This window comes from Carica papaya, chromosome 5 (assembly GCF_054855325.1).
Source record: "Carica papaya isolate Zhongbai chromosome 5, ASM5485532v1, whole genome shotgun sequence".
In the NCBI taxonomy this organism is placed as follows: domain Eukaryota; kingdom Viridiplantae; phylum Streptophyta; class Magnoliopsida; order Brassicales; family Caricaceae; genus Carica; species Carica papaya.
This window is the reverse complement of record NC_142313.1, coordinates 15054524-15198702: the sequence shown is the minus strand read 5'-3', so window position 1 is coordinate 15198702 and position 144179 is coordinate 15054524. Positions and strand designations below refer to the sequence as shown.

The 144179-nt window shown below is 34.8% G+C and overlaps 2 protein-coding genes, 1 long non-coding RNA gene and 1 other non-coding gene across 10 annotated transcripts; 1 reads left to right on the top strand and 3 right to left on the bottom strand.

Moving 5' to 3' along the window:
• Nucleotides 1–59086: 59086 nt before the first annotated feature.
• On the bottom strand, nt 59087–61508 carry LOC110825049 (uncharacterized). Its single transcript, XR_002541702.2, has 3 exons — nt 61235–61508; nt 61097–61153; nt 59087–60914 (listed from the first exon to the last, which is right to left on the bottom strand). It is a non-coding gene; the product is annotated as an uncharacterized LOC110825049 (long non-coding RNA).
• Nucleotides 61509–71897: 10389 nt separating this feature from the next.
• LOC148253778 (uncharacterized) lies at nt 71898–72883 on the top strand. Its single transcript, XM_088219857.1, has 2 exons — nt 71898–72072; nt 72311–72883. Exons 1-2 carry the CDS (start codon nt 71995–71997, stop codon nt 72539–72541), a joined length of 309 nt encoding a protein of 102 aa, XP_088075983.1. The 5' UTR covers nt 71898–71994; the 3' UTR covers nt 72542–72883.
• A 900-nt stretch (nt 72884–73783) lies between these two features.
• Nucleotides 73784–121003, bottom strand: TPR9 (Tetratricopeptide repeat (TPR)-like superfamily protein). Of its 7 annotated transcripts, none has more exons than XM_088219687.1 (15): nt 120727–121002; nt 120497–120631; nt 120300–120386; nt 118118–118189; nt 117679–117880; nt 111669–111799; nt 97884–98273; nt 97614–97748; nt 93306–93440; nt 92094–92249; nt 91728–91967; nt 91162–91328; nt 90800–90914; nt 87539–87619; nt 73784–74187 (listed from the first exon to the last, which is right to left on the bottom strand). In XM_088219687.1, exons 1-15 carry the CDS (start codon nt 120853–120855, stop codon nt 74167–74169), a joined length of 2196 nt encoding a protein of 731 aa, XP_088075813.1. In that variant the 5' UTR covers nt 120856–121002; the 3' UTR covers nt 73784–74166. The 7 variants fall into 7 exon arrangements, with proteins under 7 accessions (XP_088075813.1, XP_088075810.1, XP_088075812.1 ...); XM_088219684.1 differs by lacking the exon at nt 73784–74187 and adding an exon at nt 74819–75223 and having other exon boundaries at nt 120727–121001; XM_088219686.1 differs by lacking the exons at nt 73784–74187; nt 92094–92249 and adding an exon at nt 74819–75223 and having other exon boundaries at nt 120727–121003.
• Nucleotides 87139–87348, bottom strand: LOC148253777 (small nucleolar RNA U3). Its single transcript, XR_015820837.1, has one exon. It is a non-coding gene; the product is annotated as a small nucleolar RNA U3 (small nucleolar RNA).
• Nucleotides 121004–144179: the final 23176 nt, after the last annotated feature.

Genomic DNA, 144179 nt, shown 5'->3' with positions numbered 1-144179 from the left:
AATTCATTTTTCTTAATTTAGAAAAAAAAAATCGAATTAGGAAAGAAAAATTTACATTTTCTTTTCAAATTAAAAAAAATCTCTATTGAAACCAAAACATTATAAAACAAAATGAAAACATACTTATTTTATCACTTATGTATTTTAGATTCAGTAAATAAGGTTCACTATTGAGAGGGTGGAATACAATATTTTTATTGAAGCAATCAAGGGAAGTATGGTAAACAGCTAACCAATCCATACACAATATTACATCAAAACCTTGAAAATCCATGAGTAAAAAGTCTACCACTAAGTCCCTACCGGCAGCCCTAACTTTACAGGACTTGTAAACCAAATTAAAAATGAGTAAGTTCCTAGTAGGAGTTTATAAAACTAATGTTTTACCTAGGAATACAGGCTTAATAATTAATTTCTTAGCAAAATGAACTGAAACAAAAGAATCCATAACACCTGAATCAATCAAGGCACATGCAAAAGAGTCAAAAATAGAAAATGTACCTTCTATGACCGCAGGAGTACCCTCAGCGTTAGGCTCAGCCAACTAGTACACACGGTCTCTGTTGACATACTTAGGGGTCTCACATGGAAAGTCTTTCATATAGTGTCCAGCCATCCCACAATTATAACAGACATTGGTGTCCTTATAAGAGGGCTGGTTGCCATGGTTACTTCCATAACTCTTATAAACAGGACCAGAAGGAGGAACCATACTTGATGATGGCGGGGCAATAGTAAGAATAACTCTAGGTCGCTTATCAACTAGACCCTGAACTGGTTGTTTCCTTTTAAAAGGATTAGGAACCCTAGAACCATTGGCTTGCTTAAACCTGACAACAAGTAATTCTTTTACTATCTATGCATGATCCAATACCTCTGTATAGGTAATTGGGATGAACATGGCCACACGATCATATATATCAGCCCTTAGGCCCTTTAGAAAATATCGGGCCCTTTTGGCCTATGTGGAAACCAATTATGGTGCAAATCTAGAAAGCTGAACTTAGCAGCATACACACTAACTGACATATTGCCCTACTTAAGCTCTTGGAACTCATCTTATTTTTTCTCTCAAACCCAAATCGAAATTTTTTTTTTGGAAAAAAGGCATATAAGAATCTATTTTAGGTAATAAGAGTGGGTAAAGTATATCTCTTGAGACGCCATCAGTGTTCGACCCCACCAACAAGAACAAAGGTAACAAGAGGAACCTTCTACTCATCGGTCAACTCCAAGACATAAATTTGTCTCTATCTACATAAGTCATTTCCCTGCCAACATAGGATCATGATGACCACTAAATTCTAGTAGATTGAGATTTCGAAACTCAGAAATATTACTGGCAGTGCTCTTATTTTGTGCAGCTTGTTTATAACAGGTCGTTGACGATCCATGTTTTATTGTAGATGTACTTGTTGATCCACAACATGGGCCAAACCTTGAATAGCCCTAAGTACCTCAGAAAAATCTGCCCTAGTGGGGGCATCAGCAGGTGGCTTACCCCATGGAATATTTACAACACAAGGAAAAGAGAGCTTAGAAGCAATTAGATTACTTATAATGAATTTAAGGTTTCATATTATCTAATAGGAGAATACCCTATTATAAGGAAACCTAACCCAAGCTTCAATTGTATGGGATGTCCCTAAAATATGCTCTGATACCACTCGTGACGTCCTAGTGCCAAACAAAACACCAATATCCAAATGAGCAAACATAAAACAAATATTTATATTGCAATAGAATTATATATCCCATACAAAATTTGTAAAAGACTTTATCCTGAGGCAATCAGGTTATCTACCTTTTAGAATACAAAATATTAAATAACCTAATTACAAAAACTAGCCTCAAAGTTTAAAACAAAATATAGAGTTTTATCTAAATTATTCTTCTAGAAAGGAATCTAATCAGGGTTTTCAGAGTTTGCCTTCAAATCTGTATCTGAGCGAGGTTGGATTTGGGTGAGTTCCAATGCTTAGTAAGATAAATAGAAATAATGCAACACATATACGTTTCAAAACGTTCATTAATGCATTTTTAGAGAATTTTCAAACTCAAATAAAAAATGAATTCAAATGTCATAACCAATTTAGTTAACCAATATTCATATTTATATTCCAAATCAAATGTTCATTTCATATAAATTGTCACGAGGACACTCAATTCTGTATTCAATTGGTTTACACAACTCACACACACAGGACGAGATTCATCTTCTGACATAGTTTTAATATCAATTTATTATCTTAATTTAGTTACACTGATTATAAACGTATGCGCGCAGCTGCTTACACCTATTTGCAATGAAGGCACATGGGATACCAACTAGTCATGGGTGGGTGCACAAATAGTTACAAACATATAATCACAAACATCAAATATAAATATAATTCTCTCAAGTCTCTTCAGTTGCTATTGTGCATACCCTTAAGCCCCAGAGCATGAATATCAAATCATTCAGAGTCCCAAAACCAACACTCTAATATTGTAACTTCCAAATAAATAATCAAAACTAAATACCCCTTAAAGGAAATATGGTGAATCAAATTTAACTATACTTTGTATTTATTAAATCTTGACTCTTAAAAGTTATTTTATTTTATTGGTTAAATTTAAGTTATTTTCTAAATGTTAATTCTCCTTTTGTTTTAATTATTTATAGATTTTAAATTTATTTGTTATGAGTTTTTAATTTATAAAATTGTTCTTAAAATTTTAAGATTTTATTATTTTTATTAGATTTGTTCTTTTAATTTAACCACATCATTATTTGTTATACTAAAATTTCAATTTATACTAATATTTCAAACAAAATTTACTTAGTTTACCAAATTAGAAATTTTATTTATTTTTTTTACCTTGAGCCCGAGGGAATTCACCCTCCTACTCGCATCCACAGTACGGGGAACACATCCGTGAAGATCCCTCGGCATCCGTAAAGGCCTTATAGGTCAACACAGTCCACAAGGCTTACTACAATGTACAGCTAGCTGTGGAACAGATGCTCAACTGCAGTGGCACTCCTTCACACAGACACTGTACACATACGCACACAAGCACGCATGCCAGTGCCATGAACATGCCCATACAACACTCTCAGCACTAGTAAGTGCTTGGCAGTGCTTCCCAACTGATTTATGCAGCACTATTATACATGTCCATGCATTAAGGGCACTTCCAAATAATCCCAGCAGCAACATTCTATGCCGCGAACCTGTGACAGAAGCAATCTAGATTCTGTTTTCCATTTTTTTCTGTTTCTAAATTTTTACTAACTTCAGCAAATATTTCAAAATTAATTCATGCATCTTCAACAACAAATATCCCATTCAATTAATAAAAATAGAATTCATGACACACACACCCCCTGTTTTTCCAACACATGAACATAATCGAAGTAATTCAAACATTCCAGTTATTAAAGACATCTAAAAATAACATACCATGCATTATCAATATCTCTATTCATATTACCTAGAAGTGGACTCAAGATTTGAACTAAATGCACGAGGAAAAGAATAATTTTTGAGCTAGAAAATAGTGCTGTAACACCATGAGCGATTGCAGAATCGAGAGTGGAAATCGATTAGTTTCTAAAAATTTTAGATGATTTAAGAATAATAATTGGAATTCTAAATAATCCCAACATCCCATTCTAGTTGTTAACCAATTCTATTTTTAGAAATGATGCAGAATTGAAGCCCAGAACTTGCAAAAATAGAAATCTCACCTGCAGAGGTCGTAGTGACAGTTGGGTAGCAAGTTTGACTTCAGGTTATAAGTTTGCTAGAATTTCTAAATTAAAGAAGTTGTAGACATAACCTTTAATGGCTAAGGATTGGAGAGAAGTAAATTGGAAAAGAGGAGAAGTTTATCTAAACTAAAACAGAGGTGAATGTCTTCCAATCTTTGCACTAGAAGCAACGGGGTTTCGAAAATGGCAAAGGTTTACTGTTCGATTTCCTTTCTTCACTCAAACACTCTTTGCTCAGTCATTTAATTTAGAAATTTTAGTTTGAAGAGGATGGAAATGAAGCTGTCGAAGGGAAGAAAGCTCTGAAGAAGTTTTGGCCTGTAACGGCCCCAAAAATTTAAATGAAATATATGTATTAAAAATGTCAAATGCGGAAGCGTAATAAAAATTTTGATTAACATCTCTTACACAATAACCAAAACGTACTCAAAACATGAAAGAACAAACTAACTAAAAGAGATACTCGAGATAAGAACTATAAATATAGCTATGGAGTCTTTAGGCGTCCCCTTCACCGTCTTCCTGCGGAACGGGCTCGGGAACAATGTCTTCCTGATCTGAAATGGTTAAATAAGGAATGAGCTACACCAGCCCAGTAAAGACATCACACTATCTCACCGCCACGGAAGTAAAGGTGGGTAGAAAACAAAAATGACCAATAGAGCATAATTTATAACGAACTCGTTTATTAACATAAAAACCTTTACTGTCCACTTACATCGGCGAGATCCATGAAAACAACATATGAAAACAATAACCTTATAATATCATGAAATCATACACACTTTATAACATAACATATATCACACCTTTACATTTCAATCATCAGGAAACAGATTTTCTCTTTTACCAGCCTACTAGTATCCCTGGGGATCCATAGGGGGTCCCCTCTACACGTGAACCATTAACATTTACAACCTGATTCCAGGGCCGTCCCCATACCCTGTCCGGTATGAGCGTCAAAACCATGAACCTCAATATCCCGTCCAGTATGAGGGTGAAACGGGCCATCCCCATACCTCGTCCGGTATGGGCGCCAAAACACATAAGGTCTCCATACCCCGTCAGGTATGAGAGACCACGTTCCCGGTAGGGTTCCCTACGGACCCGGTCCGTCCACCATCTCCCAGGATATCTAGTCAGGCTGTCCATATTATCCACTTATCAATTCACATAACCTTTTTGCCTTTTTTCTTAATCTCAATCATCCAATCATATAAAATATGTAAACCAGTAATTGACACCAAATAAGACAATACAGTACCGGGTTCACCATAATACAAACCATAATAAAAGGAACCATAGTTCATGCATACGAGACCATAACATAATTACATCAAACATCATGCTGCATTTAATACTGGAAATTAAATCAAACAATAACAGACCAACACTGTATTAGATTCGGGCTCCATTGGCAACCTTAATCAATTATACATCTATAAGGTCACACAGTACAGTTTAATTATTTATTTAGCTTAAATACCGTGATAGGAAATAGGGTGAGGGCTCCTTACTTGTTTTAGGGTCTGAAATCGACTCTACAGTGCACCTACGGGTTGTCCCTAATTTTCCTGAATTTTTCTTAAAAAACTGAAAAGCATTACCGGTACCTGCACGTGACCCAAAAAATCCCAAATTAGACCTAGGGCCCCTTTCGGCCAATATCGGAATTCCGGCATGGTGGCTCTGCCGTGCTCCGGCCAAGGGGGGGCGATTCGCCTCGGGTTGGCCGTTTTCGGCCATTTTCGGCCGAATTCGGCCACACTTACATCGGTCCCTGTGATAAAACAACCCTAGGGCCCTCGGTGGGCCAAAAAATCATGAAAAATTGAGACTTATCGGCGGCGGTGCTTTCGAGTGCGGCGGCTCCTCCGGCGTGAGTCGTGTTTTGATGTTTGGCTCCGATCAACCTGTAGAGAAAAGAACGGTGATCACAGTGGTATAAAATTTGCATCGAACGGAGGCCAAGAAGGGCCTCATCGGAGGCAAAAATCGAGGAGGGGCGCGGCGGCGCTGCTGGGCTTTGGTTGGGTTTTTTGGCCGTTTGGCCAGTGGTTTGGCTCCGGTTTGGCCATAGACGGACTCAGCATCGAAAAACGAGCAAGGGAGAGAAACTTTACCTCGATCGGCAGTCAGAAACTTCCTGGGTGCGGCGGCGGCTGGCGGCGGCCGGCTCCTCCGGCGTCTGGTTCTTCTCCTCCGATGAGGCACTGGCAGCTAGGGTTTTTGTGGTCAGGTGTGGGTGAGATTATTTATACCCTTTGTCTTTTAATCTCAACCATCCATCAAGATTAAATCTGGACCATTCGATCGTGATTTAATTGGGATTAAATCTGGACTGCCATTCGCGATGCAATCTGGGCCGCCCATCGTGATGCAATCTGGGCTGTCCGTGCGCGTGAATCTGGACCGTCCGATCGCGCGCACGCGGATCACCCACGTTGGTCGTTCCCTGGTCAGCGTTGCCTTGCCACGCGGCGGGTCCTGGTTGGCTGGGGCTGCTGACCGGGCCGCTGACGTGGCTGCTGAGGTGGGTGCTGACGTGGCAAAATTTTTTTAAATTACGTTTTGACCCCCAGTTTTCGATTTTCTTTTCAAAAACACCCCCAGAATCCAAATTTTCACCCTTTTTCCCAAAATCAATTTCAATTAAATTTAAATAATATTTTTACCTAATTTTATCATTATTATTATTTTTATTTTCATTAAATTAAATTAAATTAAATTAAATCAAATTAAAATCAAATAAATAAAAATAAAAATAATAAAATAAAATTTTATTATACTTGAGTGTTACAACTCTCCCCCCCTTAAAGAAATTTGGTCCCCCAAATTTGCCTCTTACTCTTGGTCGAACAAATGGGGATACTGGGCTCTAAATTCTGATTCTAGCTCCCAAGTAGCCTCCCTGGGCGTGTGGTTCTGCCACACGACCTTTACAAATGATATTTTTCGGTTGTGGAGTATTCTGCTCTTTCGGTCCGTGATACCGATTGGTACTTCTTCATAAGACAAGTCCTCTTAGAGTGGAAGCGGTTCATTAGCCAAGATATGAGAAGGGTCCGGGTTGTACTTACGTAGCATGGATACGTGGAACATGTTGTGGACTCTGGAGAGCTCTGGAGGCAGTGCTAGTCTGTAGGCAGCAGTACCAATCCTGTCTAAGATTTCAAAGGGTCCAATATATTGGGGGTTTAATTTTCCCCTCCTGCCGAACCTACTCATTCCTTTGAAAAGAGTGACCTTAAGAAACACCCGGTCGCCTTTCTCAAACGCTAGGTCTCTCCTCCGGGTATCTGCATAACTCTTCTGCCTACTCTGAGCTGTCTGAATGTTCTTCTTGATTTTAACTATCTTGGACGTGGTCTCCTCTACCAACTCCGGGCCGAACAATCTTCTATCGCCCACTTCCTCCCAACAAATCGGTGATCTGCATGGGCGCCCATATAACGCCTCATATGGAGCCATGCCGATGCTTGCTTAGTAGCTGTTGTTGTAGGCAAACTCTATCAGGGGTAGATGGTCGTCCCAATGGCCCCCGGAGTCAAGGACACAAGCTCGGAGCATATCCTCAAGCGTACGAATTGTCCTCTCTAAATGTCCATCAGTCTGGGGATGGAAAGCAGTACTAAGAGACAGCTTTGTTCCCATAACTTGCTGAAAGTTACTCAAAAATCGAGAAGTGAACCTGGGATCCCTGTCGGATACTACTGTCACTAGAACCCCATGGAATCTGACTATCTCCCGGATATACATCCTTGCCAACTTGTCCAATGAATCGGTCATCCTGATGGCTAGGAAGTGGGAAGACTTGGTAAGTCGGTCAACGATTACCCATATGGCATCATGTCCTGAACGTGCCTTAGGTAGCCCCGATACGAAGTCCATGGTGATATGTTCCCACTTCCACTCCGAGATCGGTAAAGGCTGAAGTAACCCACCTGGGCGCTGATGCTCTGTCTTGACCTGCTGACATACCAAGCATTTAGATATAAAGTCGGCTATGTCTCTCTTCATCCCATGCCACCAAAACCGGGGTCGCATGCTTTGGTACATTTTGGTGCTTCCTGGATACATGGCAAACTTCGAGCTATGGGACTCCATTATGATGTCCCTTTTTAACTCACTGTCATCTGGGACACACACCCTGTCTTGGAAATAAAGTAATCCATCGGCAAATATTCAGAATTCTGAGCTCCCTCCCTATTCTGCATCCTTCTTGCGGGATACCAGGGCGGGGTCCACTGTCTGGGCTTTCCTTATTCTTTGGATTAACTCGGGTTGGACTGTCAGGTGGCCCAAACATGTGACTCTCCTCAGATCATGAAGTCAAACCTGTTGCGTGGCCCCAATTGGTCTGCATTCTGAAACCATCAAATGGGCTAAGATACCTGCACTTTTCCTGCTGAGGGCATCTACTACCACGTTGCCCTTACCCGGATGGTATAAGATGTCACAATCATAGTCCTTAAGGAGTTCTATCCACCTTCTCTGACGCATGTTGAGATCCTTCTGAGTGAATATGTGTTTTAAACTCTTGTGATCGGTATAGATCTGAAAGGTCTCTCCGTACAAATAATGGCGTCAGGTTTTCAAGGCATGAATGATTGCGGCAAGCTCCAAGTCATGGTTGGGATAGTTCTTCTCATGATTCTTTAATTTTCGGGACCCGTATGCTATCACCTTTCCATGCTGCATCAAGACACAACCCAGGCCCAGATAGGAGGCATCACTATAAACTGTATATCCTCCCGATCCACTCGGTAAAGCCAGCACGGGTGCAGTGGTCAGCCGCTTCTTTAATTCTGAAAAACTTCTTTCGCAGTCTTTATTCCACTCAAACTTGGCATTCTTTTTTATGAGTCGGGTTAGTTGAGCTGCTAGACTAGAGAATCCTTCAACGAACCTGCGGTAATAACCTGCCATTCCCAGGAAGCTACGGATTTCCTTAACTGATGTCAGCTTCTCCCAGCCAAGTACCGCTTCAACCTTTTCGGGATTCACTGATACCCCTTCCTTCGATATGATGTGTCCTAAGAAGGCGGTCTGCTCAAGCCAAAATCCACACTTACTCAACTTCGCATATAACCTCTTGTTTCTAAGGACCTGCAAAACTTGGGCCAGATGGTGAGCATGTTCTTCTCTACTTTTTGAGTAGACTAAGATATCATCGATGAACACGATGACAAATTGATCCAAGAACTCTCTGAAGACCCTGTTCATCAGATCCATAAAGATTGTCAGGGCATTGGTTAGCCCGAATGGCATGACCAGGAACTCATAGTGTCCGTACCTGGTTCGGAAGGCTGTCTTGGGGATGTCTTCTATTCTTATCTTCACCTGATAGTAACCTGATCGTAGGTCTATTTTAGAGAAGACCTGTGCACCCTGCAGCTGATCAAAGAGGTCATCAATCCGGGGAAGGGGATACTTTTTTTTGATCGTGACCTTGTTCAATCCTCTGTAATCAATGCACAGTCTCAACGTTCCATCTCCCTTCCTTGCAAAAGTGACTCTAGCACCCCAAGGGGACACACTGTGTCTAATAAAACCACTGTCTTGCAATTCAGTGATCTGTTTCCTCAACTCTTCCATCTCAATGCGACTAATACGGTAAGGAGCAACCGAAATGGGCTGGGTACCTGGCTGTAGGTCTATAGTGAACTCGACTTCTCTGTTCACTGGCAGATCGGGCAGTTCGTCTGGAAACACATCTGGGAAGTCTCGGACTACTGGAATCTCTTGAATACAAATTTCCTTCTTGGACTTGCCTAGTCAGATAAAACAATAAGATTAAGGCACTAGAAGTTAAGAAAACTTACCATCAAGGAATACGTACTGAATAATTTTATTAATTTGTAAATGGCTCCTCGTTAGGAGGATTAAATACAACTTTCTTGTTAAAGCAACCTATGGTGGCGTGATACGCCGCTAGCCAATCCACTCCTAAGATTACATCAAAATCCCCCGTGTCTAACCCTATCAGGTCTACACTCAGTTTCTTATTTGCTATCTCCACGACACAAGCCCTATAGATAGCTTCCCCTAGTAGTGTTTCACCCCCGGCAGTAGACACAAACAACAATGATTCAAGTTTATCAGGTGATACATTAATTTTGGAAGCAAAAGCATGTGAAACAAAAGAGTGCGATGCACCAGTGTCAAATAAAACATGAGTAGTATGGTCACAGATAGTATACATACCCTGTACTACATCCGGGTCGGCGTCGACATCCTGCTGGGTAAGGTTGTAAGCTCTGCCCTGCATAGGAGGCCTCCCTTGATTCTGGTTCCTCGGGCATTCTCTGGCATAATGCTGGGCACTGCCACAAATGCGACAAGTGTTGTTGAGGCGGTAGCAGGGTCAGTCCCCGTGATCTCTGCTGCAGTGTTGACAGATTTTCCCACGTGTTGCCCCTGGAGCCTGAGGAGGGGCCTGGATGGCTGGTCTAGGCCTCTTATTTGGTTGGGCAGACGCAGTAGGCCTGTAACGGCCCCAAAAATTTAAATGAAATATATGTATTAAAAATGTCAAATGCGGAAACGTAATAAAAATTTTGATTAACATCCCTTACACAATAACCAAAACGTACTCAAAACATGAAAGAACAAACTAACTAAAAAAGATACTCGAGATAAGAACTATAAATATAGCTATGGAGTCTTTAGGCGTCCCCTTCACCGTCTTCCTGCGGAACGGGCTCGGGAACAATGTCTTCCTGATCTGAAATGGTTAAATAAGGAATGAGCTACACCAGCCCAGTAAAGACATCACACTATCTCACCGCCACGGAAGTAAAGGTGGGTAGAAAACAAAAATGACCAATAGAGCATAATTTATAACGAACTCGTTTATTAACATAAAAACCTTTACTGTCCACTTACCTCGGCGAGATCCATGAAAACAACATATGAAAACAATAACCTTATAATATCATGAAATCATACACACTTTATAACATAACATATATCACACCTTTACATTTCAATCATCAAGAAACAGATTTTCTCTTTTACCAGCCTACTAGTATCCCTGGGGATCCATAGGGGGTCCCCTCTACACGTGAACCATTAACATTTACAACCTGATTCCAGGGCCGTCCCCATACCCTGTCCGGTATGAGCGTCAAAACCATAAACCTCAATATCCCGTCCAGTATGAGGGTGAAACGGGCCATCCCCATACCTCGTCCGGTATGGGCGCCAAAACACATAAGGTCTCCATACCCCGTCAGGTATGAGAGACCACGTTCCCGGTAGGGTTCCCTACGGACCCGGTCCGTCCACCATCTCCCAGGATATCTAGTCAGGCTGTCCATATTATCCACTTATCAATTCACATAACCTTTTTGCCTTTTTTCTTAATCTCAATCATCTAATCATACAAAACATGTAAACCAGTAATTGACACCAAATAAGACAATACAGTACCGGGTTCACCATAATACAAACCATAATAAAAGGAACCATAGTTCATGCATACGAGATCATAACATAATTACATCAAACATCATGCTGCATTTAATACCGGAAATTAAATCAAACAATAACAGACCAACACTGTATCAGACTCGGGCTCCATTGGCAACCTTAATCAATTATACATCTATAAAGTCACACAGTACAGTTTAATTATTAATTTAGCTTTAATACTGTGATAAGAAATAGGGTGAGGGGTTCTTACTTGTTTCAGGGTCTGAAATCGACTCTACAGTGCGCCTACGGGCTGTCCCTAATTTTCCTGAATTTTTTCTGAAAAACTGAAAAGCATTACCGGTACCTGCACGTGACCCAAAAAATCCCAAATCAGACCTAGGGTCCCTTTCGATCAATATCAGAATTTCAGCACGGCGGCTCCGCCGTGCTCCGGCCAAGCGGCGGCGATTCGCCTCAGGTTGGCCATTTTCGGCCACACTTGCATCGGTCCCTGTGAGAAAACAACCCTAGGGCCCTCGGTGGGCCAAAAAATTGCGAAAAATTGAGACTTACCGGTGGCGGTGCTATCGGGTGCGGCGGCTCCTCCGGCGTGAGTCGTGTTTTGATGTTTGGCTCCGATCAACCTATAAAGAAAAAAGTAGTGATCACAGTGGTATAAAATTTGCATCGAACGGAGGCCGGGAAGGGCCTCATCGGAGGCAAAAACAGAGGAGGGGCGCGGCGGCGCCGCGGGCTTCGGCTGGGTTTTCTGGTCGTTTGGCCGGTGGTTTGCCTCCGATTTGGCCATAGGCGGACTCAACATCGAAAAACGAGCAAGGGGGAGAAAATTTACCTCGATCAGCAATCGAAAACTTTCCCGGTGCGACGGCGGGTGGCGGCGGCCGGCTCCTCCGGCGTCTGGTTCTTCTCCTCCAGCAAGGCACTGGCGGCTAGGGTTTTTGTGGTCAGGTGTGGGTGGGGTTATTTATACCCTTTGCCTTTTAATCTCAACCGTCCATCAAGATTAAATTTGGACCGTTCGATCGTGATTTAATTGGGATTAAATTTGGGCCGCCCATCGTGATGCAATCTGGGCCGTTCGTGTGCGTGAATCTGGGTCGTCCGATTGCGTGCACGCGGATCGCCCACGTTGCCCGTTCCCTGGTCAGCGTTGCCTTGCCACGCGGCGGGTCCTGGTTGGCCGGGGCTGCTGACCAGGCCGCTGACGTGGCTGCTGAGGTGGGTGCTGACGTGGCAAAATTTTTCTAAATTGCGTTTTCCGGTTTTCGATTTTCTTTTGAAAAACACCCCCAGAATCCAAATTTTCACCCATTTTTCCCAAAATCAATTTCAATTAAATCCAAATAATATTTTTACCTAATTTTATCATTATTATTATTATTTTTTTCATTAAATTAAATTAAATTAAATTAAAATCAAATAAATAAAAATAAAAATAATAAAATAAAATTTTATTTTACTTGGGTGTTACATGGCCAACATTTAATCATCCATATACATGCATGACATCACAGCCATTGATGTTTTAGATGGCCGACCATGGCTGTGCAAGGGAAGGAAAGCTCTTGATAGCTAGCAGGTCAACTGATCCTCCTGCTAGGTGGCTTGGACACAGGCACAAAATTAGGTTTGAGTGGTGTCATTTTAAAGGGCAATTTGATTTTCCCTTAAACGGGCTAATCAACCTTGCGGGCATGCTACACACGACCACAACTCACCTGCAAGTTAAAGAAGTTCCTTCTCCCATTCGAGGTAACTCTTTATTTCCTTTTCCATTAATTATTTAAGATTAATTTTATTTAAACACACATTAATTTAAAACAATAAAATTAAAATAAAGGAAAACATCAATTTCCAAGAATACCTCATTCATAAATTTTGCATTCATACAGGAGTACAGTGTTGGGGGTTATAAGGAGTTGCCATTTTCATGACCCATATAGGGAATCTACATGTGATGGCTCTGTGAGGTGTATACCATCAATGCCTCATTGTCGGAGGGCATGATTTGTATGATGTGAGCCATGAATCTTAATCAATTTCTAAAGTCGAAGCTCTATAGAATTCAAAAGTAAGATATAAGGTTTTCTACTAAAAAGGGGCTAAATTAAGGAGGAAATGGTTTATTTTTTAATAATCATTCCTATAAAGATGTGATTGTAAGGATCACATATTGTGTCACATGTAAAATGTTTAAAAATTAATGTGATGTAGGATGTGATGGCGCTGCATCAAATCACGTAAATTACAATTTGAGACCTCAAAGGTGATGAATTTCTAATATGAAAAAAATAAATTTGACATCTATTAAAAGTTTAACAACTCTTTTTTCATTTTTGGTCCTTGAAAGTTTTCCATCTCCTTCTATTTTAAACAACTTTGGGAGGGGGGATAAATTTAAAAATCAGATAAAAAAGCTAATTGCCTTCTCTTAAGCTCAAACTTGATTCTTCTTTATGCTTCATCTTGAAAAATCACTCTTTAAGAAAGAAATACTTGTGACTACATCTTTAATATCCTTGATGATTATATGAGAAGCGTGAGTATTTACCTTTGTGTTTAAGTGTTGGGAAGAATGCTTGAAAGGTGATTTTAAACACTTTAAACAAGCATCTTGTAAGAGAAAAGTGACCATTCCTTTTAGTGAGTGTTGGGAAGAACACTTGAGAGGTGAAGATAGACATCTTAAAGAAGTATCTTGTAAGAACTTGTTGAAGTATAGATAAAACTCTGAAGTTGGTGACTTAAGAAGATGAGGTAGGCATAGGTTGGGCTCGAACCTCTATAAATAGTATTTGTACTCTCTCTTTCCCTAACTCATTTATTTTCACAATCATGCATTATTTATTCTGATGTATTAAATAGAATGTTTTGAATTTATTATTGCATTACTTTGAAAAACTATCAAAATTTGTAAAACTCAGTTCAATCTCATTGAGTGTTTACATGGAAAGATACAAGAAAGTCATTAACCTAAAATATCTTGACATTTATTGTTTAAATAGCTACAACTAGCGAAAACAACATATCCAGTATGAATTTTTATCTCATCTTATGGTAATTTGTTATTCTAACCCAAAAGGATAGATGAATTGGGTTTCTAGCTTTTTTTACCACATTTATAAGTTCTTTTAACCCCAACAATATATATACCTTATAATATATGATTTTTGATTTGTTTAGTGATGGAGTATAATGAATTAAAGTCAGTCTAACTTAAATTAACATGTTCAATAATCACATTTACCAAAAATATGAATCTAAAATAATTAGAAAATGCTCGTGATCGCCAAATAACGTTAATATAAGTTGATAAACAATTATGTTTTAACAAGAGTGTGAGCTTTGAAAAATTGCACAAATTAGACCAATCACCAATCACCAATCAGAATTAACAGTTCAAAGTTTATTTGACTTTAACTTATGTAAAACAAATATAATGAATGCTTTAGAAATCAAAAGAGTAAAGGAAAAAAGAGAATAAATACAATTTACAAAGGTTTGGTTAATCATACCTATATATTCTTGAGTCATCAAGGTACTAAGCTTCATCAATTACAAGGCTTGTTATTCTTAGTGCCAAACTCATCCTCTACAATGTTTCTCAAATACTTCACACTTAAAAAGCATAAACTCCTTTCTTAAGATAAGTATAAGAAGAATAAAAAATGAAATTTCAAGTGTTGCCTTCAAGAAATGATTTCTCAAGATAAAGCACAATTATTTCTTTCGAGGAACGATTTACAAGAAGAAACACAAAATAGTTTTTCAAATTTAGCTCAAGGAAAGACAAGTATTTACTTTAATTTTCTTCTTAAAATTTCTTTTTAAAAATAGACAAAAAATGTTAAAATAAACCAAAGAAGTTTTAAGAGATTATTTCAAAGAATTTCTCTAGAAGTAGATATTTTAAAATAAAGAATAAAGATGAGAAATAAGATTTTTTAAACGATTTCAACAAGTCTTTGACTTTCAAACCTTGAAAAGTTTTCCAAAATAAAATAGATAAAAGGTACTAATACTTCTAAGTGAGAATTAGAGAGATAAAAGTTTAAAAAAACTCTAAAGTTAGTGCTCTTCCAATGGATAAATTTCATACTTTCTAGATACTGATTGTGTCTAATGTATTTTGACATTATGTCTCAACTATGTCGATGCATTGTGTTTCAAATATGTTGACACATTTTATAGAACATTAAATTCTTATAAACACATTGTATCGTTTATTTTATATATTCTAACACTATATTTGGACAATGTAAATACATCGTGTTTCACATATAATGACACACTGCACAGAAAAATAAAACTCTCAAAAACCTATTGTTAGATTTTCTCAAAAAAGTTTTTTTAATAAAATTCTTCATAAAAAATATTAACAATCTCAAATTTTTAAAAAATAATAAAAATAACTTCTTAAGCCATAATAAGAAATCACCTAATTGCATTGGCAGAGATAAGACCTAGAGAATAATATCCTTAGGTTTTCTTATTTTTCAAGTGTGTTTATGTATTCTTCAATTATCATATCTTCCACTTTCTTCTCTTTTGCATATCTTAAAGAAGTCTTCACGTTTTATTTCGTTGCTTTAACTTTCTCTACAATTATACTTTCAATTAGCACTAACTTCAAAAATGTTAATATAGATTAACTGTTTGTTATTTCATCAAAATTGATACATGTATTCCAATAACTTATTATATATCAATTCCTTTTATGACTTAAACATTTTCATATACTTGTAATGTCTATTAGAATTATTAGTTTTTCTTATTTTACTTATTTCCCATTTCTCACTATCTTGCTTCAGTAATGATTTCATTTAAATGAGGAATAAACACTTTCATGTTTCTTTTAAGATCTTTATTTAACAAATTCTCTGTAATAATATCCATGAAGAAATTATAATTTAGAGTTGACTTGTTGAGTACCAAAACCATTGGGTGCCAACTACTTGGTAAGGTTTTCAAAAGTAACCATTCTCGTAAATCATATGTAAGTATCATCTTTAGATCTACCAATTAATTCCATATTTCTAAGTAAGATGGACAAGCCTTTTCAACAAAAGGTCTTATTCTATGAAATTTTCCTTATACATAATGGACAACTTATCCCATAATGACTTTATATTAGTCTCTCTTTCTACATGGTGAAATGAACTATTGTAAATCCATTTTTGAATCATTTTTATAACTATTTTATGTGTCTTTCCCCCTTTTCACCTGAGATGTTGCAAGTTTATCTTCATCATCCTCAGTTAGATTAAAAAAATCCTATGATGAAAAATATCTTCCATTATCTTGTTCAAAATATTAATGTTAGATGAGGTCAATTTAAACATTGTCATTACCAAGTTCTTCCATTTTAGTTAGGTAGCAAATGCAAAATCAAGAGTCTTATACTATTTGTTTGGGGCTAGTAACGGGTGTATTCCTCTAATAGTTTATTAACAAAGTAGAATAGGTCAATTACAATATCACATTAAGGATATTTCTTCCTTTTATATATGATTGATGGATAATCAACCACGTAAATTATAAAATAACACTACAATTAGCCACCAAAAATACTAGAAACTTTATTTAAAAACCTTTTAGGCTTTGTTTGGATAAATTTCAATGATGGTTAATTAATGTATAGTAATGGCAGTGATTGAATGACAATAACACAGGATTGTAATGGTAAAATTTTTTTACGTTTCGATGATGGTATATTAATGTAATGCCATATTTTTGTTTGGATAATAGGATGGTATAGTTGTATTTTTAGCTAAATTACTAATTTATCCCTACATATTATATGTAATAGTAAATGGTATAAAAGAAGTATGTAATGAAAAAAAAATTATTTATCAATATAATTATATTTGTATTTAAATAAATAATTATTATACATAATCAAATTAAAATTTTATATTTAATAAAATAAATAATAATTATTTATATTATCACATTAATTTAATAAGTTTTTAATTGTCAGGACATATATGGAATTAATTAAATTAGATGGAGGTATAATGGGAAACAAATAGAATGCCCACCAAATACCATCAATTTGGTGATTTAAAAATTCATCCCAAAATTTTCCAGTTAAATACCATTTGTTACCATTGAAAGTTGAAACAAATACGTTTTTCTCACACTTGTAAAATATCATACATTAAAATTCTACCATTTACCATGATCCAAACAGAGGGTTAGTTGTAACAGCCCAAAATTTATTTTAATGGTAATATTGAATTAATAAAGTATTAGCGAAAGCAATTAACAATTTGGGATTTATATTCCTTGCATAGTTTAATCAAAATGCTCAATAGGATTACGAGAATGTCCCTTGAAGGAAATTAAAATAACAAAAAGAAAAATGCAACTAGAAACCTATAGGGCCGACCTCCGCAACACAACTGGTGGAAAACGGGAGGCAACTTTTAACCGCTAATTTTTTTACTGTTCAGGATCCGAATCTTGATCGTCTTGATGTGAAATGGTTAAATAAGAGGAATGAGCTATACTAGCCCAGTAAGAATATCAATATTTTACAAACGATATGGAAAATCAAATGTTGGCAAAAATCGCAAAACAACCAATGGAGCTGTTTTCTTTTTAGGTAAATTCATTTAATTTTTTTAAAAAAATTAGTTTCATACTCACCTTTCAGGTTCCCAGATATGATAGCAATCCGTTAGACATACTAAGAAACCAATAATAATCAAATCTTACATTTTTACTTACTTACCAGTGTCTTTGGGGGTCCATAGGGGTTCCCACTAAACGTGGATCCAATATCAAATCTATTAATTAACCGACCGTCCCCATACCCCGTCCGGTAATGGACACCAAATGTACCACCGCCTCAATATCTCGTTCGGTATGAGAGTAAACAAATACTGCCCAACCCCTTCCGATATGGGACTTCTCAACCCCGCTCGACTGAGGTAACATTCACGGTAGTGTTGCCCTATGCACCGGGTTTGTACACCATTTTTCATTACACCAGATAAGCCTTCTACATACATATCCTCATCATCAAGCAGCCATCCATTATATACAACAATCTTATTTCATAATTTTAGGAAAATAGAATGACAATTAGACAGACAATACAATTCGATATTTTAATAACTAGAAAAGGCATAATCAAGACATTTATTTTCAACTAGTCAACAGATAAGGATAAAATGGATAGATAGACTAATAAATGAAAAAGCTATTAAAACCAACAAATTAAAGCAAATGATATAACAGTAAGCAATTTAGACAATATAGGAATAAAAACACAGATAAACATACACTGAGTAGTTACCGGTTTTATCGGTGACTTGTATTTAATTAATAAAAGATTGTCAATATTCACAAATTTCATCGTTTAATTATTATTTAAACTTTAATTAACCGTAACGGAAGAAATAATGCGGGATTCTTACCACATGTCAGTGTTCGAAACACTACCTTTTTACTGTATTTTCTGGCAGTTCCCGAATTTCTTGGATTTTTATGCGAAAATCGAAAACACATGTCACATATCTTGAAATATCCAAAAAGACCAAATATAAGAATTTTAAAATTTTTTAGGCCTGTTTAGGGTTTCGAAATAGCGGTGTTTCCTCTCAGTTTGGCTGATTTTAGCCGGTCTAGAGCAAAAACCTTCAAAACTCGAGGTTAGGTGGCCTCTGTTGGTTAAAAAAAGGAAAAAAAATCAAAGTATTATCAACAGGGATTTTTCTGGTGTGGCGGCTTTTTCATTAACCAGAAAAGAGTCAAGAATCCAATGGTCAGAAAATGGAAGAAAACTGGAAGGAGATTCGGGCTCATCGGAGGGGTTTTGGGTTGTGGGTGCAACAGCTTGACCGAGATCTGCCCTCGAATTTTGGATTCCCTTTCTATTTTTCAGTGTCAATATGGGGTTGGGGAGGCTTATAATTGAATTGCGAAGCAAAAAAGAAGAAAAACTCACCTCCCCGGCATTGGCGGAGGGCTCTAGTACAGTGGTGACGGCGGCTAATTTTCTTCTCCAACGACTGGTTCTCTTCCAGCCGCCCCACTTCTTCTTCTCCGATTCACTTTTGGTAGCTAGGGTTAGGGTTTCTTGTGGAAGAGGAGTTTAAATACTCATCTTCATTCAATTCGGGTCGTCCGTTTGAGGAGACATGGTCCGTTTCCAATCGATGGATCAATCCTATCTGGGGAATGAGTTTGGATCGCACGATTAGATACGGTTAGGGTCATTTGATCGTGTCTAAAGGAGAAACAAATCTAGACCGTCTGTGTGTGCGGGAGTAGATGTGGGCCATCGGATCTGTTGGCACATAGATCGCCCGCATGGCTTCCTGCATGGATGCATGTCCACATGTCTGCCATGAGATGCACAGCGACCGACCGTGCTGCTGACGTGGTGGTCCACATGGTCACTTTTATGTTATTTTTACTTTTACCCCAATTTTTAAGATTTCTTTTTGAATAGGTCATTTCTTATCTCTAATTTAGCCATGACTTTTGAAAATTATTTTTAAATATATCCAAAACATAATTTTCTTCAAAAATTTAAAAATTTTAAATTATTTATTAATATAATTTGATTATCTTAGGTCTAAATTTTGGGCCCAGGTGTTATAACTCTCCCCTCCTTAAGAAAATTTGGTTCCTCAAATTTGCTGCTCTCTCACTAGTTAAATAATTTAGGGTATTGGATCCTGAAGTCTGATTCCAGCACTCAAGTGGCCTCGTCCTGCAAGTAATTCTGCCATAGGACCTTGATGAAAGAAATTTCTCTGTTGTGATATACGCTACTCTTCCAGTCCAAAATACCAACCGATACCTCCTTATAGGATAAATTCTCATGGAGTGGAAGTGACTCATAAGATAAGACATGCGAGGAGTACGAGGTATACTTACATAGCATTGACACATGGAATATATTATGGACTCTTGATAGTTCTGGAGGTAGTGCTAGCTTCTAGGTGGATGTCTCAATCCTGTCCAAGATCTCAAATGATTTGATGAACTGGGGATTCAACTTCTCCCTCTTTCCAAACCTAGTGATACCTTTAAAGGGGATGACCTTAAAGAACACTCGATCACCCTTTTCAAATTTCAAATATCTCATTCGGTTGTCCACATAACTTTTCTGTCTATTCTGGGCTATCTGAATGTTCTTCCTAATTTTTACTATCTTTATTGTGACCTCATCTACAAGATCTGAGTCAATCAAATTCCTATCACCCATCTCTTCTCAATAAATTGGTGACTTGTAGGGTCGACCATACAATGCTTTATACAGAGTCATGTTAATACTCGCTTGATAACTATTATTATAAGCGAACTCTATCAAGAGTCATCCTAGTGCCCTCCAAAGTTTAGAACATAAGCCATGAGCATATCCTCCAGTATACGAATAGTTTGTTCTTATTGTCCATCTGTTTAAAGGTGGAATGTTGTGTTAAGAGACAGTTTCATCCCCATTGCTTGTTGAAAACTTGTCCAAAATCAAGAGGTGAACCTGAGATCCCTATCTAATACCACTGTTACTGGAACTTCATGTAGCCTCACTATCTCCTCAATATAGATTCTAACTAGTTTGTCCAAGGGGTCAGTCATTCTGATGGTCAAAAAATAAGAGGACTTGGTGATTCGGTCAATAATTACCCAAATTGCATCATACCCCGAGCGTGCCCTAAGTGACCTTGTTATAAAATCCATGTTGATATGTTTCCATTTTCACTCCGAGATTGATAATGGCTGAAATAGCCTGCTTAGGCGTTGATGTTATGTCTTGACCTATTTACATACAAGGCACTTAGAGACGAGATCCACAATTTTTTTTTTATCTCATTCCACCAGAATTGGGGTCGCATGCTTTGATATATCTTAGTACTTTCGAGATGCATGGTGAACTTTGAACTGTGAGCCTCTATCATGGTATTTCTTTTTAGTTCACTGTTATTTAGAATACATACCTTGTCCTAGAATTTGAGCAATCTATCGGCAGAGACTCAAAATTTTAAATTTAAACCCTATTCTGTATATTTTCTGATAGCTACTAGAGTTGGATCAGTCAATTGAGCTTCCTTTATTCTCTGAATCAATTCCAATTGGACTGCTAGATGAGCCAAACATGTGGCCCTTTTTAAATCTTGGATTTGTATTTGTTGTGCAGCTTTTATTACCCTGCATTCAAAAACTATTATGTGAGCCAACATACCTGCACTCTTCTCACTGAGAGTGTTGATTAACACATTACCCTTATCTGAGTGATACAAGATCTTACAATCGTAATCCTTGAGGAGCTCTATCTAACGCCTCTAACGCATGTTGAGATCCCTCTGGGTGAATATATGTTTTAAACTTTTATTGTCTATGTAAATTTTAAATGTCTTTCCATACAAGTAGTGGCACCAGATCTTCAAGGAATGGATAATGGTGACAAGTTCCAAGTCGTGGGTAGGATAATCTTTTTCATGAGTTTTCAATTGCCTGAACCCATAAGTTATGACCTTTCCATACTAGATCAAAATGCAACCCAGTCCTTAGTAGGATGCATCACTGTATACTATATATCCACCTGTCTCACTCGGCATAGCCAAAACTGGCACGGTAGTCAATCGTTTCTTGAGTTCTGTAAACCTCTTTTCACATTCATCATTCCACTCAAACTTGATATTTTTCTTCGTAAGTCGGGTCAAGGGGCGACTATGCTTGAAAACCCTTCTATAAACTTCCAATAATAACCTGTCATACCCAAAATGCTTCGAACTTCCTCAACCTAGAAAGGAAGTCTACTCAAGCCAAAATCCACACTTACTCAATTTTACATATAGTTTCTTTTTCCTGAAAACCTGTAAGACCTGAGTAAGATGCTGAGCGTATTCCACTTTGCTCTTTGAATAGATCAGGATAACATCAATAAACATTGACGAACTTATCTAAGAACAGCCTGAAGTCCCTGTTCAGCAAGTCTATAAAGATGGCAGGTGCATTGGTTAACCCAAATAGCATGACCAGGAACTCATAGTATCCATACCGGATTTTGAAAGTCGTTTAGGAATGTCTTTTGTCTTGATCTTTACCTGATGGTAACCCAAACGCAGATCAATCTTGAAAAAAACCTGAGCACCCTGTAACTAATTGAAAAGATCATCAATCATGGGAAGGAGGTACTTGTTCTTGATTGTGACCCTGTTCAATTTCCTGTAATCAATGCACAACCTTAAATATCCATTATTTTTCCTCGCGAACGTGACTCTAGCACCCTAGGGAGATATACTGTGTCGGATGAATCCATTATCTTGCAATTTCTCGATCTATTTCATCAGTTCTTCCATCTCAACATGACTCATTCAGTAGGGGCCAACCGAGATGGGCTGGGTGTCAGGCTGAAGATCTATGATAAATTCAACTTCTCAATCTATTGGCAATTTTGGCAGTTCATCAAGGAATACATATGAAAAATCTCGGACCACATAAATATCTTAAATGCAAATTTCTTTCTTATCCTTGCCTAATATAGAAAAGAAGAGCTAAGTTAAGGCATCTAATAAACAATGCAGTTACCATGGGTGAATAATATACAAACTTTTATTAACTTGTGAAAGAGTCTTCGTTAGGAAGGTTGAATACAAGCTTCTTATGAAAATAATCTACAGTGGCGTAATACGCTGCTAACCAATTCATTCCCAGAATTATATCAAAAATCTCCCATGTCCAGTACTATCATATCTATACTCAGTTTTTTACCTACTATTTCTATGGTAAAAGTTTTGTATATGACATCTTCTAATAGTGTCTCATTTTCACTTGTAGACACAAATAACACATAATAAATTTTTCATGTGATATATTTAATTTTTTTATAAAAGCATATGAAACAAAAGAATGTGAAACACCAGTATCAATTAAAACATGTGTAAAGTGGTTACAAATAGTGTACGTACCCTGGATCACGTCCGAATTGGCTTCAGCATCCTGCTGGGTGAGGGTATAGACTCTACCTTGAATTGGAGGTCTAGCCTGATTCTGATTCTGATTATGATTCTGTGGGCACTCTCTCGCGTAGTGCTGGGCACTTCCTTATATGCAACAGGTGTTATTGAGGCGATAGTAGGGTCGGTCCCCATGGTCTTTGCCACAGTGCTGGCAAGTCTTACTGCATCCTGTTATCAGGGCCTGAGAAGGAGCTTGAGTCACAAGCCTAGGTCTCTTATTCTACTGATTCAGTGTAGTAGGTATTGGCCTGCGATGTGGGAACGGGGGCCTGAGGTTGCCCACTTCTAGAAGAAAGATGCAGAGATTCTTTTCTATCAACTGTGTTTTGGTCAAAACTGCTGAGTAGGTACTAAGTTCGAATACATACAGTTACTGTCTAATCTCAGGACAGAGACCACACTCAAACTTTCTTGCATTTCGGCCTTCGTCCATCATGCTCTAAGAGTATCAGTCTTTTGTACTTTTTGATGTAACATGGGTCTATCACAGGTGGAGCTAGATCCTAGTGAAGAGGAATTAGATTATGCTGGGGAGGGATCAAGTGGCCCTATGGCGGCACCCGGTAGTATGGCAGGGGCATCAGATTGTACTGTGGCGGTGCTGGATGATATGGTAGAGGAGCAGGGTTGTACTAAGGTGGCACTAGATCTTCTCATTGTGGGGGTGGCTCATACTGTGGCAGTGGTGGAGGAGGATCAAGCAGCTCTCTCCTCTTTTCCCTGGCCTGCTAGGCAGAGATGAGTCTCTGTACCATCTCAAAGAGCTGATTGACATTCTCTCAAAGCGACCCTCCCCGTCGCTCTGTTCAATGGGGGCCTTCCTCTCCTAATATCCTTGTACCTGCATTTCGCAACGAAGGGTTGAGATTTGAGTTGTATTGAATGATTTTAATTTTTTTGCAAGGAATGGTTACAAAGAACACGACTCTGATACCAACTGTAACAGCCCAAAATTTATTTTAATGGTAATATTGAATTAATAAAGTATTAGCAGAAACAATTAAGAATTTTGAGTTTACATTACTTGCACAGTTTAATCAAAATGCCCAATAGGGATATGGAAATGTCCCTTAAAGGAAATTAAAATAATAGAAAGAAAAATAAAACTAGAAACCAATAGGGTCGACCTCTACATCACAACTGGTGATAAGCGGGAACAACTTTTAACTGCTAACTTTCTTACTATTCAGGATTCGAATTTCAGTTCTCTTAATATGAAATGATTAAATAAGGGGAATGAGCTACACTAGCCCAGTAAAAATATCAATACTTTACAACCGATGCAGAAAATCAAAAGTTAGTAAAAATCACAAACCAATCAATGGGGTTCCTTACTACACGTGAACCAAATATCCAATTTATGAATTAACCAGTCGTCCCCATACCCCATCAGGTAATTAACGTCAAATGTATCACCGCCTTAATACCCTGTTCGGTAATGGACGCCAAATGTACCACCGCCTCAATACCCCGTCTAGTACGACGATGATCAGATACGTTTGAGGAGACGTGGTCCGTTCCCAACTGTTGGATCAATCTTATATAGAGAATGAATCTGGACCGCACGATCAGATGCTATTAGGGTTGTTCGATCGCATCTGAAAGAGAAATGAATCCGAACCGTTCGTAGGCGCAAGAGTAGATCTGGGCCGTCAGATCTATTGGCACGAGGATCGCTCGCGTTGCTTCCTGCGTGGACGCATGTCCGCGTGTTTGCCACGTGGCAAACAGCGACCGGCTGTGCTGCTGACATGGCGGTTCACGTGGCCACTTTTATATTATTTTTAGTTTTGCCCCTAGTTATTAAGATTTCTTTTCAAATATATCATTTTTTATTTCTAGTTTGGCAATGACTTTTGAAAATTATTTTCGAATATACCCAAAACATAATTTTCTTTAATTTAAAATTTAAAATTACTTATTAATATAATTTAATTATCTCTGACCTAAATTTTGGGTTCGAGTGTTACATTAGTGCAAAAGAAAAAAAAAATCATGGGAGTACATTTAATAAACATAATATACTAATAAGATTAATGAGTTCAAGATGGCGAATGGATTAACTTTTTTTTATAATCATATAAGATTAAAGCATATTTTGTCAACAAAAAGAAGTCACAAAGTGTTTGTCTATGTGGAAAAAGTGTTCAAAGCTCGAGGATTTATCCAAAACAAAGTTAGGGTTTTAGTCCAAAACATTCAATTTTTTAGACCTTTTCAACAGGTAGCTTTTAACCCAGTTGATTATTTTTTCTGGCTAATATACTCCTATCAAGATACCAAGTTCTAACACAACTTTTCAACCAAAAGAGCAAATACTTGTTATTGATGATAATTTAAATAAAATTTCGTCTTAAAGGTCATGATTTATCAAATATTTCTTACCTTTTTAAGTCTTAAAAAAAGTTAGCATGTAATTCAAATAGATCTCAAATTTAAACCATTATAAACTTAAAATAATATTGAAAAAGAAAAACAAATTCAAACCACTCTACCAAAAGGGGTCTCTAATAATAATGAATGCAAGAGTAAATATAAAGTGTAGAATTTTTTGAGATAAAGTTGATTATACGTCAAATATTCTCAGCATTTTTATTACGGCCCTTCAAATTATATTTGGGATAAAAGTAGACAGCCCTAGCTAGTTAAATTAATTAAATAATTTAATATGCCGAGTTGAACAAATAATATTGAAAAAGACAAGAATTATCTGGAGGCCAATACCAGTTGATTATCCAGCACTTACCCACTTACCAATACATGCCCTTTGTAATTAAGTGCATGCATGTATAGTATAAAACACAAGATTCTCCTTTTCTATGTTTCTGAATAATAATGATATTTTAAAATTTTCAAGTGATGTTCAATAACAATGTGCTAATGAAAGATCTATGTTTCATATTTTTTTAAAAAAAAAAAAAAAAAAAAAAATTCAAAAACCCAATCTTAAAATATTTTAATTTATTAGTATGCGTTTTAGGTGCATGCATATATATATATATATATATTTGTAATGTAAGCCCAACAATAATTACATAAACTTTTTACCAAGATTTAAATCTCCAATTTCTACTTTGTAAAAACTAAAAAAAAAAAAAAAAAGCCTTCTTTGATCAAAAGTCAAGTGTATGGGTAAATAAATAGTTATATTATTGTATGTACATATAAAATAATATAGCCAAGGAACACAAGGATAAGTAGTAATATATATATATATATATATAATGGTGGTCAAATTGTAGAGAAAATAGAGAGAGAATCTGGTGTGTAAGCAGGCAAGTGGGTTGGTTGGACTTTCCTTTCTAAAGCCGGGGAACATGAAAAGTAGAAGGTCGTATTCAATAACTTCACGGCTTATCAACACATTCGTGTATTTGAATATAAGCACGACCAAATATCTATTTTTAAAAATAGACTGTCCATCACAATCCTCCTATTTGTAATATTTATAATTTATTTTTATTAATTTAAATCCGCCGATAATGACCCTAAATAATTATATGATTAACATTAAATTCTACAAATTAAATAATTAATATAATTAAAATATTTGATTAATTATTAATCTTTCATCTTGTATGTTTATATATATATATATATATCACATCTATTCAATATAAATCAAGTCATTATTTTTTAATTTTATACAGTATATTTACAACTTTAATTAATTGATTATTTTATATTTTTTTCTCAAAAATTATGTATACTCTTCGGATTTCTAAAAATCTAATTTGAATTAAAAATTAAAATTGTTTCTTTCCAATTTCATTGGCTGCAAACAAGTTGCAATATTTTATTGGATACGGATATGGATTTGTTATATGAGCTGATAAGCACTTGTTGACAACACAAACAACAGCTGGAAGTAATAATTAATTAAGCTCTGCTTTTTAACTGCTAGCTTTTTTTTTTTTTTTAATGAGTTTTAATATATCACGGAACTATATGTTAGTGGTAGGATATTTTTTATATATTAAATTTGATTTCTCTATAATTAAGTTAAAATATATTTAATTTAAAACAGATTGCTTATTCTATTTACAAAAAAATGTTACTTCATTTGGGAATGAAGTTTCAAAATTCAACCCTTAAAGGTCTCTGAACCAAACACAAAAGGACACTCAGCAACATGGGCTTTTGGCAAATTCATGTGAAGTAAACTCCTCTAAGTTTTACTTTTAACATGTTCCTTCCAGAAAAAAAGGAAAAAAAAAAAAAAGAAAAAAAGAGAGACCATATTCATTTTCTAACATTATGCAACTTGAAACTTTCCATGATTCTTAGGTTATGTTGAGAATTAAAACAAACTAAAAATTGTTGGATTTAAGTAAATCTTTAGAACACAAAATCACTCTCCATATTTGATTCAATAAGAACAAATAAAAAGAAATTAGCAGAAACATACATTGATCAATTACAAAATTAATTGTTCTTGATGGTTAGAGTTTAATTCTTTCAATTTAAAACAATTTTAGGATCTGTAAGCTTTTTTATTGAAAAGAAAAAGAAAAACTTCTTTATAGTTTTAAACCGAGGATCATAACCTTTTAAAAAGACACACGAAAAAATATATATATTTTTTATTATTTTCAATTTAATCTCTCATCAAATTAGAAATAATAATTTAGTCTCTACATATTAAATCCATGATAATTTAATACTTTAAAATTAATTATCAAATTTATTAAACTACCAATTAAATTAACTATATTTTAAGATAGTAATACACATTAATTACATATATGTGCCCATATATTGGAATTTTTTTTATCCAACAATCTCTCACTTGAGTCACTTATGTTGCCTTATAAATGTATACAATCTTATAAGCTCAAAATTTTGTTATCATATAAAGTATTACAAATAATCTTGTTCATTGACCATACTAAAATGTAAAATTTTTTTTTGTCACATTTAACGTAACTAAATTCACTAGTAGTCATACATATCAATATAATCAAATGACATAAATCAATCATGGATGTGTACCGTGAAAATTACATGTTACATGATCTAAGCATGCCTATTTCCATCTAGTCCTATTTTAAACTTTATTGAGATCAAATTTTAACGCAATAAGTTAGAGTGTGAATAAACTGAATACTCTATTTCTATAGAAAATATATGAATACATAAAATATGTCCATAATATAGAATATAATAATAAAACACACACGAATAAACTCCAACTAGACCAAAATATCCTCAAATGATATAACACCTATATGAGTAGTGTACTCATGAAAGACTTTCAATGTTAATCTCTTAATATACATATCCACAATTGTGGAGTTTGTCCTAATATGCTCTATAGAAATTTTTCCACTCTCTACCCTTTCTTAACAACTAAGAAATTAATGTCAATATGTTTTGATTGAGTAGAGCTCCTATTATTGTTGGAATATAGAACTGTCAAGTTATTGTCACAATATAACTTTAGTATTTTTTTCAATATCACTTAAGATGTACAACCCAGTGATAAAATTTCGTAGTCATAATCTATGATTGCATGTCTTATAACATAATTGAGTAGAGCTCTTATTGTTCTTGGAATATAGAACCGCCGAGTTATTGTCACAATATAACTTCAGTAGTTTTTCAATATCACTTAAGATGTACAACCCAGTGATAAAATTTCGTAGTCATAATCTATGATTGCATGCCTCCTAACATGCTACAAATTCAGCTGCCATAATGGAAGAAGCTATAAGTGTTTGTTTAACACTTTTCTAGGAAATAGTTCCTCTAGTCAACTTATAAATATAGCTTAAAGTAGGTCTCCTACTATCTTAACATCCAGCATAGTTAAAATCCAAATACTCAATGATCTTTAAATGATCTAACCTTTTGTATGTTAGTATGTAACTCTTAGTTCTCTGTAAGTATCTCATAACCCTTTTAGCTACTTTCCAGTAATCCATCTTATGGTTATTTAAATATCTACCGAACATTTCAACAATGAATGTTATGTCTGGACGTGTGCAAACCTGAATATACATTAAAATCCCAACTGTCGAAGCATAATGAATCTTTTGCATTTCTTTAATTTTAAGGTCAATCTTAGGGCACTAATTGAGACCGAATTTATCTCCTTTAGCAATAGAGGTATCTCTTGGTTTATAATCTTCCATATCATATCTTTTAAGCATCTTTTCTACATTGCTCTTTTGAGATAATCGAAGAATACCCCGAGAGTGATCATGATGTATCTGAATTCCTAAAACAAAAGAAGTTTCACCAAGATCTTTCATCTCAAAATTGTTTGATATAAATTTTTTGGTCTCATGCAATATTTCCTTATCATTGACAGCAAGGAATATGTTGTCAACATACAAAACTAGAAATATATACCTACTCCTACTGAACTTGTGATATACATAATTTTCAATAATATTTATCTCAAAACCAAATGAAATAACTACTTGATAAAATTTATGGTACCATTAATGAGAAGAATGTTTGAGTCCATAAATAGATTTTCATAATTTGCTAATATTTTCTCTAGGTCACCATACATAAAGTTTTCTCATTGCACCATATAGATAGTTTCGTCAATGTTACCATTGAGAAATGTTGTTGTAACATCCATCTAATATAACTCAAGATTAAAATATGCAACAAGAGCCATGATTGTCCTAAAAGAGCCTTTCAATGAAATAGAAGAGAAAGTTTCTTTACAATCAATGCTTTTTGAGTAAAACCTTTAGCTATAAGGTGAGCCTTATATCTTTCCATATTACCTTTTGAATCCCTATTTGTCTTAAATACCATTTTATAACCAATGGATTTCTTACCCTCAAGTAACGAGACAAGATCCCAAAAACAATTGTCTCGCATAAACTTGTACTTCTCATTTATTGTGTTGATATATTTTTTAGGGTTAGAATCCTATATAGATAGATGGAAATTGATTGGATCATTTTCTACTATTGCATTAGTATCTTCATATTATTAGAGAAATACTACATAGTCATCTAGAATAGTATTTCTCCTCCCTCTCGTGGATCTTCGTAGCGACATTGGCTCTTGAGGTTGTTGAGTTTGTTCTCCAAGAATAATCACTTCAACTTGAGTAGGGAGTTGTTCGATATTGTCTTATATTGGTTTCATATCTGCTTATTGAACATTGATAGGTATTGGAACTTGTATACTGCCAAAAGTAGTAGTAGGGATCAAAATCAATTCCTTCTTAAAGACAGTATCTCTAACCTTATTCCTTAAACTCAACAACCCCAAAAAATATTGCAGTTCCCGTTTCAAAAATTATTTTTATTGTGGGATAATAAAACTTGTAGCTCGTAGATCACTCTGAGTAACTAATAAAGTAGTTACTTATTATTTTGGAGTCCAATTTCTTTTCATTTGGCTTATAACTCATATGGATATTCCCAAAGATGAAGGTGCTTTAGACTAGAGTTTTAGCCTGTCCAAAACTCATAAGGTGTTTTGATAGCTGCTTTAGTTGGCACTCTATTAAGGATATAAGCTGTTGTTTTTAGTGTTTCATTCTAAAGTGACTCTATTAAGGTAAATTGACTAATCATGCTCCTCACCATATCCTTAAGAGTCTTGTTTCGTCGTTTAGCCACACCATTCATACTAGGCAAACTGGCATAGAGTACTATGGAACGATTCTACATTCCTCTAGAAAGTTAACAAATGGCCTAAACGATGTTATTCTGAATCATTATATCTGGTATAGTACTCACCACTATAGTCAGATCTAACACACTTTATTTTCTTATTGAGTTTGTTTTTAACTTCAGTTATGAAAATTTTAAACATATCTAATGATTTTGACTTTTCATGAAGAAGATGTAGGTACCCATAACATGAGTAGTCTTCTATGAATGATATAAAATATTTTTGACCATTCTAAAAGCTGAAGGAAATGGTCCATAGATATCCGTATGTATCAATTCTAGGATGTTTGAGGATTTATTGGTACCTAATCTATTTTGTTTGGTCTATTTTCCTTTGATGCACTCAATAAAACCCTCTAAATTTGAAACGTCAATTGACTCTAAAATACTTTCTGACAGAAGTCGTTCAATTCTAGATTTAGATATGTAGCCTAAATACTTGTGTTATAACTTTGTTAATTTATCATTATTTAGTTTACGTTTAGTACCACGTCAATCCACTTGTAAAGTTTCATTATATGACACAGTAATGTCAAGTAAATATAGGTTGTCAAATGTACCGACACAATAGTTGGCTGTTTCCAACCAAGGATTGCCTCTATCTTTGAGTTATCAACATAAATACCCTCACTAGAGACAATGTGTCCTAGAAAAGTAACAATGTCCAGTCAGAACTCACACTTGCTAAATTTAGCGCATAGTTTGTTCTGTCATAGTGTCTCTAGGACATGTGCCAGAGGTACTAAATGATATGCTAGATTATGAGAATAGATAAGGAAGTCATCAATCAAGACTATAACATACTTATCTAAAATTGACGTAAATACCCAATTCATGAGATCCATAAAGATTGTCAAAGCATTTGATAGTTCAAATGACATGACCAGGAATTCATAATGTTTATAATAGGATCGAGAAGTCATTTTAGTCATTAGCTTTAACTCGTAATAAATGATAATCCAAACATAGTTCAATTTTAGAATAGACCGATTCATCTTGTAGTTGATCAAATAAATCATCAATTCTGGATAACATATATTTATTTTTAACTGTCACCCAATTTAGATCTCGATAATTGATACACAATCTCATATATCCATATTTCTTTTTCACAAACAGAGGAACACCCCAAGGTAAAATACTCGATCAAATGAATCCTTTAGATTGAAGCTCTTGTAACTGATTAGCCAATTCTTGTAACTTAGCTCAGCCCATTTGGTATAAAGTATTTGAAATAGGAAGTGTACCTAGTAATAAGTCGATGAAGAACTCAAATTCTCTTTTCGGAGGCATGTCTAACAACTCATCAGGGAAGATATTCAAAAAATTCCTCACAACTAGGATATTGTGAATATCCGGTTCAGAATTCATTTTGCCTAATTCTAAAAGAAAGCTTTAATTAGTAATTTGAATTTTATTTAGGAAAACCTTTAATTATTAATTTACAACATAAGAAAGAATACTAAACAAAATATCCTTATTATTTATTAATTACATTGTTGTTTACAGTAAGTTTGGTGTACTATTAGGAGGATGAAATGATACAGTCTTATGGAAGCAATCAAGGGTAGCATGATAGACAACTAAGCAATCCATACCCAAGATTACATCAAAGCCTTAAAAGTCCAAGAATAGAAGGTCAACTGGTAATTCCCTACCTGCTACCTTAATCCTATAAGATTTATACACCATTCTCGATACAAGTAAACCCCTAGCTAGTGTTTCTATCACTATAGTTTTATCTAAAGTATAGGAGTAATAGATAAATATTTAGCAAATTTAAAAGATACAAAGGAATGAGTAGCACCAGGATCAATAAAAGCACGCACAAAAGAGTCACAGATAGAAAGCGTAATCTCAATGACGGCTGGTGTAGCCTCTACATTTGGCTCGACCATCTGATCAACATGACCCTTGGACACTGGTTTGTGAATTGCCTGGGGATAATTTTTTACATATTGATCGATCTGACCACAATTATAGCAGGCATTGGTGGCCTTGTAACAGAGACGATCACTGTGCCTATTACCACACTACTTACAAACAGGACCAGAATAAGCAACAATACCTGTTGATGATGGAGCAGTAACAAGAGTAACTTTCTGTCGCTTGTCAATTAGACCCTAATATGGTTGCTTTCTCTTCAACTGATCACAAAGTCGAGAACCACTAGCTTGTTTGAACCGAATAGCAAGTAACTCTTGTAACACCCAACTATTTCTTTATTTATTTTTATTTTTACTATTTTATTTTATTTTATTCTATATAAATATAAATAAGTATTAATAGAATTTAATTTAATTTAATTTATTTTAATAATAATAATAATAATAATAATAAAAAGGGATAAAAATTATTTAGGGATTTAATTGAAAACAATTTTGAGAAAAAGATGTGAAAATTTGGGTTCTGGGGGTATTTTTGAAAGAAAAATCAGAAATTAGAGGTTAAAACGTAATTTAGAAAAATTATGCCACGTCAGCTGCCCAGTCAGCAGCCCCGGTCAACTAGGACGCGCCAGGTGGCAGAGACATTGACGCGAGAGGAAGCCACGTGGGCGATCCGCGTACACGCGATCGAACGGCTGAGATTCGTTTCCGCGTGCACGGACTGCCCAGATTGAATCGCGATGAACGGTTCAGATTCATTTCCTATTTAATTGTGATCGGACGATCCAGATTAAAAGCAATGGATGGCTCAAATCAAAAGCGGATGGGTATAAATAACCTCATCCGCACCCAAACCATAACCTTAGCCGCCAGAGCTCCTCACCGAAGAAGACAACCCAGCCGCCGGGGAGCCGACTGCCGCTACCCGCCATCGTACCGGAGTAATTTCCAACCGCCAAACGAGGTTGACTGGAGCAAAACACCCAATCACGACGTGAGTTGGAGGAGCTACCGCACTAGAGAGTCCCTCCACCGGTACCGTAAGCGCGTTTCAGTTTTCGGAGAAAAATTTAGGGAACCCAAGGATCGCCCGTAGGCGCAGCGAAAATCTAGTTTTCGGCGTCAAATCAAATAAGGACCCCTCACCTTATTTCCTATCATGGAATTGAAGTCTGAATAAATGATAATACTGTATTTTGTATAAATTAAATAGATATGCATAATTAATTATGGTTGCTAATGGAGCCCGAACCAGACATATTTCTCTGTCAATTCCTGTTTAATTTATTTTACAGTTTAAATGCATTATGGTATCTAGTTTATTTATTCTATGATTTTGAATGCATGAATCACTGCTTACTTCACTACTGTTTGATTTTGGGAATCTAAGATATGCTTGCTTTGTTGGATGCACGTTACTTATTTATGTATTCATGTTTGAGTATGTAATGGAGACTAAGAGAAAATAAGAAAGAGGTTTGATTTGATAAATGGATAAGATGACAGCCTCATTAGATATCTTGGGAGATGGTGGACGGATCGGGTTCATAGGGAACCCTATCGTGAACGTTGTCTCATATTGGACAGGGTATGGAGACTTTATTATTTTGACGCTCATACTGGACAGGGTATGGGGACGACCTGCTTCACTTTCATACCGGATAGGGTATTGAGGTCTATTATTTTGGTGCTCATACCGGACAGGGTATGAGGATGGCCCTGGAATTAAGTTTGTTAAGGGGAGTTGTTCGCGTGTAACGGGGACCCCTATGGATCCCCATGGATATTAGTAGGCTGATAAAAAGGGGCAATTGTTGTTTGATGATTTGAATATAAAAGTATGATATGTGCTATGTTACAGATTATATATGAATTCATGATATTTATAATGTTATTGTTTTCATAAGTTGTTTTTATAAATCTCACTGCGGTAAGTGGACGGTAAATGGTTTGATTATTGATAAATGAATTTGTTTAAATCTACTGCTCCATTGGTTGTTTTAATTTTCTACCAACATTTACTTCTGTGACGGTGATTAGTGTAATGTCCTTGTTGGGGTAGTGTATCTCATTCCTTATTTAATTATTTCATATCAAGAGGACCTAGTTCCCGAGCCCGATCCACAAGAAGACAGCGAGTAGATACTAGATACCTTATAGTTTCCTTTATTTTTTTTATTTCTCGTATTTCTTTTAGAGAACTTATTCCGTGATATTGTTTAGTACTTTTAAGTTATTGTGTAAGGGATATTAACCTTAATCTTTTATTTCACTTCCACATTCAGATTATTATATGTATTTCCTTTTGAATTTCCGGGGCCGTTACAACTCTTCTAATAACTGAGCATTGTTAAGAACCTTGGCATAAGTGGTTGGCCTAAACATGGCCATCCAGTCATAGATATCTGTTCTCATGCCATTTAATAAACGAGGGCCCTTAAGCCTCACTAGAGACCAACTCTAGTGTAAACCTGGATAATTGTACAAACTTGGCAGCTTAATTACTGACTGACATGTTGGTTCTTGAAACTTGTCTTCTTTCTTCTCTCATACCCAAATCAAAAAAAGGTTATGATTTAAAGCATCAAGAAACCTACCCCAAGTAATAAGAGTAGTTAAGATATCATGCTTAAGGTGCCACCAATGTTCAATATCACCAACAAGAACAAAAGCAGTAAGGGGAACCTTCTGTTCTTTAGTCACATCCAAAATAGAAAATATCTTCTCTATCTGTATGAGCCACCACTATGTCAACATGGGATTAGGACAACCATCGAATTTCGGTGGATTGAGCTTTTGGAACTCAGAAATACTATTAGCAATAGTCCTATTCTGAGCAATCTAATCATCAATAAGATGTTAATGATCAACATTCTATTGTAGATGCACCTACTGATCCACAATGTGGGCTAAACCTTAAATAGCCCTAAGTACCTCATAAAACTCTGCCCTAGTAAGGGCATTATTAATAAGTCCCTTTGCAAGTGGCCTTCCTAGTGGCATATTGCCTATACAAGGAAAAGAGAGACCTTAGAAACAAATAAAATATTTTTAAAGAGTCTAAAGTTTCAGATTATCTAATATGATACTATCCTATTCTAAAGAATTTTATCCCTAGGCCTTAGTTGAATGGGATGTCCCTAGAATCTGCTTTACACCACTTGTTATGTCCTGATGCCAAATAGGGCACCGATATCCAATAGAGTAGATATAAAGAAAATATATACTTGGATGCGGAACTATACATCCCAATACAAAATACAAAAGCTATATTGTGAGGCCAACAGGCTATCAACATTTACTTATAAATAACGAGATACCTATACACAAAATATTATAGCCTTTAAAAGTTCAACAAAATGCATAGTCTACTTCCATAACAAATCCTCCTGGAAGGAACCTAGGCAAGGCTCCTCAACATACTCATCAGAATCTGCATCTATTGGGGGTTTGGATTTAGTTGAGTTCCAATACTCAGTAAGATAAGTAGTATTAAAGTCACATAAATATACTTTGAAAACCTTTCTTTAATACAAAGTTAAATAAAAAGTGTGATATATATAGAGTTAATAAATCATGATTCCCATACTATATTATTTTCACTATAATAATACAATCGTCGATAGGTGTTCAATACCGTATTCAATGTGTTTAAGTAACATTCATACTGTTGTCAATGACGTTCAATACCATATTCAATGGGTTTATATAACACACACACACGACTAGACTCGTTTTTGAAGTTTTATTACCGATTATTAACTATAATTTATGTTTCACTGAGTATAAACCTATGCGCACAGCTGCTTACACTATTTGCATGGAGGGCACAGGTCACCAACTACTTAAGGGTGGAAGTGTATTCAATCAATAATAATACAATGATGTAAAAGAATACATACAATCACTCAATATTCTCTGGTCGTCATCCCTCAATTTCACTCTGGCCACCATTATTCATGTCCTTGAGCTCCAGAACCATGAATAACAATCAGTTTAGAGCGCTCATACCACTGAACATGTTCTCAAACTGGAACCCAATACTACACTTAAAGCCTAGTGACTCTCCTATTAACCTCAATATCCTTTTAAGAAAATCAGTTAATTGGATTTAACTGGACACTTTGTTATTCATATTTTAGAGTCTTTAATATTTTTCCTTCTTAAATTTTATTTTTAATTTTGCCCTATTTAGTTATTACAAATTTTTAACTCTTATTAATATTTCATTTTTAATTTTTATACTAGTTTTTGTTTTTTATTCATATTTTATTATTCATTTCTATTTAGCTTTTCTTATTGTTAATTTTAATTATTTAGTTTTTATTATCATTTTAGTTAATTATTTTATTATTTTATTATTATTTTTATTTTTAAATAGATTATCTGTTTTTCTATTCAGATTTTATTATTAATTTATCTTTAGCTTTTGTTATTGTTAATTTTAATATTTTAATTATTAGTCCTTATTATTATTTTAGTTAATTATTTTATTATTATTATTATTTTATTTTTTATTATTTATTGCTTACAATTAACATTCATTCAATCTATATAAAACAAATATAGAAATTCAATATTAAAATCAACAAAAATAGTATATAAAAATCATCACATAATGCAAATGACATTCACTCACCCTTTTCATTTTAAATGCCACTTTAGTTTTGAGTTTGAAAGGATTTACCTTATGTAAAGTAATCTTAAAAAAGCCATATTTGTATCAACTAGAATATTACCCATCTTACCTTAATGAAGTGGTAAAAACTAGCTGGAAAACAAGGAAATGTTCAGATTTTAAAAACTGAAGGAAAGTTCTGCAACACATGAAGCTATTGCAGAAATTTGGGATTAATTTCTCAGATCTTTAGAGTGTCTAGCTTGACTTATATTATAGCGATCGAGTGAAACAATATGATGATGACCGGAGTGATTGACTGATTGTATTTATTTGACGCATATTGATATATTTATTAATTGATTGATGGACGTCCCAATTCGTGGATTTAGTCGATGTCCGTGTTGCGTCCCTGGAAATAGATGGTAGCAACAACATGTGTACGTTTGGCAATATGAACTATTAGAAAATTAGAACTAACCTTAATGCGGAAGCAATAGGATGAGATGCTTGCTTTTTTGCCCATAGAAAATAATTGCTCATGCTTTTTATTTTCTCTTGGATGCTACTAGAGTTCCGATTAATCTTTACACCCCAAATCCAAGTCTGCTTATGGTTTAACTTAACGTGAGAGAGAGAATGGTAATATATTTTTTCTAAATGTTATCTGCTTTCTTTTGTAAATAGAAACAATTTTTTTCTCTCTTATGTACTCACAAAGAGTTATATCTTTTTACAAGAAGGGTTGTTCTCTTATAAACTTACGAAGGGTCGTGTCTTTTTACAATGGGTGTTGTGGATGTTTCTAATTTTATAAAATATCTTTCACTCGGCCACACAAGCCACACTACCCACAATCTACTATCACATCAACATATCTCTCACACTTCATACAGGATATGGGGTGTGCGACCAAATGGCAACAAGTAGTGTTATATTAAGTCACCATATAACTAATATAACCTTTTAATATTTATAATACCCCAGATCATTTGAACATTACCGTTAGCATACACTGTCCCTCTATGCTATAATTATATTATTTGGTTATATAAAAAATATAATTGCGCGAGCTTATGTGATGATGTCAGAAAGATTTTTCCTTAGACACTCATAAAAATCCATCGCAACTTGACTGCTTTCCTAACATGCTCCACTGGATAGTATAGGTCGTGGCCCTTGAAAACATATTAAAGTAGCAACATCAAATTTTGACTTCATGTGATAGCTCCAAGTCAAAAGGTATCATACTAGGAGGACACAAAAGTCCATAGGTTTCACACAGTGACAAAGTAGGGAATTATTTTGTCACTCCCTATATTGGTTGTCATATAACACATACAATATGATATGTATGTCACAACATAGCTCCCACTAAATTGGGAATTTCACTCTTCTATGTCGTGCAAATGATAAGCCCAAATACTATTCAAGTATCTAACTCGAGCCACTTGATCAATATACTCAACGTATGACCTGATACTCGATATTCGACTCTAAGGCTTTAGTATAAAATTAGTTATTTTTCATGTTCGACTCTCTAGAGTCTCATCTTAGACATACGAAGGCGACTATAAAATTTTAATATTTTGTTATTAATACAACATAACTATAAAGATGGTATATATTGCACATACTTAATGCCAATATAATTTAGTCATATCCGACCCGCTACTCAAGGGTTAGGGAGGTCACCTGTATGATAAGGTCGATCATAAAGCCTGGTGATATTATTACGTTCCTAATCATGTAATTATGTTCATGAACATTTCATAAAAAAATAACAATTTTTATTTCGTGAATGATCAATACACAAAAATATATGTCCATTACCTATCAAATCCCACTTAAAAATTAAAACCTACACAAACCTAGACTTTTCACATGACCCCGAAAAACATCTTTAGGTATAGGCTTAGTCAAAGGATCAACAACTATTTCGCTAGTGGATATATACTTAATAGCAACTTCCCCTTTCTTGATGGTGCCTTGAATGAATTGATAACACCTCTTAATATGTTTAATTTTCCTATAGAATTTTGAATCCCGAGCATATTGGATAGCAGTAGTATTGTCACAATGCATTTCTACAGGTTCATCAACTTTAGAGGTGATGTTGAGATCCTGTAGAAAGCTTTTCAACCAAATTGTCTCTTGTACAACAAGACAACTAGCAACATACTCTGCTTCCATTGTAGAAAAAATAATGCAGTCTTGTTTTTTACTACACCAAGTTATGACATCTCCACTAAGGACAAAAATATATCTTAAGGTCAACTTAGACTTATCCCAGTCGCCACCCCATTCTGCATCTGAATATTCTTTCAACCTTAACCCTATTCTTGATAACAGAGGACTAGGTCACTTATACCACGAAGGTAGCGCAAGATTCTCTTGACTGCTTGCCAATGAGCAAGTCTAGGGTTGCTTTGATAATGACTTACCAAACAAATTGCAAAACAAATGTCTAGCCACGTACACAACATGGCATACATAAAACTGCCTATTGCACTAACATAAGGAACATTGCTCATTTTATTTTTCTCTTCATTTGTTTTTGGGCACTGAAGACTTAAGGTTAGACCCTTCTTTTCAGGAGTGTCAATGGGTTTGGAGTAATGTATCCGAAATCATTCCAAGATTTTCTAATATATGCTTCTTGGCATAGTCCTAGAAGCTTTTTGGAACGGTCTCTCATTATTTTCATGCCAAGGACAAACCTGGCTTCACCCATGTCCTTCATCTCAAAAACAGAGGACAATCACTGCTTAGTGGCATTGATCATCTCCATGTTGTTTTCAACTAATAGTATGTCATCAATGAGATAAATATGATCCCTCCCGTTAGTTTCTTGACATACACACAATGATCTTCATCTACTATGGACAAGCCAAACGAAGTAATGACTTCATGGAATTTGAAATACCATTGTCTGGAAGATTTCTTGAGACCATATATGGATCTTTTAAGACGACAAACTCTGTTTTCTTGACCTTTTGAGACAAACCCAATAGGTTGATCCATATATATTTCTTCCTCAAGTGAACCATTGAGCAAAATAGTTTTAAAATCCATTTGAAATAACTCCAAGTCCAAATGGGCAACTAAGGCTAGGAGGCAAATAGAGGCAAATCTCACCACATGAGAAAAAGTCTCTTCATAGTCTATACCCTCAATTTGGGTAAAATCTTTCACCACTAGTCGAGCCTTAAACTTTTCAATTGATCCATCTGCTCCACGTTTTATCTTAAAAACCCATTTGTTTCCATTTGATTTATGTCGAGGGTGAGATATCGACTAGTTTTCAAACTTTATTTCTCATCATTGAGTCCATCTTATCCCTCATGGCATCAATCCACTCTTTACTGTTTGGTGAATTCATAGCCTTCTTAAAGGAGGTGAGTTCCTCAACTTCTAAAAGAGTGCATAAGAAAATTTCTCATTCGATTTGAAAATATCGTCGGGAGTTTTTGCACTTTTATTCTTCGAATTCTAAGACCTTTATCACCTATTTGACTAGATGATAAATCTCTATCAATGTCCCTTGGCATGGGATTTGGAAGTTAAAAACTAAGCTCATGTTCCAAGCTCGAATCTTGAGAACTAACCATATTTTCTGGTGGATTATCATTTGTAGGCAAGTTTCCACCATTTAAAATAGTAGGATCACTCCCAGTATCCCTTTCATTTGGTGGAATATCATTATCTTTAGTGACTTGGTAGGTTCTCAATATCTCCCTCTCATGAATAGATAGTTGTATGTCCTCTTGTAACTTATATAGTTTAAGATTCTCTTTTATTTTACCAATGCTTGGGAACTCATCCTCAAAGAAATCAATATTGCAAGAGTCTATTTCAGTCATGCCATCATTCGTGTATTCTACAAACATTACATATCTTTTTAAATGTTTGAAATATCTGATGAACACCATCTTAGTTGCTCTTGGACCTAGTTTTTCATGCTTGTGGGTTGGGTTATGCACATAATCTGCCGACCTCTAAGGACGTAAATGATCTAAAATGGGTTTCTTGTTGTTCCATAACTTAAATGGAGTGATATGTACACTTTTACTTGGTACACAGTTAAAGATGAAGGTTGCCGTAAACAATGCATCTCGCCAAAAAATTATTAGAGAGGTTGGCGTGTGCCATAATCGATATAACCATGTCTAGTAATATACGATTCATTCGCTCTGCAATACCATTTTGTTGCGGAGTATGGAGAATTGTAAGTTTCCTATGTATACCATTTTTCTCACAATATTCTTTGAACATATCAGAAAGGTATTTATGACCACGATCCATTTGAAAAGTCTTTACTCTTCGATCCACTTGCTTTTCTGCTTCTGCTATAAAACATTTGAACATTCTAAAGCTTTATAACGGAGAGAAATTATATACACATATCCATATTGTGAATAGTCATCTATAAAAGTGAGAAAGTATATGGCACCATGACGTGTTTTGATATTTAAAGACTTGCAAAAAACAAAATAGATTAATTCTAAAGGACTTGACGCCCTTGAAGTCTTACCGACTAAGTATGACTCACATTTAGGTAACTTAACCTTTAGTAAGTCGGTCTAAAAAACCTTCTTTAATTAGTCTACTCATTCGATCTTGGCCAATATGTCCAAGTCTAGCATGTCACTTAATAGATTTTGAATCACAATCAAAGTGAAAAATATAAGTAAGCATATAATTATTATATATATTATCTTCCAAGTTAAGAACAAAGAAATTATTTCTTAAAAATCCATGACCAAATACATTGTCATGATATAAAATGTCTAAAGTACTAGGCTTAAAGTTAAAAGAGAAACCCAATCTCAATAAGGAAATAATTGAAAGTAACCAATATCGCAACCCAGATGCATAGAGAGTATCATAAATGAGTAAAGTATTTCCTCCACATAGCTTGAACTGGTATGTTCCAATTCAAAGGACATCTTTTTCACTACCATGCCCAATACAACAGTTTACGAACCCATCAGGACACGATGGTAGTTTACGAATCCAGCTCGATCTTGAACTACATTTTTGCTTGCTCCCATGTCTACAATCCAATTAGGAATAGAATTAGCAACTAATGCATGGGAACAAATAAATAAATCAATAGGCAAAATAGAGAAAGTTACCTTCTTCGGCTCAGAACAATTATAAGCGAAGTGACCCTTGTTGCCTCAGTTATAGCACTTCATATGCACTACATTTTTTTTTCTATGGCCCTAGCCTTATGTTGTATGACCACACTATCTTTAGATCCATTGGCTTAAAAGGGGCGCCGACCTTTCTTAAATTTCTTAGCATGATTAGGCTTATTTCTCTTGGATCTTACCCCATGGGCAACAAGTGCCACATTGGAATAATTAAGCACCTTTTGACGCTCAACTTTTATCTCAATGTGCCTTGCAATTTCAGAGAAGTATTAATGTATTCATTATGAACCATCAGGAGTTTAAAATTTTCCTAACATTTAGGTTCATCTAGAAGTGAACAAATTTGTAATACCCAGACCCAAAAATTGGCCCAGAATTAATTTTAAAATTAAAATATATATATAAATATAATTTATAAATTTTTATTTAATGTAAAATTAAGAAAAAAATAGGTGGATGATGAAATTGAAAATAATTTTAGAAAAATGGGTGAAACTTTGGGTTCGGATGATAATTTTGAAAGAAAAATCGAAAACTTGAGGTCAAAACACAATTAAGAAAAAATGCACAATGTAGAACTGCCTAGTCAGCAGCCCCGACGAACTAGAACGCGTTGCGTGGCAAGGCATGCTGACTCGGTGCTATGCGGGAGGTCACGCTGGTAATCCGCGTGCCCGCGATTAGATAGTCCAGATTCGTTCCCGTGCGTGTGGACTGTCTAAATCCGTTCCCTCCTCAGGTGCGATCAGACTGTCGTGATTAAACGCGATGAAATATCCAGATTCGTTTCCTCTTTAAACACGATCATACGGTCAAAATCAAATCGAGATAAATGGTTTAGATTCATTTTCTCTTTAAACGCGATCTGATGATCAAGATCAATTGCGATGAACGACCAAGATTTAAGGAAGACAGGAATAAATATCTCACTTCACATCGAATCTAAACCCTAGTCATCCGCCCCGTGCCGGAGAAAAAGAATCAGTCGTTGGAGAAGGGAGCTGACCGCCGCCTGCCGCTGCACCGAAGCCACTTCCGACCGTAAAAAAAGATAAAAATTCTCCTATTCCCTCGAAATTTGATTTTGAACACCCCATGGCCAAATCGGAGCAAAAGAAGTAGCGGATGAGCCACAAATCGCGGGTAAAGTCCCACGATGCCTCAACGAGAAAAATAAAAAATCACTTCCGATGAGCTCCTTCTCGTTTCCCGTTTCGTGCGATTTTTCTACCATTGTATTCACCATTATGTTCTCTACAGGTTGACTAATGAAAAATGCACAGCCGCGAAGATGAGCCGACGGAGCCACCGCACCGAAAAATCCCGCCGCTGGTTGCCAATCGAGACCCTTTAACGTGTTTTCTCGCAGGGATGGGTATAAAATGGGCCGAAAACGACCAGTCCGAGGCAAATCGCCGCCCGCTATCGACAGAGCACAGCGGTGCCACTGTGCCGGAATTTCGAAATTAGCCAAAAAAAGGTTTTTAACACCGATTTTAGGTTTTTTGGAGTATTTTTAGGTACATGAAGCATGTTTTCATCTCAGCAGGAAAATTTAAAAAATCTAAGGTCAGCCAGTAGGCGCAGCTGAAAGTTTAGTGTTTCGAACACCGATTCGGATAAGACCTTATTCTCTGTTATGAAATTGAAGTCTAATTATAAATAATACGGTATTTTACGTAATTTAAAAACTTTCGATAATTAATTACAAGTTACTAATGGAGTCGGAATCGGTTATTTATTTCTATTTGTCTTGTTTTAACTGATTGTTTGATTTTACAGTTTTAAATGCATGATAATATACTGGAATTAGTAAGATGATTCAGTTGTGTTTTCTTGATGCATGTATTGCTTGTCTTGTGTGATTTACAGTTAAATTATGAAACTAAAAATTAAATGTAAACGAAAAATTCATTGGTTAAATATACCCAGACCCAAAATTTGGCCCAGAATTAATTTTAAAATTAAAATATATATATAAATATAATTTATAAATTTTTATTTAATGTAAAATTAAGAAAAAAATAGGTGGATGATGAAATTGAAAATAATTTTAGAAAAATGGGTGAAACTTTGGGTTCGGAGGATAATTTTGAAAGAAAAATCGAAAACTTGAGGTCAAAACACAATTAAGAAAAAATGCACAATGTAGAACTGCCTAGTCAGCAGCCCCGACGAACTAGAACGCGTTGCGTGGCAAGGCATGCTGACTCGGTGCTATGCGGGAGGTCACGCTGGTAATCCGCGTGCCCGCGATTAGATAGTCCAGATTCGTTCCCGTGCGTGTGGACTGTCTAAATCCGTTCCCTCCTCAGGTGCGATCGGACTGTCGTGATTAAATGCGATGAAATATCCATATTCGTTTCCTCTTTAAACACGATCATACGGTCAAAATCAAATCGAGATAAATGGTTTAGATTCATTTTCTCTTTAAACGCGATCTGATGATCAAGATCAATTGCGATGAACGACCAAGATTTAAGGAAGACAGGAATAAATATCTCACTTCACATCGAATCTAAACCCTAGTCATCTGCCCCGTGCCGGAGAAAAAGAATCAGTCGTTGGAGAAAGGAGCTGACCGCCGCTTGCCGCTGCACCGAAGCCACTTCCGACTGTAAAAAAAGATAAAAATTCTCCTATTCCCTCGAAATTTGATTTTGAACACCCCATGGCCAAATCGGAGCAAAAGAAGTAGCGGATGAGCCACAAATCGCGGGTAAAGTCCCACGATGCCTCAGCGAGAAAAATAAAAAATCACTTCCGATGAGCTCCTTCTCGTTTCCCGTTTCGTGCGATTTTTCTACCATTGTGTTCACCATTATGTTCTCTACAGGTTGACTAATGAAAAATGCACAGCCGCGAAGATGAGCCGACGGAGCCACCGCACCGAAAAATCCCGCCGCTGGTTGCCAATCGAGACCCTTTAACGTGTTTTCTCGCAGGGATGGGTATAAAATGGGCCGAAAACAACCAGTCCGAGGCAAATCGCCGCCCGCCATCGACAGAGCACAGCGGTGCCACTGTGCCGAAATTTTGAAATTAGCCAAAAAAAAGGTTTTTTAACACCGATTTTAGGTTTTTTGGAGTATTTTTAGGTACATGGAGCATGTTTTCATCTCAGCAGGAAAATTTAAATAATCTAGGGTTAGCCAGTAGGCGCAGCTGAAAGTTTAGTGTTTCGAACACCGATTCGGATAAGACCTTATTCTCTGTTATGAAATTGAAGTCTAATTATAAATAATACGGTATTTTACGTAATTTAAAAAATTTCGATAATTAATTACAAGTTACTAATGGAGCCGGAATCGGTTATTTATTTCTATTTGTCTTGTTTTAACTGATTGTTTGATTTTACAGTTTTAAATGCATGATAATATACTGGAATTGGTAAGATGATTCAGTTGTGTTTCCTTGATGCATGTATTGCTTGTCTTGTGTGATTTACAGTTAAATTATGAAACTAAAAATTAAATGTAAACGAAAAATTCATTGGTTAAATAAATGAATGAAACGGTTGTCTTACTGGATATCCTGAGAGATGGTGGACGGACCAAGTACATAGAGAACCCTCCGTGAACGTTGCCTCATACCAGACGGGGTATCGAAGATTAGTATTTTGGCACTTATACTGGATGGGGTATGGCGATTGCCTGTTTCACCCTCATACCGAACGGGATATTGAGAGATGGTATTCTTGGCACTCATATCAGACGGGGTATGGGGACGGCCGATTAGTTGACAAGTTTTGTTATGGGTTCACGCGTAACGAGACATCCTTATGGACCCCCAGGGATACCAGTAAGCAAATAAAAAGAGAAAGTTGTTGTTCTGGCTAATTGAATATGAGATTATGATATTGTTTGTGTTATTGCCTCTATAAGTCGGTTTTGAAAATCTCGCTACGGTAAGTATGCAATAAATAATTTTATTTATGATAAATGAATTTACTTAATTTAAGAGCTCCATTAATTATTTTTATGATTTTTACGAACCTTCATTTATGTATCGGTGAGTAGTGTGATATTTTTATTTGGCTAGTTTAGCTCACCTTTTCATTAACCATTTCAAATCAAGAGAACCAAAATCCAGATCCCGATCAATAAGGGGGTTGTGAATAGTTCACAACCCGAACTCCTTTCAAAAGCTAGTGAAGGTCGTCCTAGGATACGTAATTATTTACTTTTCATTTATTTCTTGATTTTTTGCTTGTTCTTTTAGAATGATCATTCTCGTATCTCTATTGGATATTCTAAATTATTGCGTAAGGATTGTAAACCCTAACTCTATTATTCCGCTTCCTCATTCAATTTATAATTTATTTTTTTCAAGTTCCAGGTCGTTACGTTTGGTATCAGAGCCACGTTCCTCAGAACCATTCCTTACACAAAAAGCTTAGGAAACATAAAAAACAAGAATTATCACTCAACCATTCCTTGTAAAATGCAGGTACAGATAGATGAGGAGATGAAGACCCCATTAAACCGAGCAACCTGGGAGGGTTCGCTTCGAGAGGATGTTGACCTACTATTTAAAATGTTGGAGAGACTCATTGCTGCCAACCAGTCCCAGGAGGAAAGGAGGGAGCTACTTGACCCTCCCCCCGTTGCCTCAGGTTGAGCCACCCCTGCAGCAGGGGGATCTTGAGCCACCCCAGTATGACCCTGCTCCTCCACAGTACCATCCGGCACCACCACAGTATGGTCCGGTGCCCCAACTGCATCACCCGACACCACCACAGTACAATCCAGTGCCCCCACCGTATCATTCAATACCACCATAAGGCCATCTCGTCCATCCCCAGCACAATCCAGTGCCTCTACCACGGGATCCAATTCCTCCCATGATCTTGGACTCAGGCTACATTAAGAGATATAAAAGACTAAAACGATCTAATTTTGCACGGGTATCCTCTTTTGAAGAGTTCGAGTACTAGTTTGCTGAGACAGAGAAGGTCTTCACGACTCTTGGGGTGATTTCTGAACAAAGAGTCATACTTGCCACCTACATGCTGGTGGGAGAGGCAGGCCACTGATGGCAACTCAAGCAACCCACCCTGCCCGTTCCAGTCACTTGCGAATAGTTCTTGATGGCCTTCAATGTAGAATACCTCCTAGAGCATCTCTAACATCTGAAGGAAATAGAGTTTGAACATCTGGTTCAGGGTGATGACTGTATCAGAATATGCCCGAAAGTTCATAGAGTTGGACTGGTATTCCCTTGAGAGCATGATGGATGAAGGCAAAAAGGTAAGAAAGTTCGAGTGGGGCCTCCGTTTTGAGATTAGACAGCAGCTGTATGTATTCGACCTCAGTACTTACTCGACCGTTCTAGCCAAGGCACAGCTAGTGGAGAGGAACCTAGCAGTAGGGAACCACAGGCCCTCGATTTCACACTGCAGACCAGCACCCACTACACATGTTCAGCAGAACAAGAGGCCTAGATTAGTGACTCAGGCTCCTCTTTAGATTCCGACAACAGGACATGGTAGGACTTGCCAATGAATCATGCCCCGGATCGGCAGATGTCATAGATGCTGAATTGATTTCTTTTTCTACTTTTGTTACTCTATGTTTGCTAATACCGCCTATAATAATTAATAATTGATTAGTAAAAAATTTTCAACTATAATAATTAATAATTGATTAGTAAAAAATTTTCAATTGAAAATTTATATTCTTTCAAGTGGTATTTTTTGCTATCATCGTTTCTTTAAAAAATGGAAACTTAGGAAAGTGCTTTAGAAACATATGGATTAAAAAAGAACATATTTCCGCGATTAGGATCATAGGGATCGACCTTGCTATCGCCTCAACAATACTTGTCGTATATGTGGGAGTGCACAGTATTATGCGAGAGAGTCCCCGAGAAATCAGAACTAGGACAGACCTCCTATCTAGGGCAGGGCTTACAACCTCACTCAGTAAGATATAAAAAGCCAACTCAGACGTGATACAGGATACGTACACTATCTGTAATCATCTTGCACGTGTTTTGATTAATACTGGTGCCTCACATTCATTTGTTTCACATGCTTTTACACCAAACTTGAATGTATTACTTGAAAGACTTGATTATGTGTTGTTTGTGTCTACTCTTGGGAGTAAGACACTACTGGAAAATGTTATATACACAGCCTATACCATAGATATAGCAAATAGGAAATTGACTGTGAACTTAATAGAGATTGACACGAGAGATTTTGATATAATCCTACAAATGAACTAGCTAGCAGCGTATCACGCCATCGTAAATTATTTTCATAAGAAACTTGTATTCAACCCTCCTAATGAAGAGTCAAATACAAATTATTAAAATTCTTTAAACATTATTTTGTCATTGCAATTTTTCCTATTAATAAGTACTTTAACTCAACTATTTTCTTTAACTAGGCAAACCTAAAAAAGATGTGTTCTCGGATGAACTACCTAGACTGCCAGTGAACAGAGAAGTTGAATTCACTATAGATCTTCAGGCAGAAACCCAACCTATTTCAGTTGCCCTTTACTGCATGAGTCATTTGGAGATGGAGGAGCTGAGGAATCAGATCAATGAATTGCAGGATAGTGGATTCATCCGACATAGTGTGTTCCCTTGGGGTGCTGGAGTCACATTTATAAGGAATGGGGATATAACTTTAAAATTATGTATTGACTACAGAAAACTGAACAGGGTCACGATTAAGAACAAGTACCCCCTCCACAGGATCAATGACCTTTTTAATCAGTTGCAGGGCGCACAGGTCTTCTCCAAAATAGACCTGCATTCAACTTACTATCAGGTAAAGATCAAGGCAGAATATATTCCCAAAATAGCTTTTCAAACCAAGTACGGACACTATGATTCCCTGTAATGCCATTTGGACTAACCAACACACCAACCATCTTCATGGATTTGGTGAAAATGATTTTGAGACAATTCATGGATTAGTTTATAATTGTATTTATCGATGATATCTTGTTATATTTAAAAAGTAAAGAGGAACACGCTCACAATCTGACTCAGGTTTTGAAGGTTCTCAGAGAAAAAAAGTTGTATGCAAAGTTGAGTAAGTGGGGGTTCTGGCTCGAGCAGACTATCTTCCTAGGGCACATCATATCAAAGGATAGAGTGTCAGTGAACCCCGAAAAAGTTGAGGCAGTGTTTGGCTAAAAAAAATTAATCTCGATCAAGGAGATTCATAACTTTCTGGGGATGACAGGTTATTGCCGCATGTTTGTCGAAGGATTTTCTAGTCTAACTGCTCCTTTGACTCGGCTCACAAAGAAGAATGTCAAGTTTGAGTGAAACAAGGACTGTAAAAGGAGTTTTTCAGAATTAAAGAAATGGTTGACTATTGCACCTGTGTTGGTCTTTCCGAGCGGGCCAAGTAGATATATAGTTTATAGTGATGCCTCCTACTTGTGGTTGGGTTGTGTTTTGATGCAGCATGGGAATATCATAGCCTATAGGTCCAGGCAGTTGAAGAATCATGAGAAAAACTACCCCACCCATGACTTAGAACTTGCCGCAATTATGCACACCTTGAAGACTTGATGTCATTATTTGTATAGGGAGACTTTTCATATCTATACTGACCATAAGAGCTTGAAATACATATTCACTCAAAATGATCTCAACATACATAAGAGAAGATGGGTAGAACTCCTCAAGGACAATGATTGTAACATCTTATATCACCTAGACAAAAGCAATGTGGTAGCTGATGCATTCAGCAAAAAAAGTGCAGGTATATTAGCTCACATAATGGTTTCAGAATGTAGGGTAATAGGGGTTGTACAATAGGTACGACTTCAGGACACGAGAGAGTTACATGTTTGGCCCACCTGATTGTTCAAACTGAGTTGATATAGAGAATAAAGGAAGCTCAATCCGCCGATTCCTCCTTAGCAGCCCTCAAGAAAGATGCAGAACAGAGAGTAAATCAAGAATTTTGAGTCTCTGCTTAGATTTTAGGATAGAGTGTGTGTTACATATAACAGTGAGTTGAAAAGGGATATCATGATAGAAGCTCATAGTTCAAAGTTTGCTATGCATCCCGGAAGCACTAAGATATATCAAAGTATGCGATTCCGATTTTGGTGGAACAGAATGAAAAGAGAGGTGGCCGACTTTATTTCTAAATGTTTGGTATGTCAACAAGTCAAGGCAGAGTATCAATGCCCAAGCGGGCTACTTCAGTCATTACCAATTTCGGAGTGAAAGTGGGAACACATTACAATGAATTTTGTGAAAGGATTGCCTAGAGCACGTTCGGAACATGATAGTATTTGGGTAATTATTGATCGGCTCACCAAGTTTTCCCACTTCTTGGCCATCAAGATGATCGACCTCTTAGACAAACTAGCAAGAATGTATATCTGGGAGATAGTCAGGTTACATAGAGTGCTAGTGATAGTAGTATCCGACAAGGACCTCAGGTTCACTTCTCAATTCTTGTCTAGTTTTCAGCAAGCTATAGGAACGAAATTTTCCCTTAGTACCGCATTCCACCATCAGACTGATAGACAATCAGAAAGGATGATTCGCACACTGGAGGATATGCTCCGAGCTTGTGTTCTTGACTTCAGGGGTCATTGGGATGGTCATTTACCCTTAATAGAGTTTGCCTACAACAACAGCTACCAAGCAAGTATCGGCATGACTTCGTATGAGGTGTTATATGTTCGCCCATGCAGATCACCGATCTGTTGGGAAGAGGTGGGTGATATAAAATTGTTCGGTCCAGATCTTGTGGAGGAGACTACAGCCAAAATAGTTAAGATCAGAAAGAACATCTAGACAGCTCAGAGCAGGCAGAAAAGTTATGCGGATACCCGGAGGAGGGATTTGGAATTTGAGAAAGGTGATAAGGTGTTCCTTAAGGTCACTTCTATCAAGGGAATCAGTAGGTTTGGCAAGAGGGGAAAATAAATCCCTGGTTTATTGGGCTATTTGAAATTTTAGACAGAATTGGCACCACTGCCTACAGATTGACACTACCTCCAGGACTATCCAGGGTCCATAATGTGTTTCATGTGTCCATACTACACAAGTACAGCCCAGACCCCTATCACGTCTTGCCCACGAGCACCTTTCACTCCAGGAAGATCTATCCTACGAGATGTATGTTTCATGTAACAGTGAGTTGAAAAGGGATATCATGAAAGAGGCTCATAGCTTAAAGTTTGTCATGCATCCCAGAAGCACTAAGATGTATCAAAGTATGCGACCCTGATTTTGGTGGAACAAGATAAAAAGAGAGGTGGCCGACTTTGTATCTAAATGTTTGGTATGTCAGTAAGTCAATACCGAACATCAACGCCCAGGTGGACTACTTTAGCCATTACCAATTCCGGAGTGAAAGTGGGAACAGATCACAATGAATTTCGTGACAGGATTGCCTAGGGCACGTTCGGGACATGATGTCATTTGGGTAATTGTTGACCGGCTCACTAAGTCTTCCCACTTCTTGGCTATCAAGATGATCGACCCCTTGAACAAGGTAGAAAGAATGTATATTCGGGAGATAGTTAGGTTACATAGAGTGCTAGTGACAGTAGTATCCGCTAGGGACCCTAGGTTCACTTCTCAATTCTGGTCTAGTTTTTAGCAAGTCATGGGAACAAAACTGTCCCTTAGTACCGCGTTCCACCCTCAGACCGATGGATAATCAGAAAGGACGATTCGTACATTGGAGGATATGCTTCGAGCTTGTGTTCTTGACTTTGGGGGCCATTGGGATGATCATTTACCCTTAATAGAGTTCGCTTACAATAATAACTACCAAGTAAGTATCGACATGACTCCGTACGAGACGTTATATACCCGCCCATGCAAATCGCCGATCTGTTGGGAAGAGGTGGGTGATATAAAATTGTTCGGTCCAGATCTTGGGAAGGAGACTACAGCCAAAATAAAGATTAGAAAGAACATTCAGATGGCTCAAAGCAGACAGAAGAGTTATGCGGATACCCGAAGGAGGGATTTAGAATTTAAAAAAGCTGATCGGGCGCTCCTGAAGGTCACTTCTTTCAAGAGAATAAGTAGGTTTGGTAAGAGAGAGAAACTAAATCCTCAGTTTATTGGGCTATTTGAAATCTTAGACAGAATTGGCACCGCTGCCTACAAACTAGTACTACCTCCAGAACTATCCAGGGTCCATAATGTGTTTCATGTATCCATATTATGCAAGTACAACCCAAACCCCTCTCACATCTTGGCCCACGAGCCCCTTTCAGTTCAGGAGGATCTATTTTACGAGGAGGTACCAGTTAGAATTATGGACTGAGAGAGCAGAGTACTCTGCAACTGGAAAATTCCCTTTGTTAAAGTCCTATGGCAAAATCACACACAGAGAAAGGCCAGATGGGAGTTAGAATGAGACTTAAAAGTCCAGTATCCCCAACAGTTTGGTTAAATGAGAAATGGACAAATTTGAGGGACAAAATTTCTTTTAAGGGGGGTGAGTTGTAATACCCAGACCCGAAATTTGGCCCAAAATTAATTTTAAAATTAAAATATATATATAAATATATAATTTTTAAATTTTTATTTAATGTAAAATTAGGGGGAAAAATAGATGGAAGATAAAATTAAAAACATTTTTGAAAAAAAAAAGTGTGAAATTTGGGTTCAATAATTATTTTTGAAAGAAAAATCGAAAACTGGGTTCAAAACGCAATTAAGAAAAAATGTGTCACGTACGACCGCCCAATCAGCAGCTCCGACAAATCAGAGCATGCCACATGGCAAGACACGCTGACTCGGTGCCACGTGAGAGCCCACACTAGCAATCCACGTGCCTGTGATCGGACGACCCAGATGTGTTCCCGCGTGCGTGGACAGTTTGGATCTGTTCTCTCCTCATACGCGATCGAACGGTTACAATTAAACGCGATGAACGGTTAAGATTCGTTTTCTATTTAAACGCGATCGTACGGTCAAGATCAAATGGAGATGAATGGTCTAGATTACACTTAACTGATTTCATATCGTTTACAAAGAACATCAGGATGAAGTCCAAGGCAAAAGGATTCGGGCTAGTTAAGGTCCGTCCTTCAACTAAGAAAGGGCTCGCCTTTCCTTCAAGAGAGATTTGCTCTTCTTCGATAGAAGGGCTATTTGCTCTTGTTCTCAACTTGTGGTCGAGTGAGTGGGTTTACATTTTCTCGAAATCAAATTATATTAAAAAAAGCTAACATAACAATTGGTTAAAGAAATCCCTGCAGTGAAGTCACCCGAGGGGAATTATATTCACCCTTCTTTCAGCTCAGCTCTTGTGATTGTGAAATGGTCTCTGTGGTTCGCTTGCCCTTGTGACTATGCTTTCTGTGGTGAACTTTTGCCGACTCTTCACTTTGTTCATGCTTAGCTGGAAGGTTAAGGTAAGGACGTTGAATTTGCTTTTGTAGTCTCGGATTATAAAGAAGAGCTAGTCAAGGCTTTTCTCTTAGGTTTCGGAGTGATCTATCTCTCTAACTAGAAAAAGAATAAGAGAAGGAAGATTCAATAAAGTTGACTTGCCGTGCTCTGTAGCCGGGCTACAGATAGAATTTTTCTTTAAACACGATCAAACGATCGAGATCAAACGCGATGAACGGCCCATATTTAAGGGAGACATGTATAAATATCTCACTTCACACCGAACCCAAACCCTAGCCGCCAACCCCCAACCGGAGAAAAAGAACCAATCACCCGAAAAAGGAGCCGACCGTCGCTCGCCGCTGCACCGGAGCCACCTCCGACAACCAAAAAGAGTAAACGTTTTCCTATTCCCTTGGAATTTAATTTTAAACACCTCATGATCAAATCAAAGTAAAAAAAGTGGTTGATGAGCCGAAAACTGCAGGTAAAGCCCGGCGGCACCGCCACGAAAAAAACTAAAAATTGCCTCCGATGAACCCCTTCTCGTTTCCTGTTTCGTACGATTTTTTTACCATTGTGTTCGCAATCTGTTTTCTACATGTTGATCGAAGAAAAAAACCCAGCTGTGAAGGTGAGCTGGCAGAGCCGCCGCACCGAAAAATTTCACTGCCGGTAAATTTTTATTTTTTGATTTTTTTGGACTAACCGAGGCCCCTTAACGTGTTTCTCGCATTGATAAGTATAAAACCAGCCGAAATCAGCCAAAATTGACCGAAAACGGCCAGTCCGAGGCAAATCGCTGCCACTAACAAAGGTGCCGCCATGCCGAAATTTTGAAATTAGCCGAAGAAAATTTTTAACACCGATTTTGAATTTTTTGGGGTATTTTTAGTTACGTGAAGCATGTTTTTACCTCTACAGGAAAATTCAGGAAACCTGGGGACTGCCAGTAAGTGTAGCTGAAAATTCATTATTTCGAACACAAATTCGGGTAAGAATTCTTTACCTTATTCCCTGTTATGGAAGTCTAATTATAAATAATATGGTATTTTGCGTAATTTAAAAAACTTCAATAATTAATTACAAGTTACTAATGGAGACAGAACCGGTTATTTATTTCTATTTGTCCTATTTTAACTGATTATTTGATTTTACAGTTTTAAATGTATGATAATACACTGTAATTGGTAAGATGATTCAGTTGTGTTTCCTTGATGCATGTATTGCTTGTCTTGCGTGATTTACAATTAAATTGTAAAACTGAAAATTAAATGTAAATGGAAAATTGCTTGGTTAAATGAATGAATGAAATAATTGTCTTACTGGATATCTTGGGAGATGGTGGACTGACCGAGTACATAGGAAATCCTACCGTGAACGTCGCCTCATACCGGATAAGGTATGGGGACGACCCTTTTCACCCTTATACCGAACGGGATATTGAGAGATGATATTCTTTGTGCTCATACCAGACGGGGTATGGGGACAGTCGGTTAGTTGACAAGTTTTGTTATAGGTTCATGTGTAGTGGGACATCCCTATGGACCCCCAGGGATACCAGTAAGCAAATAAAAAGATAAAGTTGTTGTTCTGACTAATTAAATATGAGATTACGATATTGTTTGTGTTATTGTCTCTATAAATCGATTTTGGAAATCTCACTACGGTAAATATGCAATAAATAATTTTATTTATGATAAATAAATTTACTTAATTTAAGAGCTCCATTAGTTATTTTTATGATTTTTACCAACCTTTATTTCTGTATTGGTGAGTAGTGTGATATTTTCACTGGGCAGTGTAGCTCACCCTTTCATTAACCATTTCAGATCGAGAGGACCAAGATCCAAATTCCGATCAACAAGGGAGTTGTGAATATTTCACCATCTGAACTCCCTTTAAAGGGTAGTGAAGATCATCCTAGGATACTTAATTGTTTAATTTTCATTTATTTCTTGATTTTTCGTTTGTTCTTTTAGAATGATCATTCTCGTAACCCTATTGAATATTCTAAATTATTGTGTAAGGAATGTAAAATCTAATTTTATTATTCCGCTTCCGCATTCAATTTATAATTTATTTTCTTTCAAGTTCTGAGTCGTTACAGAATCACATTCAAAACCTGCTCCTGATCTTTTATGTCATGCCCTCTAGTGTTAAGGTCACAAATCATAGCACTAAATGTTTAGCTATATTGTGGTTTGGATCAATTTCATATTTCATCCACTTTAAATCCAAGGTACGGAACCTTGTAGTGGATGTCTGGCCATAAGTGACCTTAAGCATGTTCCATATGTCCTTAGCCATGAAACAGCTTTTAAACTCTCCAATGAGATCGTTATGTATGCAATATAACATAGTATAGCGCGCAGAATGATCCTTCTTGGACTATTCCTGGTATGTAACCAGATTCTCATTATACCAGTCACTACTAATATTTTTTTGCTCAAGTACAGTAGTGGTCAAGGTTTCCAAAATCTCGCGTTCATTAAGAAGATACTGAATCTTCCTATGCCATGTATTATAATTTGTCCCATCCAACTTCTCGTTTGTGGATAAATCAGTAATCATGTTCTTGGTTATCATTTCTACAATTATATAAAAAATTGGACATTAGGCACAATTTTTTATAATTACATTATCAAAATTTCATTGTTCATATCACATGTTCGAAAACTTCGCTACACTCATAATCATCACATATGATACAAAATAGAAATTTTGATAATTTAATTAACATAATAAAACAAGAATTAAATGAAACATATCCATGTAACTATTTAATTTTACTAAACTAATTAACATAGAAAATCACATAGATATATGTAATTATCTCAATCTTAAACGAAGATGTGTATGCCAACTGTCTAATGTAATGGATTTTATATTTAGAATTTTAATTTAAGGGATGTGTTGTTTTACATATTTCCGCTGCATTTGAATAAATTTTTCTGATTTTATGTTATAGTATGAATGGTTAGTGACTGTTCTCGGGAATCTGGGAGCAGAACGTCACATTTGATTCTTCCAATTTAAAACAAGGTAAGTTTTTATGTTGAAGAAAGAAAAACCTCTTGATAGTTTTAAAGATACATATTTTTATTATATTTAATTTAGTCCCTAATCAAAGTAAAAATAACAATTTGGTCTTTACATATTAAATTCATGATAATTTAATATTTTAAAGTTAATTATCAAACTTATTAGACTATCAATTAAATTAACTATAATTTAAGGTAATAATATACATTAAATCACATATGTATGCTCGTATATTAGAATTTTTTTAATAAAAACAATATCCATTTCAATACCAAATAAATTCAAGAAATAATTATTTTACAATGAATTCTTATGTTCAAACTAAATCTTTAAGAATAATACTTTACAGAATTCAACATATTTTTTCTTGTAATCAGAATTCAACAAATTTTTTCTTGTAATTTGTTTTAATATTTTAATTTTTTAATTAAACAAATCAAACATTTTATTTATTAGATAATACATATGTACCAATAATACCACAATATCCTAAAGGAGACACAAAAGACATACAATCCGACTTGAACCACACACTCTTATAAAGAAAAGTGAAAGTGCAAGCCCATTCAACTAAATATAGTTGGTTATTATTTTATAATTTTATTTATATTTTAAAGGATATTTGTCATTAATAATTATTCTCTTTTGAATTACTATGATTCGTTTTCAATATTGTTCCAATATTATTTCAATATAGTTTCAGGTTAAGTTAAGTTTTTGTACAAGCCGTGTGTGGAATGTGTAAGTAATTTGGAGTTTCTTTGTCCTATTAAAGCTAAACAAATTGTTAGTATCGTATTAAGCAAGAGAAAACCACCTGATGGGCTTATTGGACACATGCAAAAAATGGAGAATACATAGTAAAATCATGTTACTGTAATGTTTGGTGCTACAGGAATAAAATTTCTAGTACGTCTTTCTCAAGAGACAACAATTTCCCATGGAAGAGAATTTATCATAATTCTATTTTTCCTTGGGTCAACCATCTTATGTGTAGATTGAATCACAACAACATTCAAGTAAAAAGTTAATGTCTAATGTATTTTTTACAATAGAAGACCTTTTCAAGGAATGGAGTTTAGGTGCAACCCGATGGTAAAACTTGGTTTATATGTTTTAGAGGTGGGCTGTAAAACTTAGTTTATGTTAATTTTATGAGAATTCTAGTAGAGTAGAAATTCCTGAGTTTTTTTAGGAAAATAGGTAGAATCTTTCATACTGCTTTAGGAATACACAATTTATACCTTTAGGGTTAAAATACTAATGATAATACAGATAAAACAATGTTGAGCATGCTAGTAATTAAAAGAATATTTGGCTTCCACCTCCACTAGGCTATTATAAATTAACCTTTAATGCCTCCATAGAAAAAAATGAGTTAATGTGGATTGACTTTGTGTGCAGGGATTAGAATGGACAATTGATTTTCGCAAGAATGAGAAGAGCACCTAATGAAAAATAGGTGGAGGTCATTGAGATCCTTGCATTTTTATATGGGTTAGAGATTGCAATGAGTATGGGCATTAAGCACTTGCATGTTGAAGCAGATACACAAACTATCCACATGATTATTTCGTTAACATAGGATTCTATCTGAATTTGGGGTGACTATAAATTACATCATTTCTTGGTATGAATTTTGTTGGACATTTTTCTTCTTTTTGAATTCTAGGATTATATAATTAGGTTGCAAATGCCTTCGCAAAAGAGGCAATGAGACTATTTGAAGAACGTTTGATTGTTTTTCAGCCATTTAGCTTATTAACTTTATTGCTTTAGCAAGATTTGCTAATGCACAGTTAATCAAAGTTAGTTTTTCTTTAAAAAAAAAGTTTAAGTTATAGATCTTTTAAAATTAAAAATTAATGTCTAAAACTTTCGAATTTAAGTGATGTATCTATAACTAAATCCTTTCACATGTGCAATTAGCATAGATAGTTAATATCTATTAATCACTCAACAAAAAATTTCAAATCAGAAGCTAAATTGTTGCCAACATAGCACTTATTGTGATGTATCTATAAGTGATGTATCGAATTTAAGTGATGTATCTATAAATAAATCCTTTCACATGTGCAATTAGCATAGATAGTTAATATCTATTAATTACTCAACAAAAAATTTCAAATCATAAGTTAAATTGTTGCCAACCTAGCACTTTTTGTGATGCCCTCATGCCAAACAGGGCACCACCACCCAATAGAGCAGATATAAAGATAAACTAAAACATAGCACCATAACTATATATCCCAATACAAAATATAAAAGTTGTACACTAAAGCATTAGACTATCTACTTTTTATACGCAAATAAAAAGATAATTTATACAAAATATACTAGACTCTAAAGTGTTTTGAATAAAATACACAAGCCTGCTCCCAGCTAATCTTCATAAAAGGAATTTAAGCAAGACTCCTCCATAACCTCATCAGAATAAGCATATGTGCGGGTTTGAATTTAGATGAGTTCCAATACTCAGTAAGATAGACAATATTAAAAACATACAAACATGCTTTGAAAATAGTTCCTCAATGCAGAGTTAAGTAAAACAGTGATAAATTAAATAACAATAAATAATCATTTTTTTGTTATTCAATTTGCATGATAACCATCCAATTGTTGATGACACTTAATATTGTATTCAATTTGTTTACATAACTCACACACGCATCCAAGACACATCTTCTGCCTCAATTTTAATACAACACTATTATCTTAATTTTAATTTCACTGTTTAAAATCCTGCATGTGCAACCGCTAACACTATTTTTAAGAAGGGTGCAGGTCACCAATTAACTATGGTTGGAAGCGTAATCAATCAAATAATAATAAAGACGTGAATATATATATAGAATTCACTCAATACTCTCTAGTAGTCGGTTCAAAGTCCTCAGACCACTGAACCTAGTTCCAAACTTAAACCCAATATCACACCCAAAGCCTAGTGGCTTCCCTATTAACCTCAATATTCTTCCAAATAAATCAATGAACTGGATTTAACTGAACACTCTAGTATTTATGTTTTAAACTCTTTAAATATTTTCTTTTCTTGATTTTATTTTATTCTATTTAGTTATTATAACATTATTATTATTTATTTAGATTTTAATTAGTGTACTTGTTTCTCTTAACTTTTTATTAAGGTTAATTTTAATGTTTTAGTTACTTTAGTTTTCTTATTATTTTTTTTATGTTTTAAATTTAAATACTTTAATTTATTTTATCCTTATTTTATTATATTTTAATTTATTTTACTAAAATTCAATCTTTTATTTAAATTATATTTCTTACATAATTCTTACTCAATCTGTCCTTCAATTCAAACTTAATTATTTTTAACATTTGCAGATTTTTATTTGAAATTAAACACTTTTCTAAATTATACCAAATTAATAAATTTTATGATTCTTTCCCAAGCAGCCCAACTTGTCCAGAAATCTAGCCCAAGAGGAAATTTCTCATGCTGGGCCCGTGGCCCAGTGGGCTTTCCTGATGGCCTCTCGGCATGTTTTCATGCCTGTTAGGCTTGCACGAGTGGGCCTGCTGCAGAGAGCAACCAGCCCAAGGGAAACAGGCTGTGTATAGTGGCAGAGGGAATTCCAAGCCATTTTGAAGGCCCGAAAAAACCCCTCCTCTGTAAATCAACACAGCAAGCCGTGTGGTTCTGAAACAGAGGCATTTTAATGCCCAACCTGCTTAATAGAGGAAATTAAGCCTCTGCCTTCGTCCCAGTTTTCCCATATTCTACTTTTTAAAACATCATCCACCATCTGTTGAAGTTAAAACACCATATTCAATATTAAAATTCATCAAGAACAGTAAATAAATCATAAAAAAGAAATGTAATGCAAACTCACTCACCCTTTTCAACTTAAATCACCACTTTCTTTTTGTTTTTTTGAAAAGATTTGCTGAATGAATAAGTATCTAGAAAAGCCATACTTGCATCACCCATAATATAACCACCTTACCTCAAAGAAGTGGCAGAAACGGGCTGAAGAACACGAGGAAAAGTCGGGCTTTTCGAAGACTTGAGAAACTGTTATGCAACACAATGGATTATTGTAGAAATTGGAATTAATTTTTTGGGTTTTTTTAGAGTGTTAAGCTTTGTTTAAATGAATTCCTAACTCATTACTAACGTCGTATCCATTTACTAATTATCTAGATTTAAGAAAAAGAATGAAATCTAAAAGCAAAAGAAGCAGAACCCGAACTTACCTGCAAAATAGTGACAGCAGATGTAACAACAACAATTCGATGAAGTTGCTGCAAATTCTGGGTTCCAGAATATAAACAGAATGTGTTTGAGTAATTTTGGAATCAAAAGGAAAGAAAATCTAAGAGGAGAGAACTTACCAAGCTTAAAATAGAGGGAAGACTCCTTCTTTGATGTACAAGAACTCCCTCTCGGCAACACTCGCACTCACTTTAAGTTTTCCAATTTTCTTCCTCACCAAAACTCTCGGTCTCACTCGATTTTGCTGGGTTTTGGTTTCAAAATAAAACGGAGAAGAAGAAACAAAGAAAGAGTCCGTTTTGAAGGAAATTGATGGCCAAATCTTGGCCGTTCCTTGTCAAAGTGTTCCACTCATGGCCATTAACGCCATGAGTGGCTGACAGCTGCACCAAAAAGAATGGCTGGTGTTTGCCATCTGCCCAGTCAGCTTGGTTTCCTCTGCCAGGTGGCCGAAACATTTTCTTTTAAAGGCTGGCCAGTGGTATCCTTCTTTATTTTATATTTATACATATGTATACCTATATATATACATATATTTATATGCAGGATTAGTTTAATTAGTTTAGTTACTCTCTTTTGTTTTTTTTATCAATTTAATTTATTTGGTTTTGATTTTAAATTAAAGCAATATTTATGCATACAAAGCATATTTGAAACATTCAAATGCAAAAATTCTTATAAAATATAAATATGAAAAATACTTCATTTATTAAGGATTTACATAAAAGTAGTGGTTACATTCTTCCCCCTTAAATAAAATTTGTCCTCAAATTTTAAAATTCTAGCCAAATAATCTTCCGTACAAATCTCTTGTAGCATTTTCAACCTCCTAGGTTGCTTCTTGAAGAGAATGATGTTGCCACTATATTTTGACAATAGGAATCTTTCAACATTGCAGTACCATTTCTTATTTGTAAAGGATACAAACTGGATATTACTCATATGACAAGTCAAGTTGTAATGCTAAAGACTCATAGGAGATAATATGAGCTGGATTACAATGGTATTTATGAAACATAGATACATAAAAGACATCGTGAATACCAAAAAACTGTGGAGAACGGGCTAGGCAATATGCAACAGAGCCAAATCGTTCTAAGATTTAAAAAGGTTCAATGAACCTAGGATTCCCATGTCTCTCAAACCTAATGATCCCTCGACTAGAGCAACCCTACGAAATACGTGATCACCCACTGTAAATTCTAAATTCTTCCTCATTTTGTCAGCATAGCTTTTTTGTCGACTTTGAGCTGTAAGAAGATTTTGTCAAATGATCAAAATCTTAGTTTTCTAGACTAGATCGAGTCCTAACAGATGTTTCTTCCCAGCTTCGTCCTAACAGGAAGGAGAACGGCAGGGTCTGCTATACATCACCTCGTGGGGAGCTATCCCTTTGATGGAATGATAACTGTTGTTATATGTAAACTCTACCAAAGGGAAGTGTCTATCCCAACTAGCTCCAAAATCCATGATACATGCTCTCAACGTGTCCTCTAACATTTATATAGTCCTTTCATATTGCATGTCAGTATAAGGGTAGAAGACAATATTGAAAGAAAGACGAGATCCGAGAGCATCCTAAAAACTAAACCAGAATTTGGAAGTAAACTAATAATCTCGGTCAGAAACAGTAGACACTGGGATATCATGAAGACAAATGATCTCCTAAATATACAACTCGGCTAATCAACTTAGAGGATTAACAGCCTATATAGCTAAGAAGTGTATAAACCTTATCAACTACAAACCATATAGCATTATGTCCATAACTAGTCAGGGATAGTCCAACAACAAAGTCCATGGTCACATGTTCCTATTTTCACTTAGAAAAAAAGAGAGGCTAGAGCAAACCCCACTAGGTTATTGGTCTTTAGCTTTGACTTGTTGACAAGTAAAACACTTGGAGATAAAATCATGATATCCTTATTCATTTATGGCTATCAAAAATGAGATTTCAAATCATGATACATCTTGGTGCTACTGGGATGTACAGATAGTTTAGAGGAATGGGTATCCCTTAGTATATCCTATCTCAAGTCTGAATTCTCTAGTACCCATAAACGATTTTCGAATCGGATAATTTCACCATCAGAAACCATAAAGTCAGTCTTAAACCCAATAAAGATTTTTTTTTTCACGACTTAGGGATCTCAGGATTGAGAATCATTAATTCTCTTGTGAAGTAAGGCTAGTAATGCATATAGGCGATATAGGCATGACCATTAGTGGTGTCCAAAGATAAATCCTAAACAAATATGAGTAAATGTAACTCAGAGATCATTAGTTGTGTAAGGAAACCATAACTCTTCCTACTGAGGGCGTTAGCTATGATGTTACCCTTTCTAAGATGATAGGAAATGGTACAATCATAATCCTTCAATAGGTCTAGCCAATGTCTCTGTCTCATATTCAATTTTTTTTATGTAAAGAGATATTTCAAGCTCTTGTGGTCAGTAAATATATGACATCTTAAATACCTATGGATAAAAGGGAGCCAACTACCTAAATAGTTCTAAGTGCTAAAAATAATTTTTGATATTAAAGCGGAAAATAAAAATCCCTTACAAAGTAATATAAGATTAAAACTTATATCATAGGTCATAAATTGACAATCCTAAGAGTTAAATACAAAAAGTAGAGTCCTTATAGAGATTTTACATCAGAGTATGAAATAACTATTGCACTCGAATTGTATCCTAGAGAATTACCAAGAATATGTAAAGTGGTCTACTCAAACTCCAATTGTGACTCAGGGAGAAAACCCTAAACTTTCTCGACACTTGGGGGGACAAAGATTAGGGGTGAGTTCCATATAAACTTAATAAGGAAAATAATATTTAAAATCATATGATTGAGGACAATTTAAAAAGTAAACAATGTAAACAATAATTCTTATACCTTTTACCTTGGAGAATTGACACGGAATGTAGTCATTTAAACATTCAGAAAACCCATGTCTTTATTAAGAAATCTGATGGTACAATTACACAACCATGTTAAAAACACCATTACTCAACTTTTATGCATGCATATTAAGTCATATATAATCAATCTGTGGTATACTTAATAGACAAAAGGAACAATCGTACAAACCATCAAAGAGACACTAACAACATATTTTGCAAATAAAAGAACCAACATACAAGTCATGATTAGCATTTTCAACCGCTTATAGGTTTATTAAGTCTTTTACTGACCTTTGTGTGAAACCGTTACAATATATATCCACTGAGAGCAGAAGGGATCCCCAACTACCGATGTGAATCACCAACCCATTCCCGAGCCATTCTCACTTTATTTTCTCATCTAAACTATGACCATGGCCGTATTCAACCACTGTGGCCCTATATGTACCTAATGTGTATCCTCTTTCATTAGAGGGACCGTCGTTCACCAATACTTTTTCAGAGGAGGAAGAAACAGAAACTGCTCAGAGATAATAGTTGAACATATTTTTTTTATTTTTTTCACTTGTTTATTTCAGGCTCACAACAATTTCACATATTATCATATGCATAATACCTATTCAATGCCACCATTTTCAAAACCATTGGAAATCCTTAGCTTATCCGGCCCGTAGGCTGATTTACGTATATGGACCAAAGGCTCATATCCAGCCCGAAGGCTCCTTACCCGAACTCGACCTTTGGGCCATCTTCTTGAGCCAAGGCCTATTAGGACAACCCTCTTTGTTGTTTACCAAGGTAAGGCGAAGGGCAAAACCCATATGTAAATTCCAACTCCACATGTCCTCGTGCATCATGCAAAATGTATCGAGGTTCAGGCAGTGATCAAACATCAAATAGACTTATGCATTAATTATCATGTTTATTAATGCCATATACATAGACAAGCAGTTATCCTGGCAGGATTATATGCATTGTCATCACTTTAGTACGATCATCATACATTATACCATAAATAATCATATTATGTCAGTTTTACCTTCGAAACTCAACGGGGCTCATTGCCATTTTAGGTCAAGGGTCCTATGCACTCGGATATGACTATTCGAGTTATTCCTTAAAGTTAGAGCTTTTTGGAACAACCATCTTTGTCATTACCAAAGGTAAGACAAAGGATTAAACCCACGTGTTTCCCAAGTCATCATTTAAAAATATTTTTATCATGACTAATTAACAAAATAAGTCACCAAACGAGCAAAAACCCATTTCAACAAATATCGAATTCCATCAAATTAATTAACTAAAAAGAGCACTTAGAAGTGTACATAAAAATACTAAGTAATCTCTTACTTTAACCGAGTCGACTTAGTCTTTTTGGGAAGTGAAGAAAGAGTTTCTAGAAATTCTTCGAACAAACTTATGAAATTCTCACTCCTTTCTCTATTTTATGCTCATTTTTCTCATTAAAATCTCTTCTCTTTCTCTCTCTAATTTTGATAAATTGAAGAAGGAAAGATAGTGAGGAAATGAAGAGGGAAGGGAGAAGTTAGGAAATTGAATTTCTTTACATTTCATGGTTTTCAAACAAAAAAAGAAAGAAAAGTTTTGCATTTGTAATTGACTGTATGTTGGTATATCGCATGTCTAGGGTGTAGTTTATTCAATATACTTATTAGCCCGTTATTTTGCGCATTCCATTCAAATTTTAATTTTTTTCCGATCATGTTGAGGAAGATGGTTTATAGAATCAAATCAGAAATTTCATGTTGTAGTTTTCATTAGGTGAGTTTTGGTCTAGTTGTGGACTCCACGGAAATTTATAATCCCATGATGTAAATTATGTTATATGTTGTATAAGGAATGAATAGTTTCTATTGTGTTTTTTATTTTTAAATTTTTATGTTGTATTTTCTAATTCAGTTGTGTTTGACGCGTAGTTTCTTGATTGTAGAACTACAGGCTGTCACATAGAAAGAGTACCAAGAATAAGAGTAAAATCAAAGTGAGATTACCAACTTTAATTATGACTTGAAAGTCCAATAATAAACAAAGAGTACCAAGAATAAGGGATCTAAAGCCCGAGATCAAGAGTTTTTTAAATTAGGTACTAAGATTTTTTTTTCTCAAAAATAATTATTTTAATTAAGGTGTTTCTTCTCCACGTATGAGTTTAATTCATTAAAAATTTTATTGTAAAAATACTTATATCGAAAACGAAGAAAAACTTTTGAACTAAAAAATTGTAGCAGTTCATCTGGAACTGGATCAGTTTAAATGAGAGAGAAATTAAGGGTTGGAGTTGAACCGAAGATCAAACCAAAATAAACCAAGTTAAAATTAATATAAACTATAAAAAAAATAGTCAGTGAGGGAGGGGGGTTTCAGTCTTGACCTATGCACTCCTTTTCACAAGATAAACGATTTAAAAAAAAAAAAAAATGCATGTAACATGTATACATAATATATTAATAATCTCCCATTTGTTAAGATTATTTGTTAGTCCCTATTTCTTTTTTCAAGTTTATTATTAAATAGCCTCTGCTTTATTTTAGAAAATCACAAAGTAGACCCTTTCCTTTTGAAAAATTACTAAATTGCTCATTTTAATCAAAACTACATAATATTAATCTATTATATATAGTATTTAAACAAAACAAATCTTTCTCTTCTTTTTTTTTTTTTTTAAATTATTCTATTGTTAAAAATTAGTGCATCTTATTTTTAATTTATCATGTCAATAAATGAGTTCCTATTTTTGTTAAACATAAAACCAGATCATGGAGTCTCAGCTATTGATTTAGTTGGAAGTTTTTTTCATATAGTGATTGTAGATTATTTACTTGAAAGTTTTCTTATAGTTGTAGATTATTTATTTGAAAGTTTTCTTATAGTGGTTTCAGATTTTAGGGATTTCTTTGTCTCTATATTTAGTTTGCATTTCATGTATTTTACATTAATTTTCCAGAACAACAAGAAATTGTTATGGTGTTCTATTCTCTTATTACTGTTTTATAGATTTCATTTATTTTATTTTGTTTTATAGTGTCAGAGCCAGGTTCTGGAACTTTTACAATTCAATCTTTATTCTCGTCTATCAAGTTATTTGTCTTGTTGGAGGAGATTGAAAATTGTGAAAAGGGAAGCTCTTTTATATGTAGTATGGAGTTAAAAAATGGGGAAATAGTTTAGGTACACAATATGGTGTTGAGAAGCTTGTAGGGAAAAACTACAAGTACTAGAGAATGGGTATGGAGGCCTATCTTTAAGGCCAAGTCCTATGGGAACTTGTTGGTGCTGAAGCAACAATTCCTGATGATACTCCAAAAAATGCTGACCACGGAGGAAATGAAAGATTAAATGTGGTAAATCTCTTTCTGCTTTGTGGACTTCAATCAACAAAGAGTTTATTAACTATATTCATGATGTTGCGTCACTAAAAGAAGTTTGGAAGATACTAGAGAGGTTGTTTTTCCTAAAGAATATAGCTGGATTGTAATTGTTGGAGAATGAATTGGTAATGCTAACACAAGGAGGTATGTCTATTTATGAATACTTTTTACGAGTTAAAAGTATTTGTGCTGAGATTTCAGAATTAGACTCATAAGAAAATCAGTGAAGCAAGACTATGACATTTTCTCATTCGAAGACTGAAAAAGGAGTACACACCTTTCGTTACCTCCATCCAGGGATCAGCCAATCAACCTTCAGTAAAAGAGTTAGAAAATTTGTTTTCCAACCAAAAGGCTTTGGCAAAGCAAATGACAAAAGAGTTTTGATTTAGATGTTGTCCTCTTCTTAAAAGGAAAGCAAAATAAGAAAAATTTATCAATTGAAAATAAGAACAATAAAAGATGGTCAAGTGTTAAACAATCCACTAGTGCCAGCTCTCAAAACTGCAAATTTTTTAAGTCTTACAGATGTAGAAAAATTGGGCATATTAAGAAGAATTACAAGGTGAAGCTTTCCACAGCAAATATTGCAAATAAGGGTAATAAATCATTTAGTTGAGAGCATGCTTCACATTAAAGTAGTTGAAGGGAGAAAAAACATTGTTGCCGAACCAATTCCAGCTCAAGCTATTTTCAATTATGAAAGTTGCAAGCAAGAGTGGATTATTGATTCTGGCTGCTCTCATCATGTCACCAGAAATGATTTGCTACTTTTGGAGCTGCGTCAACATGATAGAAAGAGAGTTATAATTACATTTGACAACTTTACTTATCCAGTAGTGAATGAAAGAGTTGTGAAGATTAGTGTTCATGATGCAAATATCAAATTAAATTATGTTTATCATGCTCCAGATTTGAAGAAAAATTTAGTTTCTGTCTCTCAAATTAGAAATTTTAGAAAATATATTTTATTTGTGTCAAATAATGTAAAGCTGTTTGATAATATAAAAATATTTCTACTGATGTTGTTTTAATTGGTGAGAAGAAAGGCTCTTTGTTTATTATATCAGCGGATAAAGTTTATGTGAAGAAAACTAGCCAAATCGATAATGCTACAATTTGGAACGCTTGACTGTGTCATTTGGGCTATCAAATGTTACAGAAAATTTCTTCAAAAAGGATAATAGACGGCATGCCAACCTTGAAAATCACATCGTATTCCCTTCAAAAATTCATCTAACTGTAGATCAGTTCCATTTGAGCTGGTGCATATTGACTTGATTGGACCAACAAAAACAAGTTGCAGCAACTATTAATATGTAATGATAGTGGTAGATGACTTATCTAGATTCACTAGGGTGTATTTTTTGAGGGAAAAAAATGAAGCATTTTCTAAGTTTATTCAATTCCACAGCAATGTAGAAAGAAGAATTTGGCTAGAAAAGAAAGTGCTTAAGGAGTGAAAATAGTGGTGAATATACGTCAATAAATTTATTTCAGTTCTATGAGAAGAATGATATTCAAAGATAAATGACATGCTTCAATACCTCTCAGCAAAATGGAGTTGCATAGAGGAAGTTGATGCATATCGCTTCAACAAGTCTTGCATGGTTACATGACAAAAATCTCCCTCAAGAGCTTTGGCTTGAAGCTTTTTAGTGTGCATGTCATGTAATAAATCATTTACTTCTATAGCCAGGTAAAGAAAATTCTCCTTTTCGGGTATTTGGTTTATGTTCATATTCTAAAATCTAATCAAACTAACCTTGATCCGAAAGCAAAAAAGTGTATTTTTTCTGGCTATGATTTATATAGGAAAGGATGAAGGTGTATGAATCCAGAAACCATGGAGTTTGTTACTTCTAGAGATGTTGTGTTGGATAAAATATTCTTCCATCATTCAGCCAAAAAATCTCTAGTTCAAGAAGTCATTCTTAATGGTGATCTAGAAAGTTCACAGCTTGCTCATGACAATAATTTTAACACTAATGAGTCTCAAACTCAAAGCAATATAAATGGTAGTGAAAGATAAGCTGAAAAGAGGTCCACAAGGGAGAAAAGACAACCAAATTACCTCAAAGATTGAGGTTCAACTTAGTCAGTGTACTATTGCTTCATATTTCTTTATAGAAGCATTGGATGAAGAATCATCAAGCTATGAAGAAGCCAAATGAGAACTAAAATAGGAAGCAGCCATGCAAGAAGAAATTGAAGCTTTAAGCAAAAATTATAGATGAGACTTGGTGCCAAAATCAGAATATTGCAAGCCTATCACCTGCATGGGTTTATCGGTTGAAGAAAAATTCAGATGTACTTGTTGACAAATACAAATTTGATTTGTTGAACTTGGCTTCTCTCAAAACTATGGAGTGGATTATGAGAAGACATTCAGTTTGGTTACAAAAATGATAACAATAAGAACAATTTTTCTTTTGCAACATTCAAAAATTAGAAATTGTGACAATTTTGCGTAAAGAACACATTTCTTTATGGAGAATTAGATTGTGAAGTATTTATATAGCAACCTAAACGATATGTTTCAAAGCAGTATCTTTATCATGTTTGTCAACTTAAGAAGGCACTATATGGTCTTAAGTAAGTACCACGTGCTTGTATGATAAAGTTTCTCAATACTTTATTTTTTGTGACTTTAAAGTTTCTGCTGCAGATTCTAGTTTATTTATTAAATTAAAATCAAATATGCACTAAATGATCTTATTGTATATGGATAATATGATAATTACTGGAGATAGTGAAGTAGAATTTTCAAGTTAAAAAATGAACTTTATACTCGATTTGAGATGAAAAATTAGGGGGAGGGAAGCTGCTTTCTTGGTCTGAAAATTGAAGAATCAGATCAAGAGCATTTTATTTCTCAAAAAAGCTACGCAGGAAAGCTTTTACAATGTTTTGGCATGAGTGAGTTAAAAAAGAAAGCTACTCAAATAGAATCACATCTCAAATTGGTAAAAGATGAAGGAGAGCTATTGAAAGATGTTAGAAAATTTCAACAACTTGTTGGTAGTTTAATCTATTTAACTATCACAAGACCTAAGATTGGTTATTTTGTTGGTGTAATTTTCCAATTCATGTAGTGTCCAAGATGTCCACACTTAGTAGAAAGAAAAAGAGTTCTTCATTATATAAAGGGCACACTTGATTATAGTTTTATATGCAGAAAGCACGAAAAATTCTTGCTAAGTAGTTTTACTGATACAGATTAGGCTAGAGATGCAGATGGTAGACATTCAACTTCAGGCTATTGTTTAAAAACTGGATCAGTAATGATATTCTAGTGCAGCAAGAAGCAATCGATAGTCACTTTATCTAGCACTAAAGTTGAATATGTAGCAACAACTATGGCTACATGGAATGTATGTGGTTGAAGAGATTAATAGGAGACATAATGTCCAAACTTGATTATGTTGTCCAAATTAAATGTGATAATAAAAGTGCTATTAACCTTGCATCAAATCCAATTTTTCATGGGCTGACAAAGTATATTGAAGTACATCATCATTACATTTGAGAGAAAGTGTTGGACCAAGAAATTGTGTTAAAAAAAAATTTTATAGTTGATCAAGTTGCAGATATAGTTACAAAGACTTTGGTAAAGCCTGAGTTTGAATGCTTAAGACTTGTACTTGAAGTTACTAAAGCATGCATTAAGAGGGAGTGTTAAAAATTAGTACATCTTACTTTTTTATTTTATTTTTTAATTTACTATGTCAATAAATCAGTTCTTATTTTGTAAAATATGAAGTCAGCTCATGTAGTGTCAGTTATAGACTTAGTTAAAAGTTTTTTTTTTTTTATAGTGATTGTAGATTACTTAGTTGAAATTTTTTTTTAGTAATAATTGTATATTATTTAGTTAAAAGTTTTCTTATCGTAATTGTAGATTTTAGGGGTTTCTTTTATCTATATATTTAGTTTGCAACTGATGTATTTTATATTAATTTTTCATAACAGTAAGAAAACATTCTCTCGTGTTTTATTCTCTTACTACTACTTTATAAACTTCATCTATTTTATTTTATTTTATTTATTTAATGGTCATTTTACATAAAAATTATAATATAATTAAATAAAATAAAACTTTCTCTGGTCTCTTATTTTTATCTAATTTTTCTTACATGTTTTTTAAATAATTAGAAAATATATTAGTTACGATAATAAAAATAGCTCCATGAAATAATAAAATTGATACATAAAAATATCAACATTTTAAGGTAATTAAATTATCCTATAAACAGTTTTTCTCATAAATTTAGCTTGAGACTAGGACCAATCATCCTAAAGTTGAATCATTCTTGCCCACTCTAAATGGATTGACTTGACTTGGACATGCATGAAGGGATATATTTGCTCCTGCCACGAGTTGTTTGTAAAATCATGCTTGTAGGACATGTGTTAGACAAATAGTAAATATGAGAAAGAAGAGTCTGTGTCCGTACGTTGTTGAATTTTTATTATTATATATATGTATAAGATATGGGAAGTACGATTTATTCATATTTACGTGCAAATTGCATGTTGGTGATCGTGAGTCTCTTGACCTATTAAATTTGCGAAGCAGAGAAAATGCAGGCCGTGAAAGATAAGTTGCATGATATGAGTGTCATGCGCAAGGCTAAGGCTGATGCCAAGGCCGAGGAGAAGGTATATATCTAGGATCTTCTGTATGGATTCTATATCGATTCTATATGTGTATATATATATATATATAATATCATGATAATTATCAACATATCATTTGATAAGTCTGATTTCACCTTACATTCTTTTTGAATTTAAGTCAAATTTTTATTTTACGGAAATTTGGATAAGATACCTTATTAACTTTCTAGTTTTTGCATTTGCTTATAAGATACTTTTATCAAAACATACAATGTCTTAGGCTACGAAGGACTTGGCGAAAGCTGAAATGGAGATAGCTCATGAAATTAGGATGGCGAGAGAGGCAGAAGCCTCGATGGATCTGCATGTTGCGAAAGCCGGGGAAGTGGCACAAAGGGAAATGGCAAAACATAAACCTTATCATCAAGATCATATTAAGCCTAATGCTACTGGAACTAATTATATCAATGATCCAACATCAACAACTATGACAAGAGGAAACCTCGAGTGACATCAATGTCCCGGTCCCTGCTTGTTGGTTTTGGAAGGTGCTCTACCCTCTCATGATCTAGCAAATATGGTGGTGCCTTAATTTGATTTTCTTATGTTTATATATCTCATGGCTTTTGATAGAATTTTGTAAATTTCAATCATTTCCCTTTCCTGCATTCTGTTTAACCCAATAAACTTAAAGCTAGTGCCATTGATGTACTTAATAATTCTTGGAGTTAGAAATGTAATTCCAATCTAGAGTGTATATGTTTTGGCTTTTGCTTATTTTTTTCTTTTTCTTCTCCCATTTAATGTTATGATGATAATAAGACACACTGCACAAAAAAGAGAAAGGAAATGTGATTATTAGCAGAAAGAATTGTCTTCCTAGCTGTGCCAAAATGAGTAGTTTGTGAATGAAACCGCTGTATAAAGGAGTTATTCATAAAAAAAAAAAAAAAAAAAAAAGGAAAAAAACAGATGGTGAGAAAAAATCACATACACAATCAAAAAATATAATAGAGAAAAAAAGATTTCACAGTTGAACTAGCAAAACAAAATAAGTTAAAAATATGAAACTTAAATGTTTTATTTTATTTTTTTATCGAAAAATTTAAGATTATATGATTTTTGTGAGTCAAAATTCATTAAAACTCAATTAAATAAAACAGAAAAATTATAAATCTTCTAAATAATAGATAGAAATACTGCAAATAGAATCATTGCAACATCCATCAAAGAAGTTGTTCTCAATCCAAGGGTTAGTTGACCATATTCTGAATTCATTAGTTTCAATAAATCTCCTACAACAGTTCGTTTCGAATTTGATTTAGAATTGTCCTCAATAATTTCTGTAACCATAAATCCTATTTTGTACTCGTTGAGATTTGTTGACTTTACGATATAATATGAATAAATAATTTTATCATAAATATATTGTGATCTTGAAATTATACAATAATAGAAATAACAATCTCAGTTGTCGTTTCTATATCTGAATTACTTGTAAGTTTTTACCTTGTGGTATTAGGTATTAAAAAGTTGATACTAATCTCAATGTTTGAATCAAAACAGTACAAAGTAACATCAAATCTATTTTGTGGTGTATACTAATTACTTAGAGCCTACTTTGCATACTTTGTTTGTGTTCTATACAGATGCAACCATGAGGCCATATTTGATTGCAGCTTTGAGTTATCAAAACTTTTTGTAGTTGAGTTAAACAAATAAAAATATTTTTAATCAAAAGAAATTTGATAAGTTTAAACACAAAATTTAAATATATATATATATATTATACTTTTTTAAAAAAATGAATTATTCTCTCAATATTTCTTTCCAATAGCACCCTTAATTAAATAAAAAAATTTATTTTTTGTCCCTTGAAAATAAAACTATAAGATCAGCCTCCTCTCCCAATTCTTACCATCACTTTACTCTGTAGCAGTCGGCCTCCCACTTCCCCTGCCAGGAGATCAGAATGTTGTCTGGTTCTCTTCTTCTTTCTTCATTTATTTGCTCGTCTCACACACGATCTTGTCATTTCTATTCATTCGACTATTGTCTCGTCTTTGCTTGTCCGGCCACCATCTTGCCTTCGCTCATCTTGCATTCGTCTCGCCATTGTCCTTCTCCTTGCCCATGCTATGTCTTCTTCTCTTGTATCTATATGTTATATATGTATTACATATAGTAAATAATATCTACATATATATGTATAATGCATATAACGTATAAATCATAATATCTTATATACATAGTACCTATATATAATATTTGTTATATATAATAATTTAAGTTTAATCACTTTTATCTTATTTTTGTATTTACAACTATTTTGACAAAAAACAACAATTTTTTGCTTTCACTTCTTTTTTTATATTATTTTTAATAATTTCAATATCATCAACTATTTTTACCAAAATATAACAGTTTTACTTTTTAAACTGACACTACTTTTTATAGTATGTCTACGAAAATATAACATTTTCGTTAAAAATAGTTTTACAAAAAAATATATATATTCAACGACATCTTTACAATTCGCAGCCGCTAAATGCATCCTAACAAACAAACAACTGTTATTGGGTTATTTTTTCTGCATTCTTGTCATGCGGATATAATTTAAAGAGCTAGAAAGATCATCCAACCCCTAAAAGACTCTTTCTCTCTATACATACATATTACATATATATCTATCCATCTATCTCTATATACATATATAATATCTACATATCTATAATTATCCAAGTGAAAACTAGGCTCTTCATCATCATTACTTTTACTACGTCCTATGTAGATTCAATTTCCCTTTTTATTAGATTTGCTTAATATTAATATATTACATTCTTCAGTAATCTAGCCAGTTGTGTTAGTAGATTTCATAAAATTACAGCATAAATTTTCCCTCCCATCTCTTGAACGATATACAAGAAGAATCAGGCCAACAGTTTGTTAATTGCCTACATCTTATTTTTTTCTATCAGACATCTTTATTCTCTGCCATATTGTAGTTCTTTAGATATTGCAGTTCGGGGACCACCATAGATGCATGAGATCCATAGTGCAGAGAAAATATCACACCTAAACGATTTATACTGTCAACAACATCGGAGTCACCCATGGCAAGCTGAATTGATAAAAGCTTCACCAGTTCGTATCCAATGACAATGTGAATGGGGCCGTATAGCTTCTCAAGTATCTACCAACAGACCATTTCAAGATTAGATCTCGGAAGAAGAAAAAGCCCACAAGTTTCTTTACACCAAGATAACTTTTAAACCAGAAAAAAGAAAAAAATAAATCTTCACTTCTTAATCCAAGCAAAACTTTTTATCACGCCAAATATAAGATTAGCAATTGATCACCTTTATGGACTTCTTAATACCAAGCTTTATCATACTAAATGTAAATAATGGCAATTGGCACATTTTGTTTTGATTTCCATTATATGTCAAGTTGACTTTTCCTCTAAAGTTTGATATTAACTTCACTGTATATTTTCTTTCTTTTTATCAACTTTACTCTCACCTTAAATTTTTTGGCTAACATTTCAGTTCTTACTTCTCAAGGTAGGAATTGATAATTCCTGGTTCAGAAAACTCCAAATGAAGTGAAAGTCATAGATATATAAAAAGTAAATCTAAAATTAAATAGGAATGCAGTACTAATTTAAGTAAACAGAAGCTAAATTTAGTGGACATTAGTAACACTCAGTATTGAAAAAATTCAAATCAGTACCTCAAACTTTAAAAGTTAACCTTGACCATGTACTTGCATTCTACCAGGTATACTTCTAAAGAAACAATGTGTTCTTGCATTTGACAATATAAAAATAAAAGTTGGTTCTAGACCGTGCAGTAGGTGATTTAAAAGAGGGTTTTTTAAATAAAAATGGCTAATAAGAAATTCTTTCCACAGTTGAACAAGTTATGAGATTTCTTTGGATGCCAAAGTATAAGTAAATTTTCTTTTCAAAATCTGTAATGAATCATATGGTGAAAAATTCGGTTAGTCCATTTAGGAAGTGGTTAAATGACTTTTCCCTGCGTCCAAGTTTGAAGAAAGAAGATAAAGAAAAGATTGGATGGAAAATGTCGGAGTTCCTTTAGGTGCTTAGTGTGATTGACTCAAGTGATTCGGAAATTTTTGGGTAACTTGGTCAAAGTCCATAGCAAATATCTTTCAAGACAAATTTTAATCAAAATACTTATGCTGACTGTTCTTCCTTTATGAAAGGAGGCTCCTAATTTGACTTGTGTTAAAATTGATGGTGCAGAGACTTGGCTTCAAATAACTCCCGCGGGTTCTCCTTAAATTAATGATCCAAAATCTTGTGAACATTGTTTAGATAACTCTACTTTTTCTATGAGAAAAATAAAGATGGATAATGGTGATGGAATTCCAATCAGTGAAGTAATCCAAAAAACATGGTGGAGAATGAGCCATAAGTCAATTTCCAGTGCAACAGTTTTTACATAGAACAGGAAGATTCTAAGGCGAACATATTTTGATAACAAGTTATATTGATGTAATTGTAATGTTTACATACTATTAAGATATTTAGCTTACTTAGGAACTAATACACAGGCTTCTTAAATGGTATAAGTTTATTATTTCTTATTTGGTTAGGATCTTACTAGTTATTTATTTCAATTAAGTTGCTTATTTCCATATTTAGTAAAATTTCTAAATAGACTAAAGTGTTTCTATTTTAGTTATGTTTTGGTGCCCATAAAAAGGTACTCTAGCTTTAATTATTTATTCTACTATTCATATGATTATTATATAAATAATGAGTTATTAATTTCTTAATTAAGATCCGAGATCTCCAATTTCAGTTCTTAATAAATTTTCTATAGATATTGTCTCCAAACTTTTTTTTTTTCCCTAAATCAATTGGTATCAGAGTTTAAAATCAATTCATCAAATTTTCTAAATTTCCACTATATTAGCTTGCTGCCAAAATAAAATCCTAAACCTCTAAATAAATGGCCAGCAACAACAGGAGAGAAATATAAGGTGGTTGACACCTCCCTTTCTGTTGACTTTAGATGCCGTTGCTCGGTTTACCCTCTAAATCTTAACATTTACCATTCCCGAATCCTCCTCACTCACCAGAAACTGCCAGGTCACTATTGCAAACACTAGATGTCCTCCTTCCCAGTTATAACGCTGACCAGAAAATCAAAGCTGACATATAACTGGAACTTGGCGTGTGACTTTCGTGCCGGACAAGGCAGGTGGGTTTCTAAATTTTAAAGCCAGTATTGACCAGCTCAAACCGATTTGAGAGAATCTAGTCCTATTTATCTAGTTTAGCCACCTGTAGATTGATTCACAACTCTTCAAACAAGATCTTAAGGTTCTTGGGCTTGCTCTCTTATTTTTTGAGGTTTAGTTTGGTCCAATTCACGTTTTATACTATCCATTCCAAGGTTGAGTGATTTGGGCAAATGATTAACATCTATCTATGCGTTCCATCAAAGTCATTTGATTTAAGATATACGATAAGTCTTCCAGTCGAATTAATGGAAGAGAAAATGAAAAAAATGCTGTTAAACAAAAAAGAAAAACTAGATTAAATGGTATAAAGGTAAATTACACCTTTCGTAATAATTATAATTAATTATCTATTTCCTTTTTTGTTCAAAGAAACCTATATATAAAAAGTTATAATATTTAATAAAATATATATTAATCATGTTTAAGATAGTAACCGAGTTTTATGGTAAGAAATTCTAAACTCTTTTACTAACCCAATTCAACCTTCATTTCGAAACAAGAAAACCCTAAAGAGATCAGCCTTCACTGCCAGCCACCACAACCCTAAACATTGGGCATCACAAACTGGCAACCACAGACCGACCACCTCCACCACAAGCCGATGTCGTAGCTGGCCATCTCCACCAAGAGCAGTCTTCATTGCTGAATCTAGTCCGCCCTGATGCGCAACCCCAGCCGCCATAAGCATCCCTTAGCTGTGGTCACCTTCAGTCCTGCCATATGCGAACTACTTCCTCTGTCATCACCAGATGAGCTGCACCTTCAGACACGACCACCAGATGTAACATTGCTCTATATTGCGACTAGACGTGACCATCAGACACATTTCTGTGTCCTCTTTTGGTTGCCTAAAAATGAAATCCTAATTGTGCATTTAGAAGCAGCTGCACCCGTTTGGTTACAAACCTAGCCGCCACCTCAGTGTCTTCCGATGTCCCATATGTAGTGTCGTGCAACTTTGTTAACTGCGAATTTTCATTCGTGTCAAAGATGACAGCTGTTTGCGGGGTCTCTAGTTGCATGGTCTCTGTCGACCAGCAGTGCCCTAATCTCCATTTGGGCACAATCCTAGCCGCCACCTACATGTGCGAGGAACAGCAGAAGCAGACGAACGACCCACTGCTCCTGCCACACTTCGATTTTACTCAGTGATTTCCTTTTCCTGGTCTGAGTTGACTCATTGAGTTACTTTAACTCGGCGAGCTGACTCCGTGAGTCAATGTGAAGCCAGATTAGTTGCAAGTTGTGGATTCCCTCCTCATGGAGCCACATATTTCGAGTAAAATTATTTCGACAATTTTTCCTCTTTTACATTAATTACTATACAATTCCCAAGTTACTGGAGCAAATTTTGACAAGGCAATTTCAAATATTAGTGAATTCAAAGTGGAGATTGAAAAACTAATGATGTGAGTACGGACAGCTTAGACCTTATACTCTTAATAGGTCACGACATGGGTTGTTCCATAGGTAATCAGTGTCTTTTGGACCATAAACAACACCATCATGGAGGGAAGCAAAGCTTGAAAGTCTTATATGATGGACTTGGAACGAATGAGAAAAGCATCCTAAAGATAAGTGGATCAAACACAAGAACATGGACCAAGAGACTTGAGGAAGACTTCTTTAATTATATTAAGGGATAGATTAGTAAGAAAGAAGGGATTGGACCACACATGGAAGCTCAGAAGGGAAGAACAATAAGCCCATTCAGCCATGGGCAAATTAGATCATCCATCCTCATCCAATTAAGGGAAGAAGCTGAGATAAGCTTATGGAAAATTCTCTTAAACCATGAGGAATCCTTTTCAAAACAAGATAATATTCTTTCCTTAAATTTTTCATCCCAAACAGTAACCAAATTCAAGAAGTGGCCAATCTTAATTTTTCAAATAGAAAGAAACCAAATCTCAAGCATTTAAAGGCATGGACTTCACAAGTTTAGGAAGATTATGGACAGATTTGGTGCGCACTTTAAAGCTGACACTAATTTTTCTTTTCTTGACTCAAGAATCTCATCAATTAAAGAGCGATCTTCACCAATTAAGAGGTTTCCTAAAGGGGGACGGCATATCTACACTATTTTGATTACATCTTTCGTAATTATAATTTTCTTATTATTTTTTATTTGATTTCCAAGACAAGTTTGTACAACTAATTAGGAGATTTTATTTTTTTGTATTTCACTTAGTCTTCAATTATAAATAGGACTCAACAATTTAGTTGTAAGAGTTCAAGATTCAAATATTTAAGTAATAAAATACAAAGCTTTATAACTTATCAATTTATGAAGTTTCTTCAATTTTTTTATTGAGTGGGGAATTGGTGTCTACTTATCAAGATAATTTGTGGCGTTTTCATCAATCTTTTTCTTGAATTGATTTTAATTTATCAAAATTTTTCTTGTGGTGTTCTAATCAATTCATTTATTCTTATTGCATTATTTCTAATAACAGATTGATTGTAAGTTAAATAAGGAAAGTTTATTTAGTAATTAAGTTTTTGGTACTAATTGTGTATGTGTGAGTTTTTGATCACATTGTTGATCCTAAATTCTGCATCATTTAATATCAAAACTTAAGCACTACATAGATATTACTATGTTGCATAATCTATCATTGCATAGTTTTATATTCTTGTTCCATTTAATTATTAATATACACATATCCTTTGCATCCTTTCATCCTTGCATCCAAATCGTAAAGAAAAAAAAAAACAACAAAAATATCATATCCATATTGTCTTTCTTGCACTCTATGTTTCTTTCTTTCATTGTGTTTTTATTCCATTACATCACTAAGTAGCTAATTGATCCTACCTATTTAGCATTATACATAAACACCCATTATCTTAAGCTGTATGTTTAAATTCTATTTCATTTAGATTTGTTTACCACTTTCATTAATGAGGATTCCTTGAAGTGTTTTAAACAACATTTGATTATTTTGATTTAAAGGATTTCAATTTTGACATTCAACTTGAAGGAAGGAAGTTGAGAGGTAAAAGATTTTGAGTGAAATAAAAAGGGTGAACGTAAGGGAATGTTATTTTCTTTAATAACCTTTCTTGCAGATTTCACACGATGTTTTTGCCTAGTGAACAAACCAATATGAAGCTCTTTATGGAAGAGTTCCAACAAAAGTTTACAAAGACTCCTAATTCATTAAGGGTCAAAAACCAAATCCAAGAAGAGGAGGCCCACTCATGTAACGACTTGGAGGAAAGATGATCTAGTCAAAATAAGAATATATTCCATACGATGTTTCGTAAATGGAAAAGTATGTAGCCTACAGATGATAAAGATAGTTGCATCAACATCGTTAGTCCTATACTGATCGATAAGTTGGGTTAACATGCACAACACATTCTCATCCCTACAACTACAATTGCTGCATTAACATGGGGAGGTGGAGGTAACTAAGCAAGTATTGATTTCTTTTTCTTTTAGGCAATATATTGATGAAGTCCTTTGTGATGTTGTGTCATTCATTCTAGTCATATATTAATAGAATGTGATAGATAAACAATCCATGATGCCTTTAGCAACTGCTATTCTTTTAGCTTGAATGGTTGAAAGCATACACTTGTCTCATTATCACTTGAGGAAGCACTTGAAGATCAACTAAGAATCAAGAAAACACTTGCAAAGACTATGAGACATGAAGATAAAAGAGAAGAGAATAATGAATCCACGGGAGAAGAGAAAAGTGATGCGAGGAAGAGAAAATAAAACCGCAGAAGAGAAGCATGATGCTGCAAAAGAAAATAAGAACGCTACCAAGAAAAAAAGACCAATGATGAATCCTTGGTGGGAAAAATAAAATAAAGGAGACTGTATCTAACCTTTCTTGGCTAGTGTTATTATTTTGCAGGATATCGTCCCGAAGGGAGGAGACTTAGTAGAACCCCTAGATAAGAATTTTCCAATTCGATGACGAATCGTTCTCAAGAAAGGAGGAGATGATGTGAGCACGGACGACTTGGACCTTATAATCTTAATAGGTCATTGAATGGGTTGTTCCATAGGTAATCAAAGTGTTTTGCACAATAAACAACGCCTATAAAGAGGAAAGCTAAGCTTGAAAGTCTTATATGATGTACTTGGAACACATGACAAAAGCATCCTAAAGATAAGTGGGTTAAGCACAAGAACATGGACCAAGATACTTGAGGAAGACTTCTTTAATTATTTAAGGGATGGATTAGAAAGAAAGAAGGGCTTGGACCAAGCATGGAAACTCATAACAGAAGAAGAACAAGTCCATTTGACCCTGGGCAAATTCGGTCATTCATCCTCACCCAATTAAGGGAAGAAGTTGCGACAAGCCTTTGGAAAATTCCTTTAAACTGTGAAGGATCTTTTCCCAAGCAAGAAAATATTATTGTCTTAAATTTCTCATCCCAAAACAGCAACCAAATTCAAGGAGAATCATCATTGAATCCAAAAGATCCTTGGCCAATCTCAATTTTTCAAAAAGGGAAAACCAAATCTCAAACATTTAAAGGCATGGACTTCACGGATTTAGGAAGATTATGGACAGATTTGGTGCCCACTTTAAAGCTGGCCCTAGTTTTCCTTTTCTTCATTCAAGAATCTCATCAATTAAAGAAGGATGTTCACCAATTAAGATGTTTCCTAAAACAAGCGGCACATCTACATTATTTTGATTAAATTTTTCCTAATTATAATTTTCTTGTTATTTTTTATTTGGTTTCCTAATCAAGTTTGTACAATTAATTATGAGATTTTATTTTCTTTTATTTCACTTGTCCTTCATTTATAAATAAGTCTCAAGAATTTGGTTGTGAGCATTCAATATTCAAATATTCAAGTAATAAAATACAAAACTTTCTAACTTGTTAACTTGTGAGGTTTCTTGAGTGAGAAATTACTTTCTACTTATTAAAGTAACTTGTGGTGTTTTCATCAATCTCTTTCTTAAATTGATTTTAACTTATCAAGGTTTTCTTTATAGCGTTCTAATCAATTCATTTCTCTCTATTATTTTAGAATCACAAATTGATTGTAGGTTAAATAGAAAGGATTTATCCAAGGATTAAGTTTTTTGTGCTAATTGTGTATGTGGGAGTTTTATCACATAGTTGATCTTCGGTTCCGCATCAATTAAGGACACGATTGGAATTCTTAAAGAAACAAACAGGTACCAATTTATTAGCTTGTCCAATGGGACATTTAGGCACGTCTTCTAACTCACATAGACTAAATATCTCATATAAACATTTTGAAAATTCTTGAATTGTAGACTTCGGAGGCATAAGTATTTCATCTATATACACCGGACCAAATAATAAAAAAATTATCATTGCAGATGACCACCCCAATATTATTATAGACACCAACAACATTAAGTTTAGTATTACCATTATCCTAAAAAAATATATTATATATCCCTAAATTGTGTACTAATTTTGTGGGAGTCAATAAGTTACCACAAAACTTGAATTTACAAAGTAACATTTGACTTTTCTCACTGTGACTTTTAGAACTACAATTTGGAGAAAATAATTGGACGTACTGAAGTTAGAAACGAACTTCACTATTTGGATGAACTTGGGGGATCCTTATCTGCTATTACTACCGACCTACAAACAAGATTTGGCTTCACTATAAAAGATTTGAGCATTCATCTTTTTCCATCTTAAAGGTAATATTTTCCTTATTATTTAAGAATTTAGAATATAGAAATTTATACAAGAATATCTGTGAGTTTGCAAAATATAAACCGTGTGACATTTTCCATTAGTAACAAACGAAAATTAGTTCCGTTTTCACTAATTCATAGTGATATTTGAGGATCAACTCATATACTTAATATTTTTGGGGCTCAATGGATTTGCCATTTATTTATGATTATACTAGAGTCATCTGATTATTTTTACTCAAAACATATTTGATGTCAGCCATATCACACTAGAGTTTTGAAACATGATAAAAACCCAATTCGAAATTGGCATAAAACATTATGCACCAACAACACTAAAATTGTTTTTAACTACGCACTTCATCTCTTCCATCAGGAAAGAATTCTCCATTAATCATCCTACGGCCACACTCCACAACAAAATAGAGTAGCGAAATGAAAGAATAATCACTTTTTAGCCATCACTAGAACTTTCCTTTAACAAAACAACATTCGCGAACAATATTGGGCCAAAGCGATCTCCTCACTGCCACCTACATTGTTAACTATCTAACCACTAACGTTCTTGATTTCAAAAGTCCTCTAGAAACATTTCAAACCATCTGATCTCTCTGATATTTGGGTGTATTACCTTCGTTCATATTCATTCCTTGGATCTTTGGGTGTATTACCTTCGTTCATATTCAAAGAGAAAAACTTGATCCTTGGATCTTGAAACGTATATTTATGGATTACTCCATGTCAAAAAGAGTACAAATATTATCAACTGCACCAAAAAATTCTGTGTCTGCAGGTGTTTTATTTGTTGAATGAGAATTCTACTTCACCCAACTTTATCTTTAGGAGAACCTTATATTGGAAGATAAAGATATATAATTTTTAACAAACTTTAACTTACTGACTTTACCACAACATTTGGTCACAAACCTCAATCCCATCACCACAAGAGAGCCGCAAAACGCCATAAAATTCATCTGCTCAGGAGATCATACCAGACCCTAGATTTTCTAAGGTGTATACAAGGAGGAAGATGTCAAGTACTAAGTCTAAGCCAATCCAAGAATCCGAACTTTATAGTAGAACTGAGGTAAGTCTAAAAAAACTTATATAGTCTCATAATGATATAGTTATTGTACTTCGTAAAGGTACAAGATAATATATTAAGCATTCTCTTTATCCTATTTCATAGTTTGTCATTTAATAAGTATTTATTGTCCCATAAAACTTAAATGCTGAGTTTATTCCTAATATAATATCTAAAATAAAACATTATCTTGTGAAAAACAGAAAAATACTATGAATATAAAAATGCAGACACTTGAAAAAAATCAAACATGAGAAATAATAAATCTACCCAACAGCAATAAACCGGTGGGATGCAAACGGATCTTTACCATCAAATATCAGGCAGATGGACAGTCAATGAGTATAAAACAAGGTTGGTAGAAAATGACTATACACATACATATAGGATAAATTACTAGGAGACATTTGCACCAATAGACAAGATGAATAATGTGACGAATCTTATTGTTATTAACTACTCATTTTGTCTTCTTGTATGGAGGTTTATAAGAATAAATCTACATGCATATTCCACTAGACTTTGACTGAGAAGCATGACAAAATAAGGTATCTAAACTAAAAAAGACTATATAAACTCAAACATTGTCAAGAGCATGGTTTGGCAAGTTTGCAATAGTGGTACTTGATATGGGATTTAAACAAACTTAAGGAAACAATACCATGTTCATCAAACACTCAGAGACAGGGGAAGTTGCAGCTCACCTAATATACATTGATGACATTATCGTAACAAGAGATGATGAGAAAGAAAAATTGAATTGAAACAGTTGAAAAAAATTGATATTGAAATAGTGCCTAGCAAAAGAATTTGAAATCAAAGAACTTGATAAATTGAAATATTTTCTAAAAATTGAAGTCATTCATTCAAAATTCGGAATTTTTATTTCTCACCATAAATACATTCATGACCTATTAAGGAACATCAGGAAGTTAGTTAGTAAACCAACTAGCACTCCTGTTAATCCTAATCACAAATTAAGAAAACTAGAAGAAAATACACCAACGAACAAGAAAATTTAGAGATTGGTTTGGAGATTGATAAACCTATCCTATGAGAATAGACATTGTCTATGCAGTGAGTGTCACAAGTTAATTAATGTAAAGTCCAAAAGAAATACACCTACAAGTAACCTAAAAAATACTACATTACCTTAAAGGGCTATTTAAAAAAGAAATTATGTTCAGGAAAAGTGATAAACTACGTCTAAAAGCCTATACTTATGCAAATTATATAGAATTAGTTGTAAACAAAATGTCTACCAAAGGATACTGTATCGTCCTTTGAGACAATCTAGTCATTTGATAGTAAAAAACAAAATATAGTTGTGAAATTAAGTGCAGAATCATAATTTCAGGCGATGACACATAAGTATGTGAACTATTATAGATAAAAAGAATTTTGGAAGATCTTAAAATAAAGTGGAAAAACCTTATGTACCTATACTATGATAATAAATAAACCATAAGTATCACTGATAATTCGGTGCGACATGATTAGACCAAATACATTAAGATCAATAAACATTTATACAAAAAGAAAACTTGATAACGATTTGATATGTACCCTATATATGCTTACCAATTCTCAACTAATGGATTTATTAACTAAGGGTTTTAAATCATTCAGCATTCCAAACTCCTATTGGCAAACTGGGGATGGACAACATTTATTCCTCAGCATCTGTCAATATTTCAAAAAAATTCTCTTCCTCCTCCTTTCATCCTCCCTTCTCATCCTCAACATTGTCAAAACCCTAATGCAAGCAAACGTGTAAAACTAAAAAATAACAGTCATCAAGAAGATGCTTATTGCCTTATTTTTTCAAACCCGGAAAATAGCAAAGTTGCAAATAACAGTCATGCCCTTGTAGGAGTTGTGCTCCCCCAATTGCAGCCTCTGCTTCACCATATCCTGATCAGAGTTAAAGTAGTGTCAATTGCGACAGTGGGGAAGACCTCTCTAATTTGCTGTGAGCAGCAGGATTGTTGGAGTTCCTGGCAGAGGACTTCTTGCAGATCTCATAAACGGAGAAGAAAATGCATGTGCTGGCCTAGCGCCTAGACCTATGGTTGTGTCTTGAAGAGTCAAATTTCAAAAACTGCAAATTCTCTTCTTCTTTCTATATCTCTAAGCTTCTCTCTCTCTCTAGCGAAGAAGATGATAAGTGTTAGCTTTTTTAAGCTAAAACTGATTTAATTATTATTTTTAACTGAGAAAGAAGTCTTTTGTCCAAACAACTTCCACTTTTTCCATTTAAATTTTTTAGTGTTGTTTAACTTTCTTTAAAGTGTCTTTTGAAACAAATTTAAAAGTTTGGGACTGAATTGTAACGAAAAAGTAAATTTTATCATAGGCCAAAGTTTGGGGCCCAAATTGGTAATTTACCTAATGAATTCATAGTTTGGGACTATATAGAGTTATTAGTATGAGTTTATTGTTTCTTATTTTGTTAGAATGCTATTTGGTTATTATCTATTATAGGTTATTTAATTAATTAGTTATCTTCTATTTAATAGAATTCTTAAATAGAAAATTTTATAATTTTGATTGTATATTGGTGCCTATAAATACAATACAATACTTAGTTATTAGGTAAATTGTTCATATAACTATTATTCAAACTTTGACTTATTAATTTGATTATTAAGATCTTATATTCTAGTCTCGGTTCCTAATAAATTTTCCTGCAGTCTTGTACTCAAGTTCTCTTCTTCCAACATTAATTAGCAATAGATTTGATAACTATTTGTGTTTAAAGTATGCTAATTATTTAAAAAAAGGTAATGTCTGTCATCTAAGAAATACTAAACACTACTGCTTGTGATCTAAATGATGAACCTAATTAGTGATTCCATTGAACTTTAACCAAAAGCAAAAAATAATTTACCAATTATTAAGGCTACCCTCTTGTAACCTAAACCTAGCATCTATTATATCTTGTATCAAATACACATAACCTGGAAGGTGATTAGACAAATCAAACATGCCTCTAGAGTACTAGTTATTGCTGTGTCATGTTTTCTTAACTTTTCTGCATCTTCTGATATCAAATTGTTATTGCATCTAGCTTTATTTTTGATTGGTCTGTCAGATAACTGGGTGACCACCCCAGTCAAGATCAAATCCAATTTAGAACGATCATTTACAGCATCAACGGTTCAAAACCACCTCTGCCATTAATCACACTCTGATTACACGATTACGATTCATCCCTCAGACTTGAGATTTTGTCTCCTTAGAACTCTAGGAAACAGAGGTATGAACTTATAGAATAAATCCTATTCAAGTTATTGCATCTAGCTTTAAATTATATAACTTGGATGGAATTGATGTAGAGTAAGCACAAAGATAATTAATAAGCATGAGTAACTAATTTCAGAGCTACACTAACTATTAGATTATTTTGATGCGACTTCATGCTTGATGTTAGATCTACTAATGTGAACATTAAAAAAAAAAAGTTAAACCGGTGAAGGTTTACCTCAATCGATGCTTTACAATGCTTCCGTGCAGCTTGTAGATCACCAAGTAAACAAGATGCCTGCGCAATGTTGTCCTCCACCTGAAAGTGCACCATCTATTTAAGGTTCTTTTCACTATGGAACAACTAAACTGCTCTGCTCGAAAAGACAAATACAATTCCAATATTCATTCATGCTCACAACTATTAATTACTTGTAACAACTTCTCCCAGAAGCTTAGACTACTAAAGAAGTTATTCCATTTATTTGATATACGATTAATGGCAGAACCACAATTATCCTACAACATCGAGGAATAAAAGGAAAATATGAGAAAGACAATTGAAGGATAGATAGATAAAGAGAAAAAAATGGATAAAGGTGAAGACATAGAGGAAAAAGAAATGAATACTAGAGAGGCATGAAGAATAAGATAGAGAAAGAATAATTGATAGAAACATCAACCCAAATTCACTAGAAAAGTTTCCTCAAAAAGAAAATTCGTTAGAAAATTTTCAATTTCATAAATTGTTGGTTAGAGACATCTATAGGTTCTAATAGTAAATAAAAAGGAAAATAACTACCAGGAAAACATATCAAAGTTTCCAGAATTTTTTAAATAATCGCCTAAAAGCTACTATTTCCTAATAAAAAAAATTAAAACAAATCTCTTAAAAGGTGTGGAAATATGGGATTCTAATTTGCAATTACGTGCCAAGATGATCAGAACCTGATTAAGGGCCAAGAGAGGATTTGGACCAATAATTAAGTGCCCATATTAGAGAGATTTGTTGAAGAATGTATTTTATATGTAATTAATATAGGAGAATTAAGTTAAAGGACATTGTGGTAAGATAAGTAATACATAATTAATCTTCAGTTTTTTTTCTTCCACTAGAGAACTTGTATATATTGGGGCATATTATTCAATAATAAAAACAACACATTATTCCTGAAAAGGTTCTAGAGCTCTAGGAAAGAAACTCAAATTCCTTTTTACAAATTCTAATCAGTTTCCATTGCCGAAATTTAAAAAAAAAACTCTAAGGAGGCTAGCCTTAATAGTCAACCACCACCATTATAGCAGCTAACCACCAAAGCCCGGCCAGTATCCACCAAGCCCTACTGTAAGACCAAATCCTCCAGCTGCGCCACCTTCTGCACAGCCTCCCAGTTAGCCATTTCAAGAGCATTATCTGCCACAAACACACATCAGTTGCATGCAGATCCACTCTTAGCCGATTCCAGAGGCAGCTGCCCTGTCCAGGCACCACTGCCGTAGCCTCCCTGCACCTGTGCAAACTCACAAGTCTTTAGCCGTGCACCTGCCAGCCAGTTGCCTGCATCCAATCTGCGCACCGTCACCCAGTCGTACCTGATATGCAACTTATAAGTGTACCTCCTTGGACTTGCGCGTAAATTGGCTTATCATGCTTACCATATAGGCGATATTCAGTCAGGTGAGTGACAGGTATATTAGTTTTTCAACTAGTCTTTGGCAAATTTCCTTATTAACATTTGTGTTCTTCCACTAATCCCAATTTGTGATTAGAGTTTAATTGGAGTACCAATAGGTTTACATGCCAGTTTGCCAGTCTCTTTCAAAAAGTATACTTTTTATCACACCCAAAATCAAGATTCTGTTTTGGAGTGTAACAAAACAAATGAACTATTGAAATTTTCTTCAAAGCAAGTAAGACAAAGATATGGCCAAAAGTAAACCCAAACCATTAATATATTGTCTACATATACAAGGACGCGATGCTTACAAAGTGTTAGTGAAATAGGTCAAAAACATGGTATAAATACCCAAACCATTAATTTATCGTCTATATATACAAGGATGCAACACTTACAAAGTGTTTGTGGACTAGGTCATAAACATGGTATAAATACCCAAGCCATTAATAAATTGTCTATATATACAAGGATGCAGCGCTTACAAAGTGTTTGTGAACTAGGTCAACAAATATAAAAACAAATCTCTTAGAAGGAATTATGATCAACTTTCTATAGCTAACAGGGTTCTGCATCATTATTTTTCATATTGTATTTCAACACTTCCCATCCCCAAATGGAACTGCATGTCAACTGGAAGAAACCCAATTTTGAGGCTCCGATATCATATCAATAATATTAGTAAAGTAATAACCATTGTTCACATACATTGAAATTACACTTTACTTAATTATTTCAAAAAAATTACTCTTTAATTAAAATTGAAATTTTAAATGAATATATAAATAAATTTATAAATATACTGAACTTGACCCAAATAAATTTTTAAACTTAGGATCCCACAAAAGTAGAATTGGATTTCAGATTTCACTTAAACAATTTTTAAAGTTAGGATTAGGAAGTGTTTAACTAGAACTGGCTTCATGTTTCTAAAGATAAAGTTTAACTAAAACCATATTTTAGAAAAGATTATGATTAAAATTTTCAAAAGTTTTACAACTGACATAGATAATGTTAAATAGTTAATTTATTTGAGATATTTTCTGTATAAACATTTTAATAAATCAAAAATCCATTACCTATTAATAATAAATTTTACTGAAATTAAAACTGACAAATCAGAATTCTATTCATTGTCTCATTAAAAATTTTATGTATTGCAATTATGTAAACTGCCAAACTAAAAATTCTATTAAAATTAGAACAATTTAATTGAAAATTTATTAACCATTTAATTAAATGTTATGCTAAAAGAAAACTTGTCTAACTAAAAATTCTATAAATATTGAAACTATCTAGTTAAAAATTTTACCATCTTACTAACAAAATTTGCTAAAACTAAACCTATCTAATTAAAAACTTTACAAACTGTCTAATTAAAAATTTTACAACAATTAAAAATATATATTAAAAATTTTACTGTATGTTTATTTAAAATTACTACTGAAATTAATAATATTTAATTAAAATTTTCTAATTATATAATTAAAAATTCAAATGAAACTAGATCTGATTAATTAAGAATTCTACTAAATTTACACTCCCATCTGTAATGTACGACAAAAATCTAGTTTAATAATAAATTATAACTAATTTTATATGAGTTTAAAGTAGTAAGAAACGCTCCAATTTATTGTTTAAATTTATTTTTAAAATCACTTCTAGGAGGCATTTTCTTTTCTTATACTTCAATCACAAACTTATAGCTAAATTTCCCCTCAAGACTTAAAGACCAGTACAGGAAACATCAATTTAGTAACATAACAATTGATCAATATGCCTTATAAAACATGTACAAATTGCTAAAATAAGGTAGAACTCACTTCCGCAATGCCCTTGCTGCATGCATGTAATACAGATTTGAGCACATCAAGAGATCGCAACGCATCTGAAAGTGTAGTAACTGAGATTTCGCAGGACAAAACTGAATCCTGCAACCTGTCGAGAACAGAACAGAATTACATATTGATAGAAGGTCCGCTTTATTTCTATAGACACGGACAAGAAATCAGAAGGGAAATTTTGTTTTATGATTTGGTTAAAAATGAATGTATACTTGCTTCGATTAAGAATAAGCAAGAGTTTTCCACACAAAAAAGGGATAAAAGACAGACCAAACTAATCAGTTGCTTTGTTAAATTAATAATATGCTGCAGTATATCATAAATATGGTAATTCTACATACCTTTCGATGTAAATTAAAGCTTTTTCCACTGCTGCATGAGAATATTTCAGATCACGATAGTTGCCACATTTCAAACAAGACCCAGGAGTGACACGAAGCGAGCCTTTTTTTCTCTCAAGTAAAAGCTCAGCCACATCATTAATGTCAAAATTATAGTTTTTACTCACCTTTAAAATTCATAAGATTTAGTCAGTACAAGCAAACTGAAATAACTCTAATCTTATGAACCTTAAAACAAATCATAATGGCCCGTAAAAGATTTCCGAAGATGTGATACACTGACAGTTTTAAAGTACACCACCACCGGGCTTGACTCTTAAGAAGAAATGGCAACAACAGAAATTCAAATCATCAGGGTGTTTATAACTGAGTTTGTTGCAAGTAATTGTTTTCAAGTGATTTTCCGAAGAAGTTTTAAATGCTAATTATACTGACAACCAGGCAAAACTACTTGGTGTGCCATCAACTTGGTAATGAGTTGAAAATTTTGGGATGCAACTGCAAGGCCAAATGCTAGAAGTGTCTTATTCTTACCCAAGATTTACATCAGAATAGGATTAAATTACCAGCAAATGGTGCCTTTGGCAGCTTCTTTTAGAAACAGTATAGAAGTGCTGAAACTTCTGTTCTTCAAAGCTACAAACATTGCTATCCAGAACAACGCCAGAACAATTAGGATTACTACAACAAAACCCATCCATAAGAAGATCAGATATATTAACTTCAGAACAACCACGGCACCGACACTCAAAGAAGTATTCATCTTCAAGAAACCTATCACGATCTTTACAGTTCAACTTTCCAACCTGTAAAACACAATCGCAAAAGTTAAAACTCTGTTTCCTTTAAGGTTCGGCATTCCAAAATTACTATAAAAGCATTAACACTCTTGAAAACACAGCAAAATGACATCAATAGAGTAATGTAAGTACCTCCGGACCATATGACAACTCGAGAGGACAACCTACTGCCACAAACTCTGTGGCCCTTACGAAAAGTTTACGTGAAAGAAAATATGCATGGATGTTTGGCTGGCAGGAATGGTTGAACAGACTGCCAGTTAAATAAATAGCTTGACCAACTCTAAGCTGTCCAAAAAGAAATAAGAATACAGATTAGCAAATGAAATGTTTACTCAATGAAGCTGAGTATTTACAATCTCAACTGTTTACATGCTTTCACGAAAAGAATAAACAGTGAAAAAGCCATCAATTAGAATAATTCTTGACCAACAAAAGCTGGAGCCAGAGTTTGTACTCGGTATCAAGTCAACTCGGTATCAAGGACTCTTTTTCATTCTTTAATGGAAGGATCTCTCTCATCCTAAACAGGAATGGGCAATGGAGAATAGAATATTTAAATTGAGGACAATTATGCTCGGGATCCAGTAAAAGGTCTCCTGGAGAACACTATATACAGTCCGGTATTTGCTAAGAAAGTTAATTCCAACGGCACCAATCACCAAAAAGCCATGTTAGTTGCCATGGGCTTTATCCAACTATGCAACATAGACTTCTAAAACACTCAAAATCACCTTTATTTGAGGGTTCATTTTCTTGGATGCTACCTATCACTTGGCCTTGCACCAACTAGACAGTAAGAATGAATTTCCATATGGCAAAATAAAGGGATCATTTACCCAGTGCAACCCCTGGAATATGTTGCTCAAGAGGAGCCATGGTTGCTGTGTCAATTGAGGAAGTTCTTACATGGGTTAAAGAAATTTTCCCAAGCCTGGGTTGAGAAATTCAGTCAGGTTGTAATAAAGTTTGACCTACACATACAAATACTTTCCAACACTTTTACATTTTTCGCCAAGGTTTTAGTTGTTATTTAGTTAATAGTCTCATTTTGTTATTGCTTACCTCTTTTAAGGATTCTGGCTATAATCTTTACGTAGACACTTTACAGATACATGGATGGTTCATCAGTGCTGGCCAGACTAGTTACAAATAAAATTATTAATTTCTCTCATTGAATTGGGTGCCCAACAACTATATCATTTTAGTTGTTGTCAATCCACATGACAGTGAATTTAATTTACTTTTTATATTATTTAATTTTCTTATCTCTAAATCGTAATCCGCTGTGCCACAAGAGAGAGAGAAACAGAGAGAATACTGTAAAAATAATTAAGAACAAACCTGCTCCACCGTAGCCATCTGAGCATCTTCAGTAAACGAAATATTTGAGCATTGATTTGATAGGTGATAATCACTAAATTTCATACGGACAATTGTCATAGAGTTCACCTTGATTTGAGACAAAAGTATGACAACCTACATCCATCCCAAGTACGCAGGTTAAAGACCTAAAGTTGCGATAAAAATATGAATAGAATTTGCACGCATATGGAAATATTGATGGTCCAAAATGTTGTGGACAATCTCCACAACATTATGGACATCAATAAAAGTTGCAAGCAGATAGAATTGCAGTTTACAGCTTAAGCTAGTCCTTTTTTCCTTTAATGTAACTTATTGTTTTTAGTTAAAATGACTAATAATTTATTTAATTGAAAAAGTAAATTCATTTCTTTTAATTTGAGTAAAAAAGTTGTAGTGTTTTTTCGATCTAGAACAAAAGCTTAGAGTAGAACAGCTGGTCAAGTTTAAACAAACAGAGCATCAACATCAAATGTGTATGACCAACTTTGTGAAATGAAGGCACCTCGTAGTGCAATTTTATAATGACCAGCTGAACCACCTTGGCCTACCTCTGAACAGACACTAGTAATTTCAAGAATTAACACAAGTCTACCACTACCAATGTCCTATAGGATTTACCTATGGAGGACGACTGTAAAACTTATTCCTGGATCTCTGGAAAAGAAGCAAGTTCAGCATTTCCTGTAATAGTCTTGTCGATTTGTTAGAGAAAAAATAATAAGTTTCGTTCTTTCCATTTAACTTGTTACACTTAGAGTATTTATACAATTTCTATTCTATTGATAGAAAAATTCTTATTTTATTAGATTTCTAATAATAAGAAAATATTATTCTCATAGAATTCAAATTATATAATATCAAATAATAAATTAAAATAATTAAATAATAAACTATGATAGTCAACACCTCCTTCAAGTGGGTGTAGGGATATCGCCCTTCTATACTGGCGTGGATATGGTGAGAACATGCCGAAAACCGCCCAAAAACGCCCTGGATCAGGCTTTATGCAATCTGGCTGCTGCTCCACTGGTTCGTCTTCTCCAGCCAGTCGTGTTCTTTCTCCGGTTTTCTGGCTGTCAACCTGCACAGATCTCACCGCATGTCTCTTCCTTTTCCTCTTCAGTCGTGCAGATCTCAACAAATCGCCCATCACGCACTTTCTTTCTGGCCAACCGCAATCTTTTGTTTTTAAGCTTCACGCAGCCGTGTCAGGACAAATCTCCCCGCACCGCTCTTCTGGTTTCGTTGGTCCCCGCACTGCTGCCATGGGTTGTGATCTGATCCGCCACCTGCCGCCTTTGTTTCTCCTTCAGGTGGCGATTGGAGGTGACGGAAAGGAACATAGATGTTTTTCTATAGTTTTTTCTATCTAACCTGAGTTGGGAGGAGGCTAAGTCTCTGACGTTGTTAGGGTGGTGATAAGAGTAGATTTGGTTAAATAGGTACTAATTCATCTTATTGTGTTATTTTAGGGTTTAAAGGAAAACCTAAAATCAGAACTCTAAAATAGTTTTATTTGACTCTAATACCATATTTGATTTTTTGGAGAAAAATAATAATTTTATTTTTCTCCCTTTAACTTGTTATACTTAAAATATTTATATAATTTCTATTCTACTGTTAGAGAAATTCTTATTCTACTAAAATTTTAATAATATGATATTATTATTCTCATAAAATTCTAATTATATAATATCAAATAATAAACTATGGTAGCCAACAAATCTAGTATTCTTTTTGAATAACATACTTTTTTTGGTGTTCCCTTCAAATACTTGTAGTACTTGATATGCTACTTATGATGTATCTCTTTAAGATTATGTACAAACTGATTATCACACTTACTGCATTTGTAATGTTTGGCCTAGTGTGAGACAGATAGATGAATTTTTCCACTAGCTTCGACTACATCTCCTTGTTGATGGTCGTGTCTTCCTCCACCAATCACAACTTGTGACTGGGATCAATCAGTGTACTAACAAGTTGCTTGCAAGCTTACCTATATCCTTTGGAGATCATTGATTTACTTCTGCTGACAAATGAAGATTCCTTACTTCTACTGAGCCACTTCAAAACTGAAGAAATATTCCAACTTTCCCAGTTTTTTAATTTCTAATTCCTTGACTAGATATTATTTCACCATCATCATCTCTTTCTCGTCATTTCTAGTCACAAGAGTGTCACTTCTTTACTCAGTATTTAAATCCTTACAGGATTGAACTACACATTAAGACGAGCTAGAAATTCAGAAACTGTCTTTCTTGACATCCTGATGTAACAGTAGTGATTTAATTCTTGCTATCGCATTTCAAGAGGTTGGCGTATTCTGTAACTATCTAACATCCTTGGTTTGTGGAGGTAGTCTTGATTTTCAGTTGTATACTGAGTTGCATCGTGGACCTTGGAGTAAGTCTGTTTCACTGCCTCCCAAATTTCTCTGGCATTTGGCAAGAACATATAGGTGTCATTAATTTCCGGTACTATAGAACTCCAAAGTCAAGTCATAATCTTGGAATCTTCTTTTTCTCATGCATCAAATCGAGGATCTCCTAGTTGTAGCCCAGTTCCTAAGAGGTAGTTGACTTTTCCTTTACCTTTTAGGATAGTATGGATAAGTTTTGACCATTTTATTAATTTTACTTATTCAAACAATAGGTCACCTGTGTATTTTGTGATTCTCCAATTGAATTTTATAAAGCTGTCATGTTGGGATTAGCACCAGTGGCTTCTGATGAAGGTTGGTTCAATGGAGGAGAGCTGCACACAGTTGGTGCTGCTAAGCTGTTGCAGTTGATCTGGCGGTATGCGCTACAAAAGGGCTGCAACAGTTGAAGCAGACAGGTGCTGCAATGTTATCTGCTGCAGAGCAGGGCAGACGCGACCAGCACAGACATGAGGCTGCTGTGTGATGGTGCACGACTGGAGCTGCAGGCACGGCTGCTGGTGGCTCACAGGAGAGGTTGTGCATCTAGCTTTTCCTCCATCTATGAAGGTTGGCGGTTTCTATGGTGGTGCCAGCTACAAAGGCTGGCTGCTACAATCATGGTAGCCGACTAAGAAGGTTTGCCCCTCTTATTGTTTTTTTTTTTTATTTTGATAGTAAAGGCCAATTAAGGTTTGAAGAAAGAAAAGCTAGGAAACTTTTTCCCATGCTCTGATACCATCTGAAAGTATTAAATGAACATTATTGAGAGGGAAAGAGGACTTATATATACACAATTCTTAACATACAAAAAGAAACCCTAAAATTAATTACAACAGGTGCTTTACTCTTATAATTTTACATACTAAATTACATATATACACTACTTCCAACAGAAAAAACCATTTCCAGCTCTGTAGTAGAACTACGAGCTTTTCTCTAGGCTAGCACAAAATAAATTCTAAACAATCCTAAACTTACTAAAGCTTTTATTAGCAAAGAAGGAGGAACTTAAATCTTTACCATGGAGCTCTTTTTGCTAGGTGTTGGACCTTAGTGTTGGAGCACAATGTTACAATTTTTGAAAAATCAATACAAAATTCTATATTATTTTAGGTAGAGTTGTGCTTTTGGTTCTTTGTGTACTATAGCTAATGAATTTTTGGGCTTTTGGTTCTTTGTGGACAACAGCAAATGGATTTTTGAGAATATGCCTCTATCTAGTTTGCCAAGGAATTGGGGGGCTATTATATGCTCAGGCCTTCTCGTTCTCTTTTCTTGTTTTGTGGTTTAGGCTTTTGTTCCACTAGTCCAAGGATGCCTTATTGCCACTCTTCTAATTATTTTGTATACCATCCCAACAATATTTTCTTCTTTTACTTAACAAAAAATTATTAAAGCTTTGATGATCATATTACCATCTATAAGAAAAAGAAAGATATCAAATATATATTAGCAAACTCAAGATAGGCTTGTTTAGAATTAATTAAATAATATATACATGTTTTCATTAGACGGAAACATAGTTGCAATAAAGTTTTTCAATAGATTGGCATTTCATAAACGAAGTGATGAAAGCATAACTGTTGGGCTCACATGTTAGGATTGTATGCCAAATGCGTGTCAAGGTTTTGGTGAAAACTGGAAAAATTATTATATTATTCTATGTACAAATGAAGAGATAAAGATAAGCAGATGCGGTACAATCAGTAAGAGAGAAGAGAGGAGAGAAGAGTTATCTGCTAACAATGAGTATGGTCAGATCTTGGAAAACTAGACATGATTTTATCTTATTTTGCATGTGCCCACGTTTTTGTTTTTATGTGAATGCACATGGTAAGCGAAGCAGACAGAGAGGAAACCTGAGATACCGAAACTCCACTTATTGACAGTTCAGAGCTGTAAGAATGCTGGAGACACCACAGCAATACAATGGAATATATATGTAATTCTAATTTGCTTTCTGGAGGCATTTTGGCATAACTGTGAGAAAGCTCCTACAAGAAAAATGCCGAGACTCAGTTGATAAGGTGAATTACTGCTCTCACCAATCAAAACAAGTATTGCAAATATATATACATATAAAACTATATATATATACATATATGTGTATACACATCCAAGACATGTACCAAAGTCAACAAAAACTTGGAAAGCTGTGTAGAAACTTTTCTTTCCTCCAAAGACTTTACTAGCATCCGACCCGCCAAAACTACATCGGATGGAAGTATAGCAGGCCAGTTGAACCCCCGGCATTCATGTTGATGTTCTCGAACAAGCTCCTTTTCTGAAGAAGTTTCAAGGCGTAAAGTAATGCCTGCAATGTACTCTACAAGATCATCAGAAAAATTCTTAGGAGTGGTAAAGTTCTTCGGCTCAGTCCTAAACTCTCCTCCTGCTCGAACTTGGCAGTTTTCTGAGCAGTACAATGGTATGGCACATGAGGGGCAGGGGACTGAATCAGGTGGTAACTCATTCAAACAGTAATGGCAATGAGTTTCTCGATACTGCTTTGATATTATCTGCAAATTGATCTAATCAGCAGAATGCATAACCAGTAATAGCAAAATCTAAATTATAGAATAATATTAATCAAATTCAGCAGAGATCAATGGAAAAGTAAATACATTTCTATTTTAAATTTTAACAGATCCTAATAAAATATTGATAAAAGAAAATCCAATTAATCCTTTTTAGTAGTTTTGTATCAAAATAATAAAACTGAATGGAGAAAACGATAAGATGCATTGCACTGATATTATATACAAACATAATTTCAAAATTTAAAAGAAAGGGAAATTTTAGTTCACATGGTAAGCAGATTAGAGTTGAACTCAGAAGAAGTTATCATCTTCATAAGTTTATATTTGGTTTCCTGGTCAATCTTAGGTTTAGAGCTTGAATTTGTATAGCATCCTGCATCTGACATTGGAAGTGCTATGGAGACTGTAGTGTACATTTGAAGCCTTAAAAACCTTAAAAGCACCATCAGCTAACAATTTTGGGAGAAAGATTGAGTCTACGATGGACTTGCAGTCTTAAAAATAGTTCAGAGTCAACCCCAGAATAATTCCACGTTGAACGTAGGGGTTCTGTTTTAGATTGGATCTCATTTCATACTTTGTTCTTTTCTCCTAGGATCATGATGATACAATTCATTTAACGGTAAGAGTTTGTAACACCTCATGTCTCACATCATATAGTACTACAGGGAAAAGTGTAGTATATATTTATGGTTCCAAAGCCACAAAAGCACCACTACCTAACACTTTTGGACAATGCACTAAAGCTATGAAGGACCTATTGTTTTACAAATGATATTAGAGCCCAACTCTAAAACCACTGTCATGGTGGATTTGCAGTTCTGCTTAGGTTGGACCCGATTTTGTGTTTAGTCCCATTTGCTTGAGACTGCAAGTACACATTTTATTTATAGATAAGAGTTTGTAGTACCCTGCATCTCACATTAGAAGTGCTATCAAGAAAAGTGTGCAGTGCTGCTTGGATGTGCAGTTCTATTTGGATTGGCTCTAATTTCATGTTCATTTCTATTTGTTTTGGATTCCAAGTAGAAGATCTATTTAATGAGAGTTGGCAATATCCTGTATCCCATATTAGAACTGCTATAAGGAAAAGGTATGATGTATATTTGTGGCATATAGACACGGAAAACACCAACAACTAGCATTTTCTAGCTAGCTTGTAGTGAGCTTATAGTTTTACAAATGATATCAAAATTGACCCAGGACCTACTCTTATGTTGAATATCTAGGTTCTGTTGAATTGTCTTTGATTTAGGATTTGGTTCTTTCTAAGATCACAATGATGCAATTCATTTAATGAGGGTGTTTGTAATACTCCATATCACATATTGGTGACGTTACAGGGAAACGAATAGGATATACTTGCGGTCTAAAGACCTTAAAAGCATCAATAGCTAGTAGATTTTAAAGAGATTAGCAGGAGAAAACCTTATGTCTATATTGTACTAATTCGAATAATCTTCTCTACTGTAAAAAGAATAATGTACAGCGGCATAATATAGCCGAGTAAGAGAAATATACAGACTCTAATCAATGGGATTCTGTCATTGTAATTTAGTCATTGTATGGGATTCTGTCATTTTAATTTAATCATTCTAACCATAGAAAATTTACAAGTTATTACAAAATATTCCTACATCCGAACAATACAATCAATCATAGAATAAATCATTAAAGATATTACAGAATGTTCCTACATCCTAATAATACAATCAATCATATGCACGTATTTCTTCCAAAATAGCAGTTTTCCATACTGGTTTCTCAAGACTTCACCCACTATTTTTTTAATCTCTATCTTTTTCAAGTTTATAATAAACGTCTAGTAATATCCAGAGATCTTATTATACCCAATAAAATTTGATATTGGGTGACGAGTGCAAGACCTAGTTTTCTTTCTCACGTCCATAGGAACTTCTAGGTCATGGTTCTCAAGATCTGAATCCGGATTTGAGGTTTGAGATTGCAAGGGCTTAATGTCCTTTTCTTTATTTTGATTTTTTCCTCTTAAATAAGTTAGCAAATCTTTGGCTCTATGATTGACAATAGGGACAAGCTATAGAGTTTTTCCTGATGGTGAATTTGTATTTAAGGTCTCGATTTTGAGTAAAGAGATTATTTTTTTATTTTTCATCATAGATTTTGATGTGAACTGATTAAGATTTTCTACAACTTTTAAAGTTTGTGGGACAGGATCCCAATTCAGCTCCCATTGGTTTGAGGTAAGGTTTGGTCTAATGGAATTTGATTTTTAGATTGTTTCCCAATATGGAATCTCCTCATTTAATTTTTAGATTGTTTCCCAATCTGGAATCTCCTCATTTAAATCCATATCTAGAGATTTGGACTTTAAATTTGAAAAAATAACCTCACCATTGCCTATTTAAAATTATTTTCTGAAATTTGGATCACTCCCACTCTTCCCCTGAGGCAAATTTCAAGTGTAAAAACATTGATTCTCAAAAAATGTAACATCCATAGAGGTATAGTATTTCCTTTTTTGGGGACAATAATACCAATAAACTTTTTTAGTAGCAAAATGTCCAAGAAAAATATATTTTAAGGAACGAGGGTCTAAGTTAGACGTCCCTTGACTCGACACATAAATAAAAGCGACGCTTTCTAAAAATTCGAGACTTTAGTTGAGAAAAAACACAGTAATTAGGAAAGAAGGTCAAAAAACATTCAAGTGGTGTTCTATAGTTTAGTATTTTTGATGGAAATCGATTTATCAAATAGCACGCAGTTAAGACTGTATCCCCGCAGAAATGTTTTGGAATGTTTGTGGAAACATGAGGACATGTGCAACATCAAGAAGGTGGTGGTTTTTTCTCTCAGTCACACCATTTTGTTTTGGAGTATTAATACATGAGTTTTGATGTAAAATACCATTGTTTCGAAAAAATCATCAAGAATATAATTGAAGTATTTTTGTACCATTATCAGTACGAATAATTCGAATTTTTGTATCAAATTGTGTTTGGACCATTTGGTAGAAATTCTTAAAAACCAGTGAGGTATTTGATTTGTCTTTGAGAACATAAACCCAAAATACCCAATTATGATAATCAATAAATGTGATGAACCACTTTTGGGAGGAAAGAGTTGAGAGGAACGAGTAGAAATACGTGAATAACCCCAAATATCACTATATATGAGAGTAAAAGGTGTAAACAGATGATAATTTTGAGTAAGTAAGAATGTGCGAGTGTATTTTGCCAATTGACATATATCTCACTTAACATAAGACTTTTATTCGAAAATAAATGAGGAAACAAATGTTTCATATAAGTAAAATTTGGATGACCCAATTGAAAACACAGTAACATTATTTATTTTTCAACAGAAATGATAGACAGACACATAAAAGAGCCAATATTATTCATTAGTAAATAAGAAATTAAAAGATTGTAAAGGCTATTTGAGACCCTAGCACTACCAATCCTCCTCCCAGACTTCAAATCCTTAAAAAACACAAGCATTTTTTGAGAAATTAACACTACATGGCAGGTAGGTAGTTAGCTTACAAATAGAAACTAAATTATAGGTTAACTTCATAATATAAAAAACATCATGCAAAAAGATTGTAGCTGATAGGCAAATAGTTCCTTTGTCAGCCACTATAGAAAAAGTTTCATCTGCCAATTAAACTTTTTGTTGTCTTGAACTAGGTGAATAAGACAGAAAAAAATAGGAATTACTGGTCATATAATCGGTAGCTCCGGAATCAACAATCAATTGCTCACCTGAATTTAGTATACTTGCAACAGAGGATTCTGAAATATCTTACTTTGCCATGAGAGAAGTATTTGTAGCAGAATTACTTCTAACAAAGGTAGAAGAATTGGAAAGAAGACTACATATTTGTTTAACTTGTGCTTTTGTGAAATTAACAACTTTTGCTTTGTCAGTCGATGGTGTGGCCCTTTTATTTTTTAACCAATTTGGTCTAAAATTCTCAGGCTTTCCATGAATCAGCCAACAAGTCTTCCTTGTGTAATATGCTTTGTTGCAGTAATCACATCAGGCATGTTTTCTTAAGGAATTTTGTGATCGATTGGAAGGAGGACGGTTCACAGCAAGAGTAGAGACATCCACTTGGAGAGTCATGGTGTCACCAAGCATAACTCGACAACGATGATCTTCACGACGAACCTCTGCAAAGATTTCATCTATGGACGGTAAAGGTCGCACACCCAAGAGATGGCCACATATATCATCCAACTCTTTCTTTAAATTAGCCAAAAGATCATATATATGATCTTTTTTAGATTAGTTTCTTAAAAATGTGAGCATCAACAAGATCTTTCTAGGGAGCCGAATGAAACATGTCAACTGCTTGCCACAATTTTCGCAATCTGCTATAGTATTGAGTTACATCCATATCATCCTGACGAAGGTTGTGTACACGATTTCGCAATTCAAACAATTGTGGTGAATTTTCCAAATCGAAATAGGCAAGAGCAATGGCATCCCAGATCTCTTTTGTCATGGAATGAAAAAATAGGTTTCACCTACCTCATCCTCTATAGAATGAATTAACCACGCCAAGACTAAGGAATTGTTAGCATCCTATAATGCATATGGGGGATCATCAACATCCGGACAAGGAGAGGAACCGTCTATGAAGGCGATTTTGCATTTTTCCCTTATCACCAAAGTTGTCGAATGAGACCATTGCAAGAAATTCTTCCCGTTTAATTTTTGAGTGGTGATCTGTAAATTATGATAAGTATTTTCTACAATAACAGCAGGAACAATTGTGGAAACAGATTTAGAAGCTCCAGATTGAGTCTATAAATTATTTTTGCTTATCCCCGATATGGTTCTCTCAACTTACTGATTCCCTTTTTTTTTTCTTGTTCTGATATCATAAAATAGATTAGTAGGAGAAAACCTTTTGTTTATACTGTATTGATTTGAATAATCTCTCTATTGTAAAAAGAATAATGTACAGTGGCATTATATAGTCGAGTAAGAGAAATTTACAAACTCTAATCAATGGAATTCTGTCATCCTAATTTAATTATTTTTAACATAGAAGATTTACAAGATCTTACAAAATATTCTTACATCCTAAAAATATAATCATTATAGAATAAATAATTAAAAATATTACAGAATATTCCTACATCCTAATAATACAATCAATCATATAGAATAAATAATTAATGGACTTTTTCACAGTTTTAAGCATTAGGTTGAGTCTATGGTCTTACTGCAACATAGTTGGTTTAGCTTTTGATGGTATACAAGATACCAATTAATGCAGAAAAGGGATGAGCTAAGATAGATTTTTTTCGTATTTAAAGTTCTTTGTAATATTCATGTAATTTGTATTATCATATGCTCTTACATTAGATAAATTATTTAGTTAAAAATTAGCTAGATTTATGAATTATTTTGGTTCTAAATTTTTTTGTTTATTTTTCTTATAATGAGGTGGCACCTAGTAGTGTACTTTTAATTGGTCCATAGAAACTTGTCAGTTTGTCTTCCAAGTGGGTGAAATTGTCTTACTTCTTATTGGTTCAAAGATGGTGGTCAAGGCATGATGGCAATTTCAAGCGGCCAACTCCTCAAGTGATGGCAATTTCAAGCGCCAACTTGTCAATTTGCTATTGCTTTTTTTCTTTTTAAGGATGGAGGGATCCAAGGAGCTGAAAAGCTTACAGTTCAGTGTTAATTATGACAATTAGAGAAAATGTGTTTAAAAAGTTGGGAGATAAAGGGAGTGGTTTAAGCTATGTTTGGTCGTATCATTTTTCTGAAATGTTAAAGATATTAACACCATAGGACAAGATGGGTGACTAGGCTCCATTCTAGATATACTTATTGATCTGTAAATTCTTTCTATATCTTTTTGTACATGGGTGACGCCCCTTTGACATCATTACATTAATACATCTTCCATACTTTTATCTCAAAAAAAAAAATAGACAAGTGACTAGGATATGCATGAACATGTGGAAACCTGATGTCGTCTGTTTACAAGAATCCAAAATAAAGTCTTAATCTAAACAGATTGTTAGTTGTTTATGGAAAACAAGTTATATTGGCTGGAGAGATATACTAGCTAGAGGTGCATCGGGTGGGACCTTAGTCTTATGGAATGAAGAGTCCTTCTTATGCGAGGAGGTTTTAGTGGGTGATTGTCTATTATCTTGCTTGTTGGAAGACTACAGTAGTTAGGGACATTGATGTTTACTGGAGTCTACAATAGAGGAGAAGGGAGGAACACGAGAGAGACTGGATTTGGAAGGATTTAGAAAAATGTAAACAAAAATCAAATTTCCCATAGGTTGTGGATGAGAATTACAATATGGTTTTACATAGACATGAAAGGAATGGTAAAAACTTCTCGATCACTTGTACTACTAAACTTAAGGAAATGATCAATAGACTTGATTTAATGAATTTACTCCTTACAGTAAACACACCTAGACAAATTAGAGACTTAATTCGACGTGCTCACAAATAGATAGTTTCATGGTATCAGTTTCTTATCAATTTCAATTTTTAGATATTTGCCAAAAACTTTTGCAACGAGCCATATTCCACCACCTTCCTATTTGCCTTATTTCTGATTAAATTAAATGGAGCCCTTGTTCTTTCAGACTTGAAAATAAATGGTTTCAAGAAAATGATTTTTGTGCCAAGATAAGAAAAATGGTGGAGAGGGTTTATGGTGACTAGAAAAGTTAGCTATAATGTTGCTCAAAAACTGAAGGGAGTAAAATCCAAATTAAGAGGCGATGTAAAGAGGAGCTGAGAAAACTTATGTGCACACAACTTTTATTCTAAGGGATTATGGCACTAGATGAATTGGAGGGTCAGGGTGGGATGCCGATGGAGAATTGACTCATTGGGATTCGTTGAAATTTGAATAAGTAAATAGTCTACATAGGGAGGAAACAGTATAACGACAAAAATCGAGAGTCAGGTTGATCAATGAGGGGGATAGAAACACAAAGTTTTTTCACAGCATGGCTAATCATCATAAGAGAACCAATTATGTGAAAGAGATGGTGATTGACGACAAGTTGGTAAAGGGTAATGAGAGTTTAAGACAAGGGGCTGGAGACTTTTTCTTTCCCTTGTACCAAGAGGAGTACAATTGGACGGTTAAGTCGGATGGTATCAATTTTTGTTTCTTGGATAATGAGAGCCGCGTTTCACTTGAAAAAAAAAATCACTAAAGAGGAAATTTTAGAGGGGCTTATATATTATAGCAAGAATAAAGCTTTTACCCCAGATGGATTTAAAATGAACTTTTTGCATAAATTCTAGCATGTTATGAAAGAGGAGATTTTAGAGCTATTCAAAGAATTGCATAAGTTAGAATTTTTCGTCAAATTCTTGAATTCCTCGTTTTGGTATTGATAGTTAAGATGGAGGGAGAGACAAATATTAAGGAATTTTGTCTTATCAGGTGGGGTGCATGTATAAATTGATCGAAAAAGTGTTAACTAGAAGAATAGCCAAGATCATGAATAAAGTAAATGAATAATGTCAACATGCTTTCATGGAATAAAGAGAAATTATGGGTGCAGTTCTGGTGGCCAATGAGGTGGTTTACGATCTACTTTTATGAAAAAGATAATGGATCCTATATAAATTTGATATGGAGAAAGCCTACAAGCATGTCAACTGGGAATTGATCGACTACATGTTGAAGATGTTGGGCTTTTGGAGATAAATAGTGTAAGTGGATCAACTCTTGTATCACTACTACATCTTTTGCAATTATGGTGAATGGGGATCTACTATCTCTCTACTATTTATAGTTATCATGGAAGCTCTGAATATACTGTTGTTGAGAGTCAGGGAGTTGGACTTTTTAAGAGGGGTGAGAGAAGAAGAGCAAGCTAAGGAGGTAATCCATTTATTTTCTGCAAATGAGACTTTAGTATTTTGCGAATCAGATGTAGGTACACTTATCAACCTCGTATGCGTTCTTTTGTGCTTCTAAGTGGTTCATGGCCTCAATACTAATCTTGTAAAGTCCGACTTAGTTAAATCAGGAGATAGGGAAGATGATTTTTGTTTCACTAGAATCTTGGAATGCAAAGGGTTGTGTTGTCAATCAAGTACCTGGGAATATTATCAGGAGCTAATTACAAAAATGTGAGGATGAGGGACTCAGTTGTGAATAGATTTAAGAGGAGACTTCTAGGGTGGAAGAGGAATTTACTATCCAAAGGCAAATGTCTAACTCTCATTAAAAGCATTTTTGCTAATCTTCATGTTTACTATATGTCCTTTATGACTATCTCTGTGAATGTTACCAAGAGATTGGAAACTATCCAAATTAGATTTCCTTGGGGCGACTCTAAAGAACGAAGAAAGTACCATTTAGTGGTACGGAAGGAGGTGAAAAGACCATTGCATCAGGATGGCCTGGGTTTGAGATATGTTGTAAAGATGAACTACGAGCTCCAAGGAAAGTAGATTTAGTGGTTTATGCTAGAAAATAATGCTCTTTCAAAGAGAGTGATAGAGGTGAAATTTGGTACCATGGATGGAGGTTGGTACTCAAGAGAGATGTCAAGACTACATAAAAAAAGGGTATCGAAAAGAATATGCATGGGAATACATAATTTTCAGGGATGTATCAAGTGAAATGTTAGCAATTGGATGAGAACAAGCTTTTGGAAGGAGGATTTATATGGGGAAGGAGTGCTGAGAAATAGATTTCTCCATATTTTTGTGATAGCATGACATAAAGATATTTCTGTTGATGGTTCATTTAAAGGTAATGGAGGAGAGTAAGAGAATGGTACGTGGAGGTAATAAGAAATCCCAACAACTGTGAAGTTGATGAATATGAAATTCTCTTTAATTCACTTGTCTCTGATTCCTTGAATGGAAATGATGACTAACTAGTTTGGAGTCTCAACCCTGCAGAGATTTTCACAGTTAGGTCTTTCTATAATCTTCTAATCAAGAATGATCCTATTGAGACCAAGTTTCCTTATTGACACATCTGGAAGGTACATGCCCCTCCAAAGTGGCCTTTTTTACTTGGAAGGTTTAGCGAGGTTGCATTCTCACTATTGATAAGTTAATGAGAAATGGTAAGATTATAGTAAACAGTTGTTTTCTATGTAGGAGGGTTGAGGAGACTTATAATCATATTTTCTTTGGATGTCCAATCTGGTACAACCTTTGGATCATGACTTATGAGTTCATAGGGATTAATTGACTTATGACTGGTATGTTTAGGGCTAAGATCTAGGATAGGAAGGGCATTAGTCAGGAAAAAAATATGTGACTCTCATCCCTTTTACTATTTTTTAGGTCATGTAGAAAGAAAGAAATCAGAGGACTTTTAAAGGGATGGAGTAGGATATAGATCAGATTAAAAATAGGTGATTCCAAACCCTTGATGTTTTAATTATGGGTCATGCTCTATATTTTTTGGAGGATCTTAAGGATCTTATTGGCATTTTAATTGACATGTAAATATTTTTGTATGCGAGTTGGCAACCCTTTAGTAATTGTATTAATTGACACATATTATATTTTATTTCAAAAAATATATATTGTTATTGCTTTTTTAAACCCCTTTTTGTTTTTATGAAGATACTCTATCTAACAAAGATTTTATTGTTATTAAAATAGAATCTGAAGCATTTCTTTTTCTAAATTTTGGTGTTTCTCTTCTTTTCTTGAATCCTTTTATTTTTTATTTGTCCCTCTCTTTTTCCCTTGTCTTTCTCTTCCCCTCAAAATCTCTTCTTTTTCTGCCTTAAACTTATTAAAAAGGTGTTGTCTATTACCTTATTACTCTTTTTTATAAAACCCATTACCTTCTTAGTAGTAATTGTGAAACTATGTCCTACATTAAATGTGGGTTTTCTCTACATTCAAAAATAATAAAATATCGCAACATGTACATACTACAAATTACTCATTTTTCAGTGATAATTGTGACATATTTTAATGACCCTAGTTGATAATTTTTTTTTTAATAAAAAATAAAAAATATCATTAAATACAAGCGCAACGGGGATGTAAACTCATGTATAAAAATATTTATATATCAACCAAGATATCTACCAGATCACGAAAATCCACCATCGAATACAAAGGTCAACCCATAACATAAATTCCTAGGAATCATCTCGCTCTAAACTTAATAATATCCTCTTTCACCCCATCAAAAGTTCTCTTATTCTTTTTTTCCTATAACCCACAAGGCTACGAGTGGAATGAGCTCCAATTATTTTTTCCGACCGGTGATACCCTTCCAAGCTAAAATTTCGTCCTTTACACTATCAGTCATAACCCAATTGTGCCCCAAGATCCCATAAGTCATTGCCCATAAACTTTACATTATGAGACACCGAAGCAAAAACGGTCACTGGTCTCTTCCGCTTTCTTACATAAACAAGCTTGATTTACCATGATCTTCTCCCTTCTCATCAACTTATCTACGGTTAGTACATCCACGACCTGCTTCCCAAGCGAAGAAAGGAACCCTAGAAGGTGCATTCACCTTTCAAATTTGCTTGAATGGGAAATTGTTCTCGATAGGCTCTTCCTTGTCAAATGTCTATAAAAAAACCAACTAAATAGGTCCCTGTTAAACTAAGGGCACAAACCAGTTGGTCAAAATTCTCATTGAGAGATACAGAAGACAATGAGCTCAATGGTAATTTGTATTCACTAATTTCTCAATTATTGAGGTTCCTCAAGACCTCCACGTGCCAATCCTTCCTCCTCTACCTTTATAAGCCTCTTTAACATAGATATCCTCATATCGTACAATAGCAAAAATCTATAGGAACCTATCTTTCAACGCTTCCCCTTCATCCATCCAAAAACCAATTCTCTCCCCATCTCTAATTCTCCATTTGACACATTCCCAAAATATATCTCTTCCCCATGTACATCTTTTCCACGGCCCCTTCCGATGCAACCTATACAAAACATCAAATTACCTCCCTCTATCCATCATACCGAATTTTACCTCAATAACCCTCATCTATAGCATACCTCTTTGTACCATAAATCTCCACATCCACTTTTCCTGAAGCATTTAATTCATCTCAATTACATATCTCAAACTCAATCCTCCCTGATTTAACGGTAGATTAATCATCTTCCATGCCACCAAGTGGCATTTCCTTCTCTCTTCTTAGTCACTCCAAACAAATTTGCACTAAATTACTTCTATCTTATTAGCAACACTCATGGGATTGTTAGGGTAGAGCCCCATTCACCATAACTGCAAAAAATGTGGTGGTAATGTAAGAATTGATCCACTTACGCCATTTATCACCAAAACCCATTATCGCCAATGTATAATCAACAAAACTCTAATTAATATGATCACAGGCCTTTTCCATATGAAGTTTGCATAGTATCCCATCTCTAATCCTGAATAAAAAAATCATCTACAACCTCATTTGCCACCAGGCATCTATAATTTACCGTCTTTCAATAAGAGCATGTTGACATTCCCCTGTCATTTGACCCAACAATTTTATCATTCTCTTGGCTAAGATCTTCACAATCAGCTTGTGAATGCATCCTAATAGAAATATTGGCCAGAATTCTTTGATATTCACCACTCCCTCCACCATAGCAATTAAAACCATAAAAGTCGAGTTTAAACATTTCATAAACGAACCCGCCTCATGTAGTTCTTTAAAAAGCTCTACCATGCCCTCTTTAATTATACACCAGAATTTCTGCACAAAGCCCATGTTAAAACCATCGGGCCCCAGCAGCTTCATCCTTTCAGCAGTACATGAGCCACTCATAAATTTCCTCTTCGGTGAATTCTCTTTCCAACTAGACCCGACTCATCTCGTCCAAGGAGTTGAAATTGAGACCATCCAAGTTAGGCCTTTAGTCAAACTCCTCGTAATACATTCTTCAAAAGAAATCTTTGATCCCTTGCCTTAAACACTCATTGTCTTTTAACGACCTATTGTCAATCTTCATCACCTTTGCATAGTTAAACCTCCTATGGTTATTAGACATGTTATAGAAAAATTTTGTATTTTTATCCCCCTCTTTTATCCACCTAGCTCTTGACTTTCGTTCCCAGGAAATCTCCTCTATATGAAGTTTGTTTTGCCAGTTTAAGCTTTCAACGTTCCCTACATGCCGAATCTTCGGAAGAACAATACATCTTCGGCTTCTATCTCATCTATTGTCGCAATTTCCTGAAGCAAAGATTGCATGTTTATTCCCTCATTCTAAGCCTCCTCTTTTCACTAGTTCTTGATTGCAGCCTTCATCACCTCCAACTTTCGTGCTGGTCTAAAACTGCCTTGCCATTCGTCATTGAATCTGCCAACCGTTCTTCAACTTTTTTGCTAAAACCATTAACACTTAGTCATTTGTCTTCAAACCTGAAAGCATAGCATCCCACTTGACCCCATCTGACTCAATATATATGGGAAAATGATAAAAAATAACTCTTTAAAACAGTTTTTTTACCCTAGTTGACAATAACATCTGATTGTTTAGAAAAGGAAAGAAGAAAAACTAAGGAAGCTAAGTGTTAGCTTTGTGGAATATCTAATGTACTACTATATGTTTGTACAATATTCTGTCAGAATAGTTCTCTCTCACATGTAAGCTTTGGCGGATTTATGTTACTGGCACATGTTTGTTCAATGTTATGTGCAGCAGTTTACTTACATCAATTATGGCAGATTTCATGTTGTTTTTTAATTTCTGCCACAAGTTAAGCTGGTAGTTTGCACAATTTTAATGTTTATAACTGCTATTTAGAATAAGAAAGGTGCTGTAAGGCAGTTATTCAGTCTATTCTAAGTTCCGTTTCTACAGTCACAAAAGATCATAAAAGAATGTAAAAAAAAAAACAAGTTTTTTGAGTACTTTAAACTCTTAGAAAACCTATAATTTTTTTTTAATATAATTTAATGGTTACTCTTTGCATAGTCAGGATATTTGGCCATACTATGTATGGGCAAAAGCCCATGGACAATTTTCAGAAACTGCTTCCAATGTGTTCCATAGGGATTGAGAGACAATAGTCTTGTAATGCCACCGTATCAGGCATATGTACTTCTTTGTCTGTTTTTCTAATGTTTTTTTCCTCTCTAATTGTTATTTCGAGTCTCCTAATTGACGATTCAAGGAAGATGTATTAGTCTCATACACATAATTTTTTCCTTCTATTCCTAAGAATACTTCTTTGTCTCTCAAAAAAATTTATCTCCATAACAAGATCCTAAATAAGGACCAAAACACATCAAGTCAAGCATATATTGGGAGTTCATGTTCTAGTATTTTCCAAAAAATAACAAAAGGCAAGAAAGTGATGAAAGATCATTCATTCTCGTTATCTCTTTGCAAATCATAATAAGCAATGACTAGTTTCATTCATACTGCAGAATAAGGGTCTTCAACATGAACAATGGAAGTCGGCGGAATGTCACACTTGGAAACCATCTCCCTTCCTTTATGCAGTGTTGTCACACATTGTAGTTCTATATGTTGTGGCACACTAGACAGATGATCTGCAACATCAAAGTACCTAAGGAATTAGAAAGACAGTTTATTACTCGCATATGTTTTTAACTCATACTAACAAATTCCTCATATTTACAAATTCTAAAGTATCCAAATGAGAAACCATCAAAAATGAAACATTTTGAGTTTATGAGAAATTCCAAATGGAATTAGATAGTTCTACTTGAAAGTTCCTAAAAGATCATATTGCCCCATTTTCTAATATATTTTCAGCCACCTTAATTGGATTAAGTATGAATCTACAAATAAATTCCACAAAAATTCTTAATTTGTTCTAACATAACCTTAAAAGTGACATTACTGCATTAAGGAAGATTTACACTGTTTGAATTAAGAATTCGAGCAATGAAAGAAAAGAAAATAAAAGCAATGAAACAGTAAAAAACCAAAAAAAAAAAGGAAAAGAAGTAACTCTAATATTCATTAGGGCTTAGGGTAGTGTTGGTAATTTAAACATAATTATACATTTACAGAAGTGGTGGGGTTTTAATGTTCTTTCAATCTTATCTTTTAGAATAGTACGTAAATGTTATTTCAAGTAGTGGTGGGGTTTTAATGTCCTTTCAATCTTATTTTTTAGGATAGTATGTAAATGTTATTTCAACTAGGATTTGTTTATCTATTTGGGATTTTTCTTTTTGATGACAAAATAAATATGTAAAGCAAGTTGGCTATCAACTTCGTTTAACTCTTCCAGAAAAAGAGTGGTAACCAGATCATTATCAAGCTTGGTCCAATTGACTCAATAATTTCTGTTTTTTCATTGTACCGTCACATGCAATGTACAAAAATACCTGTATGGTTGGTCAATGCTCTTTTTTTTTAATCAACATTCATTATTATCTCAAGACTTAATCATGTAAACTAGGAGAATCATTATTGGGTAAAAATAGAATGTCGTGTATTTCATTGAATATTAAATCTCTATATAAGCAATTTCTCATGAACAATTATAAAAAACACAATTAATTACATGCATGAGGACATTACTAATATACCATTGACCCTAATTACACTTAATATGCACTTTCCAAGACTCCCCCTCAAGCTGGTGAATACATATTATCTATTCCCAATTCGGCAATAATTGTGTGAAATCCATAATTACTCAATTCTCTAGTAACATAACAGCAAGTTACCAGGTAGGGGACATGTACGATGAATATATCAAACCACTATCCAGTTTTTCCTTAGTGAAATGTATGTCAACTTCAATGTATTTGCCATGTCGTGTTGTATTGGATCGTGAACAATACTGATAACCGATTTATCATCACAATAGAGTCTCATAGACCCCTGACATTCAATTTTCAAAAATCTTCTAGGATCATCTTCAACCATAAAAGTTCACATACTTCTTGAATCATTGCTAGAATTCTGACCATGCACTAGACAGTGCTAACACATTCTATTTTTTACTTCTCCGTATAACCAATTTCCTTCCAAGGAAAGTCGAATAGCCAATGGTCAACTTTCTGTTTACTACTGATCCTACAAAATCTACATCAATATATGCTTCAAAAAGTAACATGTTGTTTCTTTTGAAAATAATACGTTCCCCCAGTGTCCCCTTCAAGTAGTGGAATATTCAGTATGATGTTTGCAATGTACTTCTTTTGTTTTGTGCATGAACTGATTTATCACACTCACTACATAGGCAATACTTGGTCTTGTGTGTGACAGTTACATCAGTTTTCCAACCAATCTTTGGTGTATTAACTTCAACATCTTATATCAATCCTAGTTTATGGTTGGGATCAATCAGGGTGCCAACAGGTTCGTACGTCAGATTGCATGTTTCCTTCAGATGATCACTGACATACATCTACTATGAGATGAATATCCCAACAATTAAGCAAGTCACTTCTATCCTAAGAAAATATTTTAATTTCTCCAATTCTTTAATCTCAAATTCTCTAATCCGACATTGTTTTAGCATTAATATTTCATTTTCATCGTCACCTATCACAATTATATTATCTACATATATTAGGAGAGTTGTAACTCTTCCTGAATCTGAATGATTAATAAGCTAAGTATGATCTCCTTGACTCTACTGGTATCCCATAGATAGCATCACTTTTGTACACCTTCTAGACCATACTCCAAGGGATTGCTTGAGCTCGAAAGTGTTTTTTCATTTACATACTTTATTTGCCCCTACCCCTTAGGTAAACCTCGGGGAGGTTTCTCTATAGATTTCTTCTTCTAACTCCCCATGCAAAAAAACATTTTTTACATCAAATTTTCATAATTATCAATTAAAATTTGCAATTAATGATAGTTGAATATGTATTATATTCATTTTTGCAAAGTTCTCTTAGTAGTCAATCTTATAAGTTTGAGTATACCCTCTAGTCACCAAATCTTGTCTTGTATCTCTCTATAATTCATATTGTACTTTTTAATGAATGTCCACTTGCACCCTATAAGTCTCTTTCCCTTGTGCAAGTCCACCACTTTCCATGTCTATTTCTTTTCCAATGTTTCCATTTCAACATTCATAATATTTTTTTATTTCTCACAGGTTAAAGTCTCAGATAGTGTATTAGGATAGATACTGCATTTGGACTCATAAGGAAGTCTTTATGAGATGGACAACACCTTTCAAATGATATAAAGTTTGAGACCGTGTAAAGTTGATGCTTAATGCATTCCCTCATCTCTTTTTTGAATCCAATAGGTATGATGATATCAGAAGGCAGATAGTTCTCAAAGCTTATCCTATTTCCAAGTTTTTCTTTTTTGAGTATAGATGAGAAAATCGTGGGTCCTGTAGGGTTAACGGTTTAGGTTCATTTTTTAATTATGGTTTTCTGGTGTTATAGTTTAGATTCTTTTTGTAGACTAAGTTTTTCTAGTATTCTGGTTATTTGCCAGGGTATAGAGGATGTACTGCGTGAGGGTAAGGCAATATCAAACAAGAATAAGTCCTCCTTCCAATATAGTTTCCCTCTGAAATCAAGGTTGATCAAAGAATGACTCAATCTTAACAAAAATAATATCAGCAAATACATAAAACTTTTGAATCGAATGATGGTAACATTTGTATCTCTTCTATGTGGGTGAGCACCCCATAAACACACCTGATGGACCTTGGGTCAAGTTTCCTTCCTTAAGATTGATGTATATGAACATAGATAAGACATCCAAAGACTTTAGGAATAAGGTTATTTACAAGACTTACATCAGGAAAGAAGATAGCTAGGACCTCTATAGGACAGTGAAATTCTAACACCCTAGATGTAACATGTTTATAAGATAGGTGGCAATCAGTACAGTTTCCCTCAATAGTGTCTAGGCACATGATTTTCAAATAAAAAGACACGTGCAGTAGTAAGTAAATGGCTATTTTTCCGTTCTGTCCACTCTATTTGTTGTGGGGTATAGACATAAGAAGATTAACGAACAATCTCTTCACTTTAAAAAAATGAGGATAATGTTTGATTATAGTAATCACGGGCATTATCAATGTGAAAGCATTTAATTTTTACCAAAAACTAAGTTCTACAGAATAACATGACTACTTCATATTTGAATTTTGGCAAAAAGAATCACGTCACTTGAGTACAGTCATCAATAAATGAGATAAACCATATAACCACATAAATATTAGGAATATTTGAAGGCCCCCAAACATCACAGTAAACCCATGTAAAGAAAATCTGTTTTTTATTACTAAAAGAAAAAACTACACATTTGTTTTTTCTAGTTCATATAAATCACAGTTTAAGTGTTTGTTATTGAAGTTTTTAAATAGAGAGGGAAACATAACCTAAAGAATAGAGAAAAAAGAGCATCCTAATTTTTTGTGGTATCATCATATCTTGTATAGGAAGCTGGTAGAGAGAGCGTTATGTGGCAACTCAAGTACATCCAAGAAATATAACCCGTTCCGAACCTCAATATGTCTAATCATCTTTCTCAAGTTCTAGTCTTGAAATTCATAATGAAAAGAAAAGATCACTTTACATTTAGGTTACATGATAGCTTAATAACCAATGTTGCATTTGTGCATAATTTGAGAACATGGAGTACATCAGTAAAAATAAATTGTGGATTAACCTTCATGTTTCCAACTCCTGCTACTATTGCTAGTAAACATCAGCAATAATGATTTTCTTATTATTGGGACAAGGGACATAGGTGCTAAAATATTTAGAATAGTTGGTTTTGTGATTTTTGGCTCGAGTCAATGATCCAAGATAGTGCAAAAGGTTTACCTGAGTCATTTAAAACCTGGAAGGTAGAAGACGTGTCCAAATGTGTCAATACACTTGTACCTTCAGCTTTTTCCAGAGAGTCAAGTTGAGTCCTCAGGCGCTCAAACTTCTGTTTTAGAATCACCAAGATCGTCAGTCTGCTCTTCCTCTTATCGGTTGGCCATATGTGTCTGGCCTTGAAACTTGGGAGGAACTAGTCTTGTAATCTCAATCTTACTGGAGGTGTTAGATTTCCATGGAGTTTCCAACATTTTTCCTTTGTCTGTCTTGATTTCTTGAGAAGGTACACCAAAGATTATCCTAGTTTTCTCCACCAGTTGTTGGGATTTCATAGTGACTCGGCTCCTTCGTCTATTTGGCGTGGTTTGGAGCCTTTAGTTGTTATTACTGAATTTTTACTAAACCTTTAGTTGTTATTACTGAACTTTTACTGAGCCTTTAGTTGTTATTCTCTTCAACCCTAAAGGTCGCAAACCATGACTAAGGATACTGATAAAGGGCTTTTAAGGGTACATAATCTATTTTTGACATATTTAGAAATATATTGTTCCATGCCTTGAGTTTTTTATAGCTATTCAATTTTCCTTCTCAAAAAAAAAAATGTGGGTGACTCTCCTCCAACTAGTGGTGAAACGGTCAAATGAAAGTAGAGCCAGAACAAATACTACAAAGGAGGATCATCCATGCCACAACAGACCAGTGGGGCAAGTACTTACCAAGTGGCTAACATGGGACTAGAGAAAACTATTGGGAAAGATTGGGAATTTTTTATAGGGCAACCAAAACCTTGGACAAGGTTGTGCACAAGGAAAGGTGATATCAAGAACCACTTTAATGGCAAGAGGAATAATTAGCAACCTGAAATTATGTCTTGAAAAAGCAATCTAAAATTATGTTAGAGATTTCATTTTTGATTAAGTTGTACGACAAGGATAGTGCTAGAAGGATGAGGCACGATGTTGAAAGTTGTCATGATACAAAAAAGAACATTACTATTATTGCCAACTAACAATTAGCAATACTAACTCTATATATAGTAAATGACATATCGGAAGGACATGGAATCAATTATCATATGTTTCTGGAAATATTCTTTCTCCTTTTTCTCCTCCTCCCATTTTCCTCTCTTGTCCTTTATTATCCTTTTCCTCCTTCTATCTCCTTTTTCCCATAAGCTTACAACCATAAACCTTAGGATAGTCTAATGGGTCAATATTCTGACAATTGCCATTCCAAGCAATTAGGTTTAAATCATTCGTGAACATGCATTGACATGTGCATCCATGTCAAAAGAGTTAACACTTTAACTTCACCTGGAAACTATAACCCATAAATCATAGAATTTTGACGTTATGTTTGAAGGAGGAGGGACGACTTGGGAATTGTTGCAAGTTTTCGAACAGGAAATCACGTAAAAAGTTCATAGAAGAGACCTGTATAAGGCATCAATTCCAATAATTTGACCTAGAGTTCTCATCAATCAAACCAGGAACTTAAAGCATGTTAAGATTGCACAGAGAGCTGTAAAAAGATTGTGCTTGAATGCAAATCACTTGAGGATACAATATGATGGTACAAGGAAAAGAAAATGAAAATATATACCAAAGATAGGCAGGAAAACTCAATAATTATTACTTCCTTACCCAAATTTGCCAAGTTGTTAACATTGTGTTGAATTGGAGTAGTAATTGTTGTCTTATGATGTCCCAAAAGTATCTTCATTTCACTTTGTATTTGTCTCTTTCCACTCAAGGATGACTCCATATCTTTAGCAATGGTGAAATCATAAATTGCATCTTCAAGATTTCCTAAAGAGATATTAGTTTTGCCTCTTCGGTACCATGCCTATAACAAAGATTAGCACATTTTGGAGATAGCAAACTATCTGCTTAAAAATTAAAGATGGTAATTACTCACGTGGTAGACCAAAACCTGTAGCAATGTCTCTACTGGAACCATGCGAAGAACAAGAATATCGAAGTAAATAAAAGTCTACTCGCTAACAACCATGAAGTATTAATTTTAAACAATGATTGTTTGTATACTCCACTGACATAATAATATTCTGGAAAGCATGCTCACCTTTGCATAACAAAGAGAAATACGAATCGCTCGATTACAGTCTCGTATACACTCCACCAAGAGACCGATTTTCTAATCAAAACATACATCATTAATAAGTCCATCAATAATGTCTCCTTCCTTACGTAGACAAGGAAAGCACAAAGGAAGACCACAGAATCAGTACGGGAATGAATAATAAAGATTATGGTACCAATTATAAAATGCTTTCTTGTTGCATATGCTTGTTTGCCTTTTGTTTTTCAGTTTTAATTAATGTTCTTTCCTCCTTAGCAAAAAGGATACACCCATGGTAACTACGTTTAATATTGCCTTGATGTTGCACCGTCTCTCTTACATAAAAAATATGTTTTTGTTAAGAAAGAGAAGAAAGAAATAGCAAAAGCAAACATCAGCAATTAGCTTAAGACACTCATTTGACAATAGAAACCTCCATGAGCGCCCAAAATTTTAGAATAATGTAACAGAAGTCTTCTAATGCTTTATATGCCGGTGTGAACACTTGTGAAGAATAGTGGTTTCAATTGCCAATAGCCAAAACCACAATTTTAAAATATTTACAATCTTTTCATGCTTATAAAATTAAGTTACCGCTCCATAGTGAGTTATCAATCTGACAAATGGCATCCCACTTTTTAGCCTTTTCAACTGAAAAGAACTAAACTTGTTACTTATTGGTCAAATGAGAACAATACACTTCAACTAACTTATAGGATTCCTACAAGGTAGCATCAGTAATAGTAGAAAGAACCAATCAAAGAAGAAAAGACAAACCTTGTCGAACAATATGGTAGTGTTTGATGCAAATTTAGAACAATATAGGCCAAAATAGGATAGAACCAAACAAAGCTAAACAAAATAATGTAATATAGTCCACATAAATGAATTTGGACAGAAGAAGATATATATAATTACTGAGATGTCTATGGTGTTGAATGTTTGTTCTTTTCTCTTTTTTGCAGATGACATTTTTAAGAGCACAAAAATACATAGTTATTTATAAAATTTACTTCGATAAATATTTCAAAAAAAATACTTTAATTAATATTTTAATAGAAATATGTATAATCCAATAAATTAAATTAATGAATTTCTTAATTACCAAAATTAACAAATCATTTCAAATAACTTAAATTTAATAAATTGATAAACTATAAAATAATTTAATTATAATAATTATCAAAGTAAAACAAATGATTATTCAAAGAAGAAATATGTATATATTTTGTGGAATGGTTATAAAGAGCAAAAAGTGGAGAAAGGATGAAAGACATTTTTGATATTTCGCAAATTCAAGTTTATGCTTTTCCTGTCGAACAAAACAGTCTCGTGCTTCTGAAGGAAAAATTTTTGTTCCTTGATTCAACCTTTTTTGGTATTGCTTTACCTCTCCTTTTATCAGCAAACATAAGAATAAACTATTTTGCTATTTCCAATCGTGTAACTTGAATGAAACCACATGCTGCTTATGTGATACAAACAAAACCTAAAATTTTGGAGAAGCAGAAATTACAGATTTCTTAATTCTAGTTGGAATGTTACAAGCAGGATGCTGCTTTTCTTTTCTCTCCTTATTCCACTGGGACAACAATTTCTTTCCTAAGTTTTAATTTATAAAAACTGAAAATAAGCCCATTATCATTAATTCAGCACTAAAGAACTTTCATCATTTCTCTCAGTTTCCCCGGACAACTTTAGAAATCAACCACTACTACAAGAATCTGCACACCTTTGTGACCATGCTTCTCCAATATGACTACAAGATAGTTTCCCAACATCAACTAACCATAACTTTTTAAAGACTTGTCAACTGCCTCTTAGAATATTTGATAAGCCAACTCCACCAAAATTTCCAGCTAATCGTATCCTTTTAGTAGCAATCGATGGATCAGTGATATTAACGACACAAAAGATTTTCCGGTTTTAAAAGTATTAAATGTATTTTGGTAAAACATTCTCTCTATTTATGTCAATTTCGGCTTTGTAAGCAAGTGGAATGACTTGTGGGTTACTCAGAAGACCATAAGGAAAGGCTAATCTTGTGACAGTCTCACCTAACTGTTAAACAGGAGCTACACACCCATGCATATACAAACACAGCAGGTGGATCTCCGAGACAATATCAAACCAAGAATCAAATTAAAGTACGATACAGACAGAAGAAAAGTTGTCCGATACTCACATGCAAAACAGCAGCTCGATTCACATAAATTGTTGCTACAAGATTTTTCCCCTTGTCATCAGCACCAACTGGCGCAACACGTAATGCCTGTTGCTTGTAAGGAGAAAAGATGGACCAACAACAACTAACTTAGAATTCAGGATAGAAGTAAAAAAACCAGACAATGGAGACGAAATGAGTGTGAGTATATTGATGACCTGGGAGTAGCAACTTAAGGCTTTCTGGTGATCTCCACTCAAATAATATTCATTTCCTCTTTGTTTCAACTCTAAAGCAGTATAATTACTCTTGCCAAAACGAGATGCCTTCAGGTCAACTAACTCCCTAACCATCTAAATAGTGAAACAGAAGGAGAAGTACGATTAAAAAAGATTAATTGCTCCCTTCAATCAAGCTAAGAGAAATTAGAAAAAGGAGATGTACGTACTTCGTGAAATTGCTGTAAATTAAGAAACAAGTCGAGAATAGAAGAAGATGTTTCAAGAAGATTATCAAGGGTGCCATTTGCCACGGCGCTTTTAAGATTGTCAGGAACCGAAGATTTCAACCTCTCCATTAACTAATTCAGCGAGAGAAAGTCTTTCGATTAGTAAGACTTACTGACTACCCCTGCAATTTATTGTTTTGCCTCCGTAAAGCAGAAGAAAACCCTGATTTTTTAATTTGTTAACAGGAAAAGAATGGTGTTCGTTAGATTTCTAATTGTTCATTAGATTTTTAATGTGATTTTGAGAAGCTAAATTATAGCACTCCGTATTTTAATGTTTAGGTTTTTATTTTCTTTAATTTAATCAATTTTTTAAATATTTGTAATTTAATATTATTTAGGAATATGGGTTATAAAATTCTAATAAATGTATTTAATTAAATTTTTTATCAACAACAATTCATCTACTATTGTTTTTAAATATATTTTTAAAATTAAATATTTAATTTAGTCCTTGAAATATAGTTAATATTAGATTCTAATTTTAAATATTTTTTATTATAAATTAGTACCTAAATTTTTAAATTTTTGCAACGAAAAAAAATTTTAAAACTGATAGAGTTAAAATTTTGAAGGGAAAATGTTTAAGTTATTTGGGTAAATGATTTTTTTATGTAAGAGAAGAAAATATAATTAAATAATCCTAACAGCCTCAAATGATTAATAATGATCAGCTTTAATTTAAAAAAGAACACCCAAAAAAAAAATCCTAACAGCCTTTCATCCCTCTCCTCAGCCTCTTCTTGTTAACCTTAAAGTCTGATGATGAATAAAAAATGAACTTCTTTTCTTAACCACAAAATTAAGAGAGGCAAATCAGAAAATTCACTAAGAATTTTTATCAAATAGGTTATAGGCAAAAAAACAAGAATGTTGAAGAACTTATGCAATTTGATTATTCTCGGCCAATAAATTTATATACAAACTGCAACCACAATCCCACTAATTTAGCAATTAAATTGTAACACCCATTAATTTTATTATTATTATTAATTTTTAATTTATTTTATTTAGTTTATTTTGTAATTATTAAAATTTTAATTGATTTATTTAATTTAATTTAATTTATTTAGTAAAAATAAAAATAATAATAATGATAAAATTGGGTAAAAATATTATTTGGATTTAATTGAAATTGATTTTGAGAAAAATTGGTGAAAATTTAGATTCTGGGGATATTTTTGAAAAGAAAATCGGAAACCGGAAGTCAAAACGTAATTTAGAAAAATTGTGCCACGTCAGCACCACGTCAGCGGCTCGGTCAGCAGCCCCGGCCAACTAGGACGCGCCACGTGGCAAGAACACGCTGGCCAGGGGACGGGCCACGGGGGCAATCCGCGTGCGTGCGATCGGACGACCCAGATCCGTTCCCGTGCGCACGGACGGCTCAGATCAAACGTGCGCATGGACGGCCCAAATTCACACGCACGGACGGTTCAGATTCACGCGCACGAACGGCCCAGATTGCATCGCGATGAACGGTCCAGATTTAATTCCAATAAAATCGCGATCGAACGGTCCAGATTCAATCTTAATGGACGGTCAAGATTAAAAGGCGAAGGGTATAAATACCCCCACCCACACCTGACCAAAGAAACCCTTGCCGCCAGTGCTCGCCAGAGAAGAAGAACCAGTCGCCGGAGGAGCCGGCCGCCGCCACCCGCCGCCGCACCGGGGAAGTTTTCGACCGCCGATCGAGGTAATTTTTCTCCCCCTTGCTCGTTTTTCGACGCTGAGTCCGCCTATGGCCAAACCAGAGCCAAACCACCAGCCAAACGGCTGGAAAACTCAGCCAAAACCCAGCGGCGCCGCCGCGCCCCTCCTCGGTTTTTACCTCCGATGAGGCTTTCCCGGCCTCCGTTCGATGCAAATTTTATACCACTGTGATCACCGTTCTTTTCTCTACAGGTTGATCGGAGCCAAACATCAAAACACGACTCACGCCGGAGGAGTCGCCGCACCCGAGAGCACCGCTACCGGTAAGTTTCGATTTTTCGTGATTTTTTGGCCCACCGAGGGCCCTAGGGTTGTTCTATCACAGAGATCGATGCAAGCGTGACCGAATTCGGCCGAAAACGGCCAACCCGAGGAGAATTGCCGCCGCGTCGCCGGAGTACGGCGGAGCCGCCGTGCCAGAATTGCGATATTGGCCGAAAGGGGCCCTGGGTCTAATTTGGGATTTTTTGGGACACGTGCAGGTACCAGTAGTGCGTTTCAGTTCCCTGGAAAAAATTCATGGAAAATTAGGGACAACCTGTAGGCGCACTGTAGAGCCGTATTCAGACCCCGAACCAAGTAAGGACCCCTCACCCTATTTCCTATCACGGTATTAAAGTTCAATAAATGATAAAATGGTATTTCATGAATCAATAGTTGTGTGAAATTGTTTAAGGTCGCTAATGGAGCCCGAATCTGGTGTGTTTGTCGGTCAGCTGTTGTTTGGCCTATTTTACAGTTTTAAATGTAGTATGAGGTCTGATATTTTCATTTCATAGTTTTGTGTGCATATGTCACTGTTTTATTGATTATGGGTTGAATGACTGAGAACCCGATGTTGTGTGTTGTCTTGTTTGGCATAAATTACTGGTTGCTAGTTTGTGTGTGATTTGATGATGCTGACTGAGGAAAAAGGGAATAAAAGGTTATGTAAATTGATAATTGTATAATGTGGTTAGCCTGACTATATATCCTGGGAGATGGTGGACGGACCGGGTCCGTAGGGAACCCTACCGGGATTGTGGTCTCTCATACCGGACGAGGTATAGAGACCTTATGTGTTTTGGTGCCCATACCGGACGGGGTATGGGGACAGCCCGTTTCACCCTCATACCGGACGGGGTATTGAGGTTTATTGTTTTGGTGCCCATACCGGACGGGGTATGGGGACGACCCTGGAATCTGATTACAAATGTTAAGGGTTCACGGGTAGCGGGACCCCTATGGATCCCCATGGATACTAGTAGGCTGGTAAATGAGGAAAATATGTTGTGTAATGATTGAAATGCAAAGGCGTGGTAAGTATTATGTTATACAGTTCATATGATATCATGATGATGATAATGTTATTGCTTTTATATGTTGTTTTATGAACTTCACCGAGGTAAGTGGACAGTAAATGATTTTATTATTGATAAAAGAATTTGTTATAAATTATGCTCCATTGGTCTTTTTGTGTTTTCTACCCACCTTTACCTCCGTGGCGGTGAGATAGTGTGATGTCTTTACTGGGCTGGTGTAGCTCATTCCTTATTTAACCATTTCGGATCAGGAAGACATTGTTCCCGAGCCCGTTCCGCAAGAAGACAGCGAAAGGGACGCCTAAAGACTTCGTAGTTATATTTATAGTTTTTATTTTTGAGTTTCTCTCTTAGTTAGTTTGAAATTTTATATTTTGAGTACGTTTTGGTTATTGTTTAAGGGATGTTAGTCAAAATTTTTATCACGCTTCCACATTTGACATTTTTAATATATATATTTCATTTAAATTTCCGGGGCCATTACATAAATAAATATATCCCATTAAATATCTGATACTAACCTTCATGTGAACACAGGTTCAAAAGGCATTAAAGAGAAGTATGAAGAAGATATTACAATATCAGCTGGAATCACAAAATTTCAAACTAAGAAACTAAAACATACATTTCAAGACTTTATATAAAGATAGATACAAAAAGAACTTAGCACATATGAACTATTTGAAGAATCAAAGAAGTCAAAGAAGATCATTAATTTCGTTTAAGTATGTGGGCATAATTTATATGAATGTTTAGGATCATTTTGGTCGTTTTCTAGATAATTAAATTATGTTCATATTTTTCTAGGTCATTTAATATTATGTTTTCCTAGGTCATTTAATACTATGTTCTACTAGGTTATTTAATACTATATTTCTATAGGTCATGTAATATTATATTCTTCTAGGTCATTTAATATCATGTTTTTCTAAATTATTTAATATCATGTTTTACTAGATCATTTAATCTCATGTTTCTTTAAGTAATTTAAATTATATCCATCTTTTCGTAGGTCATCTAATTATGATCTTTTGGTAGAATTTATATATTTTAGCCTATAAATATCTCATTTTCAATGTAATATAACATACTTCAGTTATTGAATGAATGTCATTGCCTTTAGTAGAACTTTGATAAGTGAGAATTCTTATTCTTCTTGTTATATCAAGAATTGCATTAACTTATTAAATTATCTTGTGGTATTTATTCATTCTTGTTTCTTTCATCACAATCACCTAAGTTCTCAATTACAGGTTAGTTGTGGCTTTGATAGGAAGGATTTGTTTAAGGTTCTAAGTTATCCATGCTAAATATATATGTGAGATTCTTGATGTAATATTTGATTATGGGGTTTGGTATCAAGAGCTCTGGTCTTGCATAAATTCTTAGGTACTATTTGTGTTTGATTTATTTAAGTTTATTTTCTTGTTCTTATTTGTTTATACTATTCAACTTTTATCTTTATTATTCTTAATTTTGGTTGCACCTTATTCTTATTCTTTAATTCTCTGTTCTTTATCTTTTCATATTTTATTCTTGTTAGCCAAATTAAAAAAAAAACAAAAGAAAAGTAAAAAAAAAAGGAGAAAATGAAGAAAAGAAATATCATAATCGACTTCTATTGCAAAAGAAAAAATATGTGTTAATTGAACTATCAATTCTGTCCATCTTAGTCAAAGTGCATCCACTTCACATATATTGTCTCGCAATAGCATAGTTTTTATTATCTAGAACGTAGCTTACATTCGGAATAGATTATAGGTTTATATATTCAGATTTCTCATTAGGAGTGATACAAATTCTATTATCATTAGTTTTTTGCATTCTTAATTTCGTTTCTTCATATACCTTTTGCAATACCCGAGTTCAGAATTTGGCTAAGGATTAATTTTAACATTTTAAATATATAAAAAATTTATTTTTAATTTAACTTATTTTAATTTTTATTGAATTTATGCAAAAAAATAGGTTATGGATTAAATTGAAAATAATTCTGGGAAAAATAGGTGAAATTTTGGGTTCGGGGAGTGTTTTTAAAAGAAAAATCAGAAACCGAGGGTCAGAATGTAAATAAAAAAAATTTTGTCACGTAGGACCGCGTAGTCAGCAACCTCGACAACCCGGAGTACGTTGTGTAACAAGGCACGCTGACATCGGTGCCACGCGAGATGCCACATGGGCAATCCGCGCGCCACACGATCGAACGGCCAAGGATTGATCCTGCGCGCATGGACGGCCCGACATTGTTTCTCCTTTAAACGCGATCAGACGATCGAGATCAAATCACGATGAATGGTCCAGATTCATTTCTTCTTTAAATACGATCAGATGGTCGAGATCAAACGCGATAAATAATGCAGATTTGTCTCCTCCTTATACGCGATCGAATAGTCGAGATCAAACATAATAAACGACCCAGATTAACGCGATATGGGTATAAATATTTCATATCACACTGAATCCAAACCTTAGCCACCAGGCTCTCGTTGGAGAAGAAGAACCAGTCGTTGGAGAAGGGAGCCGACCGCTAACTGGCGACCGCCGCCGCACTTAAGCCACCTCCGACTGCCAAAAAAAGGTAAAAATTCTCCTACCCGTATAGAATTCAATTCCGAGCACCCTTGTGGCTATATCGAAGCAAAATGAATAATGGGTGAGCCAGAAACCGTAGGCAAAGCCCGACAGCGCCGCCATAGGAAAAACCCGCAATCTCCCCAATGAGCCCCTTTTCGGTTCCCATTGCACGTAATTTTTCCACCGTTGTGCTTATCGTTATTTTTTTTACAGGTTAACGAAGAAAAAATTCAAGCCGCGAAAGTGAGCCGGTGGAGCCGCCGCACCCAAAAAACTCCACCACCGGTAGATTTCTATTTTCTAATTTTTTTTGGCCAACCGAGACCCCCTAACATGTTTTTTCACAGGGATATGTATAAAGGTAGCCGAAACTGTCCAAAACCGGTTGAAAACGGCCAGGCAGGAAACCGCCATTGCAAGCAGGGGTGCCGTCGCCACACCGCAATGCTGGAACCCCAAAATTTGCGAAAAAGGATTTTTTTTTCACTGATTTTGGATTCCTAGGGTATTTTTAGGTACGTGAAAAGTGTTTTGGATTCCGCAAGGATAATTAAGGAAATTTGGGGACCGACAGTAGGCGCAGTAGAAAGTTCAGTGTTTCGAATATCGATTCAGGTAAGGATTCCTCACTCTTTTCTCTGTTACGGTAAATTAAAGCTTAATAATTAATAATTGTGTATTTTTATGAAAAATTAGAGAACCTTAAAAATAATTACAGATCACTAGTGGAGACGGAACCGGTTAGTTCACAGTCGTTTTGATTTCTTATTTATTTTTCTATGTTGCCTCTATTTGTTTACTATTATATTGTGTATAACTCAATTGATGGTTTTTAGGATCTTTTTGGTTATTTTGTTATTTGTTTCCCCTACATTGAGTGTTGGTATTTCAGTCATTGGTTATTTGGTTGTGTTAAACTATATTATTGTTTAAGTGAACAGTGATTATAAAATGATATATGGTTATTACATGTTTGATTGTTATGCTTATGGAAATATGTATGGGAAGGACTTACTGGGTACCCAGGTAAGGACGGACGGGTCCGGTGCATAAGGAACCCTAGTGTGAACGTTACCTCAGTCAGACAGGGTTGAGAAGTTCCTTACTGTTAAGATTTGGGAGCTATGGTTCGTCTTCATACTAGACGGGACATCAAGGTGGTGGAATATTTGACGTCCATTACCGAACGAGGTACGGGGACGACCAATTAATTGTTTAATTAAATATTGAATTTATGAGTAGGAGGACATCCTTATGGACCCCTAGGGGTATCGGTAAGTGGGTAAAAATATAAAATGATCGTTTCTTATCATCTTATATGTGATAAATTATAGTGTATGAATATGAGTTTTCATAAGTTATTATTGGAAAAGACTTATTATACAATATGGAATAAATGGCTTTTTTATAGTAAACGAATTTACATTAAATTAAGGACTCTATTGGTTATTTTTTTTATTTTTATCGATCTTCAATTTTTCGTATCTATGATTAGTGTGATATTCTTACTGGGTTAGTATAGCTCATCCCTTCATTAACTATTTTATATCAAAATGACCAAGATTCAGATCCCAATCAATAAGGGAGTTTTGAATAGTTCACCACCCGAACTCCCTTTAAAAGCTAGTGAAGGTCATCATATGATTGCTTAATTATTTGTCTTTCGTTTATTTCTTTGATTTTCGTTTGTTCTTTTAGAATGGACATTCCTGTAGCCCTATTGGACATTCTAAAGGAATGTAAACTCTAACTCTATTATTTCGCTTCCGCATTTAATTTATAACTTTATTTTTATTTAGGTTCCAGGCTTCTATAGTTGGTATCAGAGCCAAGTTTCTCAGAATCATTACTTACACAAAGACCTAAGAAAACACCAAAAAAATAAATTATCACTCAACCATTCCTTGTAAAATGGAGGGACAGATAGATGAGGAAAGGAAGACCCCCACTAAACCGAGTAGCCCAGGAGGGTTCGCTTCGAGAGGATGTTGACCGACAATTTGAAATGCTGAAAAGACTCACCGCTGCCCAGCAGACCCGGGAGGAAAGAAGGGAGCTACCTAACCCTCTCCCACTGCCACAAATTGAGCCACTCCTGCAGCGGGAGGATCCTGAGCCACCCCAGTAGAATCTTGCTCCTCCACAATACCTTTCGACACCACCACAGTATAGTCCAGTGCCCCCACTCCAACACCCGGCACCACCACAGTGCAATCTAGTGCCTCCATTGTATCATCTAGTACTACTACAGGGCCATTCGGCCCCTCCCCAACACAATCCAGTCCCTCTTCTACGGGACCCAGTTCCACCTATGATGGACCCAGACTACATTGAGAGGTACAAAATACTAAACTCATTTACTTTTGTAGGGTCATCCTTATTTAAAGGGGCTGAGTACTGATTACCTGAGACAGAGAAGGCTTTTACGATTCTTAGGGTGGTTCCCGAACAGAGAGTTATACTTGCCACCTACATGCTGGTGGGAGAGGTAGGTCACTGATGGCAGCTCAAGCAGGCCACCCTACTCGTTCTAGTCATTTGGGAACAGTTCCTGATGACCTTGAATGCAGAGTACCTCCCATAGCATCTCCGACATATGAAAAAAATGGAATTTACACACCTAGTCCAGGGTGATATGACTGTATCAGAGTATGCCCGAAAGTTCCTAGAGTTGGGACGGTATTCCTCTGAGATCATGATGGATAAAGGCAGAAAGGCAAGAAAGTTCGAGTGGAGTCTTTGTTCTAAGATTAGAGAACAACTATATATGTTCAAGCTTAGTACTTTCTTAGCTGCTCTAGCAAAGGCACAACTAGTGGAGAGGAACCTTCATTTTTTTTCTCCAGTAGTGGGGAACCTCAGCCCCCCAGTTTCACACCGCAAACCAGCACCCACTCACCTATTCAGTAGAATAAGAGACCTAGGCCAGTGACTCAGGCTCCTCCTCATATTCTAGTAACAAGATGCAGTAGGACTTGTTAACACTGTTGCAAGGATCATGGGGACTGACCATGCTATCACTTCAACAATACTTGTCGTATATGTAAGAGTGCCCAGTACTACGCGAGAAAGTGCCCGAGGAATCAGAAACAGGTCAGACCTCCTATTCAGGACAGAGCTCATAACCTCACTCAGTAAGATATAAAAGTAAACACAGACGTGATACAGGGCAAACCTAAGAAAGAAATTTGCATTCAAGAGATTCTGGTAGTTTGAGACTTTCTGGATGTGTTTGCTTGATAAACTACCCAGACTGTCAGTGGACAGAGAAGTTGAATTCATCATAGATTTTTAGCTAGACACCTAACCTATCTCGGTTGCTCTATACTATATGAGTCGTGTTGAGATGGAAGAGCTGAGGAAATAGATCAATGAATTGCAGGATAGTGGGTTTATCTGACATAGTGTGTCCCCTTGAGGTGCTGGAGTCACATTTGTAAAAAGAGGGATGTGACGTTAAGGTTATGTATTGACTATAGGGGACTGAACAAGGTCACGATCAAGAATAAATGCCCCACCCCCTTGATCGATGACCTTTTTGATCAGTTGCAGGGTGCCCAAGTCTTCTCCAAAATAGACATGCGTTCAGGTTACCATTAGGTAAAGATCAAAGCAGAAGACATTCCCAAGACAGTTTTTCGAACCAGGTACGGACACTATGAGTTACTAGTCATGCCATTTCGACTAACCAACGCACAAGCCATCTTTATGAATTTGATGAACAGGATTTTTAGACAATTCATATATTAGTTCATCATTATATTTATCGATGATATCCTGTTCTATTCAAAAAGCAGAGAGGAACACGCTCACCATCTGACTTAGGTTTTGTAGGTTCTCAGAGAAGAAGTTGTATGCAAAGTTGCGTAAGTGTGGGTTCTGGCTCGAACAAACTACCTTCTTAGGGTACATCAAAATCAAGGGATGGAGTATTAGTGAACTCTGAAAAAGTTGAGGTAGTATTTGGTTAGGAGAAATTGACCTCGATCAAGGAGATTCGTAGTTTTTTAGGAATGACAAATTATTACCGCAGGTTTGTAGAAAGATTTTTTAGCCTAACTGCTCATTTGACTCGGCTCACAAAGAAGAACGTCAAATTTGAGTAGAACAAGGACTGTGATAGTAGTTTTTCAAAGCTAAAGAAGCGGTTGACTACTGCATTCGTGTTGGCCTTACTGAGTAGGACAGGTGGATATATAATTTGTAGTTATGCCTCCTACCTGAGGTTGGCTTGTGTTCTGATGCAGCATGGGAATGTCATAGCTTATAGGTCTAAGCAGTTGAAGAGTCATGAAAAAAACTACCCGACCCACAACTTAGAACTTATCGCGATTATTCACGCTTTTAAGACTTGGTGCCATTACTTATATGGGAAGACTTTTCAGATCTATACCGACCATAAGAGCTTGAAATACATATTCACTCAAAAGGATCTCTACATGCGTTAGAGATAATGGATATAACTCCTCAAGGACTACGATTGCAATATCTTGTATCATTCGGACAAGGGCAATGTGGCAGCCAACACACTCAACAGAAAAAGTGCAAGTATATTAGTTCTCCTAATGGTTTCAGAATGCAGGGTAATAAGGGTCGCACAATATATATGACTTTAGGACCTGAAGAGAATTACATGTTTGGCTTACCTGACTATTCAACCTGAGTTGATCCAGATAATAAAAAAAGTCCAATCAACCGATTCCACTCTAACAGCTCTCAGGAAAAAAGTAGAACATGGAGTAAATTCAGAATTTCGAGTCTTTGTCGATGGGTTGCTCAAATTTCAGGATAGGGTGTGTGTTCTATGTCATAGTGAGTTGAAAAAGGACATCATGACAGAGGCTCATAGCTCAAAGTTGCCATGCATCCCGGAAGTACTAAAATGTATCAAAGTATGTTACTCCGGTTTTAGTGGAACAAGCTAAAAAGAGAGGTAGTCAACTTTGTTTTCAAGTGTCTAGTGTGTCTGCAGGTCAAGGCAGAGCATCAGCGTCCAGATGGCCTACTTCAACTATTACCGATTCCAGAGTGGAAGTCGGAACACATCACAATAGATTTTGTGACATGTTGCCTAAGACACGCTGGGACATGATGCCATTTGGGTAATTGTTGACCGACTCACCAAGTCTTTTCACTTCTTGGCCATCAAGATGACCGACCCCTTGAACAAGTTAGTAAGAATGTATATCTGGGAGATAGTCAAGTTACATAGAGTGGTAGTGACAGTAGTATCCGACAGGGACCCCAGGTTTGCTTCTTGGTTCTGGTCTAGTTTTCAGCAAACTATGTGAACGAAACTATCTCTTAGTACTGCATTCCACCCTCAGACCAATGGACAATTAGAAAGGATGATCTGCACACTTGAGGATATACTCCAAGCTTGTGTTCTTGACTTCAAGGGCCATTGGGATGATCATTTACCCTTAATAGAATTTTCCTACAATAACAACTACCAAGCAAGTATCAACATAGCTCCATACGATGCATTATATGGTCGCCCAAGTAGATTGCCAATCTGTTGGGAAGAAGTAGGTGATAGAAAATTGTTCGGCCTAAATCTTCTGGAGGACACTACAACCAAAATAGTTAAGATAAGGAAGAACATCTAGACGACTTAGAGTAGACAGAAGAGTTATGCGGCCACCCAGAGGAGGGATTTAGAATTTGAGAAAGATGATCGAGTGTTCTTTAATGTCACTCCTTTTAAGAGAATCAATAGGTTTGGTAAAAGAAAAAAACTAAATCTTCAGTTTATTGGATCATTTGAGATCTTAGACAGAATTGGTACCGCCGCCTACAGACTGACATACCTCCAGAATTATCTAGAGTCCATATGTGTTTTATGTGTCCATACTACGCAAGTACAACTCGGACCCCTCTCACATCATGCCCCACGAGCTCCTTTCAATCTTGGAGGATCTGTCCTATGAGGAGGGTTTAGTGGGAATTGTAGACCGAAAGGACAGAGTACTCCGTAACCGAAAAATCTCATTTGTCTTATGGCAGAATCACACACAGAGAGAGGCCACATGGAAGCTAGAATTATACTTCAGAGCTCAGTATCCCCAACTATTTGATTGAGTGAGAGAGAGACAAATTTAAGGGACTAAATTTCTTTTAAGGAGGGAGAGTTACAATATCTGGACACGAAATTTGGTTCGTGATTAATTTTAACATTTTAAATATATAAAAAATTTATTTTTAAATTAATTTATTTTAATTTTTGTTGAATTTATAAAAAAAAGGTTATGGATGAAATTGAAAATAATTTTGGAAAAAAGGGGTGAAAATTTGGGTTCGGGGGTATTTTTGAAAGAAAAATTAAAAATTAGGGGTCAGAGTGCAAATAAAGAAAATTTTTCCATGTAGGACTGCTCAATCAACAACTTCAGCAAACTGGAGCACGCCGTGTGATAAGGCACGCTGATGTTGGTGCTACGCGGGATGCTACATGGGCGATTTATGTGCCTCGCGATCGAACAACCCAGGATCGATCTCGTGCGCGTGGACGGCTCGAATTTGTTCTTCCTATAAACTCGATCAGACGATCAGATCAAATCATGATGACAGTCTATATTCTTTTTCTCTTTAAATTGGACGATCAAGATCAAAGACAATGAGCGATCCAGATTTGTTTCATCCTTAGGTGCGATCGAACGGTCGAGATTAAATGTGATGAGTGACCTAGATTAATGTGAGATGGGTATAAATATTTTGCATCACACTGAATCCAATTCTTAGCAGTCAGTCTGTTGCTGGAGAAGAATAACCAATCACTGAATAAGGGAGCCGACCGACGACCGCCAACCACTGCCGCACCGGTGCCACCTTCGACTACCAAAAAAGCTAAAAATTCTCTTATTCGCTCGAAATTCAATTTCAAGCACCCCTATGGCCATATCAGAGCAAAACGAATGACAGATGAGCTAAAAATCACAAGCAAAGCCCGGCACCACCGCCGCAGACAAAACTCGCATCCTCCTCCGATGAGCCCCTTCCCAATTACCGTATCACGTAAAATTTCTACTATTGTGTTCAAACATTTTATTTTACATAGGTTGACCGAAGAAAAAATTTCAGCTATGAAGGTGAGCCGGCAAAGCCACCGCACCCGAAAAACTCCACCATCGGTAGGTTTCTATTTTTTTATTTTTTGCAGAGATATATATAAAGGCGGTTAAAACAAGCCATAACTAACCAAAAATGGTCAGGCCGAGGCAAACCACCGCTGCAAGCGTTGGTGCTATCGACAGAGCACGATGGTGTCGCCGGAGCACGTCGGTGTCATTGGAGCTTGGCGATGTCGTTGTGCCGGAATGCCAAAATTAGACAGAAAGGATTTTTTTCACTAATTTTGGATTCCTAAGCCAGTTTTAGGTACATGACAAGGGTTTTGGATTCTGCAGGGATAATTCAGGAAACCTGAGGACTGCTAGTAAGTGCAGTAGAAAGTTCAATATTTCAAACACCGATTCGGGTAAGGATTCCTCACTTTTTTCTCCGTTATAGCAAATTGAGACTTAATAATTAATAATCGTGTGTTTTTATGAAAAATTAGAGAACCTTAAAAATAATTACAGGTCACTAGTGGAGTCAGAACCGTAACGTTCATAGTCATTCAGATTTCATTTTTATTTTTCTGTATTACCTATATTTGTTTACTATTATACTGTGTGTACTCAATTGATGGTTTTTAGGGTCTTTTTAGTTATTTCTTTTTTGTTTTCCCTACATTGCATGCCGGTATTCTGGTCATTGGTTATTTGGTTGTGTTAAACTATATTGTTGTTTAAGTGAATGGTGAGTATAAAATGAGATATGGTTATTGTATGGTTGATTGTTATACTGGTAAAAATATGTATGGGAAGGATTTACTGGGTACCCGAGAAAGGGTGGACGGGTTCAGTACATAGAGAACCCTACCGTAAATGTTATCTTAGTCGAACGAGGCTGAGAAGTCTCTTACTAATAAGGTTTAGGAGATATGGTTCACCTTCATACCGGACGGGGTATTGAGGTGGTGAGCTATTTGGCACCCATTATTAGACGGGGTATGGAAACTACTAGTTAATTGTTTAATTTGATATTTAGTTCACGAGTAGGAGAACATTCCTATGGACCCCTAAGGGTATCGGTAAGTGGGTAAAATATAAAATGATAGTTTATTATTATCTTATATGTGATAAAGAATAGTGCATGAATATGAATTTTCATTGTTATACAATATGGAATAAATGACTTTCTTTATAGTAAATAAATTTACATTAAATTAAAGACTCTATTAGTTGTTTTTCTGATTTTTACAAATTTTTGTTTTCCGTATCTGTGATTAGTGTGATATTCTTATTGAGCTAGTGTATCTCACTCATTCATTAACTATTTCAGATCAAGAGGACTAAGATTCTGATCCTGATCAATAAGGGAGTTTTGAATAGTTCACCACCCGGTCTCCCTTAAAAAACTAGTGAAGGTCGGTATCCCTAACTCTATTATTTCACTTCTGCATTTAATTTATGACTTTATTTCCATTTAGATTCAGGGCCTCTACACCTTTTGTTTTCATTACACTAAAAGTAGCTAATTGCATCTTAGTTCCTTTAGTTAATTCAAAAAAATGCAGCCATCTTAATCCGTGTGTTTAGATTTTGTTCTTGTTTATCTAATTTACATCTAGTATTAATTGTTTATCTTATCATTCATTAGGATGCCTTGAAGTGTCATATAAATAACTACTTGTTTATCTTGATTGAGTTGCTTTCAATTCTGAAGTACAACTTGAAGAAAAAAATAGAGTGATAAAAGGCTTGAGGGTGTGAGCATAGAAGAGGATAAAAACCAAAATCCTGAGTGAAAACACGAGAGAATGAATAAATCTATTCAAGAGTGAAACACATAAGGGAGTGTTATGAGGAATTTTCTTTACTAATATTTTTATTGCAGGTTTTATGTCATGTTAAATTCTGAAAGTGAGAAGTATGAAATAACCATGAATGACACAGCCTTTATGTTAGAAATAATGCAAAAGCAGTTTGAGAAGCATAATAGGGACATAAACAACATGAAAGTTGATATAGATAGCCTTCAAGGCCGACAAGGTGGTCCTAATCAAAGGAGGAAAAATAGGAAAAGAGGAAATATGTCGAATGATTACGAGATAGAAATGGAAGTAGATGAAGATAGTGAATAGTCAACAGTACAAAGAAGACCCCAAAAGAGGGATAATAACCTTAATTCTATCAAGATGAAGATTCTTTCTTTTCAAAATAGAAATGATGTTGAAACTTATCTAGAATGGGAGTGAAAAGTTAAATTGATATTTAAATGTCATAATTACTCTAATGAAAAGAAGGTGAAGTTAGCTACCATTAAATTTATTGATTATGCTTTAGTTTGGTGGGATCAATTACTCATCTCTTGGAGACGTAATGGAGAGGCACCCATCACCACCTGAACTCAAATGAAAGCTATCATGCGAAAAAAGTTTGTTCCATCATTTTACTATAGAGAGCTCCATTAAAAATTACAAAGGCTCACTTAAGGGTCTAAATCAGTTGAAGATTATCACAAAGAAATAGTGATAGCCATAATTCGAGTAAATATCAAAGAGAATAGAGAAGTTATCATGGCACAATTTCTAAGTGGCTTAAATAGAAAAATTGTTGATATAGTTAAATTGCATCACTATGTTGAGTTAGAAGATATGGTTAATATAACCATGAAAATAAAAAAATAATTAAAAAGCAAGGGGACAACAAGTTCATATTCTGGTTCTAACAGTAATTGGAATTAAAAGTAGCCTAAGAAAGAGGATAAGACTAAAGAGAAGAGCTTTGGTTCCTAGGAGAAAGCTACAGGTTTCAATAAAGATAAAGATAAAGATACCTCATCATCTATTAAAGGTACTTTTGATCTCACATCTACTAATAAACATAAGATATTAAATGTTTAAGATGTTTGGGAGTGGGACATATTGCTTCAGAATGTCCAAATAAGAAGTCATGTTTATTAGGGACAATGGGGATGTTGAGTCTGAATCTAATTCTGATTGTGATAATATGTCACCTTTAGAAGATTGTGATGATGGTGTTGAGTATGCTGCCTATGAAGAATCATTGGTTATTAGGCGAGCTCTTAATATGCAAGTTAAGGAAGAAAGTTTAGAACATAGAAAAAATATGTTCCATACAAGATGCCTTATAAGTGAAAAAGTTTATGTTGTGATCATTGATGGAGGGAGTTGTGCAAAAGTGGCTAGTACTACTTTGGTGGAGAAATTAGGTTTAAAATGTAAAAAAAATCCAAGACCCTACAAATTGCAATGGTTGAATGATTATGGAGAAGTGAAGGTGATTAAACAAGTTACAATTTCATTCACTATTGAGAGACATGTTGATAAAGTATTATGTGATGTAGTACCCATACAGGCTAGTAATTTATTGTTAGGGCGACCTTGACAGTTTTATAGAAGAGCCATATGTGATGGGTACACAAATAGGTATTCACTGACTTTGAATGGTAGAGATTTCACACTGCACCATTATCTCCTTCAAAAATGTATAAGGATTAAATAAAGATGATACAAGCTTTTAATGGGAATTTGGGTAATGAGAGAAGTAAAAAAAATGAGTAAAACGAGGCTGAAAAAAAAACAAGCAATTAGTGAGTGATTGCACTAATGAGAAAATGATAGAGGGAGGCGCAAGAGAGAAAAGTATAATGAGAGAAGAAAATAGTGAAAACAAATTGAGTTTGTATTCAAAGGAAAAGAAATTAAGGAGTGTTTATATAAGTAAGAGAACTTTGATAGTGCTTAGGTTTAGAGAAGTTTATTTCTCTAAAACTAGCCTTAATCCAAATCTGTCTAGTATGTTTGTTTCTTTATTGTATATGTTTGAATATGTGTTTCTTGATGATATGTCAAATAGATTACCACCTCTAAGGGGTATTGAGCATCAAATTGATTTCATTCTTAGTTTTGTAATTCTTAATAAACTTGTATATAGGAGTAATCCAAATGAAACAAAAGAATTCTAAAGACAAGTGGATGAACTCTTGGCAAAATAGTATATAAGGAAAAACATGAGTCCATATACAGTTCCTATGTTACTAATTCCTAAGAAAGATCGATCATGGAGGATGTGTGTTGACTATCGTGTAGTCAATAAGATCACTATAAAGTATCATAATCTTATTTCTAGATTAGATGACATGTTAGATGAATTGTATGGTGTATGTATTTTTACAAAGATTGATATGAAAAATGAATAACACCAAATCTACATGAAACTAGGTGATGAATCGAAGACTGCATTTAAAACTAAATATGTTTTGTATGAGTGGATGGTTATGCCAATTGGTTTAACTAATGCACCTAGTACATTTATATGAGTCATGTCTTGTGTGAATTTCTTGAAAAGTTTGTTGTGCTTCATTTTGATGATATTCTAGTTTCTAGCAAGTCTTTGGATGATCATCTTGTGCATGTTAGAACTGTTCTGAAACTTTGAGAAATGAACAATTGTTTACTAACTTATAGAAGTGTACTTTTTTCCTTGATCAAGTTGTGTTTTTATGATTTATTATTAGTGTAAAGGGAGTTGAGGTTGATAGTGACAAAGAGAAAGCTATACAAGCATGGCCAACAATTAGGAGTGTGTTTGATGTGAGGAGTTTTCACGGGTTGGCTAGTTTTTATACGAGATTCGTGAAAGATTTCTCAACTATTGCTACTTCTTTAACTGTAGTAGTTAAAAATGAGATTGGATTCAAATGGGGAGAGGACTAAGAGCATTCATTCAAAACTTTAAAAGATAAATTGTGTTATACATCTGTTCTTTCTTTACCTGATTTTTTTTAAAAAAAATTAAAGTGAATGTGATGCTTCTGGAACACGTATTGGAGCTATTTTGATGCAGGATAAGCGTCCAATTACATGCTTCAATGAAAAGTTAAATGAGGCACCATTAAACTATTTTACTTATGATAAGGAGTTATATGCTTTAGTTTTGCAAATGTGGCAGTATTACCTACTTCCAAAGAAATTTGTGATTCATATTGATCATGAGTCCCTCAAGCATTTAAAGGGACAAAAGAAGCTGAATAAAATGCATGCAAAATAGATAGAGTTCATTGATACTTTTTCCTATGTGATTCCTTACAAATAAGGTACATATAATATGGTGGCGGATGCATTATCTAGAAGGTGCGCTTTAATTTCTACCATTAATTGTAAGTTGTTAGGATTTGAGCAACTCAAAGATATGTATGCTATTGATTCTGATTTTTTTAACGTTTGTACTGCTTGTAAATATGTTGCATTTGATAAGTTTTATAGGCATGAGGGATTTTTATTTCATGGAAAAACAATTGTGTGTGCCTACATGTTTATTGCGTGAATTGCTTGTTGGTGAGTCTCATAGTGGGGGATTAATGGGTCGTTTTAGTGTGCATAAAACTTTAGACATTCTAATTGAGCATTTTTATTGGCCAAATATGCATAGGGATGTTGAGAAACTTTGTTCATCTTGTATTGCATGTAGGCATGCTAAATATAAGTCTAAACCACATGGTTTATACACTCCATTACCAGTTCCTACTCAACCTTGGACTGACATTTCTATAGATTTTTTGTTAGGTTTACCTAAAACTAGAAGAGGTAAAGATAACATTTTTGTTGTAATTGACAGGTTTAATAAAATGACACATTTTATTGCATGTCACAAAACCAGTGACGCAACAAATATAGTTGATTTGTTCTCTAGAGAAGTAATATGGTTATATGGTGTACCTAAGATAATTGTTTCTGACGTGATGTTAAATTCTTGAGTCATTTTTGAAAAACTTTGTGGAGTAAGTTAGGAATTAAATTTTTGTATTCTACAACTTGTCATCTACAAATTGATGGTCAAACTGAAGCTGTCAATAGAACTTTGAAAACTTTGTTGTGTGCTGTTATTAGTAAGAATTTAAAAACTTAAGAAGATTATTTGCCATTCATCGAGTTTGTATATAATCATACTCTTCATTCTTCTACAAGTTTTTCATCTTTTAAAATTGTGTATGGTTTTAATCCATTAACTGTTTTGGATTTAATGCCATTACCTTTAAGTAACATTTCTGGTTTAAATGGTAAGAAGAAGACTAAAATTGTTAAAGTTATCCATGAGAAGGCACGTAAGCAGATTAAAAAAAAGAACCAAGTTTAGGTTCAAAGTAACAAAGGGTGAAAACAAGTTATACTTGAACTTGGAGGTTGGGTTTGGGTACATATGCGCAAGGAAAGGTTTCCAAAACAAAGAAAGTCAAAGTTGGATCCGAGAGGCGATGGACCATTTCAAGTGTTGGAGAAAATCAATGATAATACTTATCAAATTGATCTCCCTGATGAGTATTTTGAGTCCATTACTTTCAATATTTCTAATCTGTCTTTGTTTTATATGAATGCAGATTCGAGGATTAATCCTTTTGAAGAAGGAGCGAATGATACGGACATGGGTCCAAAAGGCATTAAAGATGAGCATGAAGAAGATATTACAATGTCAGCTGGTCCAATCACAAGATTTCAAGCCAATAAACTAAAATATACATTTCAAGGCTTTGTACAAAGATAGATACAACAAAAACTTAGCACATGTGAACTATTTGAAGAATCAAAGAAGCCAAAAAAGATAATTAATTTCGCCCAAGTGTGTGGGCATAATTTAGAATGAATGTCTAAGATCATTTTGGTCATTTCTTAGATAATTAAATTATATTCATATTTTTCTATATTATTTAATACTATATTCCCATATGTCATTTAATGTCATATTTTTTTAGATCATTTAAATTATGTTCATATTTTCGTAGGTCATTTAATTATGATCCTTTGCCAGAATCTAGGTGTTTTAAACTATAAATATCTATTTTTCAATGTAATATGACACACTTCGATTATTAAATAAATTTCGTTGTCTTTGGTTGAACTTTGACAATTGAGAATTCATATTCTTCTTGTTGCATCAAGAATTGAATTAACTTATCTAGTTATCTTGTGGCGTTTATTTATTCTTACTCCTTTCATCCTAATCACCCAAGTTCTCAATTACAGGTTAGTTATGGGTTTGGTAGGGAGGATTTGTTTAGGCTTCTAAATTATCTATGCTAAATATATATATTGAGTTCTCAATGTAATCTTCGATCCTTGAGTTCCACATCAAACTTACTAACCACATGACTAGAACAATTAATTAACTAATTAAAAACAGAAAAAATATGTGAGTGGATAAGCAAAACATGTAACTTACTAATTTCTGCATTATCTTTAACACTCTCATTAATGAAGAAATTCACAAGACTAATTATTTGCCTAAAATATTTGAAATTTGCTACATATTAGCTAGTTGATCATTTGTATTGCAGTATGCAATTTGAATGCTTCCTTTTTCTACTAATCCTCTAATAAAATAATGTCTAAAGATAAGCGAATTCACAAGTGCACGAAATCGTCTCATATGGATTGTGTAGAAAATTCTATTGTTATCTAGAAATTGAAATTAAATTTTTATAAAAATTGAAACAACTTAATCAAAGCAAAATAATTAAAATTAGGAAAACTATCAAGAGAAATACACCAGAGTAATTGATTTCACTTGAATTTTAAGTATATTCGAGTTTTAATTTCGCATTTGATTTAATATAAGTTGTAATACTCGAACTATTATAATATACTTTAGGTTTTCTTCTCAGTATTCCATACATCTATAAATTAATAACTACTAACATTTTATAACAATTATCAATTTGATTCTATTAAATCCGTGATAATTCGATTTCTCTACATTAATTTGACTATAATTATAACACCCCGCTCACCACTGTGCTTAATTTGTATTTGAAAAACCCTAATTATTTGAGCCTTAAGGCCACACTGAACTCATTTATTTTATTACACAATTTGTTATCATAATTTGTAAATTATAATGATTTTTATTTATTTTAATTTTATTTAATTTTATCTAATTTTATTTTGATTTAATTATTTAATCATCATTTTATTAAAATAAATGATTTTCAGGAAAAACAAAAAACAGAGAGGTAAAATCCCACGGGAATGGGCTATCCGTGGGGGCGCCTGTTCGCTATGCACGCGTGACAGGCGCAAGACACGCGCACAGTCCCATGGCATGCGGCACGAAGGATAGGCTTGCACGTGCATCTTATTGCGCGTAGGCAGGACCCGTCCGCACGCAACACATCTCGCACGGACAGGTAGACGTTGCGCACTGTGCGTGCGCCATCCGCGCAACAGGCCTGCGCATAGTAGGCCTTCACACGGCGCCCAGCATGCCTAGGCCCTGCACGCGCACCGAGCAGGTGAGGCCACTGTCGCCTTAAGCAGTGTGTGGTGACCTACCTCAGGCAGCGTTCTGCCGCTTGTTGTGCCGCCACTGGTGGAGGAGGTCTTTTTCTTCTATTTTTCGTGCCAAACATCTTTTTACTCTCTCTCTTCACCGGATTTTGTCATTTGGTGCAAATCCATCAGGTCCCATTTTCTAAAAATAGGGGCCCTTCCTCCCATTTTCTCCTCACTTTCATTCTTCCACCTTTCAAGAACTAGAGAGAGAGAGAAAAAGAGAGTGATCTAGAGAGAGAAGAAGAAGAGGAAAAGAACGATGTAGAAGAATTATCAAGGTTTCGGCAAAAGAAATTTAATATTTTTTTAAACATCTTAAGAGTATTTTTAGACAAAAAAAGATTAAATTGATAATTCTGTGATTTTGTTTGTTTTGCATGCTCTATGTTAGTAGGCATATAAGTTGATTTATTCTTGATTTCAAGCATGCTATGTGAGTTATAGACACTTGATGATTTGCATATAATTAAAATAATATGAAACGGTAAGGTTATCTGAAAAATAAAAGAACAAAAAATAAAATAAAAGAAAAGTGGAATGAAGCATGAATGGTCCGAATTATATATATATATTGACATGCATAACGCATCAAGTGTCTCGTTAGGCTTTTTATCTATGAGAGGTATCTGTTTTCCTATCCCCATCCAGGCTATCTGTTTTCTTCCTCCCTGATCTAGTCTAGAAAAACGTAAGATGACCGCTCATTGTGGATGACGATGTACCCTCTAACGAGAGTAATGACGCAAATATCTCTTAGGGGTCACCTTTGGCTAAGTACTGTCGTGACTATAAAATATATGATAGGACCACTATAGTTGGTACGACCGTGGTCATAGGGCGTACCATAGTTTGGCAAGCCAGAAATGTGCCTGAGCAAATTTTTGTTATCTCTATTTGATCTGGTCATTCCACATGGGTTGTCAAAAATTTGAATCTACCTTCAGAGATGGAAGTCGTAATGATTTCGCGAAGTATGACACGAAATCTGAACATTTCATGATTTATTTGATTTTCTCTATTGTTATATATGTTGTGTATTTTATTTTTTATTGTTGACTATAACGTGATATTTTTTAATAAATAAATTATTTTCATAAGGCAAGATAGGTGTACGACGTAATCTAAATACTATTTTTTTTACTGAGTATATAAAACTAACTCTTTCCATGCCCTTCCCCTAAATGAGGAAGATAATGAGGAACCATCAGCTGACCTGCCCTTTGAAGTTTATAAGGATCCCGTGGATCTGCAAACTTTGAGTGCATAATTATCATCGCACTCTGATGAGTCCAATAGTATAATGATAGAAGTGATCATCTTTTGTATTTTGACATTTTATTTTGCAACCACTTCTAACCTCAATTATATATTTGTAATTGGAACTCACATATTTGTAAGGAATTTGTATTAATTTGCTCAGCTACATATAATTTTTGTCATGCACTCGTAATCTGTTTCCGTATCTGACACTCATGTCTTAATTAACATCTAGGATGTCATAGATGGTATCAGAGTAGTTACACGAACTAAATCCCTTACAACTGAGGCTATAAGTAGAAAGATCCTTAGAGTACCTAGGAAGAATAAATCATCCTTTTCAAATTAGATCACTAACTCGTGTCTTTCTTTTTTTTGTAGGAATGACACAAGGAAGACCATTTGTAGAGCATACCGAGAGATCCGAAGCCCAAGATCCTCCAACCAGGGCTGAATTTGTTGAACTCTTCTGAGTCATCCGAGGATTTACTGCAGCCATGGGATAAAATCAAACCAACCCTTGTCCACCACCTACCCCAGAATACCAAACAGCTGAGAGGTCTATTTCTCATAACATAGTGGAGTTTAGGTAGTTTAACCCTCCACATTTTGAAGGTGGCCCTGACCCCTTAGTACTCGAAGTCTGGATTCTACAGATAAAGAAATTTTTTTATGTTCTAGACCTGACTGAGGAATAGAAGGTTTCCCTAGCAGCCTTTATGCTAAATGGTGAAGTAGAACACTGGTGGCGACTTAAGAAGGAAATCCTACCTACCCTACCACCTAGGAGGTTTTCATGGATGCATTCTTTGACAACTTTTTCTTTACCTATGTCCGAAAAAAGGAGGAGGAATTTCAAAATCTCCGCCAAGGTAATATGACGATTTTCCAGTATGCAGCCCATTTTGTCCAACTGTCTAAGTTCGCCCCTCGAATGGTCACCCTCGAAAGTCGTAAATTTAGGAAGTTTCTAAAAGGTCTTCGTACTGACATCTATGATCGGATTGCAATGCTAAGACCCAGCTCGTATGCGGAAGTGCTAGAATATGCCCAGTTGGCCGAAGATCTCATATCGACCAGACACCAACGCATTGCCTGAGTCCGTGTCCAACAACAATAACCCCAACAGCCTAGAAAAAGATTGTCTGGCC

Coding starts and splice junctions, on each gene's coding strand:
- TPR9 (XM_088219684.1), bottom strand. CDS start 120,855: ATGGAGAGGTTGAAATCTTCGGTTCCTGACAATCTTAAAAGCGCCGTG. Junction 97,749..97,883: donor CCAAGTTTTTGTTGACTTTG/GTACATGTCTTG, acceptor TTTTTCTTGTAG/GAGCTTTCTCACAGTTATGC. Junction 91,968..92,093: donor AGTTGTCATATGGTCCGGAG/GTACTTACATTA, acceptor TGTGTTTTACAG/GTTGGAAAGTTGAACTGTAA.
- LOC148253778 (XM_088219857.1), top strand. CDS start 71,995: ATGCAGGCCGTGAAAGATAAGTTGCATGATATGAGTGTCATGCGCAAG. Junction 72,073..72,310: donor ATGCCAAGGCCGAGGAGAAG/GTATATATCTAG, acceptor ACAATGTCTTAG/GCTACGAAGGACTTGGCGAA.